Source organism: Nelumbo nucifera, chromosome 8 (genome assembly GCF_055504915.1).
Source record: "Nelumbo nucifera cultivar China Antique chromosome 8, China Antique-T2T, whole genome shotgun sequence".
Taxonomy (NCBI): Eukaryota; Viridiplantae; Streptophyta; class Magnoliopsida; order Proteales; family Nelumbonaceae; genus Nelumbo; species Nelumbo nucifera.
In genome coordinates, this window is record NC_142656.1 from 6792623 (window position 1) to 6936801 (window position 144179).

General features: G+C 37.5%; 7 protein-coding genes and 1 long non-coding RNA gene across 17 annotated transcripts; 4 read left to right on the top strand and 4 right to left on the bottom strand.

The window, feature by feature from the left end:
- Positions 1-3065: 3065 nt before the first annotated feature.
- LOC104588218 (uncharacterized) lies at positions 3066-11673 on the top strand. 7 transcript variants are annotated; one of them, XR_016079205.1, is made up of 4 exons: positions 3066-3470; positions 4972-5034; positions 6762-6882; positions 8561-11673. It is a non-coding gene; the product is annotated as an uncharacterized LOC104588218 (long non-coding RNA). The 7 variants fall into 7 exon arrangements; XR_016079206.1 differs by having other exon boundaries at positions 10378-11673; XR_016079203.1 differs by lacking the exon at positions 8561-11673 and adding an exon at positions 7891-8392.
- A 9445-nt stretch (positions 11674-21118) lies between these two features.
- On the top strand, positions 21119-23592 carry LOC104588219 (transcription factor bHLH87). The gene is made up of 2 exons (XM_010246063.3): positions 21119-21508; positions 21771-23592. Exon 2 carries the CDS (start codon positions 21839-21841, stop codon positions 23201-23203), a length of 1365 nt encoding a protein of 454 aa, XP_010244365.1. The 5' UTR covers positions 21119-21508; positions 21771-21838; the 3' UTR covers positions 23204-23592.
- Positions 23593-27790: 4198 nt separating this feature from the next.
- Positions 27791-42643, bottom strand: LOC104588220 (clathrin interactor EPSIN 1-like). Its single transcript, XM_088894070.1, has 12 exons — positions 42528-42643; positions 42339-42387; positions 42170-42221; positions 40265-40344; positions 40062-40140; positions 39464-39547; positions 39197-39342; positions 38838-39092; positions 36922-37085; positions 35073-35269; positions 29801-30197; positions 27791-28239 (listed from the first exon to the last, which is right to left on the bottom strand). Exons 2-12 carry the CDS (start codon positions 42377-42379, stop codon positions 28028-28030), a joined length of 1707 nt encoding a protein of 568 aa, XP_088750196.1. The 5' UTR covers positions 42380-42387; positions 42528-42643; the 3' UTR covers positions 27791-28027.
- A 12574-nt stretch (positions 42644-55217) lies between these two features.
- On the top strand, positions 55218-64790 carry SNF7.1 (SNF7 family protein). 3 transcript variants are annotated; one of them, XM_088893313.1, is made up of 8 exons: positions 55218-55558; positions 55651-55824; positions 57651-57750; positions 61348-61433; positions 61537-61628; positions 63786-63900; positions 63981-64176; positions 64520-64790. In XM_088893313.1, exons 2-7 carry the CDS (start codon positions 55753-55755, stop codon positions 64170-64172), a joined length of 657 nt encoding a protein of 218 aa, XP_088749439.1. In that variant the 5' UTR covers positions 55218-55558; positions 55651-55752; the 3' UTR covers positions 64173-64176; positions 64520-64790. The 3 variants fall into 3 exon arrangements, with proteins under 3 accessions (XP_088749439.1, XP_010244368.1, XP_010244367.1); XM_010246066.3 differs by having other exon boundaries at positions 55288-55558; positions 55660-55824; XM_010246065.3 differs by having other exon boundaries at positions 55289-55558; positions 55724-55824.
- A 4041-nt stretch (positions 64791-68831) lies between these two features.
- On the bottom strand, positions 68832-69665 carry LOC104588222 (arabinogalactan protein 41-like). Its single transcript, XM_019196120.2, has 2 exons — positions 69464-69665; positions 68832-69211 (listed from the first exon to the last, which is right to left on the bottom strand). The coding sequence occupies exons 1-2, from the start codon at positions 69588-69590 to the stop codon at positions 69138-69140; spliced, it is 201 nt and encodes a 66-aa protein (XP_019051665.1). The 5' UTR covers positions 69591-69665; the 3' UTR covers positions 68832-69137.
- Positions 69666-70864: 1199 nt separating this feature from the next.
- Positions 70865-76021, bottom strand: ATMND1 (Mnd1 family protein). Of its 2 annotated transcripts, none has more exons than XM_010246069.3 (11): positions 75942-76021; positions 75296-75451; positions 75098-75178; positions 73226-73342; positions 72984-73022; positions 72747-72854; positions 72580-72642; positions 72440-72491; positions 72196-72225; positions 72002-72081; positions 70865-71170 (listed from the first exon to the last, which is right to left on the bottom strand). In XM_010246069.3, exons 2-11 carry the CDS (start codon positions 75299-75301, stop codon positions 71099-71101), a joined length of 648 nt encoding a protein of 215 aa, XP_010244371.1. In that variant the 5' UTR covers positions 75302-75451; positions 75942-76021; the 3' UTR covers positions 70865-71098. The 2 variants fall into 2 exon arrangements, with proteins under 2 accessions (XP_010244371.1, XP_010244369.1); XM_010246067.3 differs by having other exon boundaries at positions 72196-72240; positions 75942-76011.
- Positions 76022-82688: 6667 nt separating this feature from the next.
- On the top strand, positions 82689-89402 carry RHS16 (root hair specific 16). Its single transcript, XM_010246070.3, has 13 exons — positions 82689-82944; positions 83520-84069; positions 84171-84643; positions 85105-85243; positions 85346-85417; positions 85717-85788; positions 85870-85950; positions 86048-86193; positions 87080-87306; positions 87524-87650; positions 88125-88187; positions 88277-88466; positions 88650-89402. Exons 1-13 carry the CDS (start codon positions 82854-82856, stop codon positions 89074-89076), a joined length of 2658 nt encoding a protein of 885 aa, XP_010244372.1. The 5' UTR covers positions 82689-82853; the 3' UTR covers positions 89077-89402.
- A 40227-nt stretch (positions 89403-129629) lies between these two features.
- On the bottom strand, positions 129630-131828 carry LOC104588227 (uncharacterized). Its single transcript, XM_010246072.3, has 3 exons — positions 131505-131828; positions 130681-130810; positions 129630-130520 (listed from the first exon to the last, which is right to left on the bottom strand). The coding sequence occupies exons 1-3, from the start codon at positions 131638-131640 to the stop codon at positions 129830-129832; spliced, it is 957 nt and encodes a 318-aa protein (XP_010244374.1). The 5' UTR covers positions 131641-131828; the 3' UTR covers positions 129630-129829.
- Positions 131829-144179: the final 12351 nt, after the last annotated feature.

The window sequence follows — 144179 nt, forward strand, 5'->3', positions numbered from 1 at the left end:
CATAAAAAAGTATAAAAAACATAACTGAAAAAAAATTAAAATACAAAAAAGAAGATGCAACAAATAAAAAGAGGGAAGTACCAAAAATACAGAAAAATAAACAATGCAACAAATACAAAAAAAAAAAGTAAGAAAAACAAAAATATAGAAAGCCAAAAAATAATACAAATAAGAGGACCCAACAAGAAGAAGTCTCGAAGGTAGGGGTTTATGTAGGCCCTCCATCCACCAAAGCCTTTGATCATTCAGTAGAGCCTTAATCATCAAAATCCAAGAGGAACAATGAATTCGGAATCAAGAAATGTTACACTTGCTGTCCATTTAGCATGGCAAGGGGGAAGGGGAGAAGAAATCTTAGAAAGAGAGTTGAGTCTCAATTTAACAATGGAAAGGGCTAGCTAGAAGAGTTAGGGGTAACGATTTAATAATGAATATAGCTTTATATAGAATAGATTGACGAAATAGGATTTATGTAATGTTTAATAGTGGGTATGGTTTTAAATAGAATGAATTGGTAAAATATGATTCATGTAATTAACTCCATATGAAACAGGAATGTGCAGGTCTAAGGTGATAAGAATATGAGACGCCTGAATTCAATTTGATTATTGATGGATATGTGAAAGTTGAAACATATATTACAATTTGGTTTATTAACAGCTACAAATAAGCATTTTATGACACTTTTTTGGGTGAATGTGTAGTATATGACATTTGAATTTAACTTTCAGGACATACATTGAAATTGAAATCAGTGAAAGTGTCCGCTTTAGAGATAGATTTGTCCTTTTTGATTATTTAGATATCCAACTATTTGATTTCAATAGCATTAAATTCTAAACTTAAAAAAATCCTTGTACAAAACTAGTACATATCTACAAAATAATATAAAGAACTGTATATTATAATTTGTAAATAAAACAAAAGTAATATTTGAATTCCAAATCCCACTGAATCGTACATAGCTTTAAAATAAAATCCTACAAATTAACAAAAGGCCTGATAATCAATATGCATACACTAGATGTAAATATGCTAATTATATATGGATAACTTGAGTCTTTATAAATTGACTTAAGGGGTGTTTGGTTTTTGGATTTTGAGAGGGAGAAATTGGTTAATAGGATTGATTAGAGAAAGTTTATTTTTCTTGGTATCGCTTACCGCGGGTACCAAGTAAGTATTTCCCCATAAATAAGCAGGTAAGTAATATCCATCTCCCTTGGGAAAATTGCCAATTAAGTATATTTAATGGGACAACAATTCCCCTTATAATAAAATATAAAAACCTTCCCTAAAGTTTATGACAATCATAAAAATCTCCCCTATAGTTTCACTTTAACGAAAATCTCCCTTGAATTTTTAAATAATTCAACAAAAACCTCCCTTCCCTCAATGACCAGATGGTAAACGTCAACATTTGTGAAATTACCCCTAAAGCATTATTAAACCTTATCTATTGCAGCGGCAATATTGCTCAGTATATTCTATTATTGGAATATTCCATCCATTTTTTTCTGGAAATTGTTATTCATTAGAGGTTATTCTTGACCGACAAGTGTTCTCATATTTCTTTTAAAGCTCATGTTTTCAGCAACTGTTCTTTAAGGCGGTTTTCTTATTTGATGCCTCCCAAGGGAAATATTAACATTCTGATGTCTTTTACAGGGGTGCCTATACAGGGATGGAGATGTCCATTAGATTTAGATATCTATGAGAGTTTAAAAACCAAGAGTGATGCCTTCTATCTTCATGATTCTTTTAATGATACTAATAAACATGTACGTGCATTTGTACGTGAAAGTATCTCCAAGACAAAACTATTTACAATTCATGGATAGTTTTTGAACAGTTATAAGTGGACACTTTCTTAATTGTTACAATGACAGTTTTTGAATAGTTATAAGTTGACAGTTTCTCAACTGCTATAAATGAGCAGTTTTTGGAGTGAGAGTAAAGGACATGTATACCCTTTTTTTATGTCCGTTATATGTTGATTAGATAAGGAGTAAAAATGTCTAATAAAAAGTCTAGAAAATGGGACTATTCGCTCTTTTATTAGTAGTATAGATTTGTAAGTTATAGATAAATCTATTATGGTTGCATGCAATCAAATATGTACTAATTCAAATCCACCAGGGTTGTGCACGTTAATGGTAGAGACATTTTCCGAACTGGGCTTGTATCTCCTGCCCAATTTGTCTAATACCACAACACCTAACTATACGACTTGTGTACAAAATACCACAAGAAAACCCTCGCCCTGACGTAATGGAGACAAAACCTTCGCCTGCCCCTGGTGCCGGAAAATTGTTTCTCTCCCCTCTGCAACAGTTGACAACTCCGGTTTTGACCACCAATGCGCAAACGTGGCCATCACCCATCATGACATCCTTCAACTTGAGCACATTGTTGTAGTAGACCTTTTTGGGTACAAAGTCCCAATTCTAACAGAGCAGACTGTTTCCTCCGGACCTCAGCTCGCAAAAGAAATTACGACTTGCTAGAGATGGCTGTGAAAGATACAATCGGCCCGATAGAGATATTGGCACCTACATTAAAGCATTCAATTCTCTGTATAGGTTCTCTGGTTTGAAGATTTTTGATAAGAAAAATGCTTTGTAAAAACATGGTATATCATTCAACAGGTTTCCGTCTGTGTTTGAATGATAGATTGAAAGAGTTGAATTCTTCCTCTTCAAATGGTGGAGTTTAGGGATAGGAAAAGCGGATAGAGGAAAGGAAAAGAGGATAACAGGTCGACAGGTTATTTCGATAAAAATATATACAAACTAATTAAAGGGTAAAATCGGTATTTTCAAAATGCAACCGTTTACCATTTTGCGTTTGGGTCATTGACGAATGGGAAGTTTTCATCGAATTATTTAAAAAATTTAGGGAAAGCTTTTGTTAAAATGAGAGGAGGTTTTTACGATTGTTAGAAATTCAGAGAAGGTTTTTACATTTTACCCTTATAATTAAAATGGTGATTGAATTATTTACCTGAAAAATGAAAGAACGTGAATAAATAAACTTTTACCGCCGTGAATTTTTGAAATACACTTACATTCTTCAAATTTTCAAAGAAAACCAGAGAGACCTTAGACTTCAAGGAGAACCACTGAACGGGCCAGACCAAAGCAACACCGTGCCACCGCCTTCTTTTAGCATTGCAATTAACCCAGAAACAGAGCATCACCACCTTCTACATTCCTCCCTCCATTCCCCACTCTTCTCTTACATTATTTGTATGTGTGCTCCTTCCAAACTGAGCCCTAATTTCATTTATTCTTCACATGTATTCATACAGGATACTATTCACTCAATGTTTGATCTTACATTTTGTTTTTGACTTCTTGGTCAAACGATGAACTATCGGGCTCTGCAGTTACAAAAACTATGGCTGTTGGGAACGTTCCCAACTAGGGGTGAGATCCATCTGGGGTTGCAGAATTAAAGCAAGAAAGGAGGTAATATCTTTCAAAAGAAGTCTATTCTTTACAAGAAGTTTATGAAACTTCATATAACGTTTTATCAAATGAGGGTATGTTCAATCCGAGTGGAGTCATATTTAAGTCTATTTGAAAAAAGTCAGGGTATGCTTAACCCTGAGATGAAAGTTAAGAAACCATGCCTGGATTCTTCAGGGACAGTATGATTGTATGAATGTTCTGCCGATGAGGGTGGAAAGAAGGTACATGCCAAAAGTACAAACTGTTAGTTTATTTCCAAAGATACTTATGTTCACCGCTACGTATCATTTTCACCTCTTCAACTCAATATAATACATCGTCTGTACTCTGTAGCTTTGCCATTTTTTGAAGGTTTTTGGCTCCTGCCAGTGCTAGATCATCCAACCATATACCTAGAAAAGTTTATCACGAATCTCATCGGTTGGAAGCTTAAGAACCTGCCTATTAGAACAGCACTTGTTACACCATTTGCAAAGAATATCACTTCCTAGCTTCTTCGATTCTTGTTCTGCTGATGCCAAGGTGAAAAAAGAAAAAAGAAAGAAAAAAGCGGGAAAGAACTGAGTAGGACTTTGGAAGCTGAGTTTTCTCGCAACTTAGTGCAATATCAACTGCTTCAATATTTTACATTTCTCCCACAACATAGACAATAAACATTTTTTTTTTCATTTTTATCCTTTGGTTCCTCTGCTTCAGTTCATTTTCATGCTCTCCAGAGATTGACAGCAGTTTTCAGGTTAGACAAGCAGGAGCTGTTGTGGAAACCTCATCTAATAAATCTGGTAGCAATAGAAAAAAATCAAGTTAAAGGGACGTTTGTTAGTGATGAAACAAGATAAAACAAGGATTTTGATCATTCTCCAAACTGGAACTGCCAATTCAGAACCTTAGGAGTAAATGGGCAAACTCTCAACTTGGGGAATGGGGCTTCTGTGGGCCCACAACCCTATCCCTGCACCCTTCAAGGGACTAGTGGGACGGTTACACTAGATCCCCTGAATTGTCTTTAGTTTGCGAGAGATAGGCACGACTTATTTGGTTTGAGGGGCACCAGGCCTGGGGTTCTCCTTGTAAGGTTTCTATGTGAGCTTTTGTATTTGAGATATCAGCTTCTAGATGTTTTATTTGCCTCCTTCAGTTTCGTCTAATTTCAGGGGTTTTCACATAGTTACCATATCAACAAATCTCTTTTGATGGTGTTGAGGATGAAAAGGAAAAAAAAAATCTCCTGTGGGGATCTCGCTCCAGTTGTCCTCAACCCCTCCCCCAGTTCTCTCCTATTCTTGATTCTTTTTTATGGTTCTCCTTTCAATTAATTATATCACTCATGAATAAAAAGAATCTAATTCTATCACTCTTTTAGTAAATATTACTGTTAATTTGATTCCCAGAATTTCTACATTTCTATTGTTGGGTTTGCTACCGATTGTTATTGTTTCTGCATGTTTAATTCACATCCTAACATACTATTTGATCACTCCTAACATCCTAGTTGCAGGTAAATGACTTTGATTGTGAGGGTGTTGATCTTTGTTGGTATGGAAATCTTTGTATTATACAGGTAAATGAGTTCTTCATTTGCTAAAAGAACCATCATTTCTGCAAATAAATCATCAAAGAGATCCAATTAACCTGCTAGCAAATCAAATTGAATATCATTCTGTTCATTTATTATAGCATTGCATCAATTATATGCATTGATGTCAAATATATGGAACTGCTTCTCAAGAACTTTTAGTTGTATATTTTATCAACGTTGCTTATTTTACACTATATGAGATCCTTATCTTGTTGCCGATAAAAGCTGTTTTCATTCCTCACAGTTTGTCTTCCACATGCTATATTTTTGGTCAAGGTTACCCTTATTCAGGGTAGTGAGATGCTAATGGAAGCGCATAATCTGACACTTGAGTCTAATTGCTTCACGGAAGTCATTCATGATTGCAAATGTTATAATGAGGTCTCTAGTTGATTGGTTTTATTTATGCCTTTCTGCATGTATGTTTTGTGGTTCTCTTGGATATTATTTTCTTTTGTAACCTTTGTATTTTCAATTTGGCATCACCTTGCACAATGTGGTTGATACTGAGGTAGGCATAAGAACTACTTGCCAGCGCCTTATAATGGAAGTTGCCTCATATCCATCCTATGCACTTAGGTCTTATTATTAATCAGTTATATCCATTATAATTCTTTCAATAGGAACAAGGTTCTTCTCTTAATCTTTTGGCCTCTTAAGAATTTTTCTTTGGAAAAAATATCTATAGGCAGAAAAAAGGCTTCTAATGGTTCAGCTCTTCTATTCTTTTTTCTTTTTTTTTTTTTTTTTAATCAGTAACCAGGAAAGATTTTTATTGATATTAAAAGCAGCGTACAAGATGTACATCAAAGATACAAACGGTCTAAAAATTACAAGTACAAGAGATAGAATAACATAAACAAATAAGAATAACATTCATGTTCTGCTCCTGTACTCTCCTTTCAGTCCAATTGTGCTGTTCTCCCTTTATTGAGTGGCTTGGCCTCACTTATGTACTGCCTTTCCTGTTGAACATAGTTCCAATGGAATGGACCTTTCTTGGCCACCAATAACCAGCTTACTTCCACATTTGGGTGCATGCCAACTGATTAAGAAAAACTCAAACTACTAATTGAGAGCACTCCCAATGTTTGGCCAATTTTGTTCATTGGTCACCATAGTTAAGTTTGTGAGAGTACCAATTTTTGGCACCATGTGTTCTATGTTGAAGGAGTGCTTCAAAAGGAACTTGTCTGTGAGGACTTATGTTGACATGAAGGGTGGTAGCCACTTTTGTGTATCTACATATTTATCTGTATTTTTTACTTGAAAATTTGTTTTTGACCAAAGTCTGCATAGGGTTTGAGAACCTTCATCCATAATATGAGGTCTTCTGATGGATGCGTAATTGTGTATTTTACTTTTCTTGTGAGAATCATGCTTGTTGGACCTTCGTTTAAAAGTAAATTTGCTCACATCAAGGGTGAAACTGGGCTAGCATATGCAATTATCTCAGCCCAAATGGAAACTAAAATATTTAAACTCTAAAAGAAAATCCTTTCATTTGGGAATTTGAGGTCATGCAACATGATTGTTGGACAGAGCTCATACCATAACCTTGTTTCTTGAGGTGGGTTCATGTTGTGATCAAAACTTTATCTTAGAAGTAATTGCACAGTCAGTTTAAGTTGGTTGTCAAAATTTTATCTGATTTGGAAGTAATTGCAGTCAATTTTAAATGGGACTAATGGTATTTCTTATCTTGTCAGTGGTTTTTATCATGCAGATAGCATATTCTATGATAGAGGAGCAGGAATGAAGGACAAGATCAGCAAATGAGAGATGGTTACACATCTTTTGCTGGCCTCCTTGTGAATTCATGTTATTGTGGTATTACTATTACATAATCTCTTCAGTAATATCTTTTATTGGCTTCTTCATATTTCTGACTCAGAATGTGCTTTTTAGAAGAGTTAAGCTTAGTTGTTTGGAGAAAAATAAAGGATCAATGCTACAAATGGTGATTTGTCTTTCTTTAGCAATATTCAAATACCTACATTCCTTTTCCTTGTTTCTATGTTTATATTTTAAGATTTTTGAATTTTGATTTCTTCACTGGAAATTTGGGTTTAACACCATCCAGGGTCAGTATTTATGTTTATGATCAATAGGATAGACAAACTGTATCCATCTCAAGATGATAAATAAGATATAGAACTAAATGAAAAAATATCCCATTTTACACAATAATCTCAATGTCTCATAAATCATTTTTGAAACTTCTCCTTGGATTGTGATGCTTAGTGACCAGAGATTTGGGGACTAACTAAAATCCTGGATGTATGCTTAGTGACCAGAGATTTGGGGACTAACTAAAATCCTGGATGTTACTATCTGTCATCGTTTTCAGAAAGACATTAATTTTAAACTTTGTCTGTGGTGGACGAATAACTAAATTTCCATAATCTTGAGGAAGTCCCTTCAACAGTTCAACTATCAGGTTCTTTCATTTATGGAATTATGTCTGGTTGACTATGGATTTGATTTTGTGTTTTTGGATTTGATGTTTAGCATCTTTTATGTGTGCATTCAGCTGGGGTAATATTTGAATGGTCATTTATAATTTCATGATCTCATTGAATGCTTACATAGGCTTCTTTTTGAGTGGTAAGGTTTCTAACCACCTTCCTAATTTACTAATGATTGGGTGGTTGAATGCATTGTATATGCTCTCTTTTTACCTTTTAGTGGTTTGTATGGTCGTACACAAATTCTTTGCTTGATTAGTTTGTCTTTGTCATTGGATCATTCTATAGCAAGGGAATGGTGTTATTCTTCTTCTGGCGTCCTTCAGAACATGGAAAAATTGGTTAATATTCTCACTAGGCATTTCTGTAGATTGCAGATTATGTTGCAACTCCAGTTGTTGGATAGGATGATATTATGTAGTATGCACAGAATGCCTGGATCATTTATTTTTCATAAAGGAGCTTTTTCTTTATTGTTGTTTGAGAAATTCCTTCTTAAAATGCCAGGTTAGCCAGACACCAGTGGCTGCCTGGATCTTTATTGCCTTGTTGCCTTTTGAGGTTGAGACAAAGACATGGATGGCTTATAGAGATTATATCATATATTCCCATCTGATGCTGTAATGATCATCAACTTCTAAAAAGTTTAATATTCACTCCATCTCATTAATGCACATTCTAGAGACATTTTTTATTGTGTTGGCTTTGACACAACCAAACAAGAAAAAGGTGTTTGAAAATCCTCTATTTGTGTGATGGAAAGCTCCAAAATAGAAGCTCTAGCCTTGTATAACTATTTGAATTGAAAGAAAATTTTGAAGCTTTAAAAAGCTAATCTTATTTTAACTGTTACTGAGAACATCATTTGTCCAGATTCTGCTTGTGTGGTGGAATAGTTGACGAATTGGCATGCTTTCCCCGTCCATGAACCATGATACCATACAAAAAAGTCATATTATTTCCTAATATTTCTTTTGATTTCCATGCCTCTTAATGCATACAGTATTGCTTTTGTTTCAATTTTGATGATGTGATTGCAGGTATTATCATATTTTGACTTCTTGAGAAGCAAGTGTGTCCTCAGAGAGGTGCACTTGAACAATCATTTTCTTTTTCTGGAAGCCACGGTTATGTTGCAACTAAGAATACGAATTCTTTGTCTGAAATACTTGATATTGTTTAGAACGGATATGGTTGAGTCTGTTCTTGGGATATAATATGAGAACTGCTTTTATATTTTCTTCTATACAAACTGATTAATTTGCTATAACATAGATTCTCTGCCATTATTTGCACAGTTAGGGATTTCTTAACTTTTGGCTATTATCAATTGTGAAAAGGATAAACTTTCGAGCTATGTTTTGTAGGGAAGGAAGGGTAAATGCCCTACTAAGTTGAAAATGTAGTGGGTAAAGAGGGGATTTAAGGATGTATAGTGGCTGTGTGGCTCACTGTACATCCTTAATAGAAGAGTTAGAAGTTGTTTACTTTGATGTATAGTGGTTCCCAAGCATGGGTTTTTTAATTAATAAATAATTAATTAAAAGGACTTGGTGTAAGTAGTAAGAAATGATTTAAGCACCCATAATTTGATGATGGATATGGCACTGAACAGAATGGAATGGTAAAACAGGATTCACCTAGCCAACTCCTTATAGTTGGGACAAGGCTTGGATGATGATGAAATTATTAAAAAATAAATGAATAAATAAATATCTATGATAAATATCCCAAAAATAGGAAAACTATGAGAAACTAGAAAATTCCATATTTGCATTTTCTAATGATAGAATCATCACATTTAAATATAAAATTGAAGAACTCATCACATGAAGTATCATAATCCGTAATTACACAATTATCATCAGCTATCAATGCATCACGGGAAAAGTTGCAAATCAAAATTTCAGAACTAATGGTTCACTTAAATTTTATGATATTAAGTTGTTAACATAAACAAGTATGTCACCTCATTTTCAAATGAATGTAAAGCATTGAAAGCCACGGTTCCCATACTTCTATTTATAGTATTTTATCATAATTGTTATAATAAACAAGTTCTGAGGTTTTTTCCTTCTTTGTATCATGTTAATATCTAATAGGCTACATAATGAAATGGTTCCCCCCACTTCTATTTGTAATATTTATTCATAAAAATTTATAATATATTATTATAGAAATTGCCTTAAAAAGGTAAAAACATGCATGGTGTATGCCTTTCTAAGTTCCTCTCCTGTACACCTCTCCAAGCACACACCTCCTGTGCCCTTTAAAACACTGATACAAATTGGTATTTCTGAAATGGAAGGGATTACTCATTTTCGTCCTGGATAAGATTCTAAAGCATGTGTCTGGAAATTCAGGCAGGAATACAGGACTAATATCTGTATGTTGTTAAAAGTCAGAATAGCCGGATCAGATATTTTCAATTTGATTCAGGATTTAGTACCAAAGATACAACAACTAGAGTATGTTTGCAAGAATATTAATATTAGTTCTAAGTTTTAATATAATTTTATTTACATTGTTTTCTTTTATTAAGGGGCCATTGCTTGGTGCAATGGAAAAATCTTGAACATGGGTTCGAGTCTGATAGTAGCCACTTTGTGCCCAAAAGAGAAAAAAAGAAATAAAGGTGAAAGGTTAGGTCTGTATACCAGCCTATCCCTCCCAACATTCCAGATATATAGGACCAACATTGGGTAATGACCTTTTATGTTTTTTCTTTTATTAATTTTTATTTAATTAGTTAATTTATAGCTGGGTGCAGAATTTTGTTGGAATGGCATACATTTATAATGTTATTGGCCACACCTTCCTGCTAACTATTGCTATGTCTCCTAATGTGCATTCTCAGGATGCCCAATTTTATGACAATTAGGCCATTTTCTGAAGTGATGATCTGTGCAGCTGTAGATGCTGTCTATTTTCTCCTCTATATGTACTAGAAGATGATAGAAAAATTGAATAAACAATCCTTGTGGTACTTTGTGGTCCATGGTACACTGTGTTGTCAATGTTTCTGCATCAAATGTTATGCAGATTGGCCATCTATCCCCTCTTCTATATTCCATGGTACACTGCTGCACAACTTCTGTGGTATAATGCCATTTAATAATTCTTCTGTCCTAGGAGAGGAAATACAAGTCTAGAAGCTAGAAAGTACTTGATATTAGTTCACAGATGGCTAATGAGAAAGTTAAAGTAAGCTTGTAATTACAGGTATCATATTTTACCATTCCAGCTTGACTTGTCATGTCATATCGTGATGATCAGATGAAAATGCTTTCATTACGTGTCTCATGAGAGCCATTTTTTTCTTATTCTTGGTTAAAATAGAAAAAAAAAAGTGTCTAAGTTCTTGAGCCAATTAATGGTAAAACAGCAGGGTTACTCAATGAAACAGTCACATCATCATTCTTTAGTATGGAAACTATGCTGACACATTTATATTGGAAATATTTGGATTCTGTCTCACTCTCCAGCTGATGTTAAAAAAAAAATTGGTATAAACCTTTGAATATTATCATCGATATCTAATTATCTATAACCTGCTGTATGTGGAGAAAAATAAATAGTTTACTCATACCAATAGTTTAGCAGGCTATGCATTTATTGTCTTCCACTTACATTCATGAATTCCAAGATGATGTGCATTGGTGAAGGGTTTAGACTTGATGACATTGTCGACTGTTCTGCTATTAGTGCCCAAGAATGTTTTTATTAATTTGCTCATATATAAGCATGTTGGACATATTAAGCACTTGCATAAAAATTGGTAAGACAATAGAATGCCAGACATTCTTCCTTTGCAGTTTCTGTGCCTTTAGTGGTCTCTGCAACATGATTCTCGCTCAATATCAACTTTGTTGCGGACAAAGGTTGAGCCAAAAAATTTGCCTAGCTTTTGTGCGATGTTTTTATGTTGAGTGTTTTTGAAGATTATTAACTTTTAGTGCGTTAAGCATGTCCCACTAAGAGAGCATTCATGGAATAGCCATAAACCGAATATTCCAAGCTCTGATGTAGGCACATATTGATGATTTATTTTCTTGAATGTGGTGTCTAAAACCCTAATTTGATATGCTGTGGCATCATGTTAGGTTTATTGTCGTAGTGCAAATGTGCAATATGACCTGATCTTTGCCCATTGTCAACAACACCCTCCATATGTTAAAAAAATGTTAACTAGATATCTGGGTTGATCTTTGCCCTTGAAAACTTGATAAGATATCTGCTAGGTTATTTATGTACACTTATCTAATTTTGGTTGAATGCCTGGGTTTTCTAATAATTTTCTATTCCTTATTTGAGTAGCAATTTCAAATGAGAACGTTTGGATAGAGAATTTTGAGGATCAGAGAGCCTAGTTTAAGCCATGGTCTCTGGATATGGGCAACCGAGACTTGGACTGACTAAAATCTGCAAATGGTGCATACTCTTTTACTGGTTCCACCTTTAGGGGTTTAGGTTTGAAAGCCTCTTTTAAAAGCATGAGGATTAGGGTTGATAATTTCTGGCCCGACCGGCCGGGTCTTAAAATTCTAGGCCCAAACGGATTAGGGGGTGTTTGCAACATGGTTGGCTTTTGTTAGAACAAAAACAACTATACGACATCAAGTAATTGCTTTTGTTTTCAAAAACAAAACCAATTATATTATTGAACGCTCCTTAGTTGGGTCTGTTCAGGGACTTCACTTCCCATCCCTGTCCCCAAACCCGATCGGGCATCTCAATTATTTCCAATCCCATCCCCATCCCCGCTTGAGCAGTGGAAAAATTGCCTATCCCCACTATCCTTATCATCTACTTCATACTTTCATGGTAAGGTGATCATGAATATATTTGGAGAGGCTGAGATGCCACTACTGGCCTACGGTCCTGTCAGATTGCATAGCACATGCTAAGAGCTGCGATGCCTGCCATATATATATTTGAGAAAGAGAGACTGAGGATGAAATGGAAGAGGGGAGTAACTTCAAATGACTTTCAATTGGAAATAGGGTTCAAAGTACTAATATTTAGTACTCTTGATAAAAAGAAGCGCGCATTAATGATAATTTGTCATAGGATATGTCACCTCACCTTTTCAATGTTTTTGAAAACACCCGACTTGATATTTAGCGTATAATTTAAGTAGGATTATATGTGGGTGAAATTTGAGAGAAGAATGGTGGAACAGGGATGATTTATGCAGCCAACCTCATATAGTTGGTAGAAGGCTTCGTTGAATTGATTATTTATTTATTAATTACTGTTGGGTTGAGTAGAGAAGTTAAAACGGTTACAGTCGAACCTAAGACGTCCCAACAGCTTATTGGGTGAACATTTTACATTATTCGTAGTAGTCCTCCAATATGGAAAGGACGAGTTATGCCATTGTTGTTAGAAATTAAATATAGAGCACCAGAAAAAAAAAAAAAAATTGTCATGGTAATTTGAGAAGCATGGAGTGATACCCCTTATTACTGTAAAGTTTGAGGAACTAATAGCTAATAACAGTGAGTGAGAATTATTTAGTCAGTGAAAGGAGAAAGAAAAGGGATGGGGGATATTGGTCCCACCATATTTGTCTAGATGTGCTTAGCCGGGGGAGTTGGGGGTGGGGGTACATGGACTGATGGACCCAAATTCTCCAAATAACAAGTGGTGCAGAGTACCTTGCCCTAAGACAGCTCCCCGGATTCATGATCCGTGTTGGATGGGCTTTAGTTAATTGTGGTGGGTTAGGAGTCTAGTACCATTTTTTCTTTCCTAGGACTTATCAAGAGAGATAACTTCATTGTGAGAGCGTGATTTAGTTCCAAAAAAAAAAAAATCCTTGCATTGTTTGCGGCGCTCATTCCTGTGTGTCAATTTGCATTTGGATTCGGGCGATGAGTATTGAGTAGGGAGATATTTGTGTCTGTTTCCCGTGGGCGGGTGTCTCTAAACCTAGGAGCTAAGACAAATTCTGGGAGATTTGGATCGATAATTGCACTGTGGCTCATTGGGGACCTCTCGTTCTCATTTGGGTTGGGGGGAATAATAATAATGAAAAAAAAAAAGAAAAAAGGTAGAACAAAAGCCCAACCCAAGAGCGGAGGTGAATCATGATTGGGTTTGGTAGCTCAAAAATGGGTAGGAAATGGGGGAATAGGGATGGATCTTTTGACCTTCCAAGATGGGGGCCCATGTGGCAGTAAGTGATGACCCCTCAGAACGTACATTGATGATAAGAACATTAAACTTTGTACTGGATGGCGAGGCTGGCAAAAGCTGCAGATCGGTGGTGGATCCCCAACAGTGCCATTGATTCGATCCAAATCTTTAGGCAACATGGTGTCATTATCACAGCTTAAATGCTTCAATTTAAAACGGGGCTGAGGCTCCTCACTCCTGCACCCGTGGTGGATGTTGGGTTGGGTTGGGCCCAAATTTATTCACCAAGGTATAAAATTAAAAGTGGGGAGACGGGGGGAGGAGCTGATCTCTGATGGCCAACAATGAGAACAAATTGATGAACATTTGGTAGAGACCCTTTACGACTACATTCACGTAATAAAACCCTTCGTACAGCTCACGCGTTTATTGTGGCCATCCATTGCATGTCTAGCGTGGAACATCCTGGGCTACTTAAACTTAGCTGCTTCTACCTCTCTCTCTCTCTCTACAGAACATACAATGAAAGAATTTTATTTTCTTTTCATTTCTTTGGGGGGGGGGGGGTATTAAGAAAATGATGATTCACCTGATTTTCAATCAAGGGTGATAAGAGAGCAGACAGGAGAGTTACAGCGGGGAAGTGAATGAACGAACAGAACCCTCAGCCTCACGGATCTGACACCCACATCATCACGGCCGGTACTCCCTTGACGGCGGTCACATTCGCCATCTCTATCTTTGTTCGCCGACATCCGTCTACTCTTCTACCCAACGCCTTTCTTTCTTATCCTTCTTGATCACCTCAGCTTCATCAATAATTATAATAATCAGCGTGTTATCTCGTTTTCTAGACGGGTCGCCCGGCACTCAAATCTCCAATCGGGGCCCACCATGTATAAATGGGACTCGAAGGATGGACGTTTCAGATCCAACCACGTAGGTTCGTTCCCCCTTTTCTTTGGGAAAAATATCTATTTAGAAACCAAAAGAGATCAACTTCAGGGTGCCAACATAGATAAATCAGAAGCCTTAATTAGGATAAAATATTATATATATAAAAAGAAAAAAGAAAAAAGGGGGTTAAAGGGTAAAGGGTGGTGGTGGTGGGGCCAAGCAGATGGTCCCAGATACAGCTCTACTGTTGTGATTTCCCATGTGAGAAGGGGCGATCCACTAGGGGAAAGAACCACTCAAGGGAAGCCACGTAGGTGCGACGTAGTGATGTTCACGTGTGGCTGTGGTAATAGAACAACTGGGAACAGAGTGGGCCCTACCCCACTTGTTGGAACCTCCGATTAGGGTTGGGGTGGGCTGGGCTGGGCCCTTGGGGAGAGGATGAGAGTTGAGAAGAAATGATTATCAAAACCAGACGAGATCAGCCTCAGCGTCAGCGGATGAGACAATAAAGCCAAAAAACGGTCGAGAAGGAGGGGCAGATGAGGTAACGTAAGCCCACCCGACAGCTCACATCCGTTAGCAGAAATAAGGCGGAAGAAAGGAAGAAAGCGACGATTCTATTGAATCCTACTCCAGCTGACATTAAATTTTGCGATTTTGACGTCCCGGCATAGACCGCGAAAGAGAGAGAACGGTTAGATCGGGTTGAGGTCAACCCCTAATCCAACCCGGGCTGTTGAACCCCCAACCCAACCTAGCTTTCATGTTGAGTCCGCGCTGGATTTGGATTGGTCCGATTTCTTTATTTCCTTTTCTCCAAAATATTCTTATTTTTTAGATTTCGTTCCATTACTAGTATTTAGTAGGGTAAGTTGGCCAATTGGTAAGTTACTGATGAGTGTTGATTTTACCCTTCAGTGACATCGTGGCACCCTCAAAACTATCTCATGACATCTAAGTGCCATGTAGGAAATGATTTCAAAAACACTTCGAGTATACCTCGACTGCCTTAACTGTCTTGGCACCACCTTGACAGGGCCGACTTGCAGACATCTCGATAGGGCCAGATTGGCATAAGAGGCAATTTGCCTCCGCTGACTTGGTTGGCAATCTACATGATGTGGCGACCGACCTCCATCACATGTAGGCTATCATCTCCGAATCCTCTGGGATCACATCGCCTCACTAATAGAGCTATCTCCCACCCCGCCCGCTTCGGAGACAATCGGATAAGCACTATCACTTTATGCAGAAGCCAATTCCAAGCGACGTGGGCCGGTAAGCCATGTCCTCCAGGAAATATTGGATGCACTACGTGAAGTCCACGCAACCCACACCTATATAAAGACATCCCATTGATTAGAGAAGGTACACATAATTTAACTCTCAAGTTCTCAAAGTTCTCTTGCTTTCTAGCATCCAAACACTCTTTGCTGATTTAAGCATCGGAGTGCCCGCCTCAGATATTCTGATCATTACTTTTTTGCAACTAATTGACTTCACCACTTCGACATCTGAGCTGTCCTCCAGCACGGAGCACCAGATTGTGCATCATCACTAACATTGCTATATTAGATCCCATGATAAATGAGGATTCCTAAGTAATAATCCCTAGACTTGGATAAATCACTTATTCATCTCTTGAACCACGTTGGTAGTTGATCAATAACAACCCCCATGAACTTTGATGAAACCCACCTGGTTACTACTTTTATGGTACTGATTGCTTGCATGGTTGCAAGTTTTTCCAACATAATACCTTTTCCGGCATAACATATGCATATTTATGTACATGCACATACCTATATATTTATATACATGCAAGATACCAACCAACTGGTTGGTAAGGTCTTCTTATAGTCGTTGTGGAGACTTGGGATAAAATCCCACTTGCACCATAAAAAAGTATTTAGATACTATATATAATTATATATACTTATATGATATTTGTACATATATAAATATGTGGTTAAGGCAAGTTTGGATTGGGTCAAATTGGTCGATTAAAACTCAACCCTAATCCAATCCGCGGTTAAATTGGATTAGTACTTTTCATCCTTTAACCTTAACCTGAACCTCAGCCCAATGAAACTCAGCTCAACATTTTCGGACTGGGTTCGGGCTAACCCAACCCAAGTTGCAACCCTAACGATGGACTGTGGGAGTTGAATAATCTTGCATATTCCTGAGTGTGGAATCGTGATCTCTAACGCACATCACTGCATTAAGATGAATCAAAATAGGTAATGAAGGATCCTTTATATGAAGAATTTAAAATAAAGGAAGAATATAATGTTGGTCTGAGTTGATCCAGGGAATGCAATGCATGTGTACTGCGTCCTATCTCACTAAAAAACAAAGCTTAATTAATTTTCAGAAAGAGATGTTTGCCGGAGACGGCAGGTTTTAGATGCGGTTTTTTCGCATAACTCATTTGACCTAGAAGCCCAGAGAACACCTCTCTCTCTCTCTCTCTCTCAATCTAACTTAACTCTGTCCGATCCAACACCCTCCAATCTGTGTCACAAAAAACAAAATTGGAGCAGTAATTTCCGATCACAATAAATTCCGTTGTACTTATGTATTGTTGTTGTATTTCATCGCTAACTTTCAGTACTGCTTAAATTGCATAGTTTTATTGACTTGAAAGCACCCAATAAAAATTCAACCAAGAAAAGTGACACCACCGCTGATGGCTGCCGCATTTATCCTGTTACAGCCTTAAGTGGGCCTAGAAGAACTCAGGAAGGGACGAAAATAAAATCAAACTAAACGGCCTGTTTGATGGTGGCTTCTACGTTCAGTTGCAAGAGAGAGCACTGTTAGAGGCTGTACTGTGCTGTGCTCGCTGCAAATGCAAGCTTCTCTCATGGAGATGGAATTCTAGTTGGTGACGACAACAATACAAGCTTCAAGCTTGAGTGCTTGACTGCAGAAGTGAAAACCCAATTACAGAAGCCAGTTGACGGATCATGTGATGAGAAAATTTAACATCTGGGTTTTATGATAATATTAAGGGTTCGTTTGGTTTGTATTCAAAATTGAAATTGGAATCGTCCTCAAATGGGATAATGCCATTCCATCAGGAAACGATTGAATATTTTGGTTCCGATTCCGGACCCCTTTTTCCCGTGAACCAAACGGACCCTAAACGCTTCTTCGGTTCACGGGAAATAATAATAATGTTGTTGAGGCAGTAAAATTTGGTAATGATATTAACTGAAGGCTAGGGAAGGAAAAAAAGTAGCTGTCATGGCTAGTTTGCCAAGACCGTTACAGCAAGAAGAGGCCAAAACAAGTCCAAACATGCATCATTCAATCTCTTTTATATCCTCCTACTACCAACTGGTTTGTTTCATTACTCACATGTACCATTGTGGTATTTAGCTCTTTTTGATTGATTTGAAAAAGAAAAAAAAAAAGGGAATAACTCATGAAAGAGAAATGCCTTTATGCATGTCAAACAGGAAAGAATCTGCATTTATAAAACCAAGCAAATTCGGTTCGATTTGAGGAAGGGCAAAGAAGGCTTTAAAAAAGTTAACTCTGTATTTGGAAATGGAAATCAAGGAAAGGAAAACTTCACTTGTAATTTCTAGCTAATTAATTAAATGAGGCAGAAGTTGGTAATTTGCCTTTTCCTGTATTAATTTATTTACCCCAACGGTCCCACCCACCCAGCTCCATTCATAAAGATATTGTTAAGGTGGGGTCACGAGTTGGGTTGATCTAATATTCTCCATGGAACCCAGCTCTGGCAGATTCTTCTCCTTTAAAGGATTTATCTACCCAAGTTAATTTCAACCCAACAGTCCTGTTTGGCCACAACATCGCACAGGCTGCCATGTGGCTAAAATAGTAGATGTTGTTGGGAAGATGAATAGATGGATGAACTGTCGCAGGTGACACATGCATTTACCAGACTCTCAACTCTAGCTTTTCTCTTAATTATCAAACTGGATGGTCTGTGTTTTGTTCTTTCTTTGGTATCTTCAAGTTAATCAATGTGTATGGCCCCGGCAATTAAAGAGGTATAGGCACTAAGTTAATGGGTTGGTGGGTTCATGTATACGGAATCCACAGTCTGATGGTAATAATCTATTGACGGAAATGATAACCTGCACATTTAATGGGTTTGCTTGGGCATGTGTAGTTCTCTTCTGTCGCACACAACACAAGCAACTTGTGCGTAAGGTATTAGTTTGCTCTTTATATTGGGGCTCAACCAGTTACATCCTCAGTCTGCAACTATTAAGTCTTTAATGGTGGCATACAATTCTCTCTCTCTCTCTCTCAATGGGCCACTCTGAAGTCTGAACCAATCTCAAATTTGTATTTATCCTTCTGTTCAGGCAAGGTGAGAAAAAACATAAGAGTTAGCATTAATCGAAGGTGCTGGAGATCAGTGACAGAAGGAGCAAATCCCATGAAATCAAACCCACATTCACTGAGCCGTGTAATCATGGGTGCATGTGCAATGACTCAGTACCTCTGATACTCTCTCTCTCTCTCTCTCTCTCTCTGATCTGGTTACAAGTATATATGTAGACTTGACAAGATTAAAAAATTAGGAAAAAATAAAACTTGTTATGTTGATGTAAACAGACAAAATTTTAGGAACCACTTGCGTGTGCCATCTTCTTCAGTCTGACTCCCTTGCCTGCCAGCCAGCATGTTTTAAATTCCATAGTCCAACCCCCCCTCCCCCTCTTCTCTCCCTCCTTACCACCACTACCTTACACGTTTTATTTTCCATTTCTACCTTCTCCTGTGTTACAATTTTTTACTCTCACTACTATTTCTCGTTTTTACTGTTTTAAACATTTATATATATCCTCATTTCTATCTACCTCTTTAATTGTGTAAACCTCAACTCTCTCTGATCTGAATGACCAAGCAATCTTACACATGGCAAAAAAACTCAGTGGATGGTATTAGACCCATTCCACCCCTGTATTCATGGAAAAAGTTCAGACCCAAAAATACTTAGTCATCTATATATGCAAAATGAGCTCACTTTTGTAGATAAGATTTATATTAAAATATATCAGAAAGTTGATGGCTGATCATATTAGTAGTACGTGAAAACCATTATATGGACTATGAGATTGAACATGTTGGGAATCCAGTGGGTCTCTCTCTCTCTCTGGGTTTGTACTAATGCCAATGACTCTGCCCTGCAGATACGCTTAAATACATATGGATGTGAAGGGTATTATGTTGATGATAAGAATTGTTATAGAGAGAGGGGTTCATATTCGCTCATGAACCTAGCCATCTTATACAAGTGGACCATGGGCATGGATTCATTGATCTGGACGTTTCAAATGGTGGGACTGGGCCACCTCTTGAATGGTGGAAGTCCTAGGTCAGTCGTTGAAAAGAAGAAACAGTTCATGCATCGGTAGCATCATGTACCTTCTCATCTTATGTGTCTCTGGCAATATGCACCTTATTTTTTGTATATAACAAGAATTTTTCACCTTTACTAGCTAGAGCCTAGACTCTAGAGTATAGAGGAAAGTTAAGGCTGTAATGCACTCTACTATACACCAAATGTGGTCTACCAAATCACAGAATATCTTCATCTTCTGCAAATGACAGTAACTCCTATCCTGAGAACCAACTAACTTCTCTCAGCTAAGATCCGTGCTCATCAGAGACCAATTGGACAGTGAGTCCTAGTTATATTCCCCTGCACGTACATCAATTTGTGCAGGTACAGAGACATTAGACCCTATTTAGGGTTTACTAATGCATGGGGACCATATGTATATATATATATATATATATATATATATATATATATATATGCATTTTCCCCCACACCCACGAGCCCACATTCACTAAGAAATAACAGTTACATCCAGGGAAGGATAGATGGGTCATAGTTATAAATCGGCCCCCTGATTGTACATCACTATTGCAGGCCCAAGGTCATCAGACCCTCTTAATAAGTAACTAGTAGAGGAGGGGGACCATACATAATTACATGCATCTTAATTCCTCCTAGCTTGCTCAAGTAAATTTCACTTAATTGCAAATTAATCATGTACTATGACCACACAGCATTAATTAGGGAGAAGAATATATTGATGTTTATATTTGATGATTAAAACGATGATTAATCTGCTTTTTATATAAGAAGATCAAAGTGGTAGTGCTAGCTCCAAAGCTGCTCAGTCTCACTGCACTAGTGCAGTTTATCACAGAGCGCATGGAAGAGATGCAGGAGCAGCCAAAAAGGAGGTGCAGAGCTTTTCCCCATTTCTTATTGTTGTTGTTAATTATTTAATTAATAGTATTCAACATGATTCTCAGAATTCTCATGCTCCCCATCTGAAAAATACTCCCACACACCCCCACCAAACTGACCCAAAAAAAGAAAAAAAAAAGGCTTCATCTTTTTGAAAACCAATACCTCTACTTAGCAGAGCTGTTACATCTATATTTTATTTTATTTCTCTAAGTCTCTCTCATATTTTACAAGTTCAAGTACTACTTCTAGTAGCAGATGGGACCATCTGTCATTCCTATATAAGCTTATCTTATTTCAGTCTTCGTGACAATATTGTTCCCTCATACAAACCCAATAACTTTGATCTTCTCTCTTCTTCTTCTTCTTCTTTCCTTGCTGTTATTTCTGCGCTGTCTTTGTGTATATGCTTCCACACTGTATGAGTTCTTGGGAAAAAATTTCGGAAAAGTTGCCAAAATTGACATTAGCGATGACTTCTTTTTTCCTGCTCACAGTTATCATGGTATGCAATAAATATGGTTGTTAACGCTGGTAGTCCCGTTATAGAAAAGGTGGTTCAGAGCTGAAGTTTGATTCGGCTTTCTTTATCTCGTTCGAGTTCGCGAATACTTGAAACGGGGGGTTTCTTTGGATAGCTATAGCTCGTTCTTCACGTTTTCCAACTTCAGTGCAGCCAGATCTGAAACAGGTACCTCCCATGAATTCAAGTTTCTTCATATTTTCTTCTTCTGTATGACTTTGACACTATTTCATGATTTTTGGGCTTCAGTGATGCATTTTGTACTTGATGATGCTATTCCTGATATCTAGAACTTAAAGACATAACATCTATACTACCCAAAAATTAAAGAAAAGTTATATATACAACTGCTATATATAGAATGAAACAACAGACTTTCAGTCTGTCTGTCCATCTGAACTTTTCTATTCTTGTCAATTGGATGCTGCAGTTGTACAGAAATACTTGCCGTGAAATCTCTTTGTTTTTTCTCTGTCTCGAATCAAATTTCGTCTGATAATGGATTGTCTGGGTTGGGACGAGCCGTCGATATGGAGCAATGAAGTACAACATGAACTTGCTCAAGGCTCCATAGCGTCTAATACGACCATTAATTATGGAATTCTTAGTGGCAAGGTGGATCTCTATGAGGGTGTTTTTCAAAGAACGAGGATGTCTGGAATAGGTTCAAATTCCGAAGGAGTAAACGAAATGGCCCAGCAATTAGTTCCGACCTTGGATTCGATAAATGTAGTTTCTGATTTGAACTTGTTGCAGCGCCAAGAAGCGATACGGTTAGCAGATGCAGCGCTTCTTGCTAAGTCAGGAACTGGAAGCGCGGCGTGGGGAGAAGCTCCAACTACTGCAGAATTATGCTCTAACCATGTGATCAACAGGCCTTGCAGCATCAACCCATTGAGTGATTTAATGGCAGAATTAGGCGCAGTGGATCGATTACGAGTTAAAGATGGCAGGGCTGGAGTTTCTGATACTGGTTCACTTGAATCCTTCGACTGCTTGCTGTCAGCAACCAACAGCAATACAGACACATCAATGGAAGATGATGATATTTCCATGATCTTATCGGATTGCAGAAATTTATGGAATTTTAATTCTGGTGGTGCTGTTTCATCGGGAGAGTCCGAGAACAATGGCTCTAACGGGAGCAACAAAGATATGTGCTGGCGGTTTAATAATGAACTTGATGAAGCGGTCTCACGGGGTTCTTCAAATCCATTTGTCAACCATGGCAGACCTTCAGATGTTGGGCCTAATTCTAATAAGAGAAGCAAGGTTGAACAACAACTCAAAGTGATGAGACCGAACAATCATCATTACTTCGATCTTCTTCAGTCAGATTCTTCGACTACGGATGGTGGCTTCCGGCTCATCCCGGAGAACCAACCAAAACCAAAGAAACCCAGATCGGAGAAGCAAAGATCATCAAACATCAACTTCCAGCAGTCGAATTCTTCTTTTTCTTCAGCCGATGAGCTAGATGCGGAGGCCATAGCGCAGATGAAGGAAATGATTTACCGAGCTGCGGTTTTCAGGCCCGTGAATCTAGGCTTGGAGGTGGTGGAGAAGCCCAAGAGGAAGAATGTAAGAATATCAAGTGATCCACAAACAGTAGCAGCAAGACATAGAAGGGAAAGAATCAGTGAGAGAATTAGGGTGTTACAGAGGCTAGTTCCCGGGGGAACCAAGATGGACACTGCTACAATGCTTGATGAAGCTGCAAACTATCTCAAGTTCCTCAGATCACAAGTCAAAGCCCTAGAAACCCTTGGTCACAAGGCTGATTCTGTAAATTGTTCATCCACCAACCTTCCACCCAACCTCCCTTTTCCCATGCAAACAATTTTCCCACTCCCAAAACCCTAGTCAAGATTCTTCCTCCCATTATTCCACCACCCCAAAAGACCAACCAAAATAATTAAAAAATAAAACAAATATCATACTACAACCCCTCGTAACCAAACTCCGAAGGAGAAGAAGAATTAACCAAACCCAAAATCATACTCATCATCATTTCTTCACCATAATCCAAAACCCCATATCATGATCATCATTATTACATCTTCTGTGATCAAGGGTTGTAAAAAGGCCTAGCACTCAAGGAGGGAAAAAAAAAAAAAGGGAAAGCCCCTTTTTCATAGGAAAAGCTTTAACAATTATAACACCTATGATTAACATGTATGTAGGTAGGGTTAGAAAGTGGTGTATCACTTCCTGTTGTTTTATTTTATTTTAATGTAATTCGAGTTATTATATGTACTTAAGATCACTTTTAGGAGTTGGAGAACAATGCAAAAGGGACATTCTCTTAGGGGCTATGAACCCTAGTCAGAGGGTCTGTCTCCTTGATTCAAGCCAAAGCGTGCCCTTGAACCTCACTCCAACCCTAGTGCTAAGCACGTGTAACCCTTTTTGCTTTATGTTGGTGTTGGGCTTGTTATTGGTGCATCATTTCAACCCCCCCCCCCCCCCAATTTCTGAGCATCTACAACTTTTTATTTAATATTCTATTTGTTGATGATTATCAGAAAGGGACACGGATCAAAGAGGAATATCCGTGGCTGGAATTGTTTACTTAGGTTTTGAAATTCCGTCAAATCGGTAAGGGGCCCGGACCAATCGCTTGCCTTTATAATTATTGCAGTATTTTCTACAGGATCTGTTTTATTTGTTTTTGCTTCTAAGTTGACCACATTCTAGATTTCTTAAATAACCAAAATGGCGTGAGCGAAAAATCGTCGGAGCCACATTTTTATTTTCACATGGGGAGGTTTTGACTTTGTAACCAATAGCAATTGTACTGAGAGAGAGACAGATAGAGAGAGAGAGTGAGAGATTTGCACTCACCAGTCACGACCCCCAAGTATATGCTTATATGCTTCACAAGAAATGGGAGCTTTTTATCTTTTATTTATTTATTTATTTTTTTTTTTTTTGGGGGGGGGAAAGAAATGGGAGATTGATGCAAACATAAACTTAGTAAAACGCATGCCCCTATGTAATTCAGTAGATGAAGTACATTATATAATCTGTTTTGGGGTATTGGTGACAATGGATGCTATTAGATCTGGTAAATTCAATAATAAATATGTGAATGTTAAACACGTTCAAAAAATTGAATGTGGCAGATACGGATATGCTGAGATGGATGAGTAGAAAGGCTAGAAAAAATAGGGTTAGAAATGAAGTAGTTCTAAGGAACCCTTTGATGCAGCTCAAATATGAAGAAGGAAAACGAAACTAAAATGCTCAAAGAGAAATCAGAGTGTGACAAAAAAGAAAGAAAATGGAATTTTGTAGATATAGAGAGGATTACAATAAGAAGGTAATAAGTTGGGGGCTTACTCATGCAAGAGGTATAGGACTCTTTCAACTCTTTAAAAAAAAAAAAAAACTCTAAGCTTTCACACATTAAAGGAAAGAACTTGGTGCCTTATGCTTAGAATTACATTTAATGTAAAAAAAAAAAAAAACTCTAAGCTTTTACATTAAAGCATTTAATGTAAAACCAGCTATTGAAGCATTTAATAAAATTAGTTGTTATAAACCCACGACAAACTGGTTGCTCGAAGCTCACTAACAAATTAGTTGTTAAAAACCTACTAACCAAAGTGGCTATTAAAAGCTTGTTACGAGTTCAAATATAAATCCATTGGCTTCTCCTTTTAAAATGATCTTGCGCTTCTCAGAGTATGACCTTGAATTGCATAAAAAATGGACTTGGGGCATTATTATTGGTTAAGTAGCCCATAGTAGGGGTGCCAAGTGGATTGGATTTGGTCTAATCTGATCCAGTCCAATGTGAGCCTATTACAAATGGATCATGTCCAATCCAATCTAATAAATATTTTGGATCAATCCAATTTAATGTCTGGACCATCCAATATGTTCAAAATCGTTTAAATTTAGATTGATTTCAACCCAAATCCACACAGTCCATTGATACCTATATTATGATCACATATTGGCTTAATCCAACCCAGTCCAATATAAATTTATTACGAACAGACCATGTCCTATCCAATTTAATAAATATTTTGGATCGGATTGGTCCAATCCAATATGCCTTGTTGGTCCATCCAATCTGTTCCATTGACACCCTTATCCTCTAGCACAGCCATCAATGGCAACTAATCCAGTAATCAATATGGAATGGAATTTCTTTTAGGAATCAAGGAGGTTATAGATTTCCATCTTGGCGTCTTAAGGCCTCAAATTTTATTTTGACTTTCAAAATATCATGTACCTAGGCTTACAAATTGAGCGTTTTTTTTTCATTTCTTTTTTATAATAAGACAATCTTAATTGACTGGCGATAAAAAGTGTGGCTCCACCAAAATTGGTGATTAATCAAAGAGCACTAGCACACTAAGGGGATGTTCTACAACATGGGTTGTTTTACTTGTTGTTCGCTCCAAAAACAAATAAAACCCATCTTGTTTGAAAACAAATTATTTCTTAAAACAAAACACAAAAGGCATGTTCTCGGTTGTGTGTTTTCTATTTTCAAAATTGAAACCAAAAACATGTTCTTAAATCTGGTTTCAAAAACATGATTTCATCTTATTATTCAACATCATGTTTCATAAATCATATAATTTCTATACTAAAAAATTATTTTTGTTTTAAAAACCAATATTTTGTTAGTTCCAAAAACATGTACTATTTTTTGAAACAATACCAACTTGTTTTTCTCTTTGAAAACAAAAACAGAGTTCAAGGACATGTTTTTGTTCTTTTGTTGATGTAGTGATTTCAATTTCCAAAAACAAATGAAAACAAAAGCATTCATGTTGTAGAAGGCCTTTGAGCCTTTGAGGGGTGTTCAATAACATGGTTGATTTTGCTTTTGAAAAGAAAACAACTCAAAAAAAAATGATATTGTTTTTGCTGATGTGTCAGTTGTTTTTGTTTAAAAAAAAAACAACCATGTTGTCTAATACCTGCTAAAGGAATTGCACCAAGTATCATCCCATTTCTCGCAGGGTGTTTTTTTTTTTGGTAAAACTAGGAGATTTTTTTTTTCTTGCAGGGTGGTTTTTATTGAAATTAATGGCCTTTAGGTTAAGCATTAGTACTGCTTAACCATTTACTCTAATAAGCAGTACTAATGCCACCATAATATATTATTTTTTAAGTCATTTTAAAACCCATTATTAGAGTAAGATCTCTCCATGCGCATTCAGTACCCTGTTGAGCTCCATACTCTTTTTTTCCCTTTAGAGAAGATCAGTATTGAAGTTAAAGCTTCACGATTGTGCAATATTTCTCCTCTATCTTTTTACTTGTGATTTGTCATGCCATCTCCTTCATAGTTCATACTTGGATATTGTAGAGACAATATTGAACTTTTTTTAAGGTAACAATATTGAACATTGAGCAATACATGTTGCATCCACTAATATGTTTTTCGGATCTAGTCCCTAAAAAATGGGTTTTCTAGTGTGATATTGGTACGTGGACTAAAAGGTCTGTGCATGCGATAATGGGTCGGTCCGTTAAAGTGCTCGGGCCATAGTCCAATCCGATCAGTTAGGAGAAAAACATTTCGGCTTTAGTTATAAAGTTTATATTCCAAGTATGCCAGGTTGGTAGGATCATCTTTAAGGTGGGGTTTGGTTTGTCACTAGGTTATAGTTAGTTATTTATCAAAAAGTAACGTATCACATAAGTTGCTTGGCGTCACTTAGAATTTTAGCCTAATTTACTTAAATTTATTTATTAAGGCTATTTTTTTATGGGAAACCCACCATACTTCTTTACTTTTCTATTGACTTTTTAATTTCTATGGTGCTTAACGAGATGCAATCTTGATGATTGGTGAATGAAATTTGAAAAAAAAAAACCCACGTAGATGTAAATGTAATAGACTCAATGACGGAATGGGGAGATGGATACCAAATCTCAGTATGCTGATTTGATTTCAGCAAGTAAACGTTGCCAAACAATGGGGCAACATTTTTCCAATTTCTGGGCGCATAAATAATGGGCATCATAGGAGGGCAAGCCAAGATGTTTATGCAGTGGGTGACAATTATTACTTGGCAATGCCTTGTTAGGCTCAAATTTTAACCATTACTAGAGATTTATTCTAACCACGTGGCAAGGTCGTTTTAGGCTCAAATTTAGCCCAGCAATAGATGGTAGCCAGAAAAAGAGTGTGGAGCCATAAGCCATTTTGAGCCCAAAACCAACTTTTCCACATGAAAGATTCCTTTATTATTCAACCTTAATGATCTGACTAGCACCTAATCAATCAGGTTATCTAGCGGGATTTCCCAAATGACCAAGCAATCTTATAGGTTCCAAGCTAGATTAATTCGAGCTCAAAAGAATTATCTGAATTCTTTTCCTCACCTGTTGCTTGGGTGAGGCCCTAAGAATTGTCTCACTGTTCAAAAACCCATTTTTAGCTTTCTTTCGCCAACAATTTTCCGGCCAGCATCACATTCCTTATGAAAAGGTTTGCTCTGGATCCAGTTAACACTTAACAGTTACAAATGGAGTGTTAGGGAGAAAATAGCTCTCCCAGATGCAACCTAACATGAAAAGAATAATATCATCATACAGTAAACTAAAGAATAATATGGACTTATGGAGCGCGTCAAGGAACCAATACCTGGACACCTTGAGCAAATGCTTGAAGAATATTTAAGGCAATGCAAAGAAATCAAGGAAAGAAGAAACTCATTACTTGAAGCTACCAAACTGTTGTTGGTCGAGTGATGAAAAGATGTCATTTCCAGCTGTTCCTGTCGAAGTAAACCCAGATATACCCAGACCTGACCCCACCCCCATGGCTTTTCCCATGTAAGCTGAAGTTGGTGATCCCTTTTCCTTCTCATCCAATCCATCACTGAGGTCTCCCACAATTCCAACCTCCGCTAGAGATACCATTTTGGCTGTAGATTGACCACAAAGAAACAAAAACCAAGTTAGTACAATAATATGTTGTAGCCTAATTCCACGACCGCAAGATCAATTTCAAGAATCTTCACACAACCAAGAGGCCACATCCTTCTGAATTCTTGCACGTTTTTCTTTCCTTTTATTGTTATTAACTTTTCCATGCATGTCATTGGATCTTCTGTTATTTCAAGTTGGATCTGCATTGAATGTTTGCCAAGCGAAAAGAATACATTTCCATAATATCTTCCTCTCAAAGGGCAAAAGAACAATTCCGGTAAAACATAAAAATAAGAGTGATCAGTATTTGAAACATGTGCCTATATTTATTAAAATCCAAATAACTTAAGCTTAACAAGATTCTAACAGATTACAGAATGCAAGCATAAGGAAATACGAAATAACATCCTACATTCCTACCCTAAAGGTATATTCTTTGGCAACTGCTAATTTATGTATTCCAACAAACATTGCCACTTGTAACCAGACAGTGTCACCCCTAATCCAACCAATACCCTAATCCATAGTAATTGGGTGCACTCTCAAGTTAGCTTCCATCTAATCATGAACTGCAATTAATGTTTTATTGATGTGTGACATAAACCCCTCACTTCCAAGACATTGGAGTGAAGAAACATACACAACAGCCATAGGCAGACATTCCATTAAAAAAAAAAAGCAGAACCCTTTCTGCTAGTGCATTAGCAACATTGTTTGCTTATCTTAGTATCCACCTGAATGAGCAGTTTAGGTTAGAAGGCATTACTTTTGCATCTCTAAGCAAACAATACTTCAATAGTTTCATCAATTAAAACAATGTCACCAGAAAACAGCATGCACCATGGGACCTCTTGAACATGTTCAGTCAATTCATCTATGACCAGTGCAAATTAATAAGGGCTAAGTGCTGGACCTTGGTGAAGATCCATCATGACTGTAAAGTCTGATGTTTCTCCCAAGGTATTTTGGCATTAATTGTTGCACCCTCATACAATCCTTAATTAGGTCTATGTACCTAGGAATCCATTTCTTTTCCAAGACCCACCATATCATCTCTTTGGAAACTCTATCATACACTTGCTCTAGATCAATGAACAGCATATGAAATCTTCCAAATAGGTACGTAAGACCACAGAATTTCTTCTTTTATGGTATATATGCCTTAATTTTAAAGACCATATCTGGTAGCAAGATACACCAAGCATTTTTCATGATGCATATCATATTCCAACTGCATGCAATAATAACTTACAAATTTGGATAAATGGAAATAGATGAGTAAGGTTCACCTACAGAGTTGATGGTTCAATTGATAGATTATTTCAATTGGTGCTTTACAGTTCACAACATTTCAACAGCCCAACAAGGTCTTTTCCAATTTCCTTCAGTTGATATTATGAAATGCATATGATGGTACTTTGGCAATTTATTATTTTTTTTGTCAGAAACAAAATCATGCAATCTAGTCATTAATGATAATTGATATTCAACAAAATGCAAAAAATAGATTATACTAAAAAAAGGAAAAAATACAATAAATGGGAGAGAAAAACTTACGAGCAGAAATATTCAGGTCAATCAGTCCACGGCTCAGGGAATCTGCCCAAATTTCAGACTTGACCTGAAAAGTATCCTTCTTGGGTGGAGGCTTGGATTCTATTGGTGGCTCTTGGTCTTGGTTAAGCTTATTAAGGTCTCCATCATTAGCAGAGTTTATTGTTGACTCAGTAGAGAGTTGAGCAGAATGAAAAGTGAATTCACCAGAGAGATTGGATCCATCAAAACTGTTTAGGGGCATTGCAGCAAATGGATCAATACTGTTGGAGTTCTCTGGTTCAGATTGTAGAGTCCTGCTTTCCATCTGTGAATCTGGACCAGGAGCAGAAAAAAGGTCTACTGTTGAAGAAAATGCAGAAGAAAAGGAAGGCTGAGAAGGAAATGGATCAAAGTTGGCCTGTACGAGTGGACAGAAATGGGAAAATGTCACACATAGAAACCTTCCACTTTAAACTGATTAATATAATTAAACAATGCATTTGCTCAAGATGGTTGAAGTCCAATGAGCTATCAAAATATCATTACAAGTGGCTAAAACAAAGAGCTTTATTAAAAAAACATTATGGAGTTTCTCATTCATAAGCAAAGTGCATGAACTTTTCATCTGGTAAACACCCAGGGAAGCCAATGGTCTTCTAAGATAGAAGCATATCAGGGCAAACATCCTAGCCACTTAATGGTTATGATCATCCCAGTATCTTTGTATCTTTCAGATGGTGAAAGATTTAAATACATATTTGCAAAAATATAGATGGTAAAGCATTAATGACTCTCATTTCATCATTTAGGAAGAATAAAGTATAAGTTAGCCGTTTACAAAGAAATGTGTTGTTACTATGGGGAAATGCACTCTATGATGGACTAATTAAGTTGCTCTTTCACTAAAGAAATATTTTTTTATTTTATTCCACAAAGCTCATAAAGATCAAATGAAAATTCAAAGTTCAGAATTTTATGTAGATAAACAGCCCAAAGGAACCAGGAAATGACAACAACCAAGTTGAACCCATCAAGTCCTAACTATTACTAGAATATAGCATCTCAAGTTTAATAACAAAGTGGGCAGATGCAAAGATATAAAACACTCCTTGGCTTCTCTATTTGTTGCAATTAAATACCCTGTGTAGTTCCAAAGAGTGTTGCCACATTTCATTAATTCTGAAGACTTTTTTGGTGAATAAAAATCAATGATTTAAAATGCAGAGGTGTGGTGTGAAGCATTCCACTACCTGGAGGTGTGAGGCATGGCTCAGAACACTAGAGCCATAAGCCTCATGTAAAAGGCATTTGAGGTGTATGCCTCACACATCTGAAGTGCGCACCTCAGGGCATTTTGAATGTGCCTCGCCTGGTGTCATGACTCCAGGCGTATGCCTCAAACACCTTTTAAAACATTGATAAAAATCTTTCATTCAACATACGAAACAGAACAACCAAAACCACAGGATGGCAACAGACAGAAAGACAAGGAAAAACAAAAAACAAAAAAGAACATGGAAAAGGAAACATTTAGAGCTTCAACAAGAAAAATAGGTGGTTCACTACACCAACATCCTTCCTTTATATGGCCTGGTGCTGCATTTCAAGAGCAGCACTATTTTCCTTTCTGTCAACATAAGAGAACCATGTGTGTGATACCAACATCCTTCCTCTATATAGCCTGGTGCTGTATTTCAAGAGAAGCACTATTTTCCTTTCTGTCAACATAAGAAAACCATGTGTGTGATACAAAATGTCCTTGATGACTAGCGGTGGCAATTGGGCGGGTTGGGTTGGGTTTGGTTTGGGTTGAGCTTCAACCCAACCCATCTAACCCGCCAACCCATTAATGACCCGGTTATATAAAATTAAATGGGTTGGGTTCAACCCAATCCAACCCGCCCAAACCCATTAATCTTATATTTATGAACTTAAAAAACAAACTAACTCTCTCTTAAATAAGTTGGTCATAGCTTGGTGGTAATTGTAGTTACTATTTGCACAAGTGGTGAAGGTTCAAATCACATTACATGCATGTTATTTTTACACAAGCGGAGAAGCCATTTGGACCGGACCATATCAGGTTTGTGCACGGGTTTTGGACCGGACCATATCAGTTACTATTTACACAACTGGTGAAGGTTCAAATCACATTACATGCATGTCGGTCCGGATTCGGGTCGAATTGTGTGGATATTGGTCGGTCGGACGGTCCGGATCGAGCAAAGCATGCGGACACCGAACCATCCCGCCCGAAACCGTTTCAGATTTGAGTCGACCCGGATAGTCTTGTGTCGGGTCGGAACAGGTTGTGTGAATGGTGGTTGGACCGGACAACCCAAACCGAGCAGAGCAAGCAGTACCAAACCATCCTGCTCGGGGTCCATTTCATATTCGGGTCAACCCGGAGCGGTATTACAGTATATGCTAGGTCGGGTCAGACCGCGTTCAACTGGTCTAAAGTCGGGTCAAATTAATTTGGATTTATGTTGGGTGAAGTGTGTTGATTCAAGACAAAACTAAATTTAGTCAATAATTAATAGAAAATATTATTTAATTCAGATGAAGAAAATTTAGAAAAAGGCTAAAGAATTAGTACTTATGTCAGTAATGGTTAACCCAATGGTTATCCACAACCCAACCCATTTAAATGGGCGGGTTGGGTGATGGGTTGATTACACAACCCGCCAAGTAAATGGGCGGGTTGGGTGGGTTCAGTGGGTTGGGTGAAAAATTGCCACCCCTATTGATGACAAAAAAACATTCACTAGTCAGTACTTCTCTATTTTTTATAGTAAAAGCAAATTAATTAAAAGAAAAAAAGAGGAAGATATCATCAAGGTAAAGGGAACACTTATAAAGCTTCCCTTAAAAAACATGACAACTCCCTCCAAAATTACTCATGCCCTCCTAATCAACCCAGACAAAAACCCATCCTACAAATTCACCATTCTTAAAATACTTCAAGACAGCTAGTTTAACAAAAGACCTGCAAATCTTCAACCCAACCACATAGAAGGTGTTATAATTTGGTCTGCCTTTGAGTTCTGTTAGTCTGATAACAGCCAAGAAGAAAGAGGAAGAAAGAAGGAAGAAAGAGAGAGAGAAAGGAGGAGAAAAGGAGAGAAGAAAAGTCTGGTTCGAATTAGGGAAAAGTTACTCTCCCATTCGGCCAGACATGTTTTTATATTATTAATATAATGGAAAAGACACATGTGCCCTTATTTAAGTGAGGGACACTAGTTCTAATATAATATTACAGATCAGCAACCTCAACATAAGTATAAAGACAGAAATACCCCCACACTAACAGAAGGAAAAAAAAATTATGCTCTCACATCATACCTGTCAACTGAGAGTGAAAAGGGTGTGTTCTGTCTTGAACCATGCCCAGAAATATTTAACTTATATATGAGATAATACAATGTTGTGGAAAGGACAGTTATGTCCTTGTCTTACAAGAAATAATAAAACAAAAGATAGTGTACATAAGTTACAACATAAAAGGGTGGTCCCAAGGGCCAAAAAAGGAAAGGAGATGTAAGAGACAGATCAGTCTATATACCAAATGCCAATATCAACTAAATAAAAATTAAACTTTCCTGCACACTTCCTTCTGAGAACGGATTGAAAATTCCACCCCTCCCAAAATATATCCACCATCTCTCCCAGACCTCCAAAGCACCAACAAATCCCTCACCCTAATTGATCATCTCATTCTCTTCATGTTGCTGAATAAAAAGTTAGAAACCAGCAATGAGCTGGTGTGTTTTTAATTCTCGTTCTTTAACTAACTTCATGAAAACTTTTCTGGCACTTTTTTATTATTTTTGAAAAAAAAATGAATGTATAGATGTGCATTGTGTTGCTGTATCGGAACCAAATTACAACAGTCCCAAATAACCAAAGGACTGTACAAGAAAGCTATACAAAAAGATCACGTCATCACTTAATCCCATCTACACAAAAAGAGTTTATTTCAAGAAAAATAAATTGTAAGGTATTCTTTAGTTTATGCAAATCTAGACAAGAGAATAGCAAAGGTTCTAGCATTCTTCTTATATTCCTCTTCTGACTGAACTTTCTTTTCAAAAGTTCTAGCATTCCTCTTCACCTATACTGACCAACAAACATCAAAAGGGGCTCCAAACCACCTTCCCTCTTATATTCAAGCCTCTCAATTTCCATCACTGGAAACAAGCTTCAACTGATTCTGGACAACAGTCTTCCACTCCAAAAATTCCTCTTATCCATGCCCAACAGCTTCTTGAGAATCTTCAATGCAAGAACACATGGTTCACTGTTTCATCTCATTCATTGAACAACACACAACCACTACTGCCCACCACCATACCCTACCTTATCAAGTTATCCTTCGTCAAACATCTATGATCTATAAGGTAGCTGTTCAAACTAGGACTATAATCTTTGATGGGACTGCTGAGTACCAAATATTTGCAGCAGGGAATGTGCTTGGCCTGTATCCTCCATCTTCTTTTAAAAAAGACCTTGATGTAAACAACTCAGAAGTTTTCCACTTCCAAACACTTCTATCCTCCAGTGAGGGTTTGGAACTATATTTTTTTATTTTGACAATAGTTCCATCACCTGAGAAACCTCTCAATAATTGGGATTTCTTCTAAAAGTGGGTTGCCATACCACTGCCCCATCTTGAGCTATAGCATAAAGTTGAGGAAAAAAGGTCCTGAAAGCTTCTTATGAACTTCCAGCTTCATTCTTCTCTGCCTAAATAGAATATTCCCAACTTCTTAGTAACTTCTTTTTCTTATATGTGTGTGTGTGTACCAAGATGATGAATACCAAACTTCTCTTGGAGGGTTCTAACCCTCCCCCCCAAAAAAAATAAAAAATAAAAAAATCTTGGAGGAAATAGAGGCATTTTTGTAAGATGGGTTTGTTTTAATCCGGTATTCTTGTGTTTTGGCTTATTTAAGCAATCAAAAGTATTGAAGTATTGGAATAAAGTGGAGAGATAGGTCCTATTCTAGTTTTCCCAATAGTGGATTGATCTCTTCATCTCCCATGATGTAGACTGCCAAGACAAAACCATGTTAAACTTTCTCTCTTGTTCTTTTTATTTTTACTTTCTGGCTTGTTATCTTCTCCACTCCAAGCTGACAACTCCAACATCAAAAAGAACTTCATAACCTATGGATGAAGCATTACCCAATAATAGTTACCACGTGTTAAATAAAACACTGGAGTTCAATTTGAAAATTGATGCATGTGTAGACTAACAAGATTGCCAGGGGTGATATGGACATATTCTTACCTGAAACTGAGGGACTGCCCCTGCTTCTACATGAGGTGTGGCTGACACAAAAGTTGCATTTGAAAACAAATCAACCTCTTCTGTGGCATTGTTATTCACAGTACCTGTTTCGGTTGGACCAGATGTTGGTGTATCCATGAGGTCAATTAAATTTTCACCAAACAAATCCACCTGCTTAACACTTGTAGCAGCTAACCCTGTTACATAAAACAAACATTTTAAGATATGCAATATTAAAATCATCTATATGGTGTATCCTATTGATGGTTATATGCTCTAAAAAGTTATATTAGTTTAATATCATTGCATAAGAAAGAATAATTTATAAAATTTAGATGTCTCCAAAAATTTTTCTATTTGATTGTTAGCAATCAAAAAATTTATTGATTAAGACTTGATAGTAAAAATATATTGTATTTTACAACAGAGGGATAGAGGCATAGAGCCCCAAATTAGTTATGCTAGTTAATGCTACCTGACCCCCAATATTTCAGTTTATATCACCCACTCTCATACAGATACCCAAAAGAGTTGCCTTCTGTTCACCCCTTGTTTTTCCAATAAATCTGCTAACCTATTGGCTGATCTTTAAACCCATTTGAAAATAGAGTGTTGTTCCCTGGCCAAGCCACTTCCCTCATAATCTACTTTATGTTTTTTGATAGATAACAGTAAAAACTTTTTATTACTTAAAAAGAAATGTTGATACAACGAGGTACATAAAGTGGTTAGCCAAGGCTAACCACTTTGAAGACCAGATCCCCAATACACATTCTCCCTTCCCACCCCTGGCCTTTCCAACCCATCTTCCAGTTCGTTAGCAGCTCTATGTAGTATGTACCCATTTTACAATTGTTCCCAACTCGTATTAACTGCTTCATTTTTTTATAGTATGTTGGTATTACCATGGTCCATCCTAATTAACCATTAGCCACCCGGTTACAAGTTCTGAGTCACCTTCAACGATAATATTCTTGAAGTTCATTGACTTAGCCCCTCTGAGACCTTGAAGAACTGCCCATGCTTCTGCCCTGGTGGAGTTGTGGTTGGTATTCTTCAACATCCTAAAATAACTATAACCACATTGCTTAAGTTAAGAGAGCTGCCCAACCTCAACCCATGTAGGACAGATAGTAGTTCTGTTCATTTTGAATTCCCAAAAGTTCAAGAACAAGTTACACCAACAAAAACATTAAGTGTTCATACATACTCACACTTGTATGAATAAAAAATGCCCTCTCCTACCACATAAAAGGAACTGAGATGAACCTACATTTTACAACATATTTATATTGATCAAATATTCTATTTCATTTCTTTAGACCCAATCATACTTTTATTCTTCTTTAGAGACCCATGTTTTTTTCTCACTTCTAAAAACTTGATCCCAAGAGTGCCTTTACTGTTCCAACGGTAATAGCACTACTGAGGGATAGAATCACAAGAACATGTAGCAGTTTTCATGTACATGAATAGCATCAATACAATGCCACTGGTTCTCTTTAATTTCTTTTTTTATTGGTATCCTCATTTTTCTTCTTTTCTTTTCTTTTTTTTTTCTTGTATTTCTCAAACATTTTAGTCAAGATATCAACTGCAAGTAATATACAGTTCAACTATCATGTTCTAGGTCCTGTTTCCATGTAAAAATCTTGAAAGCCTGTGTGGCTAGATAAACATTTAGCATAATAGTATGTCAACATAAAATATGCCAGACACAAAATATTAGCAATACCAATCCCAACAGGAAAAAAACGAGGGTACAGGAAAAGAATATACATCAGGTCATCTCCAGTGCCATGCCAATAGAATAAATACACATTTCTGGACTGAATTAACAAATTTTTACCAGTGGTGGAGGTTCCCCGGGGATCAAAGTCATCAAAATCATCATCAGGATAACTCAGAGGTGCATTTGAACTTTGGGAGGGAAGAGGACCATAGTTATCATCAGAATGGCTTAACTTTGAATCTGAGCTTGAATTACTGGGTGGTGGAGCATCTTGGCCCTTACTACATAATCAACAATCTGGAATCAGCAAAATAACAGCTATTGGCATAGAAACTTAAACAAAAATAACCATTCATTAACATTTGTGCACAGTCAAAGTCAATATATTATCTAAATTGCAAAACATAGTAAGACAAACAAGTGAATAGATCATTAATCTAAGAAATGATTGCCTCTGCCTTTGTTAGAACTTAAAGGCAAGTAATTTTGGGTTCAGAAATAAAAGATCATAACATCTCAAACTGCAACGGTGCTAATGTGAGATCTTTTCAACAACTATATATATATATATATATTAAAAAGGAAATATGATTACAAAGAGACAATGCTGAGAGAGTGTCAAGGATACAAACATAAACCATGACACTCATGATATCAACCCCTAACCCAATAAATCAAAACAATCTTAAAAAACTACTAACCAAAAATGCATATGGAATCCTGGAAATTTTGGGATTGGGGGTGTGTTCAGAAGGCATGATGGGACCATAATTACAATTTTCTCAGGGCCCATTGGCGTTGGGAATTCCATGAGGGCAGAACTCTTGGCAGTATTGCAAGGACCAACGCTGGGGAGGAATATTAACTATAGTAACATTGTGGTGGAAGTGGACTTCAAGGTAATAGTGGGCTGGCTTAGAGACAATAGTGCAGGAATGTGGCGATATAGATGTCTGTTGAGGGAGGTTAGATATTGGCAGATGAGATAAATTTCACCTTTAACTGCATTCCAAGATGTGCTAATAGTCTGTTTAGTATAGGAGAAAGAGGGAAATAAGTAACAGTTTCCTCTCTCCAAAAATTAGAAGGGAGAATATGCTAAGAAGATAAACTAGAGGAGCTGTCCTGTGGTTGATTTGGGAAGAAAGGAATGCATGGATATTCAAGGAAGAGAGTCATACAGTTGAAGCCTTAACCGAAAACATTATGATTAATGTAGCCCACTGGGTCAAAATAATATCACTCTAATTCATTTACAATGGATGATATCATAAGAAACTGGCCGCAGGCTGCTAATTCTTCCACTTCAAGAACCATAGCAGTAAGCATGTAGTCTCCTCCCCCACCAAATTATATAAAAATGAATTTTAACGGTTGCAGCTTAGGTAACCCAGGTTTGGAAGGAGCAGAGGTTGTCTTTGGAAACTGTGAAAGGGAAGTTTTATCAATATATTCAGGACCTATAGGCCAAGGTAACTCAATCAAGGCGGAGTTGATGGCATTACTGCAGGGGTTGAAATTAAAGAAGCCACTGAACTACAACAACCTATTGGTGGAAGGAGATTCTCACACAGCCATAGGGTGGATGATGAATAACAGCAAACGACCTTTGTGCCATATGCAACCCATTAGATAGGGAACAAGGCTAGAAAGGCAAATGAGAGTTATATTCAGCCGGACTAGACAGAAAATAGGATGGCGGATGCATTATCCAGACAAGGGGCTCACAGGGACCAAATGTTTTCAGAAAGTATTGATAGGGGATCTGCAAACTCTGCATCCTAGCAAAAGAAAAAGGCTATGGGATTAGGAGCTTGGCTCCCCTATGTATTATTGGGGTGAATTTGCACAACCAATGCTGTAAATAGATTTTTTATCCAAAACTAATAAAATGTTCAAGTTACCCACCAAAAAAATCATTAATGATAAAACTTCATTGCTGAAAAGAGAGGAGAATATAAAACAAAATATGGACATATAAACTAGTTATGATGCATTATAGGCAATTAGGCCTGCAATATAACTATGCAGACCTGCCATAGCAAGAAGTTCCCTTCTTCATATTGGTTCCTTTATCATCATTGGCAATGCCACTATGCGGCTTATCGTGACTACCCTTGCCATACTCTTTCTCTAGTCGCTCTTTATCTCTATAAGTATCCTTGGACATTTCCCCTTCTTTTCTGTTACTTGGACCTCCATATCGGTCATTATGATTGAAGCTGCTACTATCATATGAGGTTGAACTTGACTTGTATGTTATTCCAGATGATGAAAGTCCAAAATACCTAGAGACAATGATAAGTGCATAGCTCATTCATTGACTCTGAACTGAAAATAAAAATAGGGAACAAAATGAAGTTCAATTAAAAAAACAACAGAATGAACTCACTTATCACGATTTGCAGCAGCTTTATTTCTAACTCCTTGTATTTTATCCTTGTCATTCAAAAGAGTCACAATGGTTTCAGACCTCTTTCTTACATTGATTCCCATATCTTTACCATTAGGCTCAACATATTCAAAACCTGAGAGAGACTTTAAAAATAGAAGGCAAAACAGAGAAAACCAAAATTATCAGAGATATTTATATTTAACTGACTATGAATTATATTTGAAAAATGTAAGAGTTGCAAATATAAAAAAGAAGATCCCTTACTGCAATTTGAAAGGTATGTTCAATTATGTCATCAAGTGCACGTTCAGACCCATGTGCCACCAAATACTCAATAACTGCCAATGCCTGATAAAGAAAATGCCATCAGAAATGGAAAACAGATAAGAAAGAGAAGGGGGAAAGGAAAAGGTTGGGCAAATGAAATAGAAACCTATGATCTACCTATGCAGATACCAATACAGACACGGATATGGGAAACAAGGATATGACTTTCCTCTTCCTAAGATATGGTATAAATATCCCATTTCATATGCTTTTATCATGCTTTGATATCTAGATTTTGAAGTTAAGTGTCATTTCTCAATACTAATATCTTGCAAATTTCAATTCAATTTATAGCATATATATGTTTTTTATGGTTTATTTGACCAAATATACACTAACTTACATGTTTATAGGTTTTAGCATTATATAGTATACTGTAGAATTGTCCATGCAGATTGTATCAAATACTTTTCATGTCTGACACCAGTACACAAAGCATTTGCAGCTATCAAGGTATCATAAATATGAGGTTCAAACTGGAACTCTAATGTGATTGAAGAAAAACACGTTAACTAATTGAAAGAGGAGTGTCTACCTTGTAGACATGACGCCAGTTTCGACCAGTATCAGATAATCTTGTCCATAAAACATTCATAATCATCTGGCATTCAGTGCTGCATGATGACATGATATGTATGATACAACATCTTTCATTTTAAGGAACAAAGTTCAGTAAAAAAAGGAAAAAAAAATAGAATGAGCACAGAATTAACAAGAAAGATATTTAAATTAGCTTACAATTTTTTGGTGGCCTGTGCTATCTCTGCCAGAACAGATCCATGAGGGCCCCAAGGTTCATCACTTGTTGCATCTAGAACCTGTCATGAGTAATAAAGAAACTGTCATAAATTGAACCAAATGATGTAAAGTAAGATGAAGTGAAAATGCTATATTTATCCTACTGTAATGAACTGCAATCAGATTTCAGTGCTAAAAATTATAATTTTTGGCAGTGACCTTTTGACTTGAGTGTTACCATTTCAATATTTCCTCATACAATGATATCATCAGTCTCATAAATGAATTGGCCCTGCTCTCCATATTCTCTTAATGCTTAACCTTTTCAGAAACTTGAATAAAATGAATTAAGCCAAAGAAACATTATGTATGTTGAATCTCACTGAATGGAAGGGCCAACTTGAATATACATACTTAAAAGCTTTGAACTACAAATCAACATATTCAACAAGACATAAATTGAGTTCCATGAGATTAAAAAATCTAGGTTTTTTTTTGCGACTTATGAAAACCTTTTGTTCAAGATTTCAGCATCTGTTGATAAAAAAATGACAAGATGGCTCCAAGATCAGATTGCATTGATGCCAACATAAGCTAATTCAAAGCCAAGTGCTTAAACCTAACCTAACTGAATATGAAATTTTGTTTTCTTTACAATTTCATTTCTATCCAAATCGCTTTCTTTGTTCATTTATTCACATATAAGTATTGATTTTACTGTAATCAGCAATAAGTGAGTATTTAGAAGTTTACGAAATTTAGTTCAAGTCCAGCTGAAGTCAGAGTTATTAATCAAAGTATCAAACTTTACGTACCATGTAGTTTCTATTATCAGCCAGTAGGTCAATAATTGAGCGTGTTACTGTCTAGTCCTCGAGCATTTTTGGGCATTAAAAGAAAATACTGTGATGAAATGCAAAGTATTTCAATGGAAAATATATTGAAGCCTTTATTTGCAGTGCTTTGGCATTATGTACAACAGCATGATTTAGGGTGGTGCAGGGCTATCATCTCCCCATATACGAAATTGTTTCTTGTTAAATAAAGCTTAGATCCCTCAACGCTCTCTTTTCTTTATCTTGATCTCTTCATTCTCTAACTTTTTTTGAGGTGCAAGAAGTCCATACCATCATCGCCTAGCTTAAATTTTAGCCAACAGGCATGCAACCTAGATGGGGTTTTCCTGTATTAGTATCACATATTCACATCTCTTATAGTGTACTCAACCAAAGGCTGATCCTTTTCTATTTCACAACAAATTCAACCAGGAGATATTATAGAGGTGATACTCCTTTTTCTTATATCCATGAAAGTAATGTAACTCTAGTCCAAAGCATCTTCTCTCTTCCTCTTCCCTATTTTGTTTTCCAGCTTCAACAATTCATTTAGAAGAATTCACCAGAGACTCAACCATCTATGAATAAATAACAATAACAGTGATGATGAATAACAACACAACAACAAAAACCACATCTCTCTCTTTTTCAGTGGGGTTTCATTGAGCTAAGATTCCACGTTTTCAAATGCTTCAAATCCAACGTTGAAAATAATCCTACCGATTAAACACAAGACACTATCAACTAACTGCATCCATCTCCCTCTGGATACTGAAAGAACATACCCGTATCTAAGAAGCGTATCGACCAAATGGATGTAAAAAAGAAATGTTGGCATCGGTTAAATAATATACCCAATCCTCAAGGTAGCAAGTTAAAAATTCCACGACAAGCAGATACAATGATCCCAGCACTGAACAAGGTAAATGTTAAACAACCATAACCCATGGCCACAGTTTAAATGCATAACAGTGTCAAATTTTGCAGAGACAATTAAATGTCGAAGCCAAGAAATCCCTCCCTCATGCATAAACAATTAATGGCATCTGTATTCGGTCATGATTCTTGCCTTCTGTTCGATCTCAGCAACTTTTAGGATTTTCAAATTCACCTCCCTCTTTCTGCAGAAACCGAAACCAAAAATAAACAAAATCAGTTTTTTTTTTCTTTTTTCTGCAACAATCAATCTTCAATAGAACAGTTTTGAAAGAAACGTGTGAAAATGTTTCAGAGCTCACATTCCTCGGATAGTTTGGTCAATAACCTTCATGAAATCCATGGCGGAATCTGCAGAGGGAAATTTGTGAAGAAGTGCAATTCAGCTTGTTCAATAAAAAGATTCGCTAGTTCTGATCGATTCTATAGGGAATTGGATATCGTTTGTTGTTTGGGTAGAAATTGGACATCGATAAGAGGAATTTGATCACCTTATGTTAAAAGGTAAAGGTGTGCCTTCAAGGGTCGATCCAGCCAAAAGAGGAAATTTTCCTTTTTAATTTTTTGGTAACAGAAAATTTCAGATCTTATGAGTTGCATTGCAGGAGAACATATGGTTTGCATCAAGTTTCAAATATATATAATGTTTCATTGGGACAGGGTGAGATTCAATATACATCTATAATGTTTCTTACTCAAAGATTCAAAGTTTATGAAAAGTGAAGCATTGAGAGAATCATTCATGAACCTGATGGTATCATTGTACGTGGAAATATGGATATGGTAACACTCAATCAAAAGGTCACTGCTGAAAATTATCATTTTTAACAGGGCTGTCGGGTCGGGTCGATTTTGGGACAGGGTGCACCAGTCCCAACCACATTATACTGGCATCTGTAATTAATTTTTCTAGAAGATATTTATAATCATCTATGTCTCGATTTATCTATAATCTATAATTTATAATGCTGATATTTGCCTTTGAGTTACATTTATAATGCTCATACTTGCTTTCACACATAGATATAAATACTACATGCGTTGCATCTTGCACGTGAGATTTTTTTTTCATATTTTTTAGATATTTGATAGTTAAGATACAAAACTAAAAATTAACAAAAATAACAATATGATTACAAATAAATTTACATGTTTGTAGCAAATAATAATAATAATTATTATTATTATTGTTATTGTTATTATTATTATTATTAAATTTTGTATTCTGTTTTTATCATAAATAAAAATAACTTTTATTTTAACAATTTTTTTATTTAATATGATGAATATATATAACATTATAAATGTTCTCAAATGTTTTTGACAAAATTTTGTGCATTTTCATCATCTTTTTTAAATATCTATTATTCAATTCTGATATCATGGGTTTTTTTTTTGAAAAGTTGGATCATTGACCCACCATCTAGATAAGAAAATAGTTTTGCTTTCAGATTAGTTTTAAATTAAGGAAAATTATAGTTAGAGCTGGTTGTTGTACATTTAAAATTAGGCTATAGGTTGGTCTAGAAACCAACAAAACTCTAATAATTGGCTCTACATGTCAAATTATAAAAACTTAACCATGTCATCAAAGGCTTATATGGTTGTTGCCAACATGGGACTCTTAATCTATGTTGGACACAAGAAAAAACTTATACCGAAATTACCCTTTAATGTTGGGTGATTGGAAAATAAAAAAGGGTTTTTAGTCGATCTCTCTCTCTCTCTCTCACATTCTCATAGTTGTTTCTCTTTGCTCAATGATTGTGTGATTTGAAAATAAATAAAAATGGTTTTTGGTTTTTGTATTTACATTCTCTCTATCAATTTCTCTCATTCTCTCTCCACCTATCGTTCTCTCTCAATCTCTCCCATTTTTTTTCTTGGTCGATCTCTCATTCTCCCTTAATTATTATCATTCTCCTTCAGTTTCTCTCCCATTCCCTTTCTCGTTCTTTTTTTTTTTTCTTACACACTTATATGGTATTAATCGGGTCGTATAAAAGTACATGAGACCAACTTGGTATGGTTCAAAAATCATTACACCAATTTAATAAAAATTCACAATAAACTTTTGACTATTAAATTTACACCAACTTGGTAGAAATTTATAAATTGATTGTACAAGTGGTTGGTCCCTTCAATTCTTTTATATGGTTTGGTTAATATTGTATAAGTTTGTAAGAAAAAAAAAAAGAACGAGAGAGGGAGTGGGAGAAAGACTGAAGAGAACGATAGAGAGTGAGGGAGAATGAGATATTGACCGAGAGGAAGAGAGAGGGAGAAAAATGAAAGAGATTGAGAGAGAGAGAGAGGGGGGATTTTGATTTGACTATAGACCGAAGCTGAGAGAGTGGGAGAGATAGAGGGAGAGGGAGATCGAAAGATGACTGTAAGAGTGAAAGAAAAGGGAGGGAGATCGAGAGACAAAGGGAGCGGGAGAGAAACTGAAAACATATTTTCAATATAGGCTTTTTGCTATGTCCAACATGGATTAAGAGTCTCATGTTGGCAATAATCACATAAGCCTCCAATGACATGACGAGGGCTTTTATAATTTGAAATGTAGAGCCAATTCTCAAAGTTTTGTTGGTTTGTAGACCAACTTACAACCTAATTTTAAATGTACGGTTTTGACTATTTTTAAATTATATATTTCATTTACATTATATAAATAATTTTTACTTATCGCACTTTATTTTTGTTTGTCTATGATATGATGTTACCCAAACCACTATCCCATCACCCAAAAAGAAAAATAGTTTGATTTCTAGGTTGACATTAAATATTGTATTACATTTCTATCATCGATAAAATTATTTCTTATGTATAATATTTATTTGTGTTCAATATAATGTATGCATAATATTAGATATGTACCAAATATTTTATTTTTTATAAATATAACATTAGTTATGTGCTCAATTTTTTTTTTTATCGTTTTTTATTTTTGTGATTCTTTGTATTTTCTATTTTTTAAAATTTTATTATTTGACTATGACATGATTTAATTTTTAGGTAGATTTTAAAATTGGCATTCATTTTCATCATTAATAAAAATACTTCTTACAATTCATACTTATTTATTTTTATTTTTTATTATTTAATTATGGCATTATTTATTAATTCATTTGACTTCAAATGGTCGAATTTCTTGCCCACCATCGGGAGGGAAGAAAATGGTTTTGTTTTCAAATTACTTTTCAAAATATTTATTTTTATACTATTAAAATTAATATTGTGGATTTAACTACAAGAATTTAATGATGAAAAAAAATCTTAAATATAGGATTTAATGAGAGATAGCAGAAAAATATTTTTATGTCCAATTAGTTTAAAATTTTACATTCCATTTCCATCATTAATAAAAACATTTCTTATTTATCATGCTTATTATTGTTTAATGTGTATGTTAAAAATGTTACAAATTTTTTTATTTTCTAATTTTTTTTTTCATTTTATTATTTAATCGTGGCAACATGGATTGACCCATTTGACCTACAATGGTTTAATTTCTTACCACCACCTAGATGAAAACACTATTTTTTTCTAGGTAGATTTTAAAAGTATAAGCTTTTATGTTAATAGAACTATTAATTTATCAGGTATGGATTTAATTAATAGAACTTAATGATGATAAGAAACAAAAATGACTTAAATATACGATTCAATGAACATGAATGCAAGTTAATAACTTAAATGTTGGATTTAATGAGAGGGAATTGAATGCATTGAATCTCAAAATCACCTCTTTTCAACTCATTTAATATCAAGAACTTATTACCCTATTTTCCCTCATTTTTTTATAATAAATTTCAATATAGAGGGGTAAATTTTGTCCTAAAAAAAATCCAGAAATATTCTTGAGGCCATTCATGCTTTTTAAAGTAGTACACACACACACACACACTAAAGTAGAGCTTGCCATGTCAACAGTCCTCTCCTTGCTACCCAAACCAAGCAATTCTAGAGGGGTGCAAGATTCCCTTTAGAAGCACAAGGAGTTGCCACCTAACATAGCTTATCTCCTTTTTTTTCCTTTCATTTTTATTAGGAAACTAACTATCCCCATTTTCTCATAAATTATCTCTATCTCTCCATAATTCCTATTTATCTCTTAAATTATCTCTAATTCCTATTTATCCTCTCCCCACTCTTTATCCAAAGAAAGTTTTAATTAAAACATTTAACAATAATTAAATAGTATAATGAAATTTGTGTTAATAACTTTAAAATATTTATTAAAAACACAAAAAAAATATAATAGGTTTAATAATATTCATATTATTAATAATTTTGTATTTTATGAAATTCATAATGAAATTATGTAATAACAATATAAATTATAATTTTATGGATTATTCAATTAGTTTAATAACTAAGTAATATTTTAAAACATAAATAAAAATTATTTAAATAACAAAATATTAAAAATAGCTAAATAATTATGTAACAAAATATTTAAAATTGTATAATAACTTTAAAGAAATAAAATTTAAATAACAAAAAAGATTAAATATTTTACACATTATTTAAATATTTAACATAACTAAATTTTAAATAGTTAAAATAATTTTAATAGATTTCATAACTTTTGAATTAATAATAATTTTATATTTTACAAAATTAATAAAGAAATTATGGAATAAAATTAACTTATAATTTCATGGATTATTAAATTTAATAAACAATTAATATTTTAAAATTTTAAACAATGATATTATTTATATTATTAAATAATATTATAAATAACTAAAATTTAAATACTTTAAATATCAAAATATTCATAACTAAATCATATCTTATATATTATTTCAAAAACAAAAAATAGATTAAATAACAAAATCATGTTATAACTTAAAAAAAAATATATATCAAAAGCACAAAAGTAATTATAACTAGCGAGGCCCCATGCAATGCATGGGATGTGGCACCCCTTCCTATCCCTCGCCCTTGTAGTGAAGACACTCTACACCATCCTCGCCTCATCCCCGGTGGTGGGGCAGGTTGGAGGCGAGGCACCCATTCCCCGTAGGGATAGGGAGTCTCAAAATTTTCCCCACCTTGAGGCAACCACCTAAAAGTAATCTACTTTGTGGATATTTTACAAATAGGATTATGGGAATTTTGGGTATTTTAGGAATTGGATTATGAAAATTTGGGGTATTTTATAAATGAAATTGTGGAATCCTAGGATTATAAGAATATGAGGAAAAACTTAAAGATATTTTAAAATCAATATTAAATCTACTGATATTTTACTAATTTACCAACGGGTTTGGGGAATTATATGTAAACCCCGTCCCTTCCCTGTCATTGATTTGGAGCAAAAATATTTTCCCCATCCCACCATGTTTCTTCCCATCCCTATTTAAGATTCAAGAAAACTTGTCCCGTTTTGGGTGGGATATGGTATTTTTTATGTTTTATATACTATTTTTTAATAATTATCTATGTTTTATATAGTATTTTTAAATAAATTTTAAATGTTCTCAATATAAAAAATTGAATGCTAAATCATATTTTAAACACTATTTAAAAAACAAAAAATATATTAAATAACAAAACTCTATAGTAACTTTAATAAGAATATAAAATATAAATAAATGAAAAAAAATAAATATTATTAAAATAGTGGAACTATTAATTAATTTAGAGGTATTAAAGCTTTTTATTAATTTATGTATTGTATTTTTTTTATAAATATGTTTTCAGCAATTGTGTATTTTTGCTATAAATTTTCAATAATTATGGGAGATTAAACTATTGTTATTTGTTTGAGATTAGACTATTAATTTAGTCAAAATTAAGAGTATTCACTAGGCAATTCAATTCAGTTGGAGATTGTTTGGCTAGCCAAGTCAGGTTAGGGAGTTGGTCACTCAAAACTGACCAACCATTAGTTAAAACTAACCATTGGTTAATTAACAAATGTTCAAATTTTTAATGTTTAGCATAATTTACATTAATCATTGTAATTTAATAAATTTTCATTAAATTTGTACAACAATTTTTTATTCATAAAATATATTACTAATTGGCGTAATCTACTAATTTCTATATAATCAATAATTATAGTTAACAATTATCAAATAATTCAGGTCAACTCTTTAACTATTAATCCATAATTTTTTTAATTAAATAATAATTAAAAAATTAGGAAATTAATCTACAAAAAAAAATCTTCAAAACTATTTAAATAATAGTCCATTATTATTATTCAACTAAATAATTATTAAAAATTTTAGGAAAATTAAATTAGGAAATTAATCTAAACAGAAATTGTTTCATACTTATTTGAATAACAATCCATTATTATTATTTTAATAGATAATTATGAAATAATTTAGAAAAATTATTAAATCTATCCACGCTGGTCTAGACCACTTGGTTGACTTCAACCATACTTGGTTTTACATCAATTAACAAAAAATGTTTTACTTTTAATTAAAATTAATGTAATTTACCATAATTACATTAATTTACTATAATTACATTAATTTACTATAATTACATTACATTGATTAATAATAAATAATTTAATCTTAAAAAGTAAATAATTTACATTAATTTATTGCTATTATAGATAACTAATTTACTATACATTTTTGCTAATCAACAACAATTTCAATAATTTTTGGAAATTATCATAAAATACTATAATTTATTATTATTTAATTTACTATTAGTTAATTAGTTATAGAAATTTATTAGAATTGTGGAGATGGAAATTTTTCTTGTAAAACTAGGGCCATACCCTGCCCCACCCCGAACGGGGCAAGTTTTCTCAAATTTTAAATAGGGATGAGGACAGGGAAAATATTTTTGCTCCAAATCAGGGATGGGGTTTGCATATAATTCTCCAACCCTGATGGTAAATTAGTTAAATATCAATAGATTTAATATTGATTTTTAAAATATCTCTAAGTTTTTCTCATATTCTTATAATCTTAGGATCCCACAATTCCATTTATAAAATACCCCCAAATTGTCATAATCCAATTCCTAAAATACCCCCAAATTCACATAATCCTATTTGTAAAATATCCACAAATTAGATTATTTTTAGGTGGTTGCCTCGGGGTGGGGAAAATTTGGGGATTCCCATCCCCGATAGGGAATGGGTGTCTTGCCTTGAACACGCCCCACCACTAGGGACGGGGAAGGGATGGGGTGGAGTGTCTTGACTATGGGGACAAGGGACAAGGAGGATGCCCCAGTAGTATATATATATATATTTTGGATTCTATGTAAGTTATAAAATTTAGGGAAATTGTCTAAAAGCATTTCTCTTAAACTTACCATAATTTTCAAAATGTCCAGAACCCCATGTCAGTAAGTTACCTTTAAATAGATTAACAGATGTTGGTAGATTACTATTTTACCCTTTGTTCAATTGTAAATGGAAAATAAAACAAAACATTGATAAAAAACAATAAAAATATATCTCAAATATTTTAGTCTATTTTTTTGCCCATTTTACACATATAAGTAAAAAGGGAGCTTCAAATAAAAAAAATGCTTTTGATTCGAATCAAACTCATATGGTGCTCCATATCTACTTCCACAGCATAATTGCTACTTTATCCCTTTTAATTTCAATTTTCAAATGCAACAAGAACTGAGATCAATAAAAGATTTATGGTCAATAAGAGTACACATGGCTCTATAGGACCCCACATCCACTTCTATCAGATGTCAGTTATAACAACAAAGGTGTATTGAATAAAAATTAGGCTGACATAAAAATATGTTTAATAAGGATGGCATGCCATTCAGGGGCAGTTTGATCATAACAAATTGCATTTATGCTGACATGGACAACATCCGTTAATGAACACTAACGATGCTTTAACAAATGGTGAGTTTTAGAAAACAAAAAGTCACTAACATGGGGTTCTCTAGACGTTTTTGATGTAACCGTTTTCGGTCACGTACCATTTTTTGTGATGTATAAATTTTTTTGGCTAAGTACCTCGTTGTTTGACCTGGTGGTGACGTGCCTTGGTGATGAGCTACTTGGTGGCGAACTCCTTGGGGGAGAATTACTTGGTGATGAACTGCCTGGTGATGCTCCCTGGTGGCGAACTGCCTGGTAGTGCTCCCTAGTGGCGAACTGCCCGGCAGTGCTCCCTGGTGGCGAACTGCCTGGCAGCGAACTGCCCGGCGGTCCTCCCTGGTGGCGAACTGCCTGGTAGTGCTCCCTGGTGGCGAACTGCCTAGGGGCGAACTGCCTAGGGGCGAACTGCCTGGTGGCGAACTGCCCGGTGGTGAACTGCCTGGTAGTGCTCCCCGGTGGCGAACTGCCTGGTGGTGAACTACCTGGTGGCGAACTGCCTGGTGGCAAACTGCCTAGGGGCGAACTGCCTGGTGGCGAACTGCCCGGCAGTGCTCCCTGGTGGCGAACTGCCTGATGGCGAACTCGTCACTTGACTTGCTCCTAGGCGGTCTGCAACTCAGAGGATGGTGGAGCTCCCTGGTGCAGCGCAACCCGACTACCCTCCGCGTGAGGTGATTTTCTCTCCTTTGTAGACGGCGGGAGCTGAGGGACCTGCGGGAACTGAATCAGAGGACCCGGGGGTATTTTTCCGGCGGGGACTCTCCGATGCCTAAGTTAGCATTCTGATTACAGAGGGCTTGGAGAGAAATGAGAGAGCTAGAGAGCGGGGGTTACCATACATTTTTTTCCCCCCTTTGGCTTTGGGGGTCGGAGTCCTTATATAGTGGTGCCCTCGCGGGTTAGGTGGGTGAAAAGCTTTCAAATGGTAAGACGTCATATCCCGTCAGAACCGGGGTACGGTGATGAACTCCTCGAGGTTGTCAGGTTGGCGCTTGTGCCAGGCGGCCAGGTCGACGCCCGGGCCAGGTTGTCAGGTCGGCGCCTGTCAGTCGGCGGGTCGGTGTCCGGGCCAGGTTGCCAGGCCGGCGCCTGTGTCTGGGTTAGGTTGTCAGGTCGGCGCCTGTGTCCGGGTCAGGTTGTCAGGTCGGCGCCTGTGTCCGGGCCAGATTGCTAGGTTGGCGCCTGTGTCCGGGCCAGGTTGCCAGGTCGGCGCCTGTGGCAGGCTGATCCGGCCAGGTCGCGCAGGTCGCGCCAGGCCAGCCAGACCGGTGCCCGGGGGGGAGACCAACTTGGTAAGTTGTTGCCTGGGTGCTTGCCTAGTTGTCAGGAGGTGCCACGTGTCACAATTTCACTGGAGGGCCAAATCTGCCCTCATCAATTGCCCCCCACTCCCGAGCTGAGAGTAACTCAGCGAAGGGAGTAGATTTCTTTTGGCCCGTAAGTCGACGAGCTAGCAAGTTTTGATCCAATTCCTTAGGCTTTGGGAGCTGCCTGTATGTGGCGAGCTGCCAGTAAGACGAGGGGGTCTCCGCCAGTTCAGTAGTGTAGCCCTTAGGCTCTGGGGCAACTTATAGTTCACTTTTGCTGATTTTGTTCATGCTGAGAAAGCGATTGGATATTTAGCAATAGTGTGGCCCGCAGGCTTTGGGAGTGACTCATAGTCTACTCTTTTTTGACTTTTGCTCGTGCCGGAGTGGCGACTGGGCCTTAAGCAGTAATGTGGCCCGTAGGCTTTGGGAGTGACTCGTAGTCTACTCTTTTTTGACTGTTGCTCGTGCCGGAGAGGCGACCGGGCCTTAAGCAGTAATGTGGCCCGTAGGCTTTGGGAGTGACTCGTAGTCTACTCTTTTTTGACTTTTGCCCGTGCCAGAGAGGTGACCGGGTCTTAAGCAGTAATGTGGCCCGTAGGCTTTTGGGAGTGACTCGTAGTCTACTCTTTTTTTTATTTTTGCCCGTGCCGGAGAGGCGACCGGGTCTTAAGCAGTAATTTGGCCCGTAGGCTTTTGGGAGTGACTCGTAGTCTACTCTTTTTTTATTTTTGCCTGTGCCGGAGAGGCGACCGGGTCTTAAGTAGTAATGTGGCCCGTAGGTTTTTGGGAGTGACTCGTAGTCTACTCTTTTTTGACTTTGCCCGTGCTGGAGAGGCGACCGGGTCTTAAGCAGTAATGTGGCCCGTAGGCTTTGCCTGTGAGGTGTCGAGCTATGATTGTGCTGCATCAGCTTCGTAATGCCGGTCACCCACTCCTACAAGAAGCTACTAGGAGCTCGACCTTCGGGGGCAGCACTACTAACTTTAGGTTGCCAGCTCACACGGGAGCCTTGGAAGGCTCAACCGGTAAGGGCGCCTATGTAGTCTGTTGGCCGCCAACTCCCGCGGAAGCCACAAAGAGCTCATCTTTGTAGGGGGACCTTGCGGAGAGGACTGATGAGGCATTATTTGAATCGAAAGTAAGGTTGGTAGAGCTACTTAGTCTGTTAGCCCCCTGCATAGTTTTTGAGTTCATAAAAAATGTAAACTATAAAGTGATAGCTTCAAAAAAAGTGAGGACTTAGCTTTGGTAAGATGAGAACTTAGCTTTTGTAGGATGAGAACTTAGCTTTTCGTAGCATTTCCCACAGACGGTGCCAATTGATGTAACCGTTTTTGGTCACGTACCATTTTTTGTGATGTATAAAATTTTTTGGCTAAGTACCTTGTTGTTTGACCTGGTGGTGACGTGCCTTGGTGATGAGCTACTTGGTGGCGAACTCCCTGGGGGAGAATTACTTGGTGATGAACTGCCTGGTGATGCTCCCTGGTGGCGAACTGCCTGGTAGTGCTCCCTGGTGGCAAACTGCCTGGTGGCGAATTGTCCGGCAGTGCTCCCTGGTGGCGAACTGCCCGGTGGCAAACTGCCTGGTGGCGAACTGCCTGGCAGCGAACTGCCCGGCGGTCCTCCCTGGTGGCGAACTGCCTGGTGGCGAACTGAGTGGTAGTGCTCCTTGGTGGCGAACTGCCTAGGGGCGAACTGCCTGGTGGCGAACTGCCCGGTGGTGAACTGCCTGGTAGCGCTCCCTGGTGGCGAGCTACCTGGTGGCGAACTGCCTGGTGGCAAACTGTCTGGGGGCGAACTGCCTGGTGGCGAACTGCCCGGCAGTGCTCCCTGGTGGCGAACTGCCCGGCAGTGCTCCCTGGTGGCGAACTGCCTGATGGCGAACTCGTCACTTGACTTGCTCCTAGGCGGTCTGCAACTCAGAGGATGGTGGAGCTCCCTGGTGCAGCGCAACCCGACTACCCTCCGCATGAGGTGATTTTCTCTCCTTTGTAGACGACGGGAGCTGAGGGACCTGCGGGAACTGAATCAGAGGACCCGGGGGTATTTTCCCGGCGGGGACTCTCCGATGCCTAAGTTAGCATTCTGATTACAGAGGGATTGGAGAGAAATGAGAGAGCTAGAGAGCGGGGGTTACCATACATTTTTTTCCCCCCTTTGGCTTTGGGGGTCGGAGTCCTTATATAGTGGTGCCCTCGCGGGTTAGGTGAGTGAAAAGCTTTCAAATGGTAAGACGTCATATCCCGTCAGAACTGGGGTACGGTGATGAACTCCTCGAGGTTGTCTGGCTGGCGCTTGTGCCAGGCGGCCAGGTCGGCGCCCGGGCCAGGTTGTCAGGTCGCCGCTTGTCAGTCGGCGGGTCGGTGTCCGGGCCAGGTTGCCAGGCCGACGCCTGTGTCTGGGTCAGGTTGTCAGGTCGGCGCCTGTGTCCGGGTCAGGTTGTCAGGTCGGCGCCTGTGTCCGGGTCAGGTTGTCAGGTCGGCGCCTGTGTCCGGGTCAGGTTGTCAGGTCGGCGCCTGTGTCCGGGTCAGGTTGTCAGGTCGGCGCCTGTGTCCGAGTCAGGTTGTCAGGTCGGCGCCTGTGTCCGGGCCAGATTGCCAGGTCGGCGCCTGTGTCCGGGCCAGGTTGCCAGGTCGGCGCCTGTGGCAGGCTGATCCGGCCAAGTCGCGCGCAGGTCGCGCCAGGCCACGTGTAGGTCGCGCCAGGCCAGCCAGACCGGTGCCCGAGGGGGAGACCAACTTGGTAAGTTGTTGCCTGGGTGCTTGCCTAGTTGTCACGAGGTGCCACGTGTCACAATTTCACTGGAGGGCCAAATCTGCCCTCATCAGTTTTGAAAAGCTATGGTCAGTTTAAGAGAAATGTTGAAAAGTCATGGTGAGTTTTAAACAATTTCCCTATTATATGTTACTTTTTTATCATTTGAGCTCAATTTGAAAAGAGTGAAAATACAAGTATAAAAGTGCACCTAATGCGTGAGGCTCCTACCAATGTAGGGTTTGGGGAAGGATATATAGATGTAAATACAAATACCTAAAGTGCAAAGCTTTGTATATTATATTTAGACATGGCAATTGGGTTGGGTGTGTTGGGTCAAGACACTTCAGGTTGATTTGGGGTCAGCTGAATTTTGGGTTGGGTCAAAAAATGCTAGACCCTAACCCTAAATGTTCAGGTTAGGGTTGACCCATGAGTCAATTTAGGTCATCCCTAAAAACAACTAAAATTTAAAAAAAATAAAAAATACATGAAAATGCCAAAATTAAAACAATTAACCTTAAAGTTCCAAACATAAAATAAGAAGCTTGAACATTGAACCATTCAAAGAGTAAAGATTAAAGAGTGAAAACTTTTAACAATACATAAATAGTTCCAATTAGACCTAACAATTGACGTCAACGGGTTGATCCATGACCCAACTTAACAAAGTTTTTTGGGGGGTCAGGTAGGGTTGGGTCATTCTCAAATTCAGGTAGCTAAATATGAGACCCTAACCTTGTTTTTTTGGGTTGGGTTGGGTTAGGTTCACGGGTTGGGTCAACTTTTTGCTAAGTTTAATTATATTTGTAAACCGGATCTGGTCGGCCGACTCAGGTTGGGTTGGGTTAGGTATACTTTTTTCCAAAAAAGAGAACATTAATTCATTGAAGGGATACAAGTTTTACAATTTACCTCTTGAATTTGAAGAGTGCAAAGAAGAATTCTTAAGGCTGTGTTTGGTTGCAATGCAAATAAATTTGCATTGATGCAAAACCATAAAAGTACAAATGATTTGAGTGTAAGTTCTGACTTATTTTTGTTTCAAATTTTAATTTATTATGTTTGATTGCAGCACAAATTTATATAAGGACAAATTACCACCCTCTGAAAGTATACATATTTTATACTCTGATTCTTACTCTTAAATTCTTTGCCACCTTCCAAAACTCTACATTTTGGAGTTCCTTGCCCGGGCCATCCACCCGAGCCATTTGACACATTTTGCTATGATAAATCACGCCCGAGCTTTAGATCATCATCACTAGCAGGGATCCGGGACATTTGATATTCATCGCGCAGCTGTTATCTGCTGTGGGTATAAATGTGGGAACAACTTGTGGGTAGCAGAAGCGACCCCGAATTAAAGAAACGCTCTTCACTAATCTACCTCATGCGGAAGCAAAAAAACACCAAAGCGGCTTTCTTTTGTGTTTTGGTTGTTTTTTGTTTTGCTTATTAGTGATTTCTACGCGGAAGTCTCTTCTCGAGATTGACCGTGTATCCGCCTGACACCTCCCTCACATCCCCTCTCTGCCAGTCAAAGCGACCTCGAATTCGACTTCACGATCACTATTTTCCAAAACCCAGCGTCAATTTTGATTTATAATCACAGGTGCAGTATTGTTCCACCCTGATGCTTTACCGCTAAGAAATCTATGCTTTTTCCTTTTCCTTTCATTTTTATTGATAGATCGTTTTGCGAAGTTTGTGCAGTTGATCTATCATATGCAGCCCAAGGTTAGGGTTTAGAGTAATTAAATTCGTTTATTTGGAACAGAGTGGCACTGACGTTCCGGGGAATTAATCATGTTTACGAGGATTTTCGGCAAACCTAAACAGGAGACAAATGCTCTCGCAACGCTAGATAAGTTAAACGAGGTATGCTTTTAGATCTTCTTCTGATTCTTTTGTCGTAGATCTTCCTTTTTGTTTTTTATTTCGAAGAGAAGCGATCTATGCTGGATTTCTGATTGTATTTTCCACTTAATTTGTTATTCAGCGGGAATCAGTTTATGTGCGGTTTGTTTTTCCCCATTCAACAAAAAGTTAAGCAAATTCCTTTTCTATATGTACCAGAGGATGTGATTTAAGTTTGAACGAGAAAAATCAAATTTTGGAGTATATCTTGTCGTCTCAAGAAAAAAAAAATCTACACTGCAGTCCAAAAGGGATCAATCAACATTGATTAGAGAGCGGATTGGAAGAGAAGGAAAAAAGCTCCTCTTTTCACCTTATAATTTATAGGAAGTTTGTAGCGAAAAAAAAAAAGGAAGTTGATTGCCATGTGCCCATGTCCCTCATTACATACGCAACTTATGCACATTGTAGAAAGAAATTAAGAAAAAAAATTAATGAGAAGGGAAAAAATGGACGTATAAGCTTATTTCTTTTGGATATGGTAAGAAGCGCCTTCTTTATTGCCACAGTACCAAAAAGAAAAGAAAGGCATATTATAAACTAACTCATTCTGTAACTAGGCTACATTTTAATCAGCATCTAGTGCCTACTTGGTAATTAGAAAACTATTTCTATACATGCATACAAGTGGGAAGGCATGGGTATTGGGCATGGCATTAAATAATGACACAAAAAAAAAGGTGTCACTTTATATAGCTAATGTATATGTATGCATCCAGGTATGTAGTCCTTTTTGAACATTATGATTGGCCTTTTCTTTGTTATTTCAGCATAATGTAGTAGCAAATTAGGTTTATAGACTATCATCCTTAATACAAAGGGTTGTTTCTCAATCAGATCTCTAGCTATAAGAAATCAATAATCATATAATTAATGTCTTTGATTCAGGCCTATCAGTATATTATACCTTCCAAAAGACTTGCAGCTAGCATTTTTATTCATTCTGGCCTCCTATGGTCATTGTGAGGAGCTGAATTAATAATTGATTTCACAACATAGCAAATTTCACAGTTATTTTTTTTTTTTTATTTTGACATCCCCTCTAAATTTCTTTTCTATTTGTCATGCCTTGCATTTGATATTTTGTTTGTATTGGCTTTAATTTATGCATAGTCTATCTTTGAGAATGGCGAAGGCACATCAAAGCTTTACTCTATCACTATCAGCTTAATCTGTTGGTAACCTGTCTCAATTTTATAGGTCATATCTGATTGGGTATTCACCCATTTATGGGTGAATTGTTTGCATTATAACATTGGTTCCTCATGTTGCAATTCCTTCAATATTTTATCTCATGGAGAGGGTATTAGATGTCCTATTCAATTGAAGTCCATTTCTATTTAATTGGCATTAAATGGAACTTACTTTACTGAATTAATCTGGAAAAATATTCATCAGTCCCTGTTTATTGGATGTAAGCATTTCTTTAAAGATTCCAATGCAATCAACATTGTATTTGAAGGGCAAGCTTTCAGGAAGGAATACCATTATGAGTTCAATTGTTCTGTCAATGTAATGGTCAACGTTTATGAAATAGATTTTTGTATTTAGCTACACTTCACCATGTTTAAGTGATAGAATATTTTAAGACACATGAATGGTTTGGTGCATGCTTTATGCACTGGAACTCTGGTAGAAGTTCTAGACAATATGCTATTAAAAACACTCATCGCTTTCCTATTTGTGCTGTGGATAGTGGATATTTTATATGAAATTGTAACATGATAATGCTTTTTTGATTCTATATGTCAGCCACCCTTCTCTTACTACTTGATCATTTTCCGCAGACACTTGAAATGCTAGAGAAAAAGGAGAAAGTCCTTATTAAAAAGGCTGCTTCAGAGGTTGAAAAGGCCAAGGAATTTACCAGAGCAAAGAACAAAAGGGGTATGGTTGAACTTTTTTTTTTCTGAGACAATTGCCTTTTTGGGTCACCTTATATGTTTATTTTAAATCCATCCATTAAGGTGTATCTCTTTTTGTTATTACTTAGAAAGTTTAAGTTACTTTTTACCTATCCTTGTTGCCAAACTGTGCAATCAAAAAAGAAAGTGTAGATATTATACAGATAGTTGATTTTCTTCCTTATTTTTTTCCTCAACCCATAAAGAGGGGCAAAATATCGTGGAGATGCATGAGGGCTTCAATCCTATGGACCGTTTGGGAGCAATGCAATATGAGGATTTTTTAAGAGAAAAGCCAAACTAAGGGAGTCTTGATGACAATGGTGGCAATTTGGGTTTAGACTATGCCCAGAGTTTCAAACTTATGATATTATTAGGAATTGACCAGATGTCACTCGTCACTACCTTGTCTACATTCTAGAACAAGAGTTAATGTCTAATGGTCACCTCCCACTCAACACAATATCAAGCTGAATTTTGATGGCTGAGGCCTAGGGAATCCTGGCAACTTGGGGGTTAGGGGAGTTTTCTGAAGGCATGGTGGGACTATTATGGCACTTTTATTGGGGCTCATTGGATATGGGGACAACACTAGGGCAAAACTCTTAGCAGCCATACAAGGACTAAGGTTGAGCAAAGTAGTGAGTTGGTGACAAACAATGTTGTGGGTACATGAAAGTATAGATATTTGTTGAGGGAAGTCAATTGTTGGTGGAAGAACTGGATGTAACTTTTTATTGGACTCCTAACTTCTAAGTGTGCTAAATTGCTAATGTAATGTTTGATGCCTAGCCAGGCAAGCTATGAATAGATGCACCTGTATTGGGGTGGTTCCAGAGGGAACCTGATGCAAAAGAAAAACTTACTGGGGTAGGTACTGATTACTAGCTCACAATAGAACTGATGTTGCACTTTTATACATCTCCCTTTTAAAGAATTCAATAAGATGTTTTGATTGTTACTGATAAAAAAAGGATATTCTACTCTACCCAAGGTGCTGTTCCTTCTCCATTGTTTTGTTCCTGTTATTGCTCCAACTTTCTTACCTCCATTGTTCCACCATATATACTGTGATTATATCAGGAATTCTCTTGATTTTATTAACTAGTAAATCTGTACGTGCATTGCACATGGTAGTTTCAAATGATAAGAACAACAACACAATTAAAAAACAATAGTGGTCATAATAATTTTAGGCTGCGTTTGGAAGCGGTGTAAAACCTCATCGATGTAAAAGTTCATCGATGGAGTTTCACACTGAACTGTAAAAGGTTCTGACCATTGAGCTTCGAAAAACATGGAGTTTTTACATCAATTTTATCCCACTCCATCCAAACATCGATAAATCTAAACCGGGAGTGGAGTTTTACATCGATCTTGATTTACACTCCATCCAAATGCCGACAAAACCGAACCGGTGTAAACTTTTATTTCGATGACGTTTTACATCGTTTCCAAACACAGCCTTAATGTTCTTATCAAAACCCATGTGACAAAGATAAGTAATTGACAAATGGTGTGTATTGGTGAAACCAATAACCCATTTGACCAGGTCAACGGACTTTGGAATTTGGATGAGATATTCGTCTCCTTATTTTTTTTCTTTTTTTGTATTTTATCTATCTCCATCATTAACCACAATAATACTCATTTTTAGACATTTTGTTTAATACAATGAATATATAACATTAAAGACATGCTTAGTTTTAGATAAACTTTATAATGTTTTCTATATAAAAAACAATTGATTGGTAACTCCTAATTAGTAATCCCATGGTCAAATCAACCAACCAATTGGTTAACTCATAATCAAACCAATGTTGTGTCAAATTACTTGCTTGTAAAATCAACCAATCGACTGGTTAACTCATAATCAAACCAATATTCTGGGTCCATTTATCATCAAATTACTTGCTTGTAAAAAACCATTAGCTCGATCAACACCATGGTGACCTAACTATTCGAACCATTGAATTGTTTTACCTAGTTAGTAGGGTCACAAATTAGACATTAATTGTCTTTATTCCTTGATTTTTGTATCCCATTTCCATCATTAATAAAAATGATTATTATTTATTGCATTTAATATGACAAATAGATAATATTAGATATGTGCCCATATTTTTCTACATAATTTCTATATTTTTTACAATTTACTATATTTCTATTATTTTTAGTTTTTATTATTTAATTTTGCATGGCATCATGGGCTGACCTATTTGGTCCAAAAGGTTGAACCACTAACTCGCCATCTAGACAGGAAAATGGTTTCATTTTTAGGTCAATTTTGAACTTTGTATTTCACTTACATTAGTGATAAAAATAACCATTGTTTATCACATTTATTTTTGTTTAATATAACTAATATATGATATTAGAGATTTGTCTAAATTTTTCTATTTTTTGTATTTCCATAATTCTTTGTATTTTTCCATTTTAAAGATTTTATCATTTACCTATGACATCATGGATTGGTCCATTTGATTCAAATGGTTGAACCACCCACAAATATGGAAATAATTTCATTTCCATGTCCATTTTAAATGTTGTATTCTATTTCCATAATAAAGAAACTTATTATTTGTCATACTTATTTTTGTTTAATATGATGGATATAATATTAGAGATGTGCCAAAAGTTGTCTACAATTTTTTTTTTTTGTGTTTTTATGTATTTTAAAATTTTTAGTATTTAATTATATGATAGTGGGTTGAACTGTTTGACTCAAATATTGAACTGTTTACTTGTCAATTGAATAAAAAAAGGTTTTATTAGTGGTTCTGTTTTAAAAGCATAGCTTTTTATACCATTGAAATTATTGTTCATAGATTTATTAAGTGGAATTTAATGATGAGAAACAGTGGTAAATTAAATATAGGATTTGATGGGAGAGAATGAGCATTAATACCATAAATATTGGTTTAATGAGAGGGAATAGAATGAACTTTATAGTTGAATTCGAATTACAGTTTCTGCCCTTAAAATATAGAGGGGTTAAATTCAAAAAGAGGGGGTATTTTGGTCAAGAAAAAGGTCCAGAAATCATGGGGGGCTATTCCCATTTTTATAGTAGTATATAGATTATTTTCAAACTTTCAATTGCTTACAGATTGTCTCCATTTGGGTATTGATATCGGAACTGGAACCGTTCTGGCCACTGGTTTCCGGGTTGACGGGTCAACCATTCAGTTCGAATGGATGGCCTGCTCTGACAAAAAAATTTAAAAAATAAAAATAAAATAAAAAAAGCAGCCAAAAATCGTTGAACAGTTTGGTGGTTCAAACCGCTTGGGTCAACGGGTTGTTGACCGATTCAACAGTTTTTGGCCAGGAACCGGGTTTGGGGTAAAACAGAACTGGTTGCCTGGACGGTTCCCGGGCTGAACGGTCCGACCGTCTGGGTCAACGGCGGTTCGAAAACCATGTGTAAGAAAGCATCAGTTGGTAGCAGCTCTTTGGTACACGTTTTTAGGTTATTATGGATCCAAATTTCAAAAAAATATGCTGTGAAGTGTTTCCCCATCTCTTGCTGAACTGAACATTTCCTTGTTGAATTTTTCTACTTTGTTTTGTCATGTAGCGGCAATACAATGTTTGAAGAGGAAAAGACTATATGAACAGCAAATTGAGCAGCTTGGTAACTTTCAATTGAGAATTCATGATCAGGTTTGTTGGTAATATTACATAATTTATCAGTATTCAGTGATTTGTTTGCATGTTAGTTGGTATCAAATCCTTTGAATTTTGTCATTTGGTATTGGCATTTCAGATGATAATGTTAGAAGGTGCAAAAGCTACAACTGAGACAGTTGATGCATTGAGAACTGGAGCGTCTGCAATGAAGGCTATGCAGAAAGCGACGTAAGTATCACTCTACTTCATTTTGCATGCATCAATTTAATTAGATCCCACCTTCAAGGTTTTGCTACTGCTCTGCTCTACTCAAGTTGTCACCGATTGTTTTACTATTAATTGGAAAGGTTTTATTCTAAATGGATAAAAAGAGATAAACAATAATTATTCCTTTTATAAACAAATACTTGTTCTTTTTATAAACAATAATTATTCTAAATGGATAAAAAGAGCTCTCCAAGGAGGCATATATGAGTGCAATGTCCACAACCCAATCATGACAAAAGCAACTAGACCATCCTGGGAGAGCATTTCCTTGGTACAGCTCATTTCTCATAACTGAACTGTAGCCTAACTCTCAGCTAACAAATGATCTGATTTTGGATCCATCTGAAGAGATTTTTATTCATGCATCAATGTTCTGGCCTCTCTGATGTATTGATGTAAAGACCAATTGCCCTTTGAATCCTCCTGCATCCATCTATCCAATGAGTCTGAGAGTCACTCTCCACCTTCGTTTTAATTGATACTGATGTTAGTTACCCAAGCTTTATTGTTTCTGGGTTGTTTATTGATTCTCCTTTGAGCTTAGAACCCCTGTCCAACCAACTGAGCAAGCGTTGGAACTGAAAATGTGACTTAGTAAAATGGAATGAAGGGAACATAAATGATATGCATTAATTATCAAAAAAAAGACATAAATGATATGCATTGTTTCTAATGAAAAGTAAATTAAGATAGTTTTGCCATGTGCCTGGAAGTCTACATACTATACCAAAGAGTGATCTGAATTCTGATGCATGCTTGGGGTTTTAAAATACATGGAGCGAGATTGAATAGAGTTGAGATAAAACTATGAGAAAAGAACCTCTAAGGAAGATAGCCCTTAAACCAATGAAGAGGTGGCAACATGGTGACCACCCTCGGCTCGTACTTCCTCTTGGGAGGCAGTACAAAGGAGGTGACCAGAATGAGAGCCCTGGTTCTCATTTCCCATCATTCCAGATGTCGCTTATATTTTCTTCTGTAGGCATGCATTCTTCAGCTTACAGATCCGCTTCCCTATTGCCAAATCTATTCTCCTTTGCTGTCACACTGCCTGCCTCATTACTCCATCCACCATTGAATTTATCAGGTATGTCAGGTTTTGTCTTGTGAGCCGGCTGAGTTGGACATCTGCTGAAAATACCCCTCAATAGAACCGAAAGAAATATTGAAATGGGATCTGTATTACCTAATCCCAAATAGTTGGTATAACCGTATAACACTTCATTGAGTGGATAGATTTGAGTATTTATGAATTATGATGTAACAGAGAATATAGTGCCTGATAGATTTGGTTTACCAGGCTCTGTTGAGTTGAGTGGCTTGAGTCAAAATACTTGGGCCTTGTTTTCCTTGGCTTTTCATGACGCTTCTATCACAATGGCAATTTCACTGTTTATTCTAGTGTCAAACCTGTGCAATGCATGTAGATCATGGCTAGGAATGGCAACAGGGCGGGCTGGGGCCGGGTTTTGCCTGCCCCGTACCCGACGCTGAATTGAAATTCCCCACCCCAAACCCCGGTGGGGCTAAAAATCTTAACCCATTCCCGTCCCCACGGGGAATGGGGATCCCCGACTTTGCCCCGCCCCGCCTTGGTCATTCTTGTATATTTATAAATTTATTTATTTTTATTTTTTTGAAACCTACCTAGAACTATTTCATATTATGTAATATAATATAGTATAATATAATATATAATAATATGTTATGATATAATATACATTAGCATATATTAACAATTTTATATGTATTATGTAATATAATATAGTTGGGCGGGATCAGGGTGGGGTGGACAAATACTATCCCCGCCCTGTCCCTGACCCCCAGAGTTTCGGGTTTTCCCTGAACCCGCCCTGAACCCTGATCAGTTGTCAAAAATCCTGCCCCGACCAGGTTGGGGCAGGGTGGGGCCCTACAGGGATGGGTCAAATTGCCATCTCTAGTCATGGCAGATGTTGGCATTTCTGCTGCTGATGTTTTGTTATCATATGAAAATTTCACTTTGTTCATATAAGCAAAAAATGTCAGTAATGGATTTCAAAAACCAAGTTTCCACTAAGCAAACAAATTTCTCAACAATGTTCACCATAACTCATGGATTCCATGAAATCTTTACAGAAATATTGATGATGTGGACAAGACAATGGATGAGATTAATGAGCAGACTGAGAACATGAAGCAGATACAGGAAGCTTTGGCAACTCCTATTGGTGCAGCAGCTGATTTTGATGAGGTAATCACCCTCTTTCCATATGCTCCCCCATGGGAGGTTACTTTTTTGAAGTGAATAATCAAAGCGATCTGAACTTTCAGGATGAGTTGGAGGCAGAGCTTGAAGAATTGGAGGGAGCAGAGCTGGAGGAACAGCTTCTTCAACCTGCTACAACTGCTCCTGCAGCTCCAGTGCATGTGCCAGCAGGCAGGCAATCAACTCGCCCTGCACCTCAGAAGAACACAGCCGAGGAAGATGAGCTCGCTGCATTGCAGGCAGAGATGGCTCTTTAAACAGGTATTTCTTTCTTTTAATTTATGTTCATTCTTTCATTTACTGAAAAAAGTTCATTATTTGTTTTGAAGATTCTAATCCTGCCTTCGTCAAGGTTGGGGTGGGGGGTTGGGAACTTGTGGCCATCAAATGTAATAGAAAGCACAACGGAATTGTTTCATTGCAAGTGTGTCTGATATGTTGCTAATAAAAAAACAATTGTCTGATACAATGCTCTTGGTTATCGATAAGAAGTGCAAAAATATCCGGGATCAGTTTAGATTCAGACATTTTCCTAATTAAAATGTGTTCTTTAACAAAACTGATGTTTTTCCTGTTCTGATTGTGTTGGTTTTATCTTGTGCAGTTAGTTCAGTCCATGCAGTAAACGTGGATTGTGTAAAGATTGGGTACTCAGGCTGATACTCCAACTTCCGCAACATCTCGGTGTGCATTCAGGCGTTGTATAGGTGGCATAAAGTAAACAACCCCCTCTGAAATCTGTACCCTACTTGGGATAAGAAGTTTTCTGTTTTATAGAATACCTTCGTTGTGAGTTTATTGTTCTGTCACGCATTGAAATCAATGTCACCATGGGCAAGGTATATTATACATGAATAATGAAGTTTATTGCCACATGTTCTGAACTGTTTTGTTGTTAGCTTTAAATCAATGTAGATGCGCCTAAACTATTTACTGGTTTGGGGGAAATCAGAAATATGAAATTCCCAAATGGGGAATGCCATTTCGGGATCACATCTCCCGAAGTTGTCAGTGGGAGATGTTCCCAATGCACGGTTGGGATATGCTGTGCGGTGAAGATGTGAATTCTTTCAATAAGAATGGGATTCCCATGTTGGCCAACTAAACAGTTGAATTGGAATGAATCATTCTGGTTCCGATTCCAGACCCTATTCCCATTAAGCAAATGGAAATGGAGTACTGTATAAGCCTTAAAGAATTATTAACAATAAATAAAAATAAAAAACAACAATGAATATTTAAACTGATCATTGGCGTATGTGAGAAAGATCATTACTTGAAAGTGTTGTTTCTTTGACAGTTTGGCTAAATCAGCGGGAAAAATACAGGCGAGTTTAAGTATCGTTTAAAAGAGAGAGTTTATGTGAAATGGAGGTGGAACGACGACAGTTGTAGTGCAGCTGTTCAAATTTAAGGTTTTAGACTAGAACTTGACGGAATTCCTCTACTCTCTCCTTCCCGCCCAACCCCCCAATAGGTGGTGGTGGTGGTGGCAGAGGATCAATGGCTAATCCACTGGGTGTCAAACTGTAAATGATGTTGAGCTCGGATTACCTTTATAATGCGCCATGCCTTCCAACTAGGCTTTCCGTTTTTGAAAATTTGAGCTGATACAAAATTGAGGTACCTCAATGGTAGAGGGGGCCTCGTTCGTTTCAATACTCATGGATTTGAAATAAACTTGTGTTCGTTTGCTACTATAACAAGGCCCACGGAAAAGATTTTTCCCAAAGACTAGATTTGACAATTGTGTTGTGATGATGTGCGATTTAGAAGCTCCTAGCTGAAGGGTTGTCTGGATGTGTTTTGCGTGGCGAGCTGGATCAAATTGTGAAACATACCAGAGAGACCGGGGTGGAAGATCCGATGAGGTCACTCTGATGCTTAAGCCAGTAATATGTAGCGGTTGCGAGCTAAAGTTTTAGATGCTAAAGAGCTTGAATGCAAACAATCACACATACCTGGGCCTTGGAGGGGTTGTTGCCTTTATATAGTTGAACTGCCATGGGTCCCACGAAATGGTCCCGGGATCTTCGGCCTGAGTAGATAAGATCCATTTCCGCTTTAGTCGGGGAGTGACACATTGGTTAAGGAAGTCTATCGTCTCCGCCCGCTCCGGGTGGGGAGAAGATAAAGTCTGCCGTTATGCGGCGTGATCCCATGGGGTTTGGATTTCGTTGGGTAGTTTCTGGAGTCGATTACATGTCACTCCGGGTCTTGAGCCCTGAACTAGATTAGGTGCCAAGATGCCTTTACACCGAGGTGGCTTTGTGCTGAGGTGACTGAACACCCGAACTCTGAAACTGCTGACTAGGCTCCTTTTGCTGAATTGTCACCTATCAGGCAGATCGCGTCCATGTGACCTTTACTTGCTAGGTCGTGCCAAATCACCCTCCATCAGGTTGGGTGGGTCGAGTTCAGGTTGGGTCAAGATACTTTGGGTTGATTTAGGGTCGGGTTGAGTTATCAAATGCTAGACCCTAACTTTCCTTTCCTTTCCCTACTTTTTCCTTCAAACCAAACATATCTTAAATGTTTGTGTTAGGGTTGACCCATGGATCAATTCGGGTCATCCCAAAAAAATAAATGAAATTTAATAAAAATAAAGAAAAATTACATGAAAAATGCCAAAATTAAAAGAATTAACCTTAAAAATTCTAAATATAAAACAAAAAAACTTGAGCATTTAACAATTTAAAGAGTAAACAATAAAGAGTAAAGACTAAATATAAAAAAATTAAAGAGTGGAAACTACTAACAATTCATAAATAGTCCCAATTAGACTTGACAATCGGTTTAGCGGGTTGACCCATGACCCAACCCAACCCAACTCCAGTTTTTTCTGGGTTAGGTTAGGTAGAGTCATTCTCACATTCAAGTAGCTAAATATGAGACCCTAACCGTGTTTTTTCAGGTTGGGTTGGATCAGGTTCACGGGTTGGGTCAGCTTTTTGCCAGATCTACCAAAGACTGACTATTGGTAACCATTATGAGGGTGAATAAGTTAATCATATGCCAAAAAAATCAAATTATATGTTTGGCATCGATATTGCAGATGCAGCACCGTTTCCTCACTGATGTATAGGTTGAAAACACTACATTTTTTTTGTAATCGTTGCTGTCAGGTAGTACGTTTCTGGGGTTCTCATCTGCCACTCACAACTTTGCCCCCAAAATCATCCCACGCGCTGTGAGTTTGCCGCGTGTCCTTCCACACGCGGATTTGAGGAACTCGTGCGGAGTTAATCGTGTGTCCTCTCGCCTAAAAGGTCATCCTTTTCATTTCAGAACACTCAACCCTCCATCTGCTCTCAGAACTAAAACCCGCCGGAGATTTCTCCCTTCTTCTGCTCTCAGAACTAAAACCCGACGGAGATTTCTCCCTTTGAGTTCTGCCGGTCAATGCCGACGATCACTCCGGCAGATTTATTTACCGGAGGTAAGTTTTTCTCATTTTTTTTATGTTTTTTGTTTTTTTCTCATTTTTGCCGGAGTGAGAGCCCCCTTCCAGTTCCGCCGGTCGACGCCAACAAGTCACAACATCTGCAACTCTGTCTCTTCCATTGACCAAGACCAAAACTCTACCTATGTTGGTAAAATCTCCCAAATTTCAGTTGTAAACCAAACCAAGACCAACCAACAAATTCAAGATGTGGCTACTACGAAACGAAACGGAACCCATACCCTCAGTCCCTCAGAGAAATAACAAATTTTCATATTTAGCAGCAGAACCATTTCCTTCAAAAAGAAAAAAAATAATAACAAAGGAGGAAAAACTGAAAGAACACTCGCCAAAAAAATATAATAAATAAAAGGATAAAAAGCAAGGGTTCCATTTAATGCAACTGTGATGGATGAAAAATAAGTAGCACACAACAAAGCATACAGAATCATCAAAAAGAAACCATTTTGTAGACAGTCGATGCAGTTACCTGCAACCGTGACCGGAGAATTATCATCTTTGGATTTAACCTGATTATTGCCCTTGGAAATCAAGCTCTCCTGCAACCTCTGACAGAGAGAGCAAGCCATTTGAACGATTCTAACAGCAACATCCAATTCTGTTGAATATTCCTCTGTTTCAGAGGATATAATCCCCAACTTTTCGTCCTCCATGATCGATGGAGAAGTTCGATGAAAACCCGAAAGAGAAGCAGCGTTTTCTGAGAGACCCACCTTGCTGGAAGAGGCGGCTAGGCAGCATTTACTACTGGATAATAGCAGAACACCTACATGCTTAGATGTGAGATTCTTTCTTCTCACTACCAAATTATGTGGGAGTTGTGTTGCGTGGCTTGCACAGAATAACGGCATCAAAGACTCCCCTTTCAATCAATTTAAGCTATCTTCGCCTACTCCGAGAACTTGTGAAAATAAAAGATTAGATTTTCAGATTTTCAACCGTTACTATTAGTTGTGATTGTGGCTGTGGGTACGGTATAGAGGTGATGTAGCACAACTGGATCATGTTCCATAGTGCTCTGCACACGGGTAAGTGGGACAAGTGGGACATTACATGGTGTCAGATGAAACCATCATGAAACGGATGCGAAATAGCTACGAACCCCTGCTGTTTATTTCATATAGGTTCATTCGTGCACATGAAAATATGGCACTTGGACATGCACTCTCGAGGTGTATCCAAATACCATATTCCAATAGACTTGGTTTTTTTTTTTTTCTGTTTGTGGATTTCGATATCACCCCAGTTCTGTCACTGGAATTTGAGAGATTCACGGGAAGAGATCTTAGTATCTTACTGATTGACATGAGAAGCACCAGAGAGCTTACTCTGATACCAACCAGCACATCATCACTTGTATAATTATAGAGTTGTTTACAGCATTCGTCGAACACAATATAGTAATATACATTGGGAATAGATTATGGAGCCACTAGAAAAAAAAAAAAAAAACTTCTCTCAGGGGAACTGAGAAACTGAGATTCTATTTATTCAAGGCATAAAATCAATTCCAATCAATTCCGAAACAAGGTAAACGGATGGAAGTGAAGGAAAAAAGAAGAAGAAAAAAAAGAGGGGCACAAGAAGAAGGAAAGAGAATGGAATAAAAAAAGAGCTTAGAGAGAGAATCCCCATATAAAATAAGAAAACTAATATGTGCCATTGTCAATTGCCATACAATACAAGCATGAAAAGGAAGGAACCCACATCGCTGAATATATCTCTCTACGTTCCTATCTGTCTGTCCATCTTCTATGACTCAATGTATGATATAGGTGAGCACCATCGCGGCCAACATTAGCATGTAAGCTATTCCTTGGTCTATCGCAACTCCTGCAAAAACAAAACCAACGCACGATTATTATTCAGAGAAGCTCAAATAATTCTAAGTACGTTCGTATGTAGTAGTACTTGACTACTTGTTTTATTTTCTTTTTATCAAGGGGGCAACCACGGAACCACCCAGAATCCAGATCAGACAGGATGATTCAGGCCATGAAGCAAGAGAACCCAGTTGGTTATGGGATTGGGCTTGAGAACCGACACCTAGAAGAATAGAAAAAGATTTGAGTTGACAACACTAACCATCGCTGGAAGGAGCAGGAGCAGGGCTCTGCGCATTGATGACAGGTAAAAGCAAGGTCAGGAAGAGAGCCAGAATAATGGCTACTTTTGCAGAAGACAATCTCACCAATTCCATAAGAAAGCTCATTGCTGGTTTTCCTTTCCCTCTCTATAAACAATAGGTACAGGGCCTGAAACAGAAACTGAAAGCCTAAGAACCATGTTCTTCGGTTTTAAAAAGGATTGGGGAACTTGGTTGGGGGAGAATCTCCAAAGGAATCGCATTGCCAGTCTGGCTGACAACTGTTGTCAGACTGCATAAACCATTAAATCCTTCTGGACCAGTATATATTTGACACGTGTACAGATGGAAATTCCTCATGCATGTTCTGAGTTGTTATTGTTAATGTGCTGGTTGTTCCCACCCTATTTTATGTATCCACGATTGCCTTCTACACTCATTAATATTCAATTCGTCCCCCCAGTTCCAGGTGTTCCTATTTTTTTTTTCTCTTGAATTTTCAAAAAATGGATTCGGCTGCCAGTTACAACGGCTAATCTCTGCTACTGCATCATGCTCTTCCGGCTGACACGTTTATGGAGGAATTGCGATTTGCCAAGTGCCGAGGATGATCGATCAATGCTTGCTGATCCAAGATGCAGCGGTGAATCAAAGTCGACGATCAACATCAACATTTTCGTGGGACCCACATAAGAAATCACACAACCGTTGATCCATTTGAATGATTCAGATTCACCTAGACGGCGTCGTGACTTTCCGGCATCATAGTATTGGTGGCCATGGCAACACATCTAATTCAAGGTGGGACCATGACAACACATCAAAGGTTTTGAATTAGTTGTTTGGGCTCAGCGCTACAACTAATTAGGTGGCCATGGCGTAGCAAATGTGGCTTGCTAAACATAACGGACATAAAAGATAAAACATCCCCTTTGCCATTTAATCCCCTTTGCCATGTAGAACATAAGAGCCAAAACCTACACTGCTACACATCATGGTGGGAGAGAGAATTGGAATTGAGGGAAATCACTAATTGATAGGAATGACAATGGATAAGGACAGGGATTATATTTTCCATCCCCAATTTTTGTTGGGAATAAAATTTGTCTTCCATCCCCAATTTCTGATAGGAATAGATTCCCCATAACCCCGATTAAGGATTCCTAATAATCTCCATCCCCGTCCCTATCCTGCCAAAACAATCCCATCAGCATCAGGGAAAATTGCCATCCCTACCAGTTGAACTGGCAATTGTCATTAATTGAATACTTTCTCTTCAGAAAGACAGAAAAAAGAAAAAAAAAAATCCGTCATACCGTCAAACTTTGTGGATTAAAGAGCCTCAGCGAAGCCCCCCTTCCCTCCAAAAAAAAAACAAGAAAAGAAAAAACACACTTCAACCACCAAACTCCGATTCATTGTATTAGTAAAAAGCATCAAGTTGTTATACACCATTTATCAACTGGGAAAAATTAAAAAAAAAGGCAAATATAATTTCGATGTTTGAGGGAATACAACTTTACCCTTCTTCTTGGCTTCTTTTTAAGCTGGAATGTTACCTGCTAACTTTTGAAAATTTAACATATACATGGTTTCTGAGAATAACAAATTATCTTTCGAATAGCTTCTAGCATTTATTCACCAACTGCGCTGGCTGAAACCAAAACTGCAGGTTCCAAATAGTCGAAATCATCTCCCATACCCACCTGCAGTTTGATTGAAAAAGAAATTACTCAAAAGATACAAAAATAGAAGAAAAAAGGTTTTAGCATGAGTTGATTATCCTCCAAGAAACACAGGGTGCATGGTCTTAATCGGACTTTACAAAAATGTTGAAACCAATTTGGCTATGTCCATCATTTATATCCTGAAAATGGCTCTGCATCCCATTTAAGAGGAAGGGCTATGACATAGGAGAATGTGTCCAAGTTTTCAGACTTTTCTCATGGGTGGGAGATAGGTTGAAGAGAAGCGATAGGAAGTTCTGAAGTGCGGTTATGGCTTGTGCAGAACTTCGATAATTAAACTTTTAAGTTAATATGTAAACATGAAACTGTATGTGGAAGTTTTATCTTGTGCATTTATATTTCCATATAGAAGTTGACAACGTGCATTTCAACAAAACTTATCCCATTTGAAACCTCATTCCAATTATAAAACTATGGAAGTGTGATGCCTGACACATTTCAATTAGGCATTGGATATGAATGGGGCATTGCTTGGTATAATGGTAAAACCCAAGGCTGACAAGTATAAGAACATGGGTTAAGAGTCTAAAAGCAGTCACTTTGTACCAGAATCCAGAAAAAAAGCCAAAGGTTAGGTGTGTATCCAGCCCACCCCTCCCAAGACCCTATTAGCTGGGAGTCTGGGACCAACAAGGGATAACCTGACTAAATGCATGCTATGCAATCATAAGAAAATATAAACAAGGAGCTGGACCATTATTTCATCAAACGGATTAAAGGAATATAATTTTGCTTTAAGCTAGCAAGTCCGATCACATGCATATTTAAGGAATTGGGAAATATTGATACCTCCTTGTACATGTGTTCAAGCTGCTCTTTGGCCTCAGGAAAATTGTTTGAACACCATTGACGTAATGTGAAGATATTATCTGTGGGATGGTTTATGAGCAGTAATCACAGAATAAGGACTATTGGAATTTATCACCCATAAATAGGACGGAAATGAAAGCTGATTAAAGTTAGAGATATGTCAAAGGTATTACCTGTCCATCTATTAGCTGCTGCATGGGCAACTGAAATTGCATTCTCTGTCAATGTCAAAATGAAAATATTATTATATGCATGAGTACATGACTCAGAGAAATAATGTGAATCCTTCTGAATAAGAAATAAAGGACATACAAGAATGAGAAATCCTGATCAATTCTCAATAATGTGCATTCATGATAAAATAATAGAATAACAAAGACTTAAGAAGAGTTGCAGTATCAAAAAGAAAATCTTAACTCATTGCTTCAAGAGCAGCTGGGTCATTTTCTGCATATCTCCCCAATTCTTCCTGAAAGACCAGGGCATAGTCTCCAAAATTAACTTGCATAAACTTTTTATATTACTCAAGAATGAGAAACAAACAGGGTATGAACTACCTTCAGCTGGTTGTACTTTATCTCAATAGCTTTCAACTCACTCAAAGCCTCCTCTCGTTCATCCTATATTAAAGTTTCAGGGCTAAAATGTCAAACCTGCAGAGCTTATCCCTACAAGAAAACTTTTCATTTTAAGCACAGAAAAGAGGGATGCTTTATAAACTTACAGTTTCCTCTCTGCCCTTCTTTAAGCTATTCCTGTACTCAGTAAGTTCAGAAAAACGCTTCTTGCTGCTTTCAATATCAGCTTCCAGTTTGCGGTATACGTTCCTAAGCTATAAAATAGTAAACTCTTTACATTATCAATATGAAAATGGGTTTATGTGTCTAGGAACAAGTACAAAATAAATATTTATTGTGTTGCAGTTATTGCAGAAACAGAAAAAGAAGAAGCAAAACTTCACCAGATTTCCAGCACAACTAGGAAGGCTCCAAAAGTATACCTGCGAGTTCATAACGTAAAACAACAAAATATAATAACATGAGAGAAAATCCAACTCAGCATAGGGTATAACAAATCCCACCAGAAAAGGATTGCATCTTCTCATGTCTACCAGCACATGAGTCTTCTATTATTTACTTGAAAGAAGTTTCCAGTGAAAATTGAATTTTATGCTTTCAAATGTTTCCCATAACATATACTCACTGAACTGCCTATCTTGTCTTTTGAAACAAGGTCATCATCCACCAAACTTTGGACGACATCCTTCACAGACTGGCTGATAACACCTTTCTTGGGGCCCAACTTCTCGAGCTCTCTAAGCTGAGGTCAGTGCACAAGTAAGGAATTAAATCTGAAAACCCAGGTATCACATCCAATAGAACCTATGCAGGTTTTTAGAAGTGTTATCCAGAAATAACACATGAAAAAAATCTTTAGAAAAATCAATTATCAGAAGGACAAATAGACAGAAAGAACAGTGCATTTATGCCAATAAAGGGAGAAAAATAAAAGAACAATGGAGTCACTCAGCCGTGGCCAAGATGGAATTAGATGCAGAATCCAAGCTTCCATGCTGCAATACTCCAATAATAAGCCATAGGAATAATACTAGACACATCTCAATTAAAATCCATAGCAGTAGTAGCAATCAATCAATTACAAGATCTTCTTAGCATATCAAACATGACAAAGAATCACTTGAGCAATGGATAAAATCCTGCCTCAGAAGACCTGCCTAGAACTTTAGTTTTCATTACTGAGGATAAAGAGGAAAAAAAGATTGTATAGAAGATGAAGAACATATTGCCATCATTTACACATACAATGCTTCAAAGCAGTGGTAAGAATTTAACAAAACCAATCCAAACATTAAAATAATGTATTCATTATGGGCATTAGTCCCAAATTTTCCTGAATTTTTTAAAAGAAAAAAGATGGAAATACACAATTCCTTTGCTAAAACATAACAAAAGCTTATGGTTCCAATGCAAAATAAATAATCGAAGCTACTGAACTATCTCACAGAAGTACAGATAGGAAAATAATACTATTATAGAAAACCTGAGAGGTGAGAAAGGCTGAGAAAATAATTTCTTCTTATATGTCTTCTTAATGAAGATTGAGACTTCTGAATAATTGAAGAGACTGCTCAATCTTGTAATTTTTCATATTTTCATGAAAGCATAAGGAGATGTTACTGTTATCTAGCCATCTCCATAAAGCAATCAAGTGGACAAATAAAGCTGATAAACTGTTGAACAAGTTCTCTGTTACTGATAAAAAAAAAAAATGTTGAACGAGTTCATCCAAAACAGAAAGGGGGAAAAGATCATTTGTGCCAAATAAAAACTGTTCTACATGTTCCTCAAAGAAGTAGCAAGTCCGTTCTTCACCCCTGTGGCCAATAATGATGAAGTACATGGAAAAACAGCAAAAGCATAATGGATATAATCATGTGACATCAATTTCCAAAATCTAAAAACATAAATTGATTCCAGGCTGCTGTTTCAAGTCAACAGTAAAATGGACTACTCTTTTTCAGGAACTAATTTCTATTTCATAGTGATGATTCAAGAGAGTACACATAAAACACTGACATGCAATACAAAGAAAAGAGAATGATTTCAAGAATACATTATAATTATTTAATTCAGTAGTAAAAAAATCAATAATGCTCTTTGCCTCTTTCAAGTTTTCAAGTTTCCAATTTTCACTTATTAATTTGTACAAGCTATTATTTGGCAGGAATCAAACATGTAGGAGTAAAACAAAATTCTGAAGTAAGAAATACCAGATCAGTATCCAGGCAGAACATATAAGCAAAACATATATAATCTTAAGGGACATTTGTAAATGAGGAAGTTTGCAAGTCAAGAACAACTTATTGATAATTTTGAAGGGAAGTTGTATATAGGAAAACAGAAACAGCATGTGCAACATGACTTTTAGAATGCACAATAGAAGGGATGGAACGAATACGAACATTATAGTATTTCTAATTCATAACTTACTGTAATGAAAATATAAAGCTTCTTGAAAATTGAGAATGCAAGACACATTTATAATTTCACTCACAAGAAAAAAGTCCTGGGATTCATAAAAGATTTGAAGGATCTGCTCTCGCTTCTCTTCTAAAGAAAGACCCCTTTTCTTTGACTGTGCAATAAACCCAAAAAAAAAAAAGTCATAATCAGATTTCCTCGTCATATATACTAATTTTTTGGGATATAAAAAATATAAATGAAAAGATCCACTTTCCAACTTAATGCTTGCCAGCATAATGTAGTACTTCCAAGTTCCAACGTCGGAAGAAATGCTTGTCTATTGCGTTATTGAAAGAAGTAAACAAGGTAGAAAGACCGAACCAAGCAATCAGATGCCTGTAGTGGAGGGGATTCTTCTATTTCCTTACATTCGGGATGGAGATTTCTGCAGCCCATTGATAAATTTGTTCCATATTCAGGTATTAAGTTATGGTGAAAAGTGAAAACCGTCTCTCACATGGTCACAATAGAACCTGCTTGCAGATGTCATTTTCTGTTTCTAATTTTTCTTTTCTCAATTAGACGATCGAACTATCTAACGTTCAAAATCTAAAACCAATTTTAGTGATCCAAACTACATTCGAAATTAAAGTAAAACGTCGAATATTACACACAACAAGATGATTTAATTGACTAGACAACAATAAACTGTAGAAATCAATAGTATCATTTCAATAGAGAGAAATCCTAAATTCAAATCGAGATTCGAAGACGAACAATTTATTAATTAATTAATCAGAGAAAGGAAGAAACAGCTGAAAAATCATTATACAATGTAAACTTAATAGAAACAGAAAATGAGAAGACATGGTAATGGTAATATTTCCCCTTTTTGTAATCAAGTAGCTTCTCCGTCTCCAAGAAGTTAAAATTACCATGGAGAAGTCTTTCTTCGGTAGTTGCAGACTTGCAGAAGACAGACCGAAAGAGGGAAAGACCGCGCGAAGAAATGTTGTCGAATAGCGGGAGATTTCTCTTTTTACTAATAGCGAAGAAATTGGACCGGCTCGGCACAGCACGGTGCGATGGCACGCGGGCGGTGCTAGCCCGGCACGATGGTCCAGGCCGTGCTGGGTCTGAGGTTCTAAGTCCATGGGCCGGCACGATACAGCCCGTAGGCCTGTAGCTATGCTCCAACGACTAGTTTTTTGGGGGTTTTACAGAAATACCCTTGAACAGCTATATACGGGGTATTTGTGTATTTTAGTTTTTGGGGGGAGAAAGAATTACACAAATTCTCCCAACAAACTATATAATAATTAATTTGGGGGGGAGCATTTTGGGTAAAGTGATAACTAATTTTACAATGACCAAAATACCCCTCTTAACAACTAAAGAATGACTAGTTTTTAGGTTATTTTGGGTAATTGAATTATTTTCAATTTCTATAAATAACCATTTCCTCCACCATTCTCATCACACCAATTCAACAATTCTCTTAATATCTTTTTTAGTTCTCATATTCTCCCAAAAGCCTCAATCTCTCATACATTCTTTGATTCTCCAATTCTTTACTGAAGTTTCAATAAGAAGAAGGCTTGCTCAACAGCTCAAATATCTCAAGTTAGCAATTTGGGAGGCTTGGACTCTTGGAGTTGAAATACTTCAATTGTTAAATCAAGTTGGGATTCCGAATCAGCAATCCAGGTAAGTGTAATTAAATTATTTTTTATTTTTTTTAGAATTTTAAAAAATGGTTGGTTCCTCCTAAAACCAATTCCCCAACATGTTCAATGTCAATGATATTCAGTCATAGCATGATAGTGCTAGCATCGATATTGATGCTATTGAGTTGTTTGCCAAAAAATGTAGGAAAGACTAGTTATTGTAGCAAGGGTAGTATTGGCCATTTGGGCAAACATTTGCTCACCCATGAAAAAAGAAGAAGAAGAAATAAGGAAGAAGAAAAATAACATAAACACAAATCGGGCCGGGGGGTTGGTACTTTTAAATGTTCTAAAAAAAGATGCAAGAATTAGCAAAATACATTGTACATGCTGAACAACCATTTTTGTTAGACTAAACTTGAAAAATGGTTACGTAATTCTATAAATCCACAATTTAAAAAAGTTTCTAGGAATACTATTAGATCATATGATTTAAAAAAAAAATTCATATAAAAAAAATTTAATTTATATGTTATCAAATCTTAATTCTAAAGTTGCAATTACTTCTGATATTTGGACTTCTAAATTTAACATAAATTATATTTGTGTTATCAGTCATTTTGTTGATGAAAATTGGCTTTTAAATAAAAAAAATTAAGTTTTACTAGGCTTGTATGGCCACATATTGGCCTAACTATTGTTGCAAGTATTTTAAATACTTTACATGCTTATGGAATTGAGAATAAATTATTTTCTATTAGTTTTGATAATGATAGTAATAATGATTCAACAATAAATATTTTAAAATCTCAATTAAAACCATGTTTAAATGATAAATTATTTCATGTCATCTAAAATTTATGTATTCAAGATGCTTTAAATATTATTTCTATTCATATTTTTAAAATTAGAAATTGTATTATATATATTAAAAGTTTTGGAGTAAGAAAACAAGAATTTCAATATTTATGTCAAAATTATGGTTTAAAATATAAACATTTTATATTAGATGTTAAACATAGATGGAATTCCACTTATGGTATGTTAGAAAGTTGTATTTCTTACGAATAAATTTTTAGTGATTTTTATAATGCAAAAATGCCTACTGATATTATATTTGATGAAGATTGGGAAATGACAATTTGTATAAGAGTTTTTTTAAAACACTTTTATAATTCAACTAATGAATTATTGGGTATTTATTATCCAATTAATTATAATTTAGCTTATCAATTAATGATGATTAGTGTTGTGCAAAATATAGAAAGAATCTACAATTTAAAAGTATTGTTGAAATAATGGAAAATAAATTTTAAAAATATTGGGAGAGCATTTCTCCTCTTTATTTCTTAGCTACAATATTAGATCCTAAGATTAGGAAAGATGGTTTAGATATTTTACTTGAAACATATTATGAAAATATGAATATTGAAATTAAAAATAAAAATAAGAAATTAATAGTTTATTATTTGAAATGTATAATTTACATGAATTTGAAGTAACAAGGAATAATAAAACTTCTACAATTTGTACAGTTGCATCTTCCACTTTTGAACTTGGGTCCAGTAGTGGAAGAGAGAATTTATTTTTATTTAATAAGAGGTAGAAATCCACTGAGTCGACAACAAGTTCATTTAGTGAACTTAATTTTTATTTACAAGCAAATTTTCTACTTTAGGTGATTCTTTCTTCACCTCAGAGGGAACAAGTAATTTTGATATTTTAGCTTGGTCGAGTGAACATGCAAAAAATTATCCAATTCTCGCCACTGTGGCACGTAATCTACTAACCCCTCTAGTGTCTACAATTCCATTGAAGTCTTGTTTTAGTGCATGTACTAGGGTGTTAGACGACAAGAAAAACTATATAAATGATGAAAGTCTAGAGATATGCATTTGCTTTAGAGATTGGCTAGATGCTGAAGATAGATTACAAGACAAAAGAGGGCATGACACTACACCTGATGTTTCACTTGAAATAGATGATCAAAGTTAAGAATAATAGGAGAAAATGATGAAGTCAACATTTTTTGTATACTCAATAGTTATATAGCATTTTTTCAAATATTGTAAAATTTGTTTTAATTTTATTTGATTTATTTGATATTTTTAATATTTTTTTTTATTTTCAATTTGTAACTATATTGTATTTCTTATATTTTATTAATTTATTGCATTTTCCAATTTTCATATTTCATTCATCCAACCATTGTATGATTTGTATTATTCGAATTTAAATGAAATAAAATTCCTATTTTTCTTCCAATTTGTTATTCACTTTGAGTCTTTGTTTCTTTGACTTCTTATTTAGTTAAGTTTTTTTCCATTTTTTTGTTAGATTTCTTATTTTTTCAAATAGTTCCCAAAGGAAAGTTAAATGTTTTAGTTTTACCTAGCAAAGAAATGAAAAATAAAAAATTTCAAAAAAAAAAACAAGGGCAAATTTCTTAAAGTACCCCTAAGTTTTAGGAAATTGACTAACTCTACCCTTACTGTTTACGTATTATCTGAAAGTACCTTATGTTTTCTCACAATTGATTAAATCCTCCTTTACCGTTAGTGTATTGTTATAATCCATTCACATGTGATGGCATGTGACTTATATAATTTTCTTTATCCAAAATTACCCTTTGTGGTCAATTTTATCCTTCATTATTCTTCAAAATTTTAAAATAAAATCCAACAAAAGCATCTGTAATACTATACTTGATGCCTTCCCCATCTTAGGTGATGCAGTGATGGTTTGACACACACTCCGGTGGTGCCACCAGTAACATCCCAAGCCTTCTTGCTAAGGGATACCCACAGAAGCAATATTTGAAAACAGAAATCTAAATAAGCTCAAGTACATATCGATGGTGCTGCTATATAGAAATCTAAGGAAGCTCAAGTACTTAAACAAGTTCCATTAATATGGATTATCATTCACGAGCCAAGCCAAGGCTGGGAAGCTGGATTTGATCACGTGTTACATAACCACTGGATTTGATCATGTGATACACATAACTAACAGTCCGTTAATGATAGGTACTGGATTAGCAAGTTTTGAAAGTTTGGATACTGAATTGTTGCGTTTTAAAGTTCCATGAATATATATATATATATACCCAAATGCATCAAATTTTAGTGCAGGTTGGTCTCAGATTTGATAGTTTGGGCTAGACCTTGGGCTTGGACTTCAGGCCCAATTCTTAGGGTTGGGCTTGAGTTGTGTTAAAAGCCTCCCTAGCCTACCTAACTTGCATTCTTAGACATGCTGAACTGCAATGTGCATAAATTTTGAACCCAACATAAATGAGATGTGTGGTGTAAGATCATGTTAGGAAGGGTGTTGGGATTGTTGGTATGAGATCTAGACTTGTGCCAATTGGGTTGACTCAATTGGTAAGGTGTCTGAAATGTTTTAAAAACTAACTTGGAGGCCAAATTGTTTTTGCCTTTGGGTCATGGGTCACTTGTTTGATCGCTTGGGCCGAACAACTCAAACTATGTCATGTCAGCATATATGTATGAATATGTATTTTATTAATAAAATAATTTATAATTATAATCTACATATAATATATGTATTATTTTATGTTTAATTAAAATTTATATTTCAGTTTTTAATTTTTATTTATAAATACAAATGTTAAAAATTGGGATTTGAGGCAAAAAAAGAGGGGCAAGGCACCTTCGGCTCCTTGGGGAATGCATAGATCTCAAAAAATTACCCCAAAACAATATAAGGATCACCCACTCAAATAATTGAGCACAAAATTATGGCCTATAGAAGTTTTAGTGTGTGATCCAACTCGATGATTAGGTTAAATGGTTTTTGACCAAGTCATTGTTTTTTAGGTCAAAACCTAGAGTTGAAAAAAATAGTAGACCAAAAAAATGGGACCAGGTGATGGTTCGACCATCTAGGTGAACAATTGGTTGAAAACATTGTATCTGGCTGATTGTAGTGGAGACAGGATTAAATCCCGTGTTCACCATGGTTCAAATCAGTTTGAATCTCCTATCCACACTTACCCATAGGACACTATAGCCACACACTAGGAATATCTCTTGTTTACTTGTATATTGTCATTCATGGGACATATTCCTAAATGTGGTGTTGTGTGATAGGGCTTTTGTGGGGTAGGATATACAATCATAGTTTGGGTGAGAAGACTCAATATGGATAACGGATATGGGTGCAAGTTGGGCTGCAACACGAAATGTGGAACCCTCAAGCCTCAACCCTAACACTAACCCAACCCAAAGTTTTAGAGTTGGGTTGAGATGAGAATGGGTTTGGGTTGTCTCAATTCCTCTACTTCTTTTGGCTTCCTAAATTCAAGGTTTAAGGTGAATTCAGTTTTAAACAATATTATATTGTATTATATTGTAGATGGACATAGTTGTCATGCTTTTTAGGATAAGGCAATTTTCCCCATTTCCCTTATCCCTATGGGGTGTGGGGATCTGCCTCGATTGAGATGGTGATGGGGATGATTTTCCCCTCCAAGGACAGGGATAACACTCCTTACTAGGCAGGGATGGATTTTTGAAAACTCCATCCCCTACCCCGCCATTGTCATTCCTACATGCTTTTGAAAACTCCATCCCCGTAAATGTATGGTTCATGCATACATAAATACCTACCTACATACATGAATGGATGCATTGTTGCACATTTACATAAATGCCACATGCATACAGTAGATATGCAATTAAATACATGAATAAGTGTTAATATTTATACACGCACATTACCTGAACCCTAAGTAGGGTTCATACTTTTCAACCATAACCCTTAGCGGATTTTCAACTCAAATGATTGATTGTTATGTTAAAGCATTATGTGTCATGATTTTCTATCAAAACAATCAACCAAAGAAAAGTCAAGTTGAAATTGTTGGCCCGACGCTATTAACATAACAATGATCAAGTTGATGACGGCCGGGCTTCTTTTTCTCATTTAATTGTAAATGTAAAGATACATATGCGTCCATTTTCTCTTTACACAGGAGAAATTAATTAAGGTGGTGTGGCATTCGTTTTAATCTTCAACTACTTCACGTAAGCATTGCACAGAGACACATTCAACTTTTAAGGTTCAAACAACTTATTTAGTAGAGTAGTTTTGAGGAGAGGTCCTTTTCGAGGCCAAAGCTTCAGTTTCAAAATGTCAATTGGTTTTTGCAGAATTTTATTGTTTTCATATGAGGCTCTCTGAAACTTAGAGGATGCTACTTAAAAGCTAGGATCAATCTGAATTTGTCGCACCAAACCTTAGCTTTTAGGTTAATTCGTGGTTGAGGTTCTTTATAGTTTATATAGGCCCATTTAGGGGGACTTCAGCTTGATTGAACTCTGTTGATTGAGTCACTTCCCATATATAATAAATTCACCAGAAAGTCAAATTCTCAGCTATAATGTAAGGCTATCTTGGCTTTCTTGGTTTTTCACCAAACACGGTTTCATGACTTTCTATGGCAGACCTACCTTGCTAGAAAACTGCTACATGAAAGCCCCTTTCAAACTGTCACTAATTTTATATACAGACCGGATTATACAAACCATCGGCTTTCCCACGCCAATTCCAAACCAACTTGAATTGCTCGGTTATATATTTATTTTCTACGCTTCCTTTCCCACCAACTCCTTATTCTTTCATTCATGGGTGCCCCCTCTTTAATTAGCTTTGTTTGACCTTAATTTCATCACAATGGGAGGAGATCCATGGTGTCATTGAGGCAACATGCATGATGGACTTTTCCATGTTTAGGAAAAATAAAAAGAATTAATGTTTTTGACATTTAAGAGTTCTGATCAAGTAGGAATATATAATCCTCCATGTGATCATCCATATGTACTTAATTACATTACATGGACAACGTCCCACCCTAGATAATCTAGTGTTTGACCATGCCTGCCAATTAGGTTTCTTGTGTTCATTAACAACAATTAGATAGACATTCACATACATGCATACCCAAAAGGAAAAAAAATAAAATAAAATAAAAGAAAATGAAATTAATTAAACATATGAATATCAAGAACTTCTCTATCTTCATTTGCACTTCCTCTTATAATCGCATGCATCTTTGCCTAAACATTAATGAGGGTGCCTTTCTGCTTATAACATTTCCTACTCAACTTCATTATTCCCTTACCCTGCATAAGGGAGTTTTTCTCTGAAACCAGGAATATGCAGATTTTGGCAGGTTTAGATTTCTCCTGGCTGTTGCTGTCTTGGTTATTAGCTCTTGCAGTTCTAGTTCATGGGCAGCTACAATCAGGTAAGCTTTTCTGGTTTTTAACTTCTCTAATACAATAACTCTTATTTGCGATTTGTTCTTTTCTATTATTGGTTGTTGTTAAGGCTACGTTCATTTCCATGTCTAAGGGGCGAGAAGCAAAGTTAGTAATTTTTTTGGCCTATTTTAAGGTGGAACAAACGGAACCTAAGTTGAAACCAATTGAGGCAACTTTGGAAGTAATTAATTATGCATTTATGATTTATGCCAGAAAGAAAATTCAAATACCTTATTTAGTTCTGAGAATACATGGGGCTGTAACCTGTAAGTTGCCCTGTTTGGTTCATCATTGTCTGTTTGTCACCGTTTGGTTGAACTTTCTGAGACTGGAATTATTGAGCAATTTTCGACTGAATGGAGCCATTGAATCTAAAAAATAGATGATACCCATAAGAGCTATTCGGCATTCTTTCTTTCATCTCTCATGTCCCAGTGGATGCATACCATCTTCACTGCAGTAGCAATTAGCAAATCAAGTGGTTGCCTTTCTTTTTTTTTGGTGAAGAGTTTAGTAGTTATCCAAACAAACTATAATGCACTTTTATTTTCTTCTGTAGGCTTCATTAGCATTGATTGTGGGTCGCCCAAAGATCATAGCTTCACAGATGATGTTACTGGCATAAGTTACTCTTCGGATGACCAGTTCATCAGCACTGGAGTTAATGTGAACATTGATAACAGTTTCATGTATGACGGGATTCCACAGCCACTCTCAGATGTTAGAAGCTTTCCCCAGGGAAGCAGGAACTGTTACAATTTAACACTTTCAGGGACAATAGGTAGAAAGTTTCTGATCAGAGCCTTATTCTTGTATGGGAACTATGATAGAAAAAATCAGGTGCCTCAATTTGACCTCTATCTGGGAGTCAATCTTTGGTACTCGGTGAAGTTCAGCAATGCATCTCATTTCGTGTCCACAGAGATTATCAACCTTGCTGAATCTAGTTCTATATATGTTTGTCTAATAAACATTGGCCTTGGAACGCCTTTCATATCAGGATTAGAGCTAAGGCCACTGAATGCTTCAGTTTATAATACAGACAGTGGGTCTCTGCTGCTCTTTGAACGGCTTGACGTTGGAGTAATGACAGGAAACCAAAGTATCAGGTAAGTGTAAAGACCCTGTCAATGTTTATCTCATTCACAGCATTGGGCTTGTGCCTTGTGGCATTGTATATGTAAGTGTGGTACATTGATCCATAACATAGGGACAGAGACGATGTTTATGATCGCATATGGTCACCCTACACCTCGCCTAATTGGATCTCTTTGAACACTTCGTCAGTTGTGGATGGAAGCGGAGATGGCTATAGAGCACCGCCCATGGTTATGAAGACTGCAGTTAGGCCTGCAAATGGTAATGGTTCCTTGGAGTTGTACTGGAACCCGACCGACTCTACTCTGCAATATTACATCTTCATGTACTTCGCTGAACTGGAGAAGCTTCAGAGCAACCAATCAAGAAAACTCAGTATTTCCATCAATGGGTCCCCCTTGCTTGGATCTTTTGTTCCTCGTTACTTATACACGACTACCATCTCCAACTCCAGTTCCTTGTCCAGAAATGAACTTCGGGTTTCTATTTTCAAGACAACAGATTCAACCCTTCCACCCATCCTGAATGCAATTGAGGTTTATGTGGTCAAACAATTTCCAGAATCACCAACATACAGAGGAGATGGTATGTATTACCTGAAGTTTCTTGATCGATCTTCTTATGAAATGATAATAACATACATGAAGCCACCACTGTAAATGATTGGGCCCCATTTCTGCTCACAAGTGGAACACATTCACATCCCCAAAGAAGGACCACAAAATCAATGCCACATCTCAGCATAAACTCTATATATCAGTGGCTTTTATTGGAGCTTTCGGGATGGTCTCGCATGTAGTTAAGATTATTGAACTGGTTGAACATGGAACTTTCGGGGTCCTAGTTGGATCTGCCGAGGCATCCCAATTAGTCCATATTAAGCAACAATTTGAGCAGGAACATGGAGAAGAATGTATATATGCCAAATATGATGATGCAGAGAACTATGCTTTTATTTATTTATTTTTAAATTTGTTCAAAGTTTAAAGATATCCCTAATGTTCTAATATTGCTATTTCTCTCGCACGTCTCTTCATTGAAACAAGTTGATGCTATCATGAGCATCAGATGGACATACCGAGTAGACAAAAACTGGGTTGGAGATCCATGCGGGCCAAGGAATTACTCTTGGGAAGGTTTAAATTGCAGCTACAGTGGTTCAGATTCCCCTCGGATCATTGCCCTGTAAGAAAATCTTTATGCATATATTACCATGTAGATAATCTTTGTTTGTGGGATCATATCCTTTTCTGATTTACTTGCTGATATAAATATTGTTGTGAGCAGAAACCTGTCCTCGAGTGGTTTGACTGGAGAAATAATTGCTTCAATAGCCAGTCTTACATCAATCCAGTCCTTGTAAGTATAAACTTGTATAAAAATCCAGTAAGCATCAGTAAACCGGTAGCTTTCAAAAGCTACCACTATGTTTCTTCGTGTTTTGTAGTATTCATGGTACAACAGTAGTTCTACCCTACCCTAGATGAGTTTAAAAGACTGTTGCTGCTCGTTGGAATATGGCAGGGTTCTAGGCCTCTTATAGCCCATCAACCTGGTGTACCAATCTCATAGCTTCTGGAATACCAATGGCAAAATCTTTAAGTTTTCTTTTTTTAATCAAGGACTTTTGTTCTAATGGCTCAGGTCTTTTGTTTCAGGGATTTATCCAACAATAGCTTATCTGGACAAGTGCCTGATTTTCTGTCACAGCTGACATCCCTGAGGTTCCTGTATGTCATCAAACTTTGGTAACGTGATTTTAAATTTCATGATGAGTCAAGCTTTTAATAAAACTGGGTTGTGCTTTGCAGGAATTTAAAAGGCAACCAACTCACAGGATATGTGCCTGATATTCTTATAGAAAGATCTAATGATGGGTCACTCACATTGAGGTCTGCTTTGTAAAATATAGTCAGTTATATTATTAAATGCCATCACCAATATCATATGTTGGTCGTCTTAAACTTTGACTCCCATTTTCTGTTATAGTGTGGATAGCCATAATATTTGTGCCTCGGGTTCTTGCAAAAAGGGCAAAAATATTGTCATCCCGTTAGTCGCATCAGTAACATCAGCACTGGTCTTATTAATCATTCTGATTATCCTATGGAGACTGAAGAGTACAAGACAGCCAGGTATTATTATTTTTTTTTGTTTTTTGCAATGCTTATTTCAAATATCTGTACCTGGATACCTGCTTCTAGCCCTTGCCTGTAACATAGAAAAGAATCACAAAAATAAGTAGTGTATATCTGTGCCAAAGTTTTCTTCTTGTAGGAAAAAAGAGTTTTTTCATCCATGTGGACAGTTTAAAATGAATACTCTGTCTGCATCAGACACTTAAATATTTAATATAAATTTTGTTTTCCACAATTTATCCATGCTGTGTCTTTGTACTATGTTTGATTGTCTTTCTTATGTGACAAAATTTCGGGAATACTTGGTGATTGATAATTGATATTCTATCAAGTATCGAGAAACAGTTATTGATCCACTATTCAACATCCTTGCAATGGAGAAGGAAACATAGTGAGATAACTATACATGTATAATGTCAGGAGATATGTAAAAGGTTCATTCATAAAGGCCAATGGAAAGAGCAAGGAAAGGGAAGAAACTCAAGCCATCCATAGCAGTGTCGTTTCAAACCTCCTTTGGCCATTCCTTCTACATAATTACCAGTGATGAAAATTGAAGAAAAAAATGAAATAAGAAGTTAAACATATCAAACTTTATCTAGCTTGGTTGCAAAAGAAGCTATAGCAATCCTTCACTGATGCAATTTATACCATGTCAGCCATGTTCAAGGCTCCAAATCCTGATCCATCCCCCATCACTCCCTTTATCAATATTGGGAGTTGGTTTTAATATGTAGATTTATGTTTTTTATTAGTTCTTTTAGTTTGTCAGAAGTAAATGTATTTCTTGATGCGCTAGATACAATTTATCATGGTAAAAGTAATACATAGAGTTTGCAATAGTGTATTCTGATAATTATATCATCTTTTATGTAAACTTCAGCCATAGAGTCAGGTGTCCTCTCTAATAGGGAAGGAAGCTTCTTGGCATCTAAGAGTCAACAATTCACATATGCTGAGATTGTGAACATTACCAACAATTTCCAAAAGGCTATAGGAAAAGGAGGATTTGGAACTGTTTACCATGGCTACTTGAAAGATGGCTCTCAGGTTGCTGTCAAGATGCTTTCTCAATCATCATCTCAGGGGTCCAAGGAATTTCGTACAGAGGTAAGATATGCACATCCAACAGAGGTTCTCTGCACTATCGTAATGAGTTATCATGCAAGGAGACAACTTTTTCATCATTCTCTCTCTCTCTCTCTCTCTCTCTCTTTTTAATGTTATCCATCTTTTTAGAGAAATTAATCAAAATATAGTTAAGCCATGGTTTACTGATAAAAATTCTGGAGAGGTTTCATAAGGTGCACTTTGGTTTTTATTGCAGGCTGAACTTTTGATGAGAGTTCATCATAGGAATCTGGCCTCTTTTATTGGGTATTGTGATGAAGGTGGCAACATGGCACTCATTTATGAGTATATGGCTAAAGGCAACCTAAAGGAGTATCTATCAGGTATTAAAATATATAGTAGTCTCACATTATTTCGTTGCCAGCTTGCTCTATTAAGTGCTCAGATCAACTTAACTAAGCAAGCCTTAACCCAACTATTTGGTGTCTTCTGACAAGTCCTGCTGTCCTTTTCCACTTTGCCACTCCTTATCCCAAAGGGGTTTAACTTTACTACTGACTCTTGTCTGAGATTTGAGTCCTAAGTGCCAATGAAGGAAGAGCCGTCTCAGATTGGTATATGGCACAAATACCTTTTCATCAAATCCTTTAAACACAAATGCTAATTTTGTGTTATCGGAATAAATTGTATAATCAAATTTAGGTGGGAGACTACAATGAACCACTTTAGTTTCTTATAGCCCCTAAAATAGGATTTAAAAATATTGAGAGAGAGAGAGAGAGAGAGAGAGGGAGAGAAAGATATATCCCTTTTGTAAGAGGTTTTATAAGTTCTGTATTACACTGTTATGGTTGCAGATACAAACGCAAATGTTTTAAGCTGGGAGAGGAGACTTCAGATAGCAATAGATGCAGCACAGGGTTGGTATAGTGATGTCATTTGATTCTGTCACCTTAACTTTCTTTTGAACCCAATTGAATTGATGGCTTGATGGGATTTTGAATTGCAGGACTGGAGTATCTACATAGTGGTTGCAAACCACCTATCATTCACAGAGATGTGAAGACAGCTAATATTCTGTTAAGTGAAGCATTGGAGGCTAAAATAGCGGATTTTGGACTGTCCAAGGTTTTCCCCAATGATGGTTTCAGTCATGTGTTGACTCAAGTAATGGGTACACCAGGGTATCTCGATCCAGAGTACGTTTTTGTTGTTTCGATTAATACAACTATGCCATCTCTATGTTTTTCATTTTTCACTATACTACTAATATTGTTGTACAAGTATTACTGAACTCTTACTAATATGAACCTGTAAAATGAGAAAATCTGATTCCATTACACTTATTTTTTTAATTTCATTTTCTAACATTTTTTGTGCAGGTACTATGTTTCGAGTAAGTTGAATGAGAAAAGTGATGTTTTTAGCTTCGGGATTGTTCTATTAGAGCTTATCACAGGACAACCACCCATAATTAAAAGCTCCGAGTCTGTTCACATAATTCAATGGGTTGGTAATATGCTTGAGAGAGGGGAAATAAGAAATATTGTTGACCCAAGGTTGCAGGGAGATTTTGACATTAATTCCATCTGGAAGGCTACAGAGATTGCAATTGCATGCACACCATCTACATCCATCAGAAGACCTACAATGAATTATGTTTTGACAGAATTAAAAGATTGTTTAGCAATAGAGGCAGCTCGTGACAGATCATCCGTCTTAAAAGAGGATCATGGAATAACATTGGTTAATTCAACTGAAATGTTTCTTGTGGATCATGGAAGCATAACAGGCCCCGTACCAAGGTAGCAAGGCTTCCTTAATAGTGGTTTTGCAAGTAACCTGAAACTTCTTGGTGAAAGTTAAAAGAAACAACATCTTCATTTCTGTTAGAAAGGTGTGCAGAACATCCTTCCAGAAGGTTATCAAACAGTTTTATGTATTACACGATTCTGATCTTTCGTCTTGATAGATAGGTTTTCTGTTAGATGACGATTGAATTGTTTTTACGTAGAATTGTTTTATCAATTTATCCGCTTTTTCATTAAGCGCATTGCCCCTAAAACATGGCATACTGCAGCACATCTGTGAGTTTTAGTTACAGATGACATACAGGGTTTTATTTTTTTATTGTATCAGTTTTATCTTGTTTTTTGCTTTAATTTCTTACAAAAAAAATTCATGAAAGGCAAATGAATTTGCTAATTACTATCATCAAAGTGAAGATCGCTTGTATATATTGGTATTCTTTCTTACACATAAATCTAAAAGAAAATCCCAATATACCGTGTATGCCGATGAAATCTTTCTATGTTTGCAAGACTTCTTTTCTTCAATTTGCTTTTATTTCTTATACAGAAAATGGTGGTTTTTTTTTTTTTTGATACGCAAAGAAATTCATTAAACTAAACAAGAGGAGAAACAGAATAGATCTCAAGAAAGGTTAGCCAGAGTCAGATCTTGCAAGGGACTGAATCCAATCTGGGCAGTCGAAAATAAACAGACCCTGATCTGGAAACCTCTCTGAGCTACAGTATGAGCACAGCTATTACAACTTCTGTTCACAAAAGAAAAGGAAGCAGAAATAGACTCAGACACACTCAAAATATCTTTTAGAAGGGATTTCAAGGTTGTTGGAACCTCAGGGAGACCTTTCTGAATGACATTCACAAGTTCTGACAGTTAGTCTCAAGCACACAAAAGGAGAGGCCAGCCATCTTTGCCAAGTCTAAGCCTTGCCTAACTGCAATAGCTTCAGCTGAAGCCACAAAAACAGGTCCATAGCAGGCCGCCACACAAGCACCATTGTGATCTCTGATAACAGCACCAAAACTTCCTGAATTAGGATGTTTGAAACCTCCATCCACATTTATCTTAAAAACACTTGCACAGGGGGCACCCAAAAAGTGTTGCGACTCCGGGTTGTCTCAGATACACTCGTACCTTCAGAGAAGCTCTTCGAAATCTCTATCATGAACAGCAATTGCCTGCAGACATCCAAAAGAGTAAAATTCGCATTGAAACTTTCATTTTCAAAAATAACTTTGTTTCTTGCTTTCCAAATGAACAAGAGCAAGTAGGCTGTGCTTTGGATAAGGAAGACTGAGTTTTCTTTTAAATCTTTACAGGATTGGATCCATCCAACAAGCCAGTCATTGAAGTTTATATTTTGAGGATAAACCTCCATTCTTGCGTTGAAACAACTCCTAAACCACACCTTCCTTGTCACCTCACAGGAACACAGAAAAGGTCGAAAAGCTGATGAAAAGAAGCATTCTCATTTGAGCAATATCCAGGGAAGTGACTGGGTTTACAACATAGAAGTTCATAAATCAGGGGAAAAGGTTGATAGGAAAAGCCGAGCTGGTGCTTATGGTTCCGATTCTAAGGAAAATGAGAAGAACTGCAATTGTTTCAATGTCATAGGGGTGAGGATGAGACCTACACAAATGGAAAAATATTAGGTTGCAGTTCTTTCTTTTTCTAATAAATAATCTTCTTTTTCCTTCAAAAAATTGTATTGATCTTATTAAAGGAACACCTCTTTATATACTATTTTTTCTTTATTCTATATTGTTTCTATTACGAAGAATAAAAAACCGGGATTGCCAATGTAATTGCTATTAATTTTCTTCATTTTTTACTCTCAATTATTCAGTATTATCCACCCGTGCTTAGCACGGGCGCCCCTCGCTAGTTCATTATTAAAAAGAGCATTTTTGTCCCATTGAAGTGTTAGCAACTCCCCCTTATGTGGGAAAGTTATTTACCCATCTAAGAGATGGGTATCACTTAAGGAAAGTGATACCCAAGAAAACAAACTTTCCCCGGTCCCCACATAAAGGCTTAGTTTGGAAAGAGTACAAATACAAATATGTACGGTACAAATACATACAAAATACAAGGTTTTGCACTCTACATATTTGTACTCCTTCCAAACTGAGCCAAAGTTGAAAAAAGAACATAGGATTCTTGGTCAATGGGAACCATAATCCCATTGACCAACTTCCCCCCTCTCAAAATCCAAAAAAAGAAAGGAGAAGTACGATCAGCCTAGCTCAAAATTTACTAGGCACAAAGTATAGGGGAAATGCATTCTGACTATGAATTGATGCCAAATTCACGGGCAGGATGTGGTTTATAGAGGGGAGAGGGTTACTTGTAGGGGGGGCTGGAATTCAGAATTCTGCATCTTGTGTATCCTTACTTTTCCCAAAAAAGAATACCCTTAGTTGCTTTGTTTTTTTATGGGTAATTGGATCAAGTGTTTTCTAGTAGCGTTGAAGCTCGCTAGGGTATGCAACTTTTAACTATTTCAACAAGTTAATTATTCCTTTCTCCAACAATACCTTATCTCCCTGGTAAATCTTCTTATACATGGATTATGTTGTTGTCCTGCTAGTTTCTGGCATGGTAGACCTTAGCGAAGGTTCCATGGTCCAGCAATTGACCCAGCTCTTTGGTCTCCTTTGTTCTTGTCCACCATTGAAGTGATTCAAAATCCTTCACAGAAAAAAAAAAATAAAAAAAACTTCTCTTTTTGGATCTAATTAATCGCCTGAGAATGCGAAGAGCAGGAGGCGGAGGAGGGGGAGGCCGGAGATAGAAGCCTTTGATGATCTTCTTGGCAGGACCTCACAAACCAGTGCAGTGAGTTGGAGCTCCTCTCATCTTTCTGCATTTCCTGGGAAACCAGAATTGAGGAAATCCTATATTTGGGTGAATAAAGGCATTTTAATCAATAAAATGTGCTTGGTTGATTGATCATTTAGGGGCAATTTGATTATAAAAATTGTATTTATGCTGATGCGGACGATTCTACAATAAACTATAACAGTTATAAGAAAATATGTTATAAGAAAAGTTAGGATGAATTTAAAAAAAAGGTTAGGAGAGAAGACATATGTTATAAGAAATTTGACGGGCGACAGGAATTCCTGTCAGTGACATCTGTCGCCTGTCAAATTTCTTGAATGGATGTATTCGAATTGAATGAAATGAAGATCGACCGAGAGATCCCTATTTGGACAACTAAGCATGTGTGCAACTCGCACATGTACCGGCCTATCTCATGTAGATCGAGCATCGGAAAGATGAGAAACTTCATTTGAAGTTTCTTAGAAAAAGACAGATTTTTGGCTTTCAAAACCGAATCCATTGGAAACATCTAGTAGACCATTTTTTGTCTTTTTGTCTCTCCATAGACTTAACTATGGTTTTCGATCAGCTGTTGGCCTGGACGGTCGGGAATCATCTAGGCAACATTTTCTGTTTACTTTAAACCCGGTCTTTGGCTAAAAGCTGTTGAAATGATCCTAGGTGGTCGAACTGTTAATCTGTTCGATTGTTTAGTGGTTTTTGGTTATTTTTATTTTTATTTATTTTTTGTTAGAATAGGCCATTTGTTTGAACTGGATGGTTGAACTGTTAACCTAAAAACCAGTGGCTAGAACGGTTTTAATTCTAGTTCTAGGTCGTTTTTTAAAACATTGGACTGGACAAATGATGCTAAATTCCTGAAAATGGTCTCTCTTAATGACAAATGTTTGAACGATCTTTCAAAGTTTTAAAAAAAGTTAGAGAGAATTTAAAAGAAACGAGAGAAAGTGGAATTGGGATCTACTCCTCACATAGCACACCTCAAATCTCACAGAAACATCAACCCATGTATTGAAAACATCTCCCATAAAAAATAACACATAAATATGTGAGATGTTCTTTGATGTGCATGATTATTGTGAAGTGCACTGAAAGGATGGCAATTTTCTCCATCTCCAACGGGACCCGAAGGTCGGGATGGGAATTGTTTTGGTATAGGAACGGATATTAATAAGAATCTTCCATCAAGATTAAGATCAAGATCCCACGAGAAAACCATCCTCGTTGGAGATCAGATGGGGATCAGATCCGTTCTTGGAAAATTGAAGAACCTTATATGTACAACTCCAAACACTATGGAACCCACGAACATGTGAATGAACAAACACGGAACTACGACGTTGAACGAGAACCAATAGACTTGAAATCCGATGCTATTAAATAAAGTTCGTCTTATTAAAGAAAAATCCTACCATCCCACCACCAAGCACTCACTGACATGTGCTGCAGCTGACCTAGTCCACGCGCAAACCCGAGCAGGGTTAAAATCACCAATAGACTCGAAATTGCAATGGGAACAAAAGCAAAGTAGCCAAATTCTATTAAATAAAGTTCGTCTTATTAAAGAAAAATCCTACCTTCCCACCACCAAGCACTCACTAACATGTGCTGCAGCTGACCTAGTCCACGCGCAAACCCGAGCAGGGTTAAAATCTGGACGCTTTCGACTTTGAAAAGTAGTTTATGTTTTCTATAAAAATTGTGAGTTAAAACTATCAGTTATTTGGCTCCTTCGTTTATGTCTTACGTAGGGCTGCAAACGGTATTCGTTATCTGAACTGGAATTCGAATTCAATGGTGATGGAGGAGGATTTGGCCCGACCTCATGGCCATCAACACGTGGAAGCAACTGAGGGTGACTTCGCAGGAACGATAACTCGGCATGGCAGTGCGTTCAAGGTGTGAGCTCCGAGAAGAGGAGCCCCGAGCTCCCCCAAGAGGAACCCACGATCCAAGCTCCCTAAAAGGAGCCCGAACTTTCCCTTTGACCCCGAGCTTTGCGAGGAGCGCAAGGGCAACAACCCGAACTGACCCCCCCAGGGCAGTTCGGGCCACGCTCCTATCCGAACTCAAGACAACTCGCACACCACTCCGACACTTCGTCCCCAGGCCGTCGAACTGAACAACTGCATCTGACACCAAAGGAGTCCGTATCTTGAGGCGGCGCGCCTGACTGATTAAGGATCTGACACTTGACAGCCGCACTTCAACGGCCACCTGCCACCGCCACCTCAAGTTATAGAGACGGCTCCGACAAAGAGAGCAGGTCCAGATTTCCTGCCTGACAACCGTACCCACTAAATTTGGAGACTGCGCCCACGTCTCTCGCCAGGCGGCGTCATGCTTGCCAACCCTGAAGGATGTCTCTTGTCTGGCAGGGCCGTACTCTGCAACGATTACCTGCACCCACCAGCTCAGCTCTGACAAATAACGGCTGCAGTAGAGAATCAGAGACGGTTGTACCTGATCTGTCAGGATACCAGTATATAAGGACTTCGACCCCCAAGGGAAAAGGTATTGCGTGATCTTCACTCTAAGCTCTTTGATTGCTCTGCAACTCTTTATCTCCTAGCTACTAACTTAGCCATCGGAGTGTTCCCGCCGGGTGAGCCCCCTGGGTTCCTTCATCTTCTTCCTCGTAGGTGTCTCTTGTCCGTCGCCAGGTAGGAGCGCAACCACTTCCATGTAGGAGTGACCAGGTCGTGCACCATCAATTCGAATGTTAAATTTTCATGGTTTTAACTTTTTTAACAAGTAATTTCCAATTTATTTTATTCATAAAATATAATATTAAGTCACTTTTAGTTTATATTATTATGTAATATTTTGATCATTTTAGTCTAACTTATTTATATTATTTAATATTCGATTATAATGTGCATTGGATTTGAATTCAGTAGATATCCAATGGATATGATTCGATTTGATCCATTTACAGCCCTGAGTTAAGTTATGCACTAACGAATGATGAAAAAAAAAAAGGAAATTAGGGAGTGGTTTTGAAATGTGAGAGTGACCATGTATCCACTCATACTCTCACATTTAGCATAAAAGGATAGGTTTAGGATCTTTCAGAGATTCTAAACTAAGCTTCCATCATCTCTGCGGACTCATTGTCCTGTTGTCTTTTGAAGAAAAGAGGGCCGGCCGGGGTGACTGACAGAATGGAGGTGTGGTTAGGTTTCTTCTTGTTGTTGGTGCGTTGCTTAGCAATAGCAGTTCGGGCTCATGCGAAAAACCAATTAGATATATTCGTTTTATCGTTTATGCTTAATTTCTGATTAAAATATATAGTACTAGTGCCCCTTTATTGGGAGGACTGAACTGGCCAGCCTCAGGAACGCTTTAAAGCAGTTGAATCAGGTTAGTTTGAATTTCAGTTCAGCCTTCCCGAAGCCGAACTGACCCCTAGCTCAATGCTAAGCTGTGGCCTGTGGGTTGGTACTCGGCCACTCGTTACGAATTCTGCTGGTTCTTTTGTTTTCTCATTCACGCTCTTGGTTGCTTTAACCATAACCACTCGGGATCTGCTACCTATAATTTGTTCCCACAGAATATCACCACTGTGTGTATTAACATGAATAACAAGGGAAATATTCGCAATTCATTCATATCTGTAATCTCTCGTGAGTAGAAATGTGGGAACAACTTGTGGGAAGAGATCAGATCCCTGCTTAGACTATGTAGCTGCTAGCCAATTCAGATCTCCTACCCACTAGAATCTTATCCACACTTATCCCCACATAAAACTACAACTGTCACCTGTATGTTGGGAACATTTCCCCATCCCATGAATGATAACATGTAAATATAGGAGATATTTTCAATGTACACCTATAATGAGGTATAGATAGGATTCTTGTGGGTAGGAGATTTTAACTAGCATATTAAATTAATTTGACAGCCATGTCAATCCACTTTTCATTGGATCTGGATGGTTTCATCAAATTAATTTAAACAATTATACATTTTTCTCTCCAACGGACCTACTGTTTGTCAAATGTAGACCAAGTCTCAGATTCTGCTTCTCTTTGTTTGCCATGACATCATCTTTATATAAGTGGTCATATATTCCTTTGGGTTATATTTCTATGGTTTTCTTTGAAAATTTAAAGAATAATAAAGGGTATAGAGGTATTTTTGTCAATTCTGTCAAATCTTATTGTAAGGGGGGAGGTTTAAGTTCTGGCAGAAATTAAAGGGGAGATAAAAGTATTTATCTTAAAACTTAGGGGAGGTTTAAGTCCTTTACCCTCCCCCCTCTCCCTTCTTATCCTACCATTTAAGGGGGCGTTCTACAACGTGAATTGTTTTTCTTGTTGCCAGTTCTAAAAACAAATAAAAATCATCTTGTTTGAAAATAGGTTGTTTCTTAAAACAAAAACATAAAAAACATGTTCTTGGTTGTGGGAATGGTTTTTCTTTGGCAAAACTAAAACCAATAACATGTTATTGAATCTGTTTTCAAAAGCATGTTTTCATCTCACTATTCAACATCTTGTTCTAAAAATCATATAGTTTCTATCTAAAATATTTGTTTTTGTTTTAGAAACCAAATATTTTGTTGGTTCTAAAAACATGTTTTGTTTTTTCAAAACAAAACCAACTTGTTTTCCCTTTGAAAACAAAAACAGAGTTCAAGAACATTTCTTTTTCTTATGTGATGATTTTAAAAACAAATAAAAACAAAAACATTCATAGAAAGTTCCCTAAATTGGTGGGTCAATATGGGTTTGATTAAGCCATTAGCGTTAGGAGTCAGGGGAAGAGAAGGTCAGGGTGATTGGGTTGAGGGTACCCATTGGGTCATGATATTTCTTTGGACGATGTTTAGAATTCAATTAAGAAATAGTCATGAATGTTAGTGAGTTGACCTTAGGCTGTAGTTGTTAGCTAAGGCTAAGCTCATCTAAAAGATGTGGAGCCCATACTTTTTGACCTCAATTCATACGCACACGTAAACCTGACAATTGGGTTGGGTGGGTCAGGTTCATATTGGGTCAAGATATTTTTGTTGATTTCAGGTCGGTTTGAATTTTAGGTTGGGTCGGTAAATGCTAGATCTTAATCTTAAATGTTTGGATTAGGGTTGACCATAGGTCATTTTGGGTTATCCTAGAAAAAATATTAGAAATTTTAAAAAATAATGAAAAATATCAAAATTAAAGGAATTAATCTTAAAATTTTAAAAATAAAATAAAAAACTTGAACATTTAACAATTTAAAGTATAAATAATAAAGAGTAAAGATTAAAAATGAAAATTTCTAATTATACATAAATAATCCCAATTAAACCTGACAATCAATTTAATAGGTTAGCCCATGATCCAACCCAGTTTTTTCCAATTGGGTCGGATCGGGTCATTCTAATATTCGGGTAGCTAATTAGCTAAATATGAGACCCTATTGAAGTCTTCCCAGAGAAACTCCACATGCCTCTCTAATCTGCCACGTGTGCATTGACACGTTCAACAGGTGCTCTATTCTATGAGTCAACTACGAAGGGCTATAGTAGATGGATGGTCCAGATTCACTCATGTAATTCAGTGTTGCTTTTGATGGCATAATTTTACATATTTGAGTTAAAAAAAAAAGAAATAAATTACATGGAAGAATTCTTGCGCTACTTCCTTTGAGGCCAAACAAGTCTATGATCTATTACCAAAAAAAAAAAGAAAGAATTCTACGATTCAAAACCAAAAAAAAGGACAAAAGAAAAACTTGCACCAATCAATAATTATATGCAATAACATAATGTCAAAACTAAGCATTTGTTTGGCATGATGCCATTGCTCCAGAAAACGGTGATACATCAGCACCATATTGGAAAAAAAACAGTGTTTTAGGAAATATCAATATGTTTGGAATTGTTTTTCCAACGGTGCTCCAAGCGACGGTTTGAAAATCGAGAAGGTGTGGTTTGGAGCAATATTGAATTCAATATTTTCACAGAATGGAGTTCTTTGTTGTTGACGAAGACATGATGTGACAGTGATGTGGACTTCTTATAATGGGTAATAGTGCTGAAAACAGATATGGAGCACTGGTACTAAAAAAAAAAGACACCGTGTTGCTGTTACTCCAGGAAATGTCCTACCTGGCAGTGATGTGGACTTCTTCTAACAGGTGTTGCTGTTACTCCAGGAAATGTCCTACCTGGCAGCAATGTTTCCAAACAAAAAAAGACACCGTTTTCTTAGAAAACGGTGCTTCCAATCCACACATCAACAGCAACGGTGCCAAACATATAATAAGTGTTTGTTTATATTAAGTGTCGGTTTAGTTCATGGTTTCAGAATATCCTAGAATCAGAAGTGGAATCATCTATTCGGCTATTCCCAATGCCTGTTTGATTCAGACAATAATTAGAATTAGATTCCAATCATGGTTGTTTGGTTCATTTGGAGTCAAAATTGGAATAAATCAAGATTTTTCAATTTTGTACTAGTTTATTTATATTATTTTATTCTTTGATTATTTTTATTATATTATTATTTTATTAGTACTTAGTAATCAACATCTTGCTAATTTGTTATTATTTTATTAATATTTTATGAATAATTTATTAATCTTGCATTATTATTATAATTTGATAATATCTTATTTTTATTTTTCCTTTGGATGTTTTCTTTATGTTTTTAGTTGAAAAATAATTTTTTACATTTTATCTTTTATATATTTTATTTTAAATATATATATATATATATTTATTTCTTTGCTTTATGCATTTAAAATTTGAAAAAAAGAAACATTAACAAAAAAATGTCTCATTTGAATTAGCCACTCCAAATCTGTTACCCACAAAATGTTACTACATCTATACCCACGAAACACACACACCACTGCCTTGTATTGTAAACATCTCCCCACGAATGAGAAGGGAGATATTCCCAATGCCCAGCTGTTATTGCCTTATGGGCCATAGGTAGGGATGTGGGTAGCACATATGAACCCTGAATTAGCGGCTTATATGAATGTGTTAGGGTCAGTTGGTACTCAGCCCACAGCCAATCCAAACATTTATCACCCCATAATGGTGGGTCCAGTAGGATTAGACCATGCCTGACCGGAAATTACTATAGCGGGCTTGGCCATTGCGGGTTTGTTAGGACCTTTTAGATTATGTTAGGGCCAGGCGCCTAGGCTTTAGTTTGAAGTTTAGAGGACTTCCATGGGCCTTGTTTTGTATGTTCACATGAACATCCATGCATCATGAATTTCCTGATTTGTGGACTTGTAAAAATTAAAACAAATTATGAAAATCTTGTCAAACACTAAGGGTTGGTTTGCTTGATAACAACTGAATATGCTGAATTGAAATGTTTTAGTGCTTGTCTTTGGTTTGGTGAATAAGAATTTTTAAGGAGATTGGGGGCTGTTCCCGATCTTAGTGGCTGAAACTAATTAAGTTGGGTATATTCTTAAAAATTTAATTTATTTAATCATGTTAACAACTAAAAGAAAAGATGGTTCAGCAATTTCAGCCACACTCTTAAGAAACAGCCAGTAACTAAATTTAAACATTTTAATTAGTTTAGTTGGTAAATTTTGAAGGATTTATAAGCCTGGATTGTGGGACACCCGAAGATGCCTACATAGACGAAAAGACAAAAATACGTTACACTTGGGATGCGGGTTACATAGAAAGCGGACAAAGCAGGAGTATCTCCTCGGATTTGGCATCCAACCGTAAAGTTGAGAAGCAGTTTTTAAACGTGAGAAGCTTTCCTCAGGGAATGAAGAATTGCTATGCGTTACCCATTGATGGCGAAGGCAATACAAGATATTTAGTGAGAGCTTGGTTTATGTATGGGAACTATGATGCCCTGAATGAGGTGCCCAAATTTGACGTTTATCTTGGGGTTAATTTATGGGCCACTGTGGAATTCGACAACGCAACACACATCCGAATATACGAGATTATACACGCTCCTCCCGTGGGTTATAACACTATAGACGTTTGCCTCTTAAACACGAGGAGTGGAACACCCTTCATATCAGTTCTGGAGTTGAGGAATTGGCTCGTTAATTATAGGTACCCAGACGATGAGTACGATCGCATATGGTGGCCGAATAGCTACAGTGCATGGGAGCCGCTGATTACATCGCTCACCGTGGATTCCCGAGATAACAATGGCTACATTCCACCATCACTCGTCATGAGAACTGTTGTAACACCAGCAAATGGTAGCAGCAACTTGCGATTTTCTTGGGAATGGGAGAATCCTAGTACACAATTTTATGTGTACCTGCATTTTGCTGAAACACAACAACTCCAGGAAAGTCAGTCGAGAAAATTTTACGTCTATGTGGGCCCTGACAAAATTTATAATGACGCTTTAACACTAAACTACTTGTCCACAACAACCCTTTACAATCTATCACCATTGAGTGGCCGAGGTTTTCTATTTGATATTACCCAAGCAGGAGACATGAATAAGGTGTCAAGGGGGGTGGGGGTGGGAAAGTTGAATAGCTAATCTACATGTTTTAGGAGATAGAGGTGCGAGAATTTTCTAGAAATGGTTGACATTCTAACCTGCTACCTCTGCACCCTTGTTGGGTTTCATGTTGTATTCTAAGTGAGACTTTCTTGGATAAATGGGTGAATGTTTGATTTCACCCATTGAGTTTTAAAAAGCCTTCAACTTCAAGTGGATTTAGTGCTGAAAAGTCTTCAAGTTAGAACCTTACTGGATGAATGATTGATTTCTTAAAGGTATTGCAGTCCAAATTAGAACCTCCTAATGGATGATGTTGATGTGAGTGGTGCCACACATTGTCACCATTCTGACCCTAAACCTTGTGCTGAAGGATAGGAAGAAATTTCATCTTTTTCCTTTTTATTCCTTGGCAAGTCTAACCATTTATGCATAACACAATTGACTCATAGTTTCTCCTTTTGTTTGATGAATAATGAAGATAGATGAAGCCCCATCAGCTATATTGCCTTCATGTATTGCCTTCCATTATGTGATGATTAGATCTCTATTTGAATTGTTTTGTTGTGTTTCTTAGCTAGTTAATCAGAAAACAAATCCTAGATAATGGCTTGGTCGTTTGCCAAAGTTTAAAGGGTTTCTAGCTAGATTTCATTAGGCTAACACTGTAGATGACAGGTCCAAACCAATGCAATAATAGCCAGAACAATTAAGAAAGTCTTCTAACAAGTACTAGTGGTACCAAGTACTAACCGATACAAGGGAATGACCATTATACAAATAGAAGATAACTATTTAGGATATTCATCACTGGTATTGTTATATAGCAATGGTGTCCATCTGTGGCTGCAAGCAGGCAAACAAATAATAAAAAACAGACAAATACTATTGACAAACAAACAAAAGAAAATGATTAACTGATATGTGTTGTTTATTAACGTACTGATGGATTCAGCTTCCAAGAAATGCTACAAAACATAGGAAAGATTAAGATAGTGAAAAAAGAACCAACAAACAAAATCAATAATACAAACACCATTACAAGGGAGGGAGAGGGAGTAGCCATTCCCTCAAATGGGGGAATGCCATTCTACCAGGAATAGGAATGGGATTCCAATTCTGCCAAACCAAATGGTTGGAACCAGAATGGGCCATTCCAATTCCGATTCCAAACCTCCACTCCCATGAACAAGAAAAAATCTTTTTATGACTTAGAAGCTGAAAAGAATAATCTACTTGAACCCAGTTTTAGGATGCCTTTTCCTTTGATAAAACACATTAAATGGTTCATCCAGATCAAGGACTGACGTTGGGTTAAGTGTAGTTATCTATGCTTGGTCTCACACCAAAGTTAGGAAAAGAGAGACTTGAATCCCATAGTACTCATGGCTGTATTTTCTGATACAGGGTTCCTCACAATTAACAACCCATATCAGATTGGTTAAAATTTTACCTGGTATGCAGCCGACTGAAATTTGCATGTTAGAAGCTCCTGATGAGCATGCATGGTGGCAACAAAATTTTCTTTCTTCTTTATAAGCCAAGAGTTTGGTGATGATATCATATCAAGCCTTGTCATCTATGAAGTTAGACACAGCAGAAGTTGTTGTGCCATTTGACAAATGAACGGGTTGAAGATCCCAAGGACCAAAGGGGGTCTACTTGCAACTATGTCAGAAAGTTTAGGGGAAGTGATTGTAATTACCAAACTTCAAGGGAGGTTTCAGCAATAACCAGAAACTTCAAGGGAGGTTTCAGCAATTTACCCAAATTAAAATGGAACAAAGATTGAAGTGGTTGAACCAAATTATTTATTATTTTGTATTTTGATGAATAAAATATTTGAATTTGTCCTACTCAACCCAACTTCAGCTTTAGCCATCAAGGAACTCACAACCTCCTTAATTGATAACTTATTAACTAAAAGAGAATGTATTAAGCCATTTAATAGAAGCTGGTTATGACATCCAACAAAATCTGATTCCATATTTGAAAACTTATGGGCTATATGCCTTGTTGCCTCAGTGGATGTGATTTTGGATTTGGAATTGAGTGAATCCACAATAAATTCCATATTCAATCCATTTTAGCATAGCTCAAACCAAATCCAACCCTATTTATCCCATAAATGCATCCAAATAAACCTAACCGCTTCTACTGATTTGACTTTATAACTAAAATCTTACCATCTATAGTCTCAAAAGCATGGACACAACCATGGGAGATCAGATTTGTGTTAGGTATAATTGCTTTGTTAAGTGTAACTAAAAGTGTATAAAGATGATTTTCTCACAGGATGAAGAACTGGCTTAAAAAAGTCATCCAACAATTAAAAAAAAAAAAAATCAGATATAAGTAATAACAACAGCCATGAATGGTAAACCCAAATTAGCAGTCTCTTTGTAAAAGAAAATTGGTTGTGCTGATCAGATTTGGTTATTCCTTTTTTGTGTAGATCACCATCTTTTCCAAGATCACTGCATTACTAATTGTATCCCATAGGACACTGAGATGAAGCCAAAAATAGTAACAGTCGTAAGGTGGTTTGTCAGAAAATAGCAAATTGATTCATGCTCATTCCAATAGTTTCCTCCTCCATCAAGAACATATGATCCAAGCTAATGCCCTCCATCAAGAACACTGGATTGATTTGGTGGTTGTAGATGCCCTAGCTAAATTTTGGTATTTAGATGAATCTAACACATGAGCAAAGACCATAGTAACTATGCTGTCATGAAGGGGCAATAATTAGCTCCTACTCTGTTGGAGGAGATACGTCCTACCACCTTTTGATTTTCATATTTAAACCCTAAGAACTCTAACCCTAAACCTTACCTTATAATTTAAAGTCTAAATCCTTAAACCCCAAAGGCTAAATCCCTAAACCTTAAATTTATTGTATAAAATGCCTTTGGAGTACATGGCAGTTTTCATAATTTGGGTTGATATAAGTTAATTCTTTTTTTCTTTGGCTAAATGAGAAGAAGCCAAATAAATTTATCAAGAGAAATAAAACCATAAAGCATAAAGGAAAAGTCAATGGAAAATGAAGAAATAAATGATACCAAAACACACCATGTTCACATGGTAAGAGCCTTAGAATGCTGAACTCAGAAAACTCACAAGGAACAAATTTGAAATGGAAAAAGAATTCAAGGGCTGCATCAACCAGTGATGATACTTTCATTGGATGAACCCACTCTATTTACTCAAAGATTCTTAATGACATGAGATTCGAGCAACATATTTCTAGCATTGATTTCTCATAAGCAAAATAGTAAATGATCCACTTTTTAAGATTTGAAGAGTAAATCTCAACTGTGTAAGGTCATATATAGCAACGCAACAGAGGAAAGGCACAAAATGCATGAAAAATTCAATGGTCTAATCCAAAATTCCTATAGGAGTAGATCTGTCATCATTGAGTCCCCTGGCCTCGTGGGCTACGGTCTCGAATAAATAAAGAATTTTCTTTTATCAGTAAAAAGAGTGTTCATTTATATATATATATATATAAAAAAAGAGGAAGTTTAACAGAATATCATAGAAATGAAGGAAGAAAATACAAGTCATACTAGAACCGGCACCAGCAAGAAAATCTAGGAGTTGGCACCTGGATTTGAAGGAACCAACAACTTCAAGAGTTAAGTGTCAGCAACAAACAAGTATCAAGTAATAAACTGAAAATAAATCATTCATTTGTTGTCTTAAATAGGAACTTGCTTTTTACATATCTTGTATGGAAAATGCACTAAATGTCTATGAGATCCATAAAATATTCATTTTCCTAAATGTTAAGAAATTACTTGCAACTAGAAAGACCCTGCAATGTCCTATCTAAATTTTTAGGGCTATCTAAATATTTGCAGACATCAAATCTGTAAGGTTTGATTTAAGAGAATATTCTACACATAGGTCCATGTGACCTGGACAACTAGCTTGCATGCCATCAAATTGGGCTTGCACTAATGGGCATAAGCTTGTCATCCTTGCGTTTCACTTGAAGATATCTTGGACTTGTACCTCCTCTAAGTCCATGGGCTAGCAAGTATTATGGGCTTGAGTTGGATTGTGGGACCAAAGATGGTTTGTGAGGCCTAGTACAAATATTCATCTACTTCAACATTTTAACTCTGCATCAACATTGTTTACATACTGAATATTTGAGGTTTGAGTTTTTTTTAGTATCTCCATGGCCTGCTGCCCCGAAGCTTTTTGAACTATTTTCTATACTGGATTAGTCATGAAAAGACTCGTACAGTGGGCAGTGACTCTCAAAAATTTTGTAGGCTTTAGGATGGATCAGTTTCAAAGGGTGTGTGACAGCATCATTTTTCAATTCTTCTTTTAGCTTACAAAAGGAGGGTTCATTTGTAAATGTTAAGCTTGTTTTTGTTCCAACATAATTGCTTCTTCCCCAAGGGAAATTTGCCCTCAGTTTAATTACAATAATCATTTGTCAAGAAAATACTGAATAAATTCTCAAGTTATTATTGTGGATTCAATTTGGCTGGTGTTCATCATATTTATCTGGTTACACCCAGTGGCATCTAACTTTCTGTGATTGTTTGGATACCAAATTATATGTCAAGCAAAGAGCCTATGAACATAAAACATGCAGTGGTAGAACTGGACAACATGCAGAATGCATCCAATATAATGTGGACATAGTCCATATAGATGATTGATGCATATAACAATTTATGGATGCATAACCTTTTATCTTGGCAAGTTTTTTTTTTTCTGCAACTGTTATATAGGGCTTCTTTTTGCTGCATTAACTATTCATTAGCCTCTAAAAATGGCATCTATTGATCTGGTTCCGAGATTGGAAATATGCAACTCCATTTTGCCTATTTTCATAATCTGTATGGTCCTGATAAAAGTACATGTATTTATTATTGATGAACCAGGTTTTCTCCACTTCCGATATCTGCTGTATCAGGGACAGGAACCGAAGAAAATCATATGCATGATATCCTTAGTGACCTATCCCATTGCTATTTACCCTAACATACACATTCTACTTGCTTCTCCATTCATATTCTTTATCTCTAATCACCGACAGCCCTCATTCAACCCACAATACCACAACCCAAATCCTAAGTAGGTAGGACCCCCTACCCATCCTACATCAAAAGAACATTTATATTCTATAGCTCTCAGGGAAAATGCAACTAAATAACTAAAATCTAAATAACCTACAAGCCCTCATTCATCTCTAATTCATCAATTACATCGCTTTTAGGCATTTCTAAGTTAAACAAGCTGTAAAGAACCTACAATAGTTGGACTTTCTAGTCTGGGCTTGTTCCACATTGCATAGTACTGATTTAAAGTGCAAGTGTGTGCTTGAGCATCTTGAATGATCATCTTGAACGGTCCTAAATGCTTACCAAGGAATGAATTGCCCCAGGGAGCTTCTGTTCAGTTGTTAAGTAATGCATTTCTTGCTTTCCATTACAAGAGAAATGAACACAATGTTCCGAACCTGCTGAAGTTGGGTGCCTTTGATGTTCACCAATGAAATGAAAATTCTGGGCCCTCTGGATGTAACTTTATTGATCCATGTCATTGTCACCAATATTACTAGATTGACACTTCATAGGCCTCTGATCTTGCTTCTTAAACAAACCAAAGGGGTGTGGCTTCACAGTAGAGTTGGTAGCTGAGGAAGTGAGTTTCTGAACTGGAGTCTGCTCTTGATCAGATTGGGACGGTGATGAGTGCTGTGACAGTGAAAGAGAATGTTCTTCCTGTTCTGATTCAACATCCCATGTTCTCGAATCACCACTTCTCTTCTTTGAATGCAAGTTATCTGAAAATCAAAATGAAAATGAAAATGGAGTCTGCTCTTGATCAGATTGGGACGGTGATGAGTGCTGTGACAGTGAAAGAGAATGCTCTTCCTGTTCTGATTCAACATCCCATGTTCTCGACCTCTCCTCGCTTACCAGATAGGAAGAGATTTATTTTGAAGAGAACGATAGGAGATGGTGTATTTGGGTTTCTACTTGGTGTTGTTTGGGTGTCTGGGTGCCTATTCAAATGTGGTAATTCTGATTCACGGGCAAACTCAATCAGGTAGGCACTGCATTTTTATTTTGTTAATTTGTTCTTAATTTTTTTTCCCGTGTATTAGTAATTAATTATTTCCCATGCATCCTGTATATTGTGGTGCCAAAAGCAATGTACATTGTCAAAGATTGTCCTTATTATGTGCTCTCCAACACATTGTTTTATTTATATATTTAGTTTTACCTCCTTTTTCTTGCTATCTAGATTGGATTGTTAGGGTTAACTTTCTGGTGGCCAATCAGAGAATGACTTGGACCAATTGAATGGTCCATGCATGGCAGTGGGAACTGGGATTCCCCACAGAATTGCATATATATGCAAGGGAGCTTGTTCAGGAATCAATCAAGGTGCACCACAAACCTGTCATGGGTATTTCTGGTCATCATGTAGTTTTATATATGCTTCTTCTAACATTTATTACCAAAATCTGTTCTAACATTTTTGTGTTATCAATACACATTTTTTTTTTTAAATCATTCTATCATATGATATTAAAAACCACTTTCATTAAAAAAATATAGGCATTGGATTAGGTGGTGCTGACATTTATAATAGAAACACCAACAGCAATGGTAGCTAGCCAATGTTGTATTGATAATTGAAAGCACTTGTGGTAGAAAAAAAATTATATTCTCATAAAATTTGTATTGATTTACCTAAAGTGTTGCAAGAGTAGAATTCACAATGGTATCAAACACAACCTCTAGGTTGGTGGCTTAATTAGATTTTAACTTTTCAGGTGCATCCACTTAGTACCAACTCAATTGGTAAGTTCTTTAGGCTTAGTTTGGAAAGAGTACAAATACAAGCATGTAAAGTATAAATACATACAAAATAATACAAAATACAAGGTTTTGCTCTCTACATATTTGTATGGGAAAATCTATAATACAGGTAAGACATGGTATTAGAAGAATTTTGACCAATCAAAACCCACCCATGAATTTTGATAAATAACACCTGATTGGCTACCACACTTGTGATACTTGTTGATCAGTCAAAAAATTTTCAGATATAATATCTTTCCAATATCATAGTTGAACCCTATTTGTATTTGTTCTCATTCCAAACTGAGCTTTAGTTGTTAACTTGTAGATGAGACTTGAGATCAAATCTCACCATACAAGTGAAATTTTCATTGCAAGCAAACTGAGATGAATGTAAATTTTGCTTTACTTTTGTTCATGGGGTAAAACATAAAAACCTCCCCTAATGTCTCACTATAATAAGAGCCTTTCCTGTGGTTTTGAAAAAAACTTGCACTTACTTTTCTTTGGCCCCCACTTTGGCCCTGTTCGTTTATCGATAAGCTACTTACATAGGTAAATGCACTTACGTAGGTAAGTGTTTCCCAGGAAAGACTTACCCAAGTAAGTGCATTTACCCATTTTCTTTTATTTCTCATGTAAATAAGGCAGTTACCATTTTAGTCATAAAAATCCATTATTACAAGGGGCATTTTTGTCCCACTCAAGTTATTTTATCCACCTAGGAGATGGGTATCACTTAACTGGGTAAGTAATACCCAGGAAAATAAACTTTTCTTGGTCCCCACATAAAACTGAAAAAAGAACATGGGATTCTTGGTCAAAAGGAATCAAAATCCCATTGACCAACTTTCCCCCTCTCAAAATTTAGAAAAAGAACACCCCCTTTATATAAAGAGAGAAGGGAGGCAAGATGAAGGTTGTTTATTTGGGAGGAATAAGATAGGAAACCAAATGATACAGTCCCCACTTTATATGAGAGAGAATCAAGATTAAAGCTGAACCAAGTGCAAGATTTTTATCTAGTTCAGATTTGAGTTGCAATCAAACAAAGATAGGCTTAGCTTGATTGTTTTTGGGGATTATTTACTGATTAATTTTGTTAATAATGGCATCAATGAAGGTTGACATTGAGAAATTTGATACATCTATGAATTTTGGTTTATGGAAGCTCAAGATGAGAGCGATTTTGATTAGAACGGCTTGGAGAAGGCCTTGGCGGGGCAAAAGAAAAAGCCTGAATCCATGTCCGATGAAAAGTGGGAGGAGATTGATATGAAAGCCATGTCGGCTATTCATTTGTGCTTATCGAACGAGGTTCTTCGTGAAGTTGCTAAAGAAACCTCTACGGTAGAGTTGTGGCTCAAGTTGGAGTCACTCTATATGACGAAGAGTGTGGCCAATCGACTTCTGTTGAAAAGCAGACTTAAGGACCTTTGTCTTCGGGAAGGTAACTCGATTAAAACCCACCTTGATGAGTTTTTCTCGATTGTCATGGATCTGCAAAATATTGATGTTGTGATTGATGATGAAGATCTGGCTATCACTCTTTTATGTTCTTTACCCGCATCATATAAGCATTTTAGAGAGACCTTATTGTATGGGCGTGAGGAGATTATAGTTGAAGATGTAAAGAATGCATTGTTACAACACGAATTGATTGATAATCAACTAACCAATAACCCAAGTAACTCCACAGCCGAGGGTCTCATTGTTTGTGGCAGGCCATCTAAAAGAAGTGATAGCAATAAGTCAAGGGGTCGGTCTAAGTCAAAGCATCGTAATTTGACTTGCAACTACTACAAAAAGAAATGTCATTTTAAGGCCGAATGTTTCAAGTTACAAAATAAGCAGAAACATTAGGCAAGTGGTAACACAAAGAAATATCCTCAAGCCGAAGCAAGTGTTGCGGCGGATGAGTCAGAGAATGATCTTTTGCTAATAGCAGATGCAGTTGCAAGGAAGGGTTCAAAATGAATTATGGACTCAGGATGTTCTTACCACATGTGTCCCAACAAAAGTGCATTATCCACATATGAGAATTTTGATGGTGGAGTTGTTTTGATGGGCAACAACGCAGCTTGCAAGGTTGTCAGTAAAGGGACCATTCAGGTGCATATGCATGATGGTGTTGTAAGGACATTAAATGAAGTCCGTAATGTTCCTGATCTGAAGAAGAACCTGATTTCTTTGGGTACACTTGACTCCAGTGGTTGCAGATATTCAGCTGAAGGTGGAGTTCTTAAGGTAACCAAAGGTACTTTGGTAGTTATGAAAGCTAACAAGGTTGGTAGATTATATGTATTGCGGGGAAGTACTGTGATAGAATCTTCTGCTTTGGCCTCGTCATCCATGTCCAAGGAAGATCTTACAAAGATGTGGCATATGAGGCTCGGACATATGAGCGAGAAAAGGATGACTTTTTTGAGCAAGCGGAGCTTACTTTGTGGGCATGTCATACGTACTCTTGAATTCTGTGAATATTGTGTGTTTGGTAAACACAAAAAGGTTAGTTTTGCCAAAGGTACACTTGATTACATCCATTCATATTTATGGGGCCCTTCTCGTGTTTCTTCGAAAGGTGGAGCAAATTATCTTCTGACATTCATCGATGATTTCTCCAGAAAGGTATGGGTGTATTTTCTCAAAAATAAAAATGATGTGTTTGGAGTCTTCTTGCAGTGGAAAACCATGAACGAGAAGCAGATTAAAAGGTTGAGGACTGATAATGGGCTCGAGTTTTGTGAGTCTGACTTTACAAATTATTGTTTGAAGGAAGGTATCGTTAGACACCATACCTGTGTTGGTCGACCACAACAAAACGGTGTGGCAGAGCGGATGAACCACACACTCTTGGAGAGGGCTCGTTGCATGTTGTCCAATGTAAGTTTGGATAAGTCTTTTTGGGCTGAGGCAGTTTCCACGACAGCCTATTTGGTGGACTGATCTCCGCATTTAGCTCTCGAGGCTAAGACTCCATTTGAGATTTGGTCAGGTACTCCTGCAGACTATTCATCTTTGAGGGTTTTTTGTTGTCTTGCTTATACTTATGTTAACGATGGAAAGTTAGAACCTAGAGCCAAGAAATGTATCTTTGTGGGTTATGGCTCCGGTGTAAAGGGTTACAAGTTGTATTGCCCTTCGAGCAAGAAAATTATTATTAGCCGTGATGTTATATTTGATGATTCACATATGTTATCTCCAAGGAAGGAGGATTCTGTTGCTAGTGATTCAGGTACATCACAGGATGCCCAGATGCAAGTGGAGGTGGAGCTCAGTTCATCTTCACAGCCTTCTTAGTCTATTTCAGATGAGCCGGTCACATCGGGTGATGTTTAGCCCAGTCAAGAGTTGCACACTATTGTCAAAGATAGACTGAGGCGACAGATAAGGCCACCAAGGAGATTTGATGATTGTGTGTCTTATGCATTGACTGTCGCTTGTGAGGTAGATGGCACTACCGATCCAACCACTTACGATAAAGCCATATCCAGTCAAAACAGTGGTAAGTAGTTAGCTGCCATGGAAGAGGAGATTGCATCTCTCGAAAATAATGGCACATGGGAGCTTGTATCGCCACCACCAAAGAAGAAAATTGTTGGGTGCAAGTGGGTCTATAAGACTAAGGAGGGGATTCCTGGTGTTGAGGATGCTCAACACAAAGCAAGGTTAGTGGCACAGGGTTTCAGTCAAGTTACAGGTATTGACTATACCAAAGTCTTCTCCCCTGTTGTGAAACATTCTTCTATTCGTACTTTGCTTGCTTTGGTAACTATGCATGATATGGAATTAGAACAATTAAATGTTAAAACTGCATACTTGCATGGTGATTTGAAAGAGAAGATTTATATGAAATAGCTAGACGGTTTTGTTTTGGAAGGAAAGGAAGACCACGTTTGCTTGTTGAAGAAGTCTCTGTATGGCCTTAAGCAGTCTCAAAGCAGTGGTATAAGCGCTTTGACACTTTCATGACTTCTAGTGGTTATTCCATGAGTGCTTTTGACAGTTGTGTTTATTTCAGGAAGCTCTCTGATGATTCCTTCATTTATCTATTATTATATGTTGATGACATGCTCATTGCTTCTAAGAATAAGTCTAAAATTGTGAAGTTGAAGTTTCTCTTGAACAGTGAGTTCGAGATGAAGAATTTGGGTCCAACGAAGAAAATTCTGGGTATGGAGATTATTCATGATTGTGAGAATGGGAAACTGTTTCTCAGTCAGCAGAACTATATTGAGAAAGTTCTTGATCGTTTTGGCATGTCAGATGCCAAACCTGTCTCCACTCCTCTACCAGCTCACTTCAAGTTGTCAGCAAATCAGTCACCGAAGTCTAATGAGGAGAAGGTTTATATGACTCGTGTGCCTTACTCTAATGTTGTTGGTAGCATCATGTATGTTATGGTATGTTCGCGTCTAGATATTGCTCAGGCAGTCAGTGTTGTGAGTCATTATATGTTCTATCCGAGGAAGGCTCATTGGGAAGCAGTGAAGTGGATACTTAGGTATTTGAGAGGTACATCTGATTTCTGCCTTAAGTTTGGAAGATCCATAGAGAAGCTTGTCGGTTATTGTGATTCTGATTATGTTGGAGATCTTGATCGGAGGAGATCTCTCACTGGCTATTGTTTCACTTTGGGTAGTACCTCTGTTAGCTGGAAAGCTTCACTTCACTCGACTGTTGCTTTATCTACGACTGAAGCTGAGTATATGGCGGTGGCTGACGCCGCTAAGGAAGCTTTATAGTTGTGAAACCTGGTTGGTGAACTTACAGGTAGTCAGGAGGCTACAGTGATCTATTGTGACAGTCAGAGTGCCATACATCTGACTCATGACCAGATGTTTCATGAGAGGACCAAGCACATTGATGTGCGTTATCACTTTGTTCATGATATTGTTGAGGATGGTCGTGTTTTGGTCAACAAAATAGCTTCCGCTGAGAATCCCGTAGATATGTTGACAAAGCCATTACCATCATCCAAGTTCGATGCTTGCATCAACTTGGTGGGTCTTATCTCATTTGATGCTTGATGCCCTTGGGGCATTTGGAGAGGGAGATTTGTTGTTTGAATTCTCACCAAGGTGGAGATTGTTGACGTTTGGTGTGGCTGAGCAATTCAACAATCACAATTACTGTTGATGTTTGGTGTGGCTGCTGGGATTCAATAGTCACAATTACTCCACGAAAACTGCTCCTCCATTTCGCCAGAAATTTAGGGACATGTTCCCTATTTTTCTTCTATAAAAGGGGAGCTTCGAGTAGTGGGGTTCATAGAGAGTGAGAATTAGAAAGCTAAAGAGATTGTGAGAACTCCATCGCCATCTTCCGGTGAGATCTGCTCCTACTCTGTTTGGGATCGGTCTTCTTCACTGCTACCATTAAGGGTTCTTTCACAACAGATCAAAGCAGTCATCTATGCTATGGAGTGCTTCAAGGCTTAATCCTAACAAATTTGATTTTATTTTTTTTTTCATTTTGCTTGGTGGAAATGTTAGTTGATGCAATCATGAATGTCAAATCAACATATGGCGTGAAGAGGAACTGACAAGGAGATCCGTGTCTACCAGCAAATTATTGTTGAGTTGGTCTAAATTGCAGCTACGATAATTATGAAATCCCTAGGATTACCATGATGTGAGTGTAAACAACCTTTAATTTGTATTACTAATTAATCACATACATTGATATATATCGTAGAATGTTAATCAATTATAATTTCCATCAGATGACATTTCTTAATTAAGTTATTCCTTTTAATTTGCAATTAGCAATTTGTCATCAAGCGGATTAACTGGGCAAATAGCTCCTTCTCTGGCCAGCCTCACAGCATTACAGCACCTGTAAGTATATATCTATGCATACCTAGCACCAGAAACCAAGCACTGCAAAATATATACTCAAGAACACACAAGATTCAATAATGGAAATTTGTGTCTATGTCTATATATTATGGATGAACCCTTGTGACATTTCTCCTGCACAAGAGCTTGGGCTTCTCTTTGATGAATAAGTAACTAAGAAGTAATTTGACATCTCCAATATGTGACTTAGGCTTGTTAATGAATGCACTTCTTTCTATCAAGTATCAAACAGTAGATTAATGGAAGTACTTCACTATATATGTCCAGCGCTGGTGTTGAACAGAATACTTCTTTTGTTTCAAGGATTTATCAAACAACAGCTTAACGGATCAATACCTGATTTGCTATCACAGCTTCCATACTTAACGTTCTTGTAATTAGTAATTGAGTTTTGGTAATGACTTGTAAGTAGTCCTCCAAAACCAAAAATAGCAGGTACCAATTCTATTTTATTGTAGGAACTTGACTTCAAACAAACTGACAGGACCTATTCCTAAAGTTCTTATGGAAAGATCGAAGAATGGATCGTTGTTACTGAGGTTTGTTGTATGATTTTTTTTTTATAGAACTAACAGTTTTTAATGTCTCAATAGCGTAGTGATTTCCTTTGTAGCGTTTCTGATATTAATTATATGTTCAGTAGAAGGGAGTGCTATTTGCCCAAGTCAAATATGTATACTACTGCATCTGAACAACTTTTGATTCTATTGACTGGTCTATTCCTTTTTATTCACTTTCGTTTCATATATCACATTACGGATCATTAGTTTGTAATTTTCCAATCATGATCTTTTCTATCATGAACCATTTCAATGCTAGTGTCGCCAACAACCCAGATATCTGTTTGGTGGACTCATGCAAAAAGAAGAAGAATATTATTGTTTCTGTGGTTGCATCTGTTGCTTCTTGAAAAACAGAAGGATAGCAGAAGGCTGAAAAGCAGAAGAATAGCAGAAGGGTCGACAGAACAGAGAGCCAACCAAGCTTACTTTCTTGTATTGATATTATACGGTTATATATACACAGTTATACAAGAATCAAGGGAAATGACTAGCTACAATTCTGGAATATAAAAGAAAGATATACACAAGATATTGACCAGGCTTAATATAGAAGATATGCAGAATCTTCCCTTTTAACACTCCCCCTCAAGTTGGAGAGTGGATATCCTGCACTCCCAACTTGCGAACCATAGGAGCAAAATTTTCTCCCCAAAGGTTTTGTTAGGATGTCTGCCAGTTGATGTGCAGAATTTACGTATTTTGTAACGACAGAACCATCTTGGATTTTGTCCCTGATGTAATGGCAATCCATCTTGATGTGCCTAGTTCGTTCATGAAAAACTGGATTGGCTGCAATGTGCAAAGCCGCTTTGTTGTCACAATATAATATGGCAGGTTCACGATGAATAAGTCCCAAGTCTCTTAACAGAGAAAGGAGCCATGTTAACTCACAGCATGCTCCTGTCATTGCACGGTACTCAACTTCGGCTGAAGAAAGAGACTGTTTTCTGCCGTTTTAATCTCTAAGATATTAATGAAGGTCCAAGAAAAACACAGTAGCCTGTAGTAGACCTTCTAGTAAGTGGGCAACCTGCCCAATCAGAATCACAATAAGCTCATAGTCTGAAATCACTATTTGAAGAAAAGAACAATCCTTGCCCAGGTGATGTGTAGAATTTACGTACTTTGTAACGACAGAACCATCTTGGATTTTGTCCCTGATGTAATGGCAATCCATCTTGATGTGCCTAGTTCGCTCATGAAAAACTGGATTGGCTGCAATGTGCAAAGCCGCTTTGTTGTCACAATATAATATGGCAGGTTCACGATGAATAAGTCCCAAGTCTCTTAACAGAGAATGGAGCCATGTTAACTCACAGCATGCTCCTGTCATTGCACGGTACTCAGCTTCGGCTGAAGAAAGAGACACTGTTTTCTGCCGTTTTAATCTCCAAGATATTAATGAAGGTCCAAGAAAAACACAATAGCCTGTAGTAGACCTTCTAGTAAGTGGGCAACCTGCCCAATCAGAATCACAATAAGCTCGTAGTCTGAAATCACTATTTGAAGAAAAGAACAATCCCTGCCCAGGTGCACCTTTCAAATATCGAACAACTCGAAGAGCTTCTTCCATATGAAGTTTCCGTGGTTGATGCATAAACCTGCTCAAGACATGAACTGAATATGTGATGTCTGGCCTTGAAACAGTCAAGTATATTAGTTGCCCGACTAATCTTCTATAGCAGCCTGGATCTTTAAGTAAATCACTCTTATCTGACAACTTCAAACCTTTCTCCATAGGAGTGTCAACTGGTGCCGCACCCAACAACCCAACATCTCTGATAATTTCTAATGCATACTTGCGTTGGGAGATAAAAATTCCATTTTTAGAAGCAGAAATTTCAATTCCCAGAAAATATTTCTAGTCACCAAGATCTTTAAGGCGAAATCTGCTATGTAAAAACTTCTTAATTGCAGCAATACTGACAGGATCATTCACAGTAATCAAAATGTCGTCAACATATATCAAGAGTGCAGTGAAAGACTTGCCTCGTTTCCTGGCGAATAAAGAGTAATCGGCTCGGGACTGCACATAACCAGCGGCATTGATAGCATCTAAAAATTTAGAGAACCATTGCCGTGATGCCTGTTTCAAGCCATATAAGGACTTATGCAACCGACAAACCAAGTGTTCCTCCCCCTGTCTCCGAAGCCCTGGCGGTGGAGACATATAAATTTCCTCACGAGGGTCGCCATGAAGGAAAGCGTTGTTGACATCCAGTTGGTGAAGGGACCAACCCCGAGCAGCGGCTAAGGCAAGCAAGCAACGAACTATAATGATCTTAGCAGTGGGGGAGAAAGTGTCATGAAAATCAACACCCTCCAATTGAGTGAATCCTTTGGCCACTAATTGCGCCTTGTACCGTTCAATTGAACCATCAGACTTATGCTTGATTTTATAAACCCAACGATAGCCAATTGGTTTCTTACCGGGTGGAAGAGGGGTGAGAGACCAAGTGTCGTTGGCTTGGAGTGCCTCTAATTCGGATTGCATTGCTGCCCGCCATTCAGGATGAGTGACGGCTTTGGAATTGGATTGAGGTTCGGTTGTGTGGTTGATATGGGAGATGAAGGTACGGTGCGCCGGCTTGTATCGATGATAGGATACATAATTGTAAAGTGGATAGCGGGTGCCTTTGGTCGGACCCGGAAACAAAGAGGATGACGGCTCGGATGAAACATGTGTGACGTTAGAACAAACATAATCTCGAAGCTTGACCAGCGGACCAACGTGGCGGCTGGAGCGACGGAGTGGTTCAGGTGATGGTGTTGGTGGATCAGGCGAAAAGAGGGGTGGTTCGGGTGTCGGTAAAGTTGGATGGAGGGAAGACGTTGATGCTGGAGATGGTGCATCAGATGGCAATGATAAAGGGACATGGACGATCGGTGAAGATGGCTCAATGTGTTGTTGTGATGGGTTGGGGGGAGGAGAGGAAGCGGATGGTTGTTCGGGTTCTAGAGAGGAAGTAGGTGAGTGAGATTCGTTTGTGTGGGGAATAGTGTTGTGGAGAGGTGAGTCAAAAGCTGGGTCAACGGTAGGAAATGTAGGAATTGGACTATAATGATGAGCTGAAGAAGGTGTATTAAGGGTGGGAAAAGGAAGGTGCTTTTGAGTAGAGCAACTCAAAAGGAGTTTTGAAAGAAAGAACTGGAGTAGGTAAACGATTAATTATGTGGACAGTAGTAAGAGCACATTCACCCCAGAATTGGGTAGGGAGTTGAGCTTGAAATCGTAAGGCTCGAGCGACTTGTAAGATGTGACGATGTTTGCGTTCCACAACACCGTTTTGTTGAGGTGTGTAAACACAAGAATGTTGAAAAATGACACCATTATCTTGAAAAAAGGAACGAAGTGAGAGAAATTCTCCACCATTATCACTTCGAAATATTTTAATGCGGGTTTCGAATTGAGTGAGAATGTGGTTAAAGAAGCGTTTTAAAAGGAATTGTGTTTCATTTTTGTGTCGCATCAAGAAAATCCAAGTGAAACGTGTATAATCATCAACAATGGTAAGAAAAAAATGAGCACCTGAAAGAGAGGGGTGTCGATATCGACCCCAAATGTCACAATGAATAATGTCAAAAGGTTTGGAAGAAGAAATCTCACTAGTACTGAAAGGTAAATGACTTTGGTTTGCCAAAGGACATATAGGGCAAGCATTATTTGACTGAATGGAAAAATCCAGAAAATTCTTAGCGATGAAAGCCAAGCGAGAGGATGATATGTGGCCTAAGCGTCGATGCCAGAGGTCAGTGGAAGAAGTGGTGATATTGCAGGTTGGTGGATGATGAGGGGTTGGTAAATTTCTTCGTCGCTAGTGCCACTAAATAATATAGCCTGTCACGCTATTTACCCAAACCAATCATCCTCTTCGTATCCAGATCCTGCAAAATACACCAATAAGGGAAAAATGTCACTGAACAATTTAAACCTCTTGTAAGACGACTGACTGACATCAAATCAACTTGGAAAGTAGGCACACATAATACATCATGTAGAGAATAAACAAAATTCAGAGGCAAGGATCCTTTGGCAACAATATTAGCCTTTTGTCCGCTAGGCAGTAATACAGAAGGCAACAAGCAAGCTTTATTTTTGTGTGAAAACAATTTAGATGATGAAGATACGTGGTCCGTCGCACCGCTATCAATGTTCCAATTACGGGAAGTGATCTTAGACAAACCTGGTTTGGTTACAGCATTAGCTTGAGGACTAGACCCCTCATTTTTTATGCTAAGAAGCGATAAGAGCTGCTGCAATTGAGCCTCGGATATCCCAACAATTGGTTTTCCTTCCTCTTTAGAATAGCCTTCTGAAACATGATTAGCCGCTGGTTTGCCGAACTGATTTGAGCCTGAAGTATTCTTTGCCTTTGGATGGCCTGGTGGATACCCATGTAGCTGATAACACTTCTGGACCCAATGGCCCTTATCACCACAATACGTGCATTGAGGTCTACCTCTGCCAGAACCTGAGCGTCGTCTATCAGTATCAAAACGACGCTGGCCATACTCCTGTGACCGCTGGAAATCGACTAATCAGGTTTGGGAACCATAAGGCGGATTAGTCTTCTCTGTTTCTGTCGAATTACGCACAACCATAGCAGCACTGGATTCTGCGTCGGAATGGGTTGAACTCAGGTGTCGCTGGGAAATCGACTAATCGGGTTTGGGAACCATAAGGCGGATTAGTCTTCTCTGTTTCTGTCGAATTACGCACAACCATAGCAGCACTGGATTCTGCGTCGGAATGGGTTGAACTCAGGTGTCGCTGCTTCTCCTCTTGACTGACTAAAAAGGAGGCTTGACGAACAGAAGGAAGCGGATTCATCAGGAGAATCTGCCCGCGAATAGCATTATAAGATTCATTCAAACCCATTAAAAATTGTATTAATTTTTGCTGATCAGCTTGCACCCCATATGCTATGTCTGAATATGTTGCCAATTCGTCCCACAGGCTCTTCAATTTTGTATAATAAGCAGAGACAAAGAGATGTTCTTGTCGAAGGCAAGCAATATCTCGCTGAATCTCAAAGATACGAGGTGCATTATTTTGAGAGAAATGCTCACGGAGATCTTCCCAAACTTCATGAGCAGAAGAATAATAGATCACACTGTCTGAGATTTCTGGGCTGAGAGTGTTAATAATCCAGGAATGGACCATATCATTGCATCGTGACCAAGTCGCATAACCTTCAGGATCGGCTTCTTCTGAAGGAGCCTTGATTGAGCCGTTGACAAAACATAGCTTGTTCTTGAAATTCAAGGCCAGTGTCATAGCCCTCTTCCAAGCAGAATAATTGTCTCCATTCAAAGGTTTAGAAACCAAGACCAAACCCAGATGAGCTGAATGGTGAAGGAAATAAGGATTGAAGATATCTGTGGGGGTAATAATAATTCTTGGTTTGGATATACCAGAATCAGCATTGATCTTGCCAAGAGTAGGAGTCATATTATCGTTGGCCATGAAGACGGAAAATATGAAGAGATGCTACACGAAGGAATAGAGTGCAGCGATGATTGAGTCAGGATCTTAGTCCTGCACTGATACCATGAAAAACAAAAGGATAGCAGAAGGCTGAAAAGCAAAAGAATAGCAAAAGGGTCGACAGAACAGAGAGCCAAACAAGCTTACTTTCTTGTATTGATATTATACGGTTATATATACACAGTTATACAAGAATCAAGGGAAATGACTAGCTACAATTCTGAAATATAAAAGGAAGATATATACAAGATATTGACCAGGCTTAATATAGAAAATATCCAGAATCTTCCCTTTTAACACTTCTTTGGTCATCTTGATATTGATTGCAGTGCTTGGACATTAAAAAGGAGAAAACAAAAAGGTAAGGTCTAATTATCTACTGACATAAACATTTCATGGTGGTTAGTTCTAACTCAAGCATGCCCAATCACCATCATTATTTAGTTTACGGTTCAAGAATGAAGTATTTGTAATTTTACTGGTTTCGGTTTTTAGAGCAGATGAAATGCAATTTCCATATACAAAACGACTCAGAAAGTTTTGAGTTTCAGGATACAGTAGGTTTTATATAGCTATGTTTTAGGGCACTCGAGATTGATTTTGCATGACATACAGGTAAATGTTTCTTTTTCTTAACTAATTAGAATATTGGTTGGTTTTACAACGATTCCATTAGCCACAGAGCTGTTTCACGTTTCCAACCAAGACGTCAGGTTTACTCCTGAGCCTGCAAATCAACAACTTAGAAGTAATGAGGTTTTGAATAAGAGCAGCAGCTTCCAAAGGAATAAAAGATTTACATACAATGAGATTCTGGATATGACTAACAACTTCAAAAGGGTCATCGGAAAAGGGGGGTTTGGCTCCGTTTACCATGCTTACTTGAACGATGACACTGAAGTTGCAGTCAAGGTGCTCTCCCCATCTTCGGTTCAAGGGTTTAAGGAGTTCCGAACAGAGGCTTGCTATTTTTGATACAATAATCAAGTTTCTATGTACTATATATATCACGATCGAGGAGATGATCAACAAATAGTGAACTACAATTTCATTGAAACTGCATCAAATAGTTGTGAATACATCCATGTGGAATTGGAATTGCATGCTCAACTTTTGATGAGAGTTCAACATAGAAACTTGGCTTTTTTCATTGGGTACTGTGACGAAGGTACTAGCTTGGTAATCGTTTACGAGTACATGGCTAATGGAAGCTTACAGTTACAGAAGCGTCTGTCAGGTATCAATCGTATCATACTTCCATTAATGGAATTCCCTGTTAAGTATTATCGGCCGGTGTTGTATCAAAACGGAACCTTTTCATTAGATTTTGACTGCAATTTTATGGTACCAGCAGATAAAAATACAAATGCCTTGACTTGGGAGGAAAGACTTGGGATAGCAGTCGATGCAGCACAAGGTTGACGAAGAAAGACATGGAAAATGACTTATATATATGCACTTATTAAATTTGATTTCATGCTAAAACTTGGTGATGATGATAATGAAAAAATGAACTGTAGGATTGGAGTATTTGCACAGTGGTTGCAAGCCACCCATAATTCACAGAGATGTGAAATCAGCCAACATCCTACTAAATGAAAGATTGCAAGCTAAAATAGCTGACTTTGGGCTGTCCAAAGATCTTCTAGTTGAAGGTAGATCTCACGTATCAACTGCAGTTGTTGGAACACCAGGTTACCTTGATCCCGAGTAAGTGTGCAAATTTAACTTAATAATGAATAAATTAATCAACAAGGGGAAATTATTCAAGACTTGTTGTATGCATGATGAATTGTTAGCTGACAAGAAAGGGTTTGTTGTATTTGTATATATAATGCTGCAGGTACTACATTTCTAGCAAGTTGAATGAGAAGAGCGATGTTTATAGCTTTGGGATAGTTCTGTTAGAGCTAATCACAGGCCGAACTGCAATAACAAAAAGCTCTGGCAGCAGGATTCATATAGTCCAATGGGTGAGTCCTAAGCTTGTAACAGGGGAAATACGAAATATTGTGGATCAAAGGTTCCAGGGAGATTTTTCCGTTAACTCTGTGTGGAAAGCTATTGACATGGCAATGAGATGCCATCCAAAGGCCAACCATGAGCGATGTAATAATAGAATTAAGGAAGTGTTTGGCAATTGAGACGGCTCCTGAACCAACAATGAGGGGAGAAGAGGACAGCACTACAGAATCAAGTAAATCGTTTGGGATATATCCAGTGGATCCTCAAACTGAAATGAGTCCCTCGGCAAGGTAGTAAGTACATGATGAGAATGATTCTCAACTTTTGGAAGCTTAATGTGTCATGTGTGGTATTGTTTTGTGTTTGGCTGTGGAATTACTTTAATGAGTACTTAGTGAGTGAGTAATATGGAAAGAGTTGGTAGTTGCTTGCAAGCTAAGAGACTGATACATAAACAGAATGAGTGATTATGTTGTTCCCCTGCAAACTAAACTACAAATCTACAATGCGTGAGTACTAGTGTGTGCCATTAATTCTGTATTGATCAAATTATGATTCCTGGATTTTCTTTTGTTGGCTGCTTCAACGGAATGGTGTCATGGCGTTGGATCGCTAAAATGGGCACCCAGTACATTTATTAAGACACCTTTCTGTGTGTCTTAATATTCTGGTTGGACCCATATTGCCTCTTTCTAATTTAACACAAGTTACCCATGACTACCTGCACCGTTCCTCAGAAATCCTCACAAAACAAGTGGGTCCAATAAGAGGCAACTAAGGGCCCATACAAAGCCTAAGACAGAAATTACGTTGTGTGAATGCTGAGAAAATAGCCCGTGGGCTGTTTGGGAGCATTCTGCGCATCACATGTTATTCTATCGAGTCCGTTGCTTTTTTTTGTCTAAAAGAATATTGGGGGAAAATACTATTTTATTCCTAACACGATATAACATCGGATCTTGCCCTGTCCGAGGACCTGCATACAACTAAATGGATTTTACACTTCAATTTTAGGATTTTAGGGGTTTAGAATTTATGTTTTAAGATTTACAGTTTGTTTGGTTTGCAAGAACAGGGGTTAGGAGCCGAAATCTAATGATCTATTCTAATTCCAGCTGTTTGGTTGGGCAGAATTAGAATCCCATTCCAATTCTGGGTGGAATGGCATTCCCCCATTTGAGAGAATTGCCACTCCCTCCCCCTACCAGAGAATGAGAATCTATTGTAGTCAATTTTGATTTCGATTCCATTTCTAGTCTGAACCAAACAGGAAAGGTGAATAAAACATTCCGATTCCGGTTATATGACTGTAAGCCAAACGGACCCTTAGATCAAAGGGCCAATGGGTGGTTAGACACTCTCTTTCCTCCGACAATTGTAGGAATGAAGTAAAGCCCCACCCATGGTAAGACGATTTTGAACAGCCGAGGCTTTTTCTGCAAACAGCCAAACTCTTTTTTTCCTCCCAAATGCATCCCTTTACCCATCTACAGGCCCTGTGTACCCAGGGCCCAGGCACAAAAGGTAGATTCTCATCAATAGAAGGGCCTGTTTGGGAGGGGTATGATTCAGCTAAGCTAATTCAACTACTTTGAAGCACTCTAGATAGGGTCCGGATCTTCGATCCACGAGAATTCTGTCTATATTTATCATAGTCACACATGGAGAACATCTCATTCCCTGCATGGTATTAGACTGTTAGTGTTGGGACCACCTCAGAAATTAAGCTATTAGTATTGGGTCCACCTCAGAAATTAAGCTAGAAGTTGCTGTACCATCAGCGCTCCTGTATGGGCATGAAGTGTAGATTTGGAGAGTACAGATCCGCTGACAAAAAGATACTGGTCACAAGATCCTATAACCACACATCAAGAACATCTCTATAATTAATAATTAATGGAGAGATATTCCCAATGTACGGCTATAGTGGCTTGTTTTTTTTTGTTTGAAAAAACATCTCTATAATTAATAATTAGTGGTTCATTTGTTTTTTTTTTTTTTTTTTTGTTTGAAAAAACAAGAATAAGAAAAGAAATTGAATATTAATTTAATATAAAAATACAGTCTTGGAACATGTATGTACTTAATTAGAATAAAGTAAAAATGGAGCATATTATAAGTCTACTCGAGGAAAACACCCCTATTTCTTAAACCAATGAACAGACTTTAAAAATCTGTTAGAAAGAATGTGCGAATGAAAAACTGATGTGTTTAATCATGATTGGGTGGCAGATCATGCGGTGGCACAATAAAAAGGTTCTAGATGTAGTAAGCATGTTAGGTAAGCACAATGAATGATCACATAATAGTTGTGTGACACATGTCTTAGTTAATGTGCCTTTCATTCAAATGTTTTTGTTTCCTCAGACAGAAATTATTCATTATTTTATTATTTTTGTCAAAATAATTAAAAATAAAATAATGAAAAAGAAAAATATAAATGAGTCCCAAATTTCAATACATTTAGGTTTTTCTTTTTTATTATTTTTTTAATTATTTTGATAAAAATAATAAAATAATGGACAATTTCTGTCTAATGAAGCAAAAACGTTTGAATGAAAGGCACATTAACTAAGACATGTGTCACACAATTATTACGTGCTCACTCGTTATACTTACTTAACGTGCCTATTACATCCAGACCAAAAAAAAAATGCTTTCGTTTGAAGAAGGTTGACATGAATTTCTATCTTGTGACCAAAATGTGTACTCGCTTAATCATATTCATTTCTGCTTTAGAGCTCTTGTGAATTATTCCAACCAAAATTTAAACAGATTTCTTTGAAAGCCGAAATAGACTTTGATTTCAAACTAATAAAAATAAAATTAAAATTATGAACCTATTAAAGATTAAGATAAACTAAAATCTATTTGGTTAAAAACTTTATCTGAATATAGGGTCTAATAAGTATATCAAAACAGAAAAAAATAGAGTTTAACTACAGTTTAAAAACTATACAATAAATCATAAAAGTAATCAATCACATTAAAGAATATCATATGATCTATTTATTTTTGATTGATTTATAATTCGCAAATTATACTTAACAATCAGGTTAAAGACTTTAGCTACGTTAAATGTCACGTGTGATGTTATACTTTATCATTTGTTCTCTTTTCAATTTTACGGGGCAATTTCTGCACTATAAATTTTACACTGAATATATTGTGCTTTTTAAAATCTCAAACCTTCAAAGCAGAACATGGGTTTCTGAAAAATAGATTTCTGTCTTGTGATCTTTGAAAACCAGAAAAAACACTTTACAATGAAAAATGTGTTTCTTTTTTTCTTTTTTTTATTTTGTAGTTTTGATTTAATTTTAAACAAGATAATGTTATTTTAACCAAACGTGGAGCCTTAGTTTCTTAAAATTACGCCCGAGGGAACTCATATTAGAGCAGACCCCCTTTAACTCTTGTTGAAGAGAAGCCAGTCAATCTGTACGCTAAAAAGCAAATAAACACTTCCTCACAAAAGTAGGTGCTTATGTTGAAGGGATTTTATGGACATGAGCAGGGTTGAGAAACGAAAAGTAAAAGCCCAAAGAAATGGTAAAATGATCATAAGTTTAGGACAAAATCGTTTTTTTTTTTTCCTTCCTTCTCTTTACTACTTAAGGGTTATTCTGTTGATGTAGCAGTTGCTTTTGTTTTCAAAAACAAAACTAAACATGTTATTTAAACACCCCAATAGTAATTCTTTCAGTACCCATAATCCCTAGCTGGTAGGACCGCCCAGCACACAAATTTGCCAGGCCCAAATCTAGCTTTTTCAACCGAGGCCCAGCCCATAAGTAGACATGAGACTTCGAATATCAATCATTACCTGATCATCCCGTGTACATAAATTAATATGTCCTTTAATTAATTTGTGTTTATTATATAATGCGATGTTACATGTTAAAGAGAATCACGACACGAATGCAAGAAAAAAAAAAAAAGTGATTAAATTGTTATCAATCCAAATTCCAAAATTCCAAACTCTTAGCGGGTAGATTAAGCAAAATAAATACGCGGCATCTAAAACATTGACCTGTTTAACATGTGTATTAATTGTACAACAAATCGTAGTAACCCAACACATCAAACCGACGCCTCCAAGTCAAAAATACGAGTAGGAAATTAGCTGGGTGCGTGGTGGCCCTCCAAAATATAAAATTGAATGAACTCCACACCCACCCACCTTTAATTAAGCAGGGATTCTCTTACTGATTACAGACACTATGCAAACTTCAAATTAAGGGCTTTCAAACAATCCGATTAATTAGTAAGCTAGCTTGGAAATCTCAACAGATTAGACAACTGATGAACTCTTTTGTCATTTTTCTTTAGCTAATATGTCTTTATTAGATTGACAATTGCTGATTCCCGGAAGCTGAAATGTTGAAGTTAGACCATTTACAAATTCATTGACTTGGAACCAAGTGTTTTAATCAGATAGGAACAGGTTATCAACCAAATCTGGATGCAAGGTAAGAACTAGTTACTAGCATAGGCCGGTTTTAGCTTGTTTTGGACCCATCCAATTGGTGGACCATGATTCTGCCACGTGGCTAGTTCTGCACCGGTACCTATAATTTGAGTTAACTATATATGGCCTCAGACCCAAGAGACACTGCCATATTATATAACTTATGTCATGTTGACTTTTTGGATGATCCGTAATTGCGCTGTCTGTATATATATATATATATATATATATATATATATATATATAACCATGTCTTAATTGGATGTTTTAGTCAATAAATGAAGATTAATTATTCTAAGATGGTTACGTAGTGGGCCGAGACCTCAACCTCCTCAAGTGTTTGTTTTAAAATTTAAATTGCTTTGCCCGGGGAAGCAAGTGGGCGGTGGTGTTATTGGCAGTTGGGTTCTCATAAGATAAAAGCAACTGGAGCTTATGTTATGGCATGGCACCTAATTGTTCTATTTAGCCCAATGGGCTCATCTCAGTTGTCCAGAGTCAAATAAAATGTATTGAGGTCATCAGTGGTGGGCTGAATTTCCTCAGCTGGATGCATGAGAATCTCTTCTCTTACTGCATGGGACTGCTGGGTTTTGTGAGAGCTCAGGTCATGATTGATATTTTGTATTCAACAAATTAAGCCTTAGAAGGAGCAAATTAAATTAATTAGATTTAGTGAAGATACTAATCAATTATCGTAATAGAATCACATTAGTTAATTATTAATTAGCAGGGAGATCATCATTGATGTGAAGTATTACTAGAGAATATTCGAATGACGCACTTCTAGCTGCTGAGCGTTTTCGGCTTAATTGTAGGTTAGTTATGTATTCATTTTATTTTAATTCAACGGATGGGTAGTAGTAGGTACTTGGCAAGTATGAAGACTTGAAAAATGACTCAATGTGTGTGTGGATGAGGATGACATCGAACAAACCAAATTGAAAAATGAAAATTCCAGCATCCGACTTTTTGGTAGGTAACGTAGTTAAGCTTTATTTAGGAACACTAATTAAAAAATATTAAGGTATTATATATACACCGATATCAAGAAGCAGCCATGACATGAAGAACCTAAGCTATGGCCACATATTCTACTGAATAAAACATAATAATTCAGAAACCAAACAAGTCCCCAATTAATTAATATTAAGGCATTTAATAAGGAGAGAATCTTCATTGAGACTTGAGAGAGAGTGAGAGAGAAAAGGAAAGTTCGAGGAAGAAAAGTAAAGGAGGAAGAAGAAAAAGCTTGCGTGAGGTGAGAGTAGTCATTCACTAGGCCTAGGGCTTGACTCTATGACACCATTTTTTCTAAGTAAGCACTCTTTCTTGTCGTCACGCGATGCAAAAGCAAATAGATGAAATGGGCATCTGGCCATGATGATGATGATGATAAAAACTAAAAAGCATGTTTTGTCACTAAAACACTCCACAAATTAAAATCCAAAATAAATAAAAGCCGCCTCCACAGGCTACAAGGCTTTGAATTCTAATTGTTGATCGAATCAAATATGCCAAGAGTTGTAGAGTCTAGAGATCGTACCACGCGGTTATCACCTTTCTTGGTGCCTACTTCTAATTTCAAATTCCATTTGTCTGAATTTTGATTCGCTCTCATAGATGAAATATGTCATAAGCACAAGTACAGAGGTCATTTCATTAGTCGTAAAGGTGATATCTGAATAGTTGGTAATATTGGTCGTCGGAGAGTGTCGGAGACGCCGCCGCCTGTGTCCAAATAGTCTCTTTCCGAACAAATTAGAAGAAGAAAATGAAAGAAGCAGAAGCAGCTAATTAAGAAAGAGAATATGATTTTAATTAATTAGTCACATTAATTTTAACAATTAGATCGAATATTCATGATCATTAATTTAAACAATGAACCATAAGATGACAAGTGGATTTTTCTCTGCAGCTTAATTTGTAACGAATTAAGCAATACACACTCATTTACACAAATTTATGTGTATTTTTAATTACTCTCTTAGCCTTGCGATTCCCAGTCTAATTAATTAAGTTAGCGATATTACTTAATTCCTGAATTCTTTAGTTTAACTTGAAGCATACTTGCGATTATCGTAGTGCATGTCTATAAAATTATTTATTTCTAGAGAGAACAACCTTTGATGTTGATCAAAGAGATTCGTGCTGTCTATCCATCCCGCCACAACGTATGCGTAGTAGATAGGTGGGATAAGGAAGATGAGGATGCTACTCAGATTCCTACAAATTTTTAATCTACTGTTTCACAAGTCATACAAGCCTTCTCTCGTGGGTCTACCGTAACATCTCTGCTATACCATTTAGCAGGATAAATATCATCATCTCTATTTAATAAATCTAATCTTAATAGAATGGATTGTTACTGAGACAATATATATATATATATATATATATATATATCATGATGATGATGATGTGCTTAAAGTCTAGGGTGTTTAGACCGTGAAGACATTTTTCTCAATGGTGACATATGGCTTCCATGTATGTGATTCATATTACCAAAGAACGACCAATATAGATATATATATATATATTATTTGTCTATAGTAATGTTGCAAACAAGAACACTTGCTTGCTGTAGAGTCATTTGCCCCCACAATTAGAGTTTACATGGATTAAGCCATATAAAGGGTTCCTTTATTGATAATTATCAATACCAAATACCAGCCTAAAACCTTCACCAAACTAATGGATCACACCTAGTTTGTAAAATACTTTGTTAGCAGAGGCTGTTTGATAAAAGCTGAAATAATTGCTGAATCGAATGGTTTATTGTTTTGTTTGTTAGTGAATAAAATGTTTATGAATATAATAATCTATCCAATTTCAGCTTCAGTCATTAAGGAAGCCACAACCTATTTCATAATAACTTATTCACTAAGGCGCAGTTTGGGTAGACTTGTACACTTGTATTTTTAACAGCTCTGAAGTATAAAATATAATAATTGTTTTTACATTGGTGTTTTTGTTTTGAAAACCGTTTGGTAAAAAATTTTGTAAAGTATGTTTTCCGGAACAAAAGAATCATTTCCTATTTGGTAAAAGCATGTTCTTCCATGCTTTTGGTGAGGGTTTCTGGTGATTTGGTGGTTGAGATGGTGATGGCAATGTAACTCTAATAGCGGCAAACGGAGATAGGGCCAAGAGTTGGATCAGAGGGTGGTCACGTGTGACCACGAAAACAAAAGTATTATTTTGCCAAAAGCACATTGTATAAAAACAGAAACACAAAATATACAATACAAACACTATATGGTACTTTTTGTGCTTTTATACTTTCAAGAATACAAAAGTACTTTATAAAAACCTATTCAAACAGGGCCTAAAAATCAAAATAATAAGTTTTTCGGTTCATCCACTTCAACTATTTATCAAACTGCCCCTAAGTTGCTCTTTAAAGTTATCTAAGAAAATATCATGTCTTCCCAAAGTGTGATTTTTGATGTCGAAATGGACGGTGAATGCATGGGCCATACTGTTATTATATTTTAAGAGGTGAAAATACATCTTTCCTTACAAAACATGGTCTTGCAAATTATGATCAATCGCGTGGTCAAAGCACGTTGGGGGTATTTATTTTTGAACCCTTAAGCCGTGTTTGGTTTAATATAGAAAATAAGAGTGAAACATTTACTTGTCTTATTTTGTAAAAAACTCTTATTTTCTACCAAACCAAACATAGTCTTAGATGAAAACATAATTAATTCCTGTTTCTTTATGTATGTATGTATGTATAGAAAATGTGCTCATGACTCTCCAATGACCATTTGGGCGAAGTTTCTAAGAAACGCCACATACCTTTGTGGTTATGGGTTAGCGTCTGATGGGGACGTTTACTTCAGCTTTGAATTGGCCGTCCCATGCAACTTTCGTGACCAGTGACCAGTGACCAGCCCCACAAGAAAACAGTTTTGCTGAGCGCATCTATCCTCTTCATTTATGCATTATTCACCAAAATTTATCTATTAACAAATTAAAAAATAAGGGTTAATCCAGACCCAGAACCAAAGTACTATATATCAAGTTCCACCATGAAAACATTATGCAAAAGAAAACCCACAAGTACTGATGAACTTTATCTATATACCTAAAAGCAAAATCCAGTTCCATTCATGATTTAAATGTCATTTGCATAATAATGTCTTCTAACTATCAACACAATCAAGATCCTATTAACAAAACACATCTAAAAAATAATAAAAACTACTATGCTGTGTGTTACTATTTCTCATCACTTGATCTTTCGATGTTTGTCTTTTTCAACTATTTCAATGAAACACTTTGATACAGCCCCTGGGGTTTTGTCTCATAAACTGTAGCCAATAAATTTGTATATGTAGTGTTGGCTAAATATGGAGTTGCTTCGTCGACATTGTATTTCTCTTGAAATCCAAATCCATTGAGAAGATGATACGGAGATGACCCAAAATCCATAAACAACCCATACTGATCATCACCACCGCCATTGCCGGACCATGTGCCGTAGCCGTTCTCCATGCCCACAGACGGTGAGGCTGAAAGACCAGAAACATCTTGAGATGATGTAACACTGTAACTGTTGTTTCTGCTGGTTCCTAATTCCGATGGTTCCATGAGTCCCGCCGGCAGAGACAAGTGGGTTGGGTCGGGAATCTTTCTGTTGGAGTTCACGTCGTGTCCTAACCCACCTCCAGTCGAAAAAGGTAGTACTGTTGTAGAGCTTGTGTTGAGAAAAGTGGAGAAGTCATAATCGAAAGTTTCGGTTTTAGTAGTTAGACAAGTAGAAGAAGATGGTGTGGAACTGAAGTCCATGTTGTTATTATTGGCTTTATTGCTATTGACGGTGGTTGTGATGCTGCTGTTGCTGTTGAGGCCGTTCTTCTTTGCCAGCCACTTCTTCTTCAACTTGGTATTCCAGTAATTCTTCACATCGTTGTCTGTTCTTCCGGGCAGTTGGGATGCTATCACAGACCACCTAATTAAGCCAAATACAGAAGATAATAAATAAACAAATAGATAAATTCAATTACACTAACTACAAGTAATTTTTTTTTTAAACAATGCTACAAGAGAAAGAAAGTAACAAATAATTTTTTTTTTTTTTTTTTGAAAAAAGAAGACTTGATTTAACCTGCCTGCTTCCTATGCTATTGTAGAGAGTACATATTATGTTATCTTCCTCTTCAGTAAAACCTCCATGTTTGATGTCTGGTCTGAGATAATTGAGCCATCTCAAACGGCAGCTCTTGCCACAACGTCTAAGGCCTGAAATAGGAAATGAGATCCTTTAAGTAAAAACTGGAACGAAACAAAATGAAAGAAAGCAATCTATTTTGGAGAGACAAGAAAACAACATTTGTGAAATTGATAGGGAGGATTGGATGAAACACAAATTAAATTCTAGATACTCGGAGAAAATCGGATGGGAGAGACCAATGCAAACTAAGAACTGGGTTTCGGAAAATCGGATCAATGCAACTCATGAGTATATATAAACCCACCCTATCTTTTTGTTTTTTTCCAGTGGAAGAAACTAAATTAAGCAAGATAAAATAAATCGCATAAATAATGAAATGGATTTACGCTTTAGAATAAATTGCACAAGTAAAATGAAGATTTCAGAAAGAAAAAAATGCAATTTGGGTAATAGGAATTGAGTCAATTTGCTTTAGGAAAATAGAACAAAACGCCCTCGGTGGATGTTGGAGAGAAAAATAGAGAAATCAAGAACTGGGAGCATGAGAAGTGTGTAAATTAAGAAACGGATCGAAAACAGAACACCATTGCCATTCCATGTTAGTGAGAAGGGGGAAGATTGTGAAGTGTGTAAGCAAAGCTTGATTTAGGATACAGAGAAGAGAAAAGCATTAGTTGATGTCGTTTTGAAATGGGAAAGGATGAAATTGATGAAATGGATTGAAAGCATGAGAGAGAGAGAGAGAGAGAGAGAGAAAGAGACCTGCTTTCTGGGGTAAAGCGATCCAGTTACCACCAGTGCCATATTTCTCAACGTAGTTCTTGAGAGCAGTATCTTCTTCAGGGGACCATGGGCCTCTCTTGACATTGGCTTTGTCGCAGCAAGGAGCTCGTCCCATGGTTACTAGCTTAATTAGCTCTCACTGAGAGATGATAATATATCCGATGCCCGGTGGAGTGGAAATCACTCAAATCAGAGCTCCTTACCCCTTTGTATGTATATTTCCTGGCCGGAGAGACGGAATCGGGGTGTTGGCAGTTTTAAAGATAAAAGAGCTTTTAACAAGCTTGACTACGTACTACCACCACCTATTATTTTATTCTTTTGTATAATTTTTTTTTTCCGGTTGGGCAGGCTGCAGAGCCCAGTCAACCGCATGGTACATGAAATAAAAAGTAACGCTTCTTTCTTTCTTTCACTCATACAAGTTCTGGAGTCAGATTTAATTTTTGTTTTACCGCGTCTCAGACTGGGAGAGGCAGTGCCAGTGATTGAATGGGACAATGCACGACTCATCTAAAACCAAATTGATTTGAGCCTCAGATTTTTATCATGATATTCATTGCACTTTCTTTATCAATCAAATTGGCTGTTTCTGTTTTGGTCATGTGCTTTTTAAGCTCATGTATTGTGTCTTACTCTTTAATTAGGAATAGGGGTTCTAGCTGTTCGGTATACTGATCCACCTTCACCTCCATACATACTCCTTCAAATACTCTCTCTCTCTCTCTCTCTCTCTCTCTTGCCTGCAGCAGTACTCAGTAGTAGTACCACAGTACCAGTGGAATATTCAAGCACCCTTGTTATCAGGGGGCCTTGGTCTAGGAGTGTGGATCATCTGTGCTGTACCAACAATCAGATCCGGACATGTGTGGCCTGGGCTGAGCTCTGTGAATGAGACTGGTTGTAGGTCCTCTCCACATGTGTTTTGGAAAAATAATGTCCACATCTCATTGTATATACACAGGGGCTTTGATTTGTTTTGAAACTTCAAAGGTAAATACTAAATAATATTAATTTTTGGATATTAGACGACCCTATGCCACATTTAACCAATCTCTCTCCACTTTCTCTACAAGTGGTTGTACGACTAAGGTACTAAGCTAGCTAGGATCATATAGTCCCTTTATCTCTAAAGGATCATTAATTGAACTGGCACCGTTTGATCTGTTCTTTAGTGATTAGTTTATTCAGAAGTCCTACATATATTCAGGGTCCTTAATTTGGAAGCATATGATCAGCAGAGAGATGGGGAATGGTGTATTTCTCTCCCCTGCTTTCTCATTGACGTTTGTAAACTCTAACAGTTTTTTTTTTTTTTTAAAGCTCAATCAATGTAATTATATATTAAAGTTATATGTATATATATATATATATATACACATTGTGAATAAGGGTACTCAATCAATGATGGGTAGAAAAGTAATTTTGCATATTCAGTTTGTCAATTTGCCAGACTGTCTTATAACTAGGGGACCCTTGGAGGCAACTAATTAAAAGTTAGAAGAAACTTTTAAAGGTTGCAGATAAAGTCAAGAAAGGCTTATGTTAGATTAATGTCCCATAACAATCAGTCTAGAGACCACAGACTGACTTTATATATAGATTTAGATTAACTCCACAAAGAATTAATTAACAAAATTGTCTACAATTATAGAGGTACCAGGCCAATCATGATAAGATCCACACCACATATCTTTCTGACTAATGTGACATACATATCAGAATCAGACCAATCCAATATCTAATTCCTATACATATATAATTGGGAATGAAACCTTTGAGCCAAATAAGAGAGTAACACCTACACCACATTCCACATACCTTTTATTTTTATAATATATGAAATGATAAGGAACGAAGACTTTAGAGTTTATTGTATAAGCACTTAAAAAAAGCTAAAAATTTGAGTATAAAAAATAAGCCCTTATTTTTAAAATAAACACTTATTTCAGGCTTATTTCCCAAATACCAATAAGTGCCTAATGATCCAAATAAGCACTTATTTTTTAAACATTCCCAAACGAATTCAAATCAGTCCCCCACAATGTCCCACAGCACATCTCTGCCGTGTAATGAGAGCATCTCCCAGTGATGACATCATCATTTATGAAATTATCATCAGGAGATATTTCCAATACACAGCGGGGATGTACTGTGGGATGTTGTGGGGGGCTGATTTGGTCTCCTCCCAAACATGGCCTAAAGAAAACAAAATAGGAAGTGGATCCCTCACCTTCTATTTATAATGTTCTTATCTATATCTATATCTATATAAGAAAGAGGAGTGTAGGAAGATGAAAGGTCTCTCACCACAAGCCTCACAGCAAATCATCCCTTCACTCCTTCATACATGCGAAAAATTAAAAAATTTACTAAAAGATGAGGAGCAAAACTTTTAAATTAAGCATCTTAATTAATCTCTCACCAAAAAGTCTTCTCTAATACAATTATTTTCATATCTCTCTTTCTAACTTAAATAGTCAATGTTTATAACATCTCCTCTCCACCATTAAATCCCTCTATTTCATCTTCAATATTTTTAAAACCCTTTTAACCCTCTCAGATTGGTTGAATCTGATTAAGGGCCAATCTAAGACCAACCCTAATCATAGACCTTGGACTAGAACGAGACTAATATCAAAATCCAAATTTACCAACCCAAACCTAACCAACTTTCTATTAAACCTAAAGCTATTGTACTTAAAAAGACCAAAATTTATATACTGTTAGACAGGTCCAAGCCCTCCGTAACCTCCCACCTGTACAATACTTCCATGTTTCAAGAATTAAAATCCAACGTCCAGTCCAGTCAACGTAAAGAGACAATCTTTAACCATTTGATGTGAGCATTATCCGTCGTGAGATATTCTTATAAGTGATAACTCTGCGAGCAACCTTTTCCATTTTGTCCTGTCAGTTGGAGTTAAAATACGAGGATAGTTGGTTACCGTCTTCTACATTCTGGTACTCGGCCCAGGCAGTCTACAGGTAAAACCCATTCAATGATGGGACCTTATGCTTAAAATATGTATGGGGGCCCAAATCTATCCATGTGTCCTGGGTCCCAGCCCAACAAATTTTTAGGGAGGTTGTGGGCTCCTCAATGGCTGAACCTGAAACTGAAATTGAATAGATTATCACATCCTTGAAAACTTTATTATTTAATTATTTTAATAACTGAAATACAAGACAATAAGTCTGAACTTCAGCCATTATCGAATGACCCCTAATAAAATTATAATATTGTTGTGCAAGGGGCGGATTACCTGACCTCGGCCCATCATCCATGTGTAATTTGGGCTGGCTTCAACAAATTCAACATGATTTAACCAAACTAAATAGATTTTGGTTTTATTTTTTTTGAAAATCAATGGTTTATTTTTGTATTAACATTTTTCTCTTAAGTAACTTTTTTTTTCTGTTAACTACCACATTTAATTGCATAATATATTTTAGTTGAAAGTATATTAATAGACTGTTGTGACCAAATATCTTGGTTATCATCTATTCAATCCTTTAAAATATAAGCATTATATTTCTTTTTTTTAACTAAAATTATCCTGAAACTGATTCACCCAGAATTCTAGCAAAACTCAAGAATTCATCCGGCATTTAACCACCACCCTGAAGCTTTTTCATTTATAATTCCGCTCCAATGAAACCAGTACTTTCTAAAACTTCTTTTCTTTTGTTATAATCATCCTTTTATTAACTACACGTCAATGAACTTTTTTTCCTTTATCATACCAAAATATCCCTTATGGTTAATATTTAGGAAATAAATAATTCATAATAACAACTGATATTTGGAAGAACTAAATGGGTTCCAAATTCTCCAATATATCTTATTCCTTAAGTATTAGAAGAGCCGGTCCATTTCTTTCTACTAAAATAGCCATCTCATCCCTTATAATACTTTGTGCATCAGTTATTAATTGATAAATATTATATATGTCACAAATAAGTACACTTTTCAACATATGCATCCAAAACTAGGGAAGAATATATTCTCAAAAAATGTATGTTATGATTTATTGAGGGACGTCTAGATGCAGTGCTGATTTTGTTTGTTTGAAGTGTTTGATTGCACACTGGATAGAGTTTTCTCTCCTCCCCCCCCCCCCCAAAAAAAAAAAGAAAATCTTGAAGGGGTTTTGTTTTCAGTAAGGTCTTTTTTTTTCTGTTGATAATAGTTTAATAGAATCAATGCTTGTATCGTTTTCTATCACAAATTGCAATAAATAAATGTTTAATTTTTTGAAGGGGTCTAGGAATTAGTGTTAAGAAAATCTTGTCCTAACTTCTAACAGTCTCTTAGGCAATAGCCATGGTGGCAATGGGCCGGTGGGCCAGTGTTGTCTATAGTTATAGGGCCTGTCAGGCCTGTGGTCGTTGTTAACGCGATGCTGGAGTCTCATTCAATTTAGGTGATGGGTCTCATCTCATGACTCCTGAGTTGGACCCATCTATAGTAGGACCCACCCTAGATCCTCTCTCTCTAGAGATCGGTCATTGGACACAATGTTCCACAGTGCATCCCCACCGTGTATTGGAACATCTGCTGATGAGAATATCAGACTGGCAGACCTGATGATATCATCATCAGGAGATGATCCCAATACAAGGCGGAGATGCGCTGTGGAACGTTGTGGGGCGCAGATCTGAACGACCGTCGGAGTCGGATGCAGTGTCATTTGGACTGGACGGACCGTACAGGGAGACATATGGGGACCTTCGGGTCCTGCGGGGAAAGTTGAAACCGGAACTCGCCAATTTGGTTGTGCCACTGCCGCATGTGCATGGGACCCAAGAGTGACTACTGACTCACGTGATTCGAAAAGTGACCAAATTCTGATGAACAAAGACGAGATGACTGATAACTCCGAAGAAGATCGGGTACTGCAATGTTCACGTGCACACAGTGAGGTTCCACCATATGATGGAGAGGAACCCCACGTGGGGCTCATACAACTCTTACTTCTAATAGATTGTAGATGGGAGAGAGGGAGGGAGGGAATCCTAGGTAGCTATTGCCTATTGACCACTAGAACAAAACAAAGATTGCGGTGGCCTTATATTGAACGTTAGATCAAAGCTTCATGACATCAGTAATGGGGCCAACCAGCAATCAAGATTTAAGCGGTAGGGCTGTTCATAAGAAGGCCCAACCCGACCAATCCGATCAACCCGAACCGATCCAACCCGAGTCGGTCGGGTTTTCATCAGCATCGGTCGGTTTCGGGTTGGGCAAAATCATAAATCGATATATCGGGTCGGTTTTGGTTTTCTTATGTGAAAACCGAAACCGACCCAAACCAAACCGAACCAATTAGTTTCTAGTTCGGTAGTTCCTAGTTTCCTACTTAACTAGTCTTCTACTAGAACTAGAACAACCCTATCTTCTAGTTCTTACTTAACTAAATTGTATTTATCCTAATTTCTGTAGTCTTTTACACCAAATAGGCAACCCATTAGGCAATTACAATTAGAATTAGGTGTCCTTCTAGTTCTACACTTCTCTATCATTTTTGTACAGGAGCAAAACCAAAACTGACCCAACCTGACTCAAATCGACCAGGCCGGTTTTGCCTATCGGTGGGTCGGTTTCGGTTTCCACCTCATGTAACCCGACCAGGTCGGGTCGGTTGGGAAAACCCCTGTAAACCGACCCAACCCGACCGTGAACAGCCCTATTAAGCGACTTTGGTTGTCAAATGTTAATGCTATTCGCAAATCACAAAGTGGTTATACCTGAGCACCTGAATCTGGCGGTTTGTTTTGCATATGTAAGAGTAACTGACTCGTGAAAACCGAAAGTAAGGCATGGAATAATATTCGAACTAGGGCTGTTCACGGGCCGGGTTTATTGCGCTTCACTCTCATAGCAGCCGTGAGTTTTCTCAACCAATGAAACTTTAGTCACTGGTTTTGATAAAACTTTTCTTTTTCTTACCTTTGATTCCCATATAACACCTTAATAAGATCAAAGAAGATATCATAAGCAGTTATATTACAAATATTGAGATTGATTTTCGTTTAGCTTTGAGTAAAGTTGTAATACCAGAAAGAAAACTAAAATCTAAAAGGGTCTTGCCCCTAACAATGACTGAAGAAAACACTAAGGCTCCGTTTGGTTTGTGGGAAGATTTGGGGTGGGATGGGAAAGTGTAAAAATTAACACTGCGATTGTTTGGTTTTAACATATGGGAAAATAATAAGAAAAACACTATTATGAGCTGGTTCTTCGTCGGATTCATATAAGATGAAGAACAGAGCTCCATAACTACATCGGCGATCAAAGAAAGAGAGGGAAAATGAGGGAATGAGAGAGAGATAGGAGTGTCAAGAAAGTATCTGGTGAAGATTGTTGCTGCCCCTCGCAGATCCCTCGTAGATCGCCACTGCCCCATGTAGATCCCTAACCCCGTAGATCCCTCGCATATTGCCGTTGCCCCTTGTAGATCCCTCGCATATCACCATTGCCCCTCGTAGATCCCTCGCATATCACCACTGCCCCTCACAGATCACTGTTGCCCCTTGTAGATCCCTAACCCCGCAGATCCCTCGCATATTGCTGCTGCCCCTTGCAAATCACAATTGCACCTCACAGAAGAGAGAAGAGAAAGAGAGGAAGACAAGAAGAATAGGAAGAAGAAGAAGAAGGTGAGGGGGAAGAGAGAAGAGGAAGATGGAGGGAGATTGTCGCAGATCCCTCACAGATCACCGCTGCCCCTCGCACCGGTTCCTTGCCAGCATCTGGTGAAGAAAAAGGCCAGTAACAGTCAGTGGTTTCTCGAGTTTTTTCTATCGTGATTGCACGGTTTTGATGCAACCCCAATTCCAAGATTTTGAAATTTAACATCCCACATTTTTCTCATCCCATCCCTCTATTTCCCTCAAAACAAATGAGAGAAAAAGGAAATACATTCCCATCCCATAAACCAAACGAAACCTAAAGCTTAAGAAGTCAGGAAAAGAAGTTTTCTTCCATGAACTATCCTACCATCAAAGATTAGTGGGTAAAAGTATGAAAAGTTAGATTTTAAACTTTCTTGTATGGGAAGATGTGGACTACCTTTGGGCTATGGCTTGGAATGATTGGATACACAGCTTATGAGAACCGAAGTTGCAGAGCAACCCGTTCTCCTTTCGAATATGAATGTTGACTAGGAAGGGTGTCCACTATCTACTCTAGAATCTAGATGCGCACAACGGTCTGTTTACAACCCGGCAAAGTGCAAACCCCCACCAGTCAAATGAAATTTGGAGAAAAAAAGAAAAAAAAAAAACAAAGAAGAGGGGAAAATAAGTACCGTCGTGATTTGTGAAGAGAGAGAGACTACTCGGCTAGGATGCGAGTTGGATATGGGACCAGGACAGCGTTGAGAAGTTGAGAGTTCAAAGAAGCGTGGGCGCGTGCTTTTGGAAGATAGCACGATGTGGACATTTTTGTCCCTTGCTTTATTTTATTTATCCTAGTTTTAATAATAATAATAATAATACTAGAACTAGCTAGACTAGTCAATGAAATAGCAGGCAAAGCCGTCCATAGCCATTAGCTGATCATATTCTTTCTCTTAACTACTAATAAACCTCTCAAGAAGTTTGTCTTTCTTTCTTTTTACCTACTTCCCCATCTCCATCGCCCATCAATACATTCAATACATTCAAGAGAGAGAGAGATGCATTGGCCTAAAACATCGTTGTCCATCACAAATTCACAATAGGAGAGGAAAATCGGTGTTTTTAAAAATAACCCAAAAAATGAAATTAATATATACATTAAGGCTATGTTTGGTTTGAAGGAAAAGGTAGGGAAAGAAAGGAAAATGTATGAAAACCTATATAAAGTTTGTAAATGTTTCTTTCCCTTTCCCTTTCCCTATTTTTCCTTTCAATCAAACATAGCTTAATGATTCAAGTGTTCAACCATTTAGGCTAAATAAATCAAACCATAATATCATAATTAAATAATAAAATTATGAAGATTAGATAAAAATACAAGAAAACAACTTTCGAGAAACATTGAACAAATTTCATCGTTAAAATTAAAAACTATATATATAAAAAGTGTAATTAATAAGAATAGTTCTTTTTTTTTTTGCAAATGATGAAAATAATTTCTTTTTTTTTTTTTTGCAAATTAAGAAATTCTAGCACTGGTTCAACCGACAAGTTGAAAACACTTATGTGAATTCACAGAAAGTCCTAGCCAGTAGCTTAAGGACCTGGCTGCGTCAAATGTAGTTGGAAAGACAACTGCAAGCGTGTCACAAGATGTAGAACCGAGTATTAGAGGTTTCTCATGGTTGACATTTTCTATGGTTCTGATCATCAATTCATGTGCTGTCTTGGTCTCTAGTAACCTCTAACTGAAGGGAAGATTAATTCTGCAAAAATTTGTCAACGGCCATGTACGCCTTTAGTTCGAGGGTGGTAATTAGGTTCCCCTTCCATTTGTTATTGAAAACTCAACCAATCTTGCTCCACTCTGAAATGGCTTTTGCATTCTACATATTTGTATGTTTGTTTTTGTACTCCTTTCAAACTGAGCCTCCGTGGAAACGTTTAAGAATGTTTGGACACCATCTGAAATCTAACCGTTTCAATTTGACTCTATACTTTAGGCCTGTTAATGGATTGTGATGGTGCGCAATCCGGCTGGTCCTAACTGTCAACGACCTTGCCTTTGAATGGAGCTACAGGGAGCCTGAAACGGAGAAGATGAGGAAGCTCCGGGGGAAACCCGATATGAATGCTCCGAAGCTCAAGTTAGAATTCTCTCAAAGGCAAGATAAAACCAGATGGCACAAAGTTCACATACCTTGTTCTTGGGGGGTAGGGAGCCTTTTATAACCACCTCGTTTACTCACTTCTAAGCTTCTGCCAGGTCGGGTATGATTACCTCTGGGCTCCTGCCAGTTCGGGTGTCATCCCCTCTGCTGGACAGAACCGCCACTGCTCTCTTTGTCGGAGCCATCTCTGCGACTGGCGATGACGGTGGCAGGTGGCGGTGGCAGGTGGCCATTGAAATGCGGCTGTCAAGCGTCAGATCCCAAGTCAGTCAGGTGCGCCGCCCTTGGATACGGACCTCCTCAGTGTCAGGTATGGTACGTTTGTTCAGTTCGACGTCCTGGAGGCAAAGTGCTGGAGTGGTGAGCGAGGTGAAGTCTTGAGTTCGGATAGGGGAGTGTCCCAAACTGCCATGAGGCAGGCCAGTTCGGGTCTTTGCCTTGTGTGAGGCTCGGGGCCTAAGGGAGAGTTCGGGCTCCTTGTAGGGAGTTCGGGCTCCTAGTAGGGAGTTCGGGCTTCTAGTGGGGGGTTCGGGCTCCTAGTAGGGAATTCGGACTGCTGGTTCCTCCCTTCGGTGCTCGCGCCATGGGCGCGCTGTTGTGCCGAGCTGTTTGCCTTTGCCACGTGTTGAGTGAGGTCGGGCCAAATCTTCCTTCATCAATTGCCCCCCACTCCTCGTGCTAAGGGTCTTGCCCTGGCACGGGGAGTTCGCGAGCTGGCAATGGATTTGTCCCGTACTTCGAATCTTGGTTGAATGATAGCACGGGAAATGCGCCGACCTGCCTACAAATGCTGACAGACGTGGCAGCACGCTCCTTATTTCAAAAATTTAAAAAGCGCGGCACTGAGAGACGTGACAGCAGGCGACTTTTCAAATTTGAAAATGTGCCGCTGCTGCCTTTAATGTGAGCTGTCAGTTTCAAAAAGACGTGCGCCAGCGCTTTGTCAGTTTCAGAAAGACGTGCCCCAATCACGTCTCGGTCTCAAGGGACGTGCGGTCAGCGCGACTGCGGGCTGTCGGATCGGCTTTGATCTGTGCTGCTGCTTTTCGGTCATTGTGGGTATCAATAGTGGGTATAAATAGTGGGGGACCCCAATCGCTTTGTCACTTCTGTGCTGCCTCTTGAGCTCGCGTTCAAGGTTTTTGCTCGTTCAAGTTCCCGTAGTCTTGTTCAAGCTTTTTTCCGGGTGAGTACCTTCCTAGAATCCACCTTCTCTCCTCGATGTCTACCTCGGATAGCTCAGACGGTTCTTCAAGTGTGTCAGATGCAGGTTCCACGAACCGAGTTGCATCCCCTCGGGTAGTTTGGCGTCCACCTCTCGTCGGGGTCGAACGTTAGACAAGTTTGGCCCCTCGACCATGATACCTGAGGGGCTCCAATCCCTTATTACCTATTTCAATTTGCTTGGGGAGTACACTTATTTCATACCTTCAGGTAGCTTTCCTTGGGAACACGGTCCTGATGAGATCGTGATATTCCGGGAGCAGCTCACTGCGGGGCTGCGATTGCCTTTCCATCTCCTCCTTGTCGAGGTCTTGAATCACTTCGGCGTTCCGGTCGGCCAGCTTCACCCGAACTGCATTCGTAATTTGGTGGGGACAATCTCCCTATTTTGCGAATAGGGCTTTCCTATAGACTTGGAGATCTTCTCTTCCATCTTAATGCTTAAGAAGCAAGCGGGTCTCCTCCCCGGGCGTAGGCGGGCGTACTACCTGTCTCCTCGCCCGGGTTTTAAGCTTTTACATGAACTTCCTAACAAGGTCCCGGCGTGGAAGCGGGACTACTTCGGGGTGCGAAGTGTGCTGGGGTGGCCATTTCAGACCGGGTGGGGGATGGCCGCCCCTGACTCCGGTGTTACGCTTGACAAAGAGACGGTGAAGGGCCTCCGGCAATGGGCGCGGCTTGGGCTAAAGTGCCAACAGTATCTGACGGAGGCCAAGCTCATTGCGGTCGGCCTGAGTTCGAGTAGGTTCCTTACTTAGAGGTATTTTGCTCTGTCTCTTGCTTTTTTCTGATGTCGAACTCTTTTTTGCAAGTGTGATGGACTCAGGAAGGACTCATGGTGGGCACTTGTTTCAAGGCATGAAGAGGAGGAAGCGAGTCGCCAAGCGAACACGCACCGAGCTGCCCCGAGATGCGGAGCCCGAGGTACTAGACTACCCGTTAGAGGATCTGCCCAGGGAGCCCGAGATGGCTCCTCCAATGCAAGAAGCGGCAGGGGGCCCGTATGCTGAGACTACTTACACGGGGGCTCCCACCTACTCTGGTGCTCCTGCTTACTCTGGATCTGCTCATACGCGAGCTGGGCCCTCGGGCTCGAGGGTCCCAAGGGAATTCAGGAGTGTGCTGTCGTCAACCCACGCTCTTCAGAAGAGTAAGGAGGCCATTTTCCCCGAGGAGGTCGCGGCGTGGACTGATCTCCCTCTGCACCAGGTGGCCTGTTGTGCTGTTACTCATGCGGTGGTGGTAAGTCAGACTTTTTATCGAGCTCTTTTGCTTTTATCCTTCTTGCTGTCGTTCTTTTGATCACTTGTTCTTTCTTTTTGGTAGGTGAACTCTTCTATCCATGCCTTGGCGACCCAGGTGGAAAGGAGCTCGAGGCAGGCGCGAGCTGCCGAAGAGGCTCTTCTTGCTGCCGAAACGACTTCCCGAGCTACTGAGGCGGCTGCTCGTGCTGTAGAGGCCAGGCAGGCGAGGTCTCAGAGAGATGCTGAGGCCATGGGAGCCGTAGTGAAGCACATGGCAGAGTACATCGCCTCGCCGAGCTTTGACAACCTAATGGTGGACTCGTACCGAAGGGGTTTCAAGCTAAGTCGGTGGATGATCCGGAATATGTACCCCGAGCTCGATATCAGTGCCATATTCACTTCGCGCATAACTCAGGAGATGGCCAATGCTGCTGATGGTGAGCCAGATTCCGAGGGCGAGGCAGGGCCTTCGGGTATCGTTGAAGTGCCTTCCGATGATGAAGAAGTAGCTTCGGGCCTGTAAATTTTTTTTTTTGAAATGTACTCCCTTATTTTGAAATGGAATGACTTTTCTTTTGGTTAAGTGTAGGTTGTTCTTTCTCCCGAACTGAATGTATTTTACGAACTGACCATACGTCCGGTTTGTTTCCTGCCCGAGTTACCGCACTCGCGCGGCTTGTTTTGGTGTTAACTGTCTCTGAGATGCCGATGTCCCTATTAGTTCGTTGTCTCCGTTTCGCCTTTGGCTGACTTTTCTTTGCTTGCCTATGCCGAGGTTCCTTCGTTAGCTCGGCATCCTAGCCCTTAGGCTTTGGTGGTGATTTTATTCACTTCGTTTGGGGGTCTATAGGTAGTATCGCCTTAAGTTGACGATGTTCCATGCTCGGGGTACTTGCTTACCCTCAAAGGTTTCGAGCTCGTATGCCCCCCTGAGTGCTTTCTTTACTCTGTAGGGTCCGTCCCAATTTGGTCCGAGTTTGCCCACGCCGGGTTCGGGTACCATGATCTTACGGAGAACCAGGTCGCCGACGTGGAAGCTCCGCTTCTTTACTCTAGCGTTGTAGTACCGATCTACTTTTTGCTGGTGCTATTCGGATCCGCGCGAGGTCTCTTACCTCATCCAGTAGGTCGAGGTTGGTGCGTAACTCGTCTCCGTTTGTCTGATCGTCATATGCTTCTAGACGTAGTGTAGGTATTTAGATTTCCGCGAGGATTACCGCTTCGGAGCCATAGGTGAGGTTAAAGGGGGTCTCTCCCGTTGCAGTTTTTTCCGTAGTTCGGTGAGACCATAGAACACTTGGTAGCTCGTCCGCCCACAACCCTTTAGCTCGGTCTAGTCGTGCTTTCAGTCCGCGGAGGATGGCTCTATTCATTACTTCTGTCTGACCGTT

Bases quoted from the DNA above. Each gene is read 5' to 3' on its own strand.
- LOC104588219 (XM_010246063.3), top strand. From the start codon at position 21,839: ATGGATTGTCTGGGTTGGGACGAGCCGTCGATATGGAGCAATGAAGTA.
- LOC104588220 (XM_088894070.1), bottom strand. From the start codon at position 42,379: ATGGATTTCATGAAGGTTATTGACCAAACTATCCGAGGAAT. The intron at 40,141-40,264 runs GTAAGCTAATTT...GTCATCATGCAG, and splicing joins GCACAGGCCACCAAAAAATT to CACTGAATGCCAGATGATTA. The intron at 39,343-39,463 runs GTAAGGGATCTT...CTATTTTTAAAG, and splicing joins AACATACCTTTCAAATTGCA to TCTCTCTCAGGTTTTGAATA.
- SNF7.1 (XM_088893313.1), top strand. From the start codon at position 55,753: ATGTTTACGAGGATTTTCGGCAAACCTAAACAGGAGACAAATGCTCTC. The intron at 55,825-57,650 runs GTATGCTTTTAG...CATTTTCCGCAG, and splicing joins CGCTAGATAAGTTAAACGAG to ACACTTGAAATGCTAGAGAA. The intron at 61,629-63,785 runs GTAAGTATCACT...AAATCTTTACAG, and splicing joins AAGGCTATGCAGAAAGCGAC to AAATATTGATGATGTGGACA.
- LOC104588222 (XM_019196120.2), bottom strand. From the start codon at position 69,590: ATGAGCTTTCTTATGGAATTGGTGAGATTGTCTTCTGCAAAAGTAGCC. The intron at 69,212-69,463 runs GTTAGTGTTGTC...TTGTTTTTGCAG, and splicing joins TCCTGCTCCTTCCAGCGATG to GAGTTGCGATAGACCAAGGA.
- ATMND1 (XM_010246067.3), bottom strand. The intron at 72,492-72,579 runs GTAGTTCATACC...CTGGTCTTTCAG, and splicing joins TAAAGTACAACCAGCTGAAG to GAAGAATTGGGGAGATATGC. The intron at 72,082-72,195 runs GTAATACCTTTG...ACCATCCCACAG, and splicing joins AGCAGCTAATAGATGGACAG to ATAATATCTTCACATTACGT.
- RHS16 (XM_010246070.3), top strand. From the start codon at position 82,854: ATGCAGATTTTGGCAGGTTTAGATTTCTCCTGGCTGTTGCTGTCTTGG. The intron at 87,651-88,124 runs GTATTAAAATAT...TTATGGTTGCAG, and splicing joins CCTAAAGGAGTATCTATCAG to ATACAAACGCAAATGTTTTA. The intron at 88,467-88,649 runs GTACGTTTTTGT...TTTTTTGTGCAG, and splicing joins CCAGGGTATCTCGATCCAGA to GTACTATGTTTCGAGTAAGT.
- LOC104588227 (XM_010246072.3), bottom strand. From the start codon at position 131,640: ATGGGACGAGCTCCTTGCTGCGACAAAGCCAATGTCAAGAGAGGCCCA. The intron at 130,811-131,504 runs GTCTCTTTCTCT...TTCCTATTTCAG, and splicing joins CGCTTTACCCCAGAAAGCAG to GCCTTAGACGTTGTGGCAAG. The intron at 130,521-130,680 runs GCAGGTTAAATC...TGGCTTAATTAG, and splicing joins TACAATAGCATAGGAAGCAG to GTGGTCTGTGATAGCATCCC.